Source organism: Procambarus clarkii, unplaced genomic scaffold (assembly GCF_040958095.1).
Source record: "Procambarus clarkii isolate CNS0578487 unplaced genomic scaffold, FALCON_Pclarkii_2.0 HiC_scaffold_98, whole genome shotgun sequence".
Taxonomy (NCBI): domain Eukaryota; kingdom Metazoa; phylum Arthropoda; class Malacostraca; order Decapoda; family Cambaridae; genus Procambarus; species Procambarus clarkii.
Genome location: NW_027189131.1, coordinates 28,206 through 172,384, shown reverse-complemented (window position 1 = coordinate 172,384; position 144,179 = coordinate 28,206). Strand labels below are relative to the sequence as shown.

The following is a 144,179-nucleotide window of genomic DNA, read 5'->3' as shown; positions in this document are numbered from 1 at the left end:
TTACTACTGCGCCTTTTAACCCCTCTCTCTCTGGGGGTTCTCACCGCCGTTCTCGTCACGGCCGCCCTCGCTCGATTCCTTCCAGTTCTGCTACCTATCAAGCCTTGTTTGGTCCCGCTTCGTGGGCCAAATATTTTGATCTCCTCCCTCTTGATTCTGCGCCTCCTGACGATTTCTCCCTTCATCGACATCTCATTGATTCCGTGGATGCCTCCATTACTTTTAACCCCACTCGTCTCGGTACGCGTGTCGTTGCTGCTCCTTCTCAGGATGCTGCTTCCCGCTTGGCTGCCTTATCCTGCCTTGGCGAGACCCCCGTTCGGGTCTCGAAGAACGTCCAGTTGAATGCCAGTGTTGGCACTATTTTGCTCCCGCCCCATGTTGCGACCGGTGTTCGGGACCTACGCGACTGCCACGACGATATTCGACATATCCTCGCTGCCCAGGGCCATTCTATTCTCCAGGTGGACACGTTTACTCGTCCCCCTCGTGGTAGTCGCCGTCAACCCCTCCGGGTTGTGAAGATTACCTTTGATGGTAGGACCCTTCCACCCTCTGTCATTCTTGCTGGTGCCAGGTGCTCTGTCCAGGAGTACATTCCTTCTCCTCGGCTCTGCAACAAGTGCTGGAGGTTTGGGCATGGTGCCCTCCGCTGCTCCGGGACTGTCTCTCTCTGTCCTTTGTGTGGTGGCGAAGGTCACTCTAAGTCGGAGTGCGCTTCTCCCCAGGCTCGTTGCCTCAACTGCGGTGAGGCCCATCCTACCTTCTCCCGTGCGTGTGTCCATTACAAGCTTGAGGCAGCCGTCCTCAACTTGAAGCACCGGGAGCGTTTATCTTTTCCTGAGGCGAGGCGCCAGGTTCGCCGGCTCCCGCCTTATGCTAATATCTCTTATGCTCGCGTGTTGCGCTCTTCCTCTCCTCGTCCTTCCCGCCTTCCTCAGACTCACAACCGTTTCCAGGCCTTGGACCCTGATGCGCCCACTGCCCCCTCCTCTGTCCCTTTGGGTTCTCTCCCGAAGGATCCTCCTCCTGGTCCTCTGTCTGGGGTTCCCCTTCCTTCTACCCGGTCTGTCGTGTCTTCTGTGTCTCCTTCCTCGTCCCCCTCCGATCCTCCTTCCCATCCTCTTCCTCCATCTATCGGCTCTCCCCGCCGCCTGTCGGTGCGGGCAGATGTCCATCGCTCTCCTAACGGCCGTCGTGTGTGCTCTCGTTCGGCTTCTCCTGTTGAGACACTGGAATCCGTTGCCCGGTACGTAGTTGCTGGGACACCGGTCTCTTTAAGTCAGAAGCGTAAGCCTGGCTCCTCTCCTTCCTCTTCCCCGGCGGGTAAGAAGGCTTCGCTTTCTTCCTCAGCTCCTCCTTCTGGCTCTGTTGCTCCTTCCACTCCCGTTTCAGTGCTTGCGCCCCCTGTTCCTGCTATGGAGGTTTCTTTGGCCCCTGCTTCCCTTTCGGTTGCTGCTCTTGCTGGGGTGCTCTCCTCTCTTTCTACTCCCCCTCTTCCTGCTGCTGTCCTTGACTGCTCCTCTCCGTTGTCTCCTCCTCCTCCTCCTCCTCCTCCGGACCCTGCCCGCCCACCTCTGATCTGTTCTCCCGTTTCCTTCCCTCCGTCTTTGCTCAGTTTACCCATGCCCCCTAACCCTGACTTTGCTGACCCTGATCCCGACCCTGATATTCTTTAACGTGCTCTGTTGGTCTTTCGCCTTTGTTTCTTCCTTGTTCTCTGTTTTTGTCCTTTCTCTTCTCGTCGTTGTCCATTCTTCAATGGAACGTTCGAGGTTATTACGCCAATTTCCTCGAACTCCAACTTCTGGTTTCGCGGTTTTCGCCCCTTTGTGTCTGTCTCCAGGAGCCGATGCTTGGTGCTCGTCCTGGTCGTTTTCGTGGCTATTCCTTTCTCTCCCCCCCCCAGCCATTGCTGGGGCTTCTAATTCTTCTGCTCTCTTGATTCGGGCTGATGTTCCCTTTGTTCCTTTACTTTTTCCTTCGCCTCTCCATTGTTCTGCTGCTCGTATCTTTGTGGGGAAATGGTACACAGTTTGTTCCATTTATCTCCCCCCGAGTGTCCCGCTCTCTCTTCCTGATTTGAAACACCTCCTAGACTCCTTGCCGGAGCCTGTGCTCCTGCTGGGTGACTTCAATTGTCGTCATTCTCTTTGGGGTGACGTTCTGACGAATACCCGGGGTCGCCTCCTTGAGCCGTTTCTCCTCTCTCTCTTCCCTGTCTCTTCTGAATTCTGGTGAGCCCACTCATTTGGACTCTCGAACTCGCACCCTTTCTTGTCTTGATCTTTCTCTCTGCTCTTCTTCTCTTTACTTAGATTTCACATGGCAGGTTCTTGATGACCTCCATGGAAGTGATCATTTCCCCATCCTTGTTTCCTTTTTCTCTTTTCGCCCTTCCCTCTCTTTCCCTAGATGGCAGTTTGCTAAGGCGGACTGGACCCTGTTTTCCCTCAGTGCTACTCTCTCTGACCTCTCCCTTCTGCCCCTCTCTCGCGCTCTCCTCCTTTTTCATGACACTGTCTTCGACGCTGCCCTCCGCTCTATTCCTCGCTCTTCCTCTCGGGGTCCACGGAAGTGCGTTCCCTGGTGGAATGCGGACTGTGCTCGGGCTGTCCGCTGTAAGCGTGCAGCCTGGAAGAAGCACCGCCGTAGGCAGACGACCGATTCTTTTCTTTTCTTTCGGAAAGCGAGTGCGGTGGCCCGTAGGGCCATCCGTACGGCTAAACGTGAATGTTGGGCTTCTTATGTCTCGACAATTACGTCCGAAACCCCTCTGGCCCAGATCTGGAAGCGTATCCGCAAGATAGCGGGTAAGTTCGTTCCCGATGTTTCACCGGTCCTTCACCTCCATGATACTCTTGTGGCGGACCCGTTGCAGGTCGCTTCCGAACTGGGTTCCCACTTTTCTTCTGTTAGCTCTGGTCTTCATCTTCCCCAATCTTTCCTTCTTCGTAAACCTGTCCTTGAGTCTCGTCCTTTAGATTTCTGCACTCATCTTCAGCTTCCCTATAATGATCCCTTCTCTCTCTCTGAACTTCGTTCTGCCCTGGCCCTCTGCGGTTCTACGGCGGCGGGCTCCGATGGTATTCATTATGAGATGCTTCGCCATCTCCCTCCGAGCACGTCTCAGTATTTACTGAGTCTGTATAATCGGATCTGGGAGTCGTCGTCAGTCCCTGAGGACTGGCTCGATGCCGTTGTCCTCCCTGTTCGCAAACCAGGGTCTCTGGGTACTTCCCCTAAGGACTTTCGCCCTATTGCTCTCACAAGTTGTGTCTGCAAACTCTTTGAACGTATGGTTAACGTTCGTCTGATGTGGTTCCTGGAACACCATCACCTCCTCTCCCCTTCTCAATTTGGTTTCCGCAAGTGCCGCAGCACGACAGATGTCCTGGTGAACTTGGAGGTCTATATACGTACTGCTTTTGCTGCGAAGACCTCCGTTGTTGCCGTCCTTTTTGACCTAGAAAAGGCTTACGACACCACTTGGCGTTATCATATCCTATCTCAACTTCATTCTTTTGGCCTTCGTGGTCATCTCCCTCTCTTTCTCCGCAGCTTCCTCTCTCGTCGTTCCTTTCGGGTGCGCCTTGGTACCGCTCTCTCTCCCCCTTTTCAGCAATACGAAGGTGTGCCCCAGGGTAGTGTTCTGAGCACTACTCTTTTTCTGGTTGCCCTCAATGGTCTTCTTTCCTCTCTTCCTTCTGGTGTCTTCTCCGCTCTCTATGTCGATGATCTTACCCTTTGTTGTCAGGGTGATGATTCGCCTCTCCTTCAACGCCGGCTTCAACTTGCGATTGATGCCGTGTCGTCTTGGGCCACAGGTCATGGCTTCAAGTTCTCTACTTCTAAGACTTGTGCCATGACTTTTACGCGGAAACGGGTTGTTCTTCGTCCCTCTTTGTCACTTTATGGTCATCCCCTTGAATACAAAGATTCCGCGAAGCTTTTGGGGTTATTCCTTGACACTCGTTTGTCTTGGTCTCCCCATATCTCTTACCTCCGTGTTGAGTGCTCTAAGTCCCTTACCCTCCTTCGGGTCTTGTCCCATACTTCTTGGGGGGCAGATAGGCGCACTCTCCTTGCTTTACATTCCTCTCTCGTCCTGTCTAAGCTCGATTATGGTTGCCCTGCTTACTCGTCTGCTTCTCCTTCTACTCTTCGCCGTCTTGATGCTTTGCACCATACTGGGTTGCGCCTCAGTTCTGGTGCCTTTCGTTCGACTCCCGTCCTTAGCTTGTATGTTGACACTGGCTTCCTGTCTCTCCAGGACCGCCGTGATCGCTACTGTCTTCGGTATCTTGCGCGGTCCTTGCAACATCCTTCCTCTCGTCTCTGTCGTGCTTTAACTTTTACCCCTCCTGCGGTTCCTGTTCCTCTTCACCACCTCCCTCTTTCTGTCCGGTTATCTCGCCTGCAGGATTCTCTTTCCGTTCGTATTTCTGATGTTTCTCCTCGTGTTGTTCCTTCTTTGCCCCCGTGGAGGGTCCCTCTTCCGCGGTTTTGTACATCCTTGACTCGCATCACTAAAGCTTTTACCCCTCCTACAGTTCTCAAACGCCTTTTCCTCGAGCACTTTTCTTCTCACTCCCGCTCCGTTTCTGTCTTCACCGATGGGTCTAAGTCAGCGGACGGTGTTGGCTACTCTGTTGTTTTTCCTGATCGCACTTATATGTGTCGCTTGCCTCCGGAGACTAGCATCTTTACAGCGGAACTTTATGCTATTCTCTATGCTCTTCGTCTCCTGCTTTCTCGTTGTCAGTCTTCCTTTGTGGTTGTTGTTGACTCTCGTAGTGCCCTCATGGCTCTCGGGTGCTTTAATCCAGTTCATCCGGTAGTTGTCGAGATCCAGCATTGGCTGTTTCTCGTTCACAGTAAATTTAAGTCGGTTGAGTTTTGTTGGGTTCCCAGCCATATTGGCGTGTCTTTAAATGAGCGTGCGGATGCTGCCGCTAAGGAAGCTGTCCGCTCTTGTCCCATCTCTCGTAAAGGCATTCCGTATTCCGACTTTTACCCGGTTATCCATTCCTCAGTCCTTACCCGTTGGCAGGCTTCTTGGTTGTCTGTTACTGGTAACAAGCTACGTACTCTTAAATGTTGTGTTTCCTCGTGGCCATCCTCCTTCCACCGTAACCGGCGGTGGGAAACAGCTCTAGCGAGGTTGCGTATTGGCCATACTCGCTTAACCCATGGTCACTTGATGGAGCGCCGCCCTGCTCCTTATTGTCCTAGTTGCATTGTCCCTCTTACGGTCGTGCATGTCCTTCTTGAATGTCCTGACTTCCAGGACGAGCGTGTGTCTTGCTTTCCGACCGCCCCTCGCGGTCACCTGTCCCTCGATAGAATTCTTGGTGACTCGGATACTTTTGATATCGTTCGCCTTATGCGTTTTTGTTCTCGTATTGGCATCCTTGGTGATATTTAGCGCCCTCTGATTATTTTGCGTATTTGATGGTGCTACATAGCCTTCCCGGTTTGGTGCCTTCTTTTGATAATTACTTACTTACCTAACAGGAAGGAGCCAAAGAGTTACGGTAAGGGGCGAGAAGTCGGACTGGCGAACAGTAACAGTGGAGTACCACAAGGATCGGTGCTGGACCAATTCTATTTCTTGTATATGTTAACGACATGTTTAAAGGCGTAGAGTCCTACATGTCGATGTTTGCGGATGACGCAAAGTTGATGAGAAGGAGTTCTGACAGATGAGGATTGCAGGATCCTCCAAGAGGACCTGAAAAGGTTGCAGAGATGGTCAGAGAAATGGCTACTGGAATTCAACACGAGCAAATGTAAAGCTATGGAAATGGGACTAGGAGATAGGAGACCAAAGGGACAGTACACAATGAAGGGGAACAGCCTACCTGTGACGACGTGCGAAAGGGACCTGGGCATGGACGTAACACCTAACCTATCTCCTGAGGCACATATAAATAGGATAACGACAGCAGCATACTCTACACTGGCAAAAGTTAGAACATCATTCAGAACCTAAGTAAGGAGGCATTCGGGCGCTTTACACTGCCTACGTGAGGCCAGTCTTAGAGTATGCCGCCTCATCATGGAGTCCCCATCTGAAGAAGTATATAATGAAACTGGAGAAGGTTCAGAGATTTGCAACGAGACTCGTCCCAGAGCTACGAGGGATGGGGTATGAGGAGCGCCTGAGGGAACTGTGCCTTACGACCACTAGAAAGAAGGGAGAGGGGGACATGATAGGAACGTATAAGATACTCAGAGGGATTGACAGAGTGGACGTAGACGAAATGTGCACACAGAATAATAACAGAACGAGGGGACATGGATGGAAGCTTGAAACTCAGAGGAGTCAAAGAGATGTTAGGAAGTTTTCTTTTAGCGTGAGAGTAGTGGGAAAATGGAATGCACTTCAGGAACAGGTTGTGGAAGCAAATACTATTCATAATTTTAAAACCAGGTATGATAGGGAAATGGGACAGGAGTCATTGCTGTAAACAACCGATGCTCGAAAAGCGGGATCCAAGAGTCAATGCTCAATCCTGCAGACACAACTAGGTGAGTACACACACACACACACACACACACACACACACACACACACACACACACACACACACACACACACACACACACACACACACGCCCTTCCATCCTCTCTCCCTCACCCCGTCTCTCCCTCACACGCTCTCTTCCTCTCCATCTCTCTCCCTCTCTCTCTCCCTCCCTCCTCTCTCTCCATCTCCCCCCCTCCCCCTCTACTTTCTTCTCACTTCAGTGGAAGGGTTGGATCACCCCCACCCACCCATTTATCTCTTTCTCTCCCTTTATCTCTCCCTTGATCTCTCCCTTTATCTCTCTCTCTCTCTCTCTCTTTCTCTCTCTCCCTCCCTCTCTCCCTCTCTCCCTCCCCCTTTCCCGCTCTGCCCTCCTGACAAATCCTATCACAGCACAACTATAGGAACAGGGGCAAGCATGACAGCCAGGGGAACAGGGAAAAGTCAAGGAGACGAAATGAAGGAAATGTTCGCCCAGTTTCTGGAGAACATCAAGAGTGAGATGCAAGAAATGAAGAACGAAATAAGCAACCTGAAGAGAGCTGACAGCAGCAAAGGAGGAGATTAGAGCCCTCAATGAGAATGGTATCGAGGCTGAGACTCGGAAAATCATCCAGGGAGAAGGTGGTAATAGTTTTTCAGGATGAGAATGCTACAATAAAAGCAACATTTGCAGAAATGCTAAAAAAAATAACTCTGAAGTAATGACTGCAGTGATGGAAGTGGCCATTGTGGTGTTTGTGTGTTACTGAGGAAGTCTTGGTTGTAGGGTTGATACAAAGCCAACGCTTGGTTACTGACTTTAATACTTATAAACAATTACACGACTAGTAGCTTCCAAGCTGGTAGCGTCCTGTACACTCTATTCTTTACCTTCCTCTCCCTCTCTCTGGCATCTCAGCTGCCGCACATAGAAAACGGATGGTACCATTTTCTGTGAACATGACATCCCTCCTTTTCTTTAAAAAGAATGAATACAGGATGTCTACCATGCTTGTAGCACAAAGCAAAATTATTGACACAAAGTAAGTTATTAATATATCAAGAGATATTGCATACATTTAACATTAATTAAGCACACAAAAAATTTAAACAACTTAATCTTTACCACAAAGGTTTTCAATGTTAAAAATACATATGAAATGTTAAACAAACATGAAAGAAACTGTAATACAAAGTTACAAAATATTGAATGAGAGATCTACATTATTCAAACAATATTAAATTTAGTTTAGCATAACATGTAAATACTTTGCATTACATAGGAACACAATTAATCATCAAATCATATAGGGCGTTTAACATGATGTTGAGGACGAGAGTCCCCAAATACAATAATATCCCTTGATGAATTGTTTATTGAGTTATAACTCATTTTTTCTTTTTCTTTTGCACGACTTTGCACTTCATCATTTTCTGCACTAGTCAGAATCACTTTGAAATAGGCCATATTACGTGTTATACTATGATCTCTATTACTCGCTGTTACCATAGTTCCTTTTACACTAATCACTTTATATGGTTTTGTATCATACGGCATATATAGCTTTCCTTTTTTCTTTTTAACGAGAACAGTATCTCCAACCTTTATGAATTGTTCCTTTGCACGTTGATCATGAGCAATTTTCATTTTGCCCTTGGCTAGTGCATCCTTCTCAGCGAGACGTTTATCTGTTATCACGGCTGGCATGACAGGTAGTGCGATTCTCATAGGGCGTCCAAATAAAAGTTCGTCAGGCGACTTGCCCAAAGTTCCATGTGGTGTTGCACGGTAGTTCCTGAGAAAAGCATACATAGCTTGTTTCCAGGATCGTCCTTCGGCATGAGCACAGCATACCGCTTTCATGAGAGGTTGCATGAATCTCTCGACTTCTCCATTTGCTTGAGGATGTAGTAGCATCACACGGCGGTGTTCGAATCCAATATGCTCAGCAAAGTTGACAAAGTCTTGTCCATTGAATGGCGGTCCATTGTCCGTCTTGACAACTTCAGGAATGCCAAAATTTGTAAAGATCTTGTCGAGTTTCGTGATGACAGCCTTTGCAGATGTGGAAGTGATGATTTCTACTTCTGGATAACGTGAGTGATCATCAATGACTACCATCAAGTACTCTCCAGTTGGTAGTGGTCCACAGAAGTCCATCGATACTTCTGTCCATGGTGCAGCAGGTAGTGGTGAAGGTTGTAGAGGTGTTGGTCTTGAAGTATCCACTGCAGCTTGGCAAGGGACACAGGCATCATGCATGTCCTTTGCTTGACGATCAATGCCAGGAAACCACACCTTTTTTCGTAGCAGCTGTTTGGTCCTAACAAGACCTTGGTGTCCTTGATGTGCAAGCTTCAGAGCACGTTGCTGGAGAACAGCTGGAATGGCGATACGAGTACCTCGCAGCATGGTGTCGCGTTGTTGCGTAACACTTAATTCTGTCTGAATGCGTTCAAATGCTTTGAATGCATCTTGGTCAACTCCTGAGGGTGGGATGCGTGGAAACTTTTTCTTAGTCAATGCATCCACTGTTGCTTGCAGAGTTGGGTCCTCTAGGGTTGCAGTACGGATTTCATCAAGAGTGAGAGCTTTAGGGACTGCATCACAGGTTACAGAGTGTATATATTCCTCGGCAACTAGCTGATGCTTGGTGATGGTGAAACTGTTGGCAGGATGTCGACTGATGTAATCAGCGGGATTGCCTGCACCCGGCTTGTACTTCACTGTAAAGTTGTATGGTTGCAGACGAAGAGCCCATCTCTCAATGCGAGCTGGTGGTTTGGACTTTGGATTATTGAAGATTGTTATGGCTCTCTCGGGTCGCAACCGGGTTCTTTCTCTGATGTTGTTAGAGGTAGGGTATCCGGCCCCAAGCTAGTAGTGGCTTTCAAGGGATGTGATCCGTAACGCAAGTAAAATAAAAGGGGAAGGGAGACAAAGGCAAAAACTTAATAATATAATTATTACCGTCACCATAAATAATATAAAGATTATCACAAGGGGGAGGAATAAACACTATAATATACAACGTAGTATTCCTCTGAAGACTCTGGACGTTCACGGTGCTCAACGATGCTAAGCTCTTGGTCCTCTTGTGGCCTCACGACGAATCCTTCAATTCTCTTGAGTCTACCCTGGCCACAGGCCAGCCAAATCACAGTTCCACTGGGGGCACCGTCGTGGAGGCCATCAACCACAAGTCCAGCCGGTAGCTGGCAGGTTCCAATCAGCAGCGCTGGTTAGGCCACTCCACGACCGATACTAGGGTAGCAAGCCCTAGTCAGGAGCCTCGTGTGATCCCACAGACCACTCTCCTCGCCACAACACCCCAGTGGTTAAGCGTCTCCACCAGTCAGTCCCGGGTACTACAATCCCTCAGCTGCCACGTCACGGACAGGCTAACACCACAGTGTTCATCCGGGGGGTGACTCACAGCTGCTGCAGCAAATACTTGGAGACAAGACGGCTGCCTTAAGTAGACTGATCCAACTTCCATTACAGCAGTCCCAGGTCGACTCTGTAATCAGACACGTCATCAGTACTAGTTCCACTCTGGGGCACCTCACTTACCGGCTTAGACCCAAATGCCCACCTATCCACTCCATACATGGCGCTGCTGTCTAAGCGTCACCTCACCAGAGGTCAGCAGCGGCAGTGTTATGAGCTGATCAGGACGAGAAACTAGCCCTTGTGGCCAGTATACCTCGTCCTCACCAGGTGGCGTCGTCCATTTGGAGGGGGCTTCGGGAGCTGACCCACAGATGGTGCGGTCGTCACTGCTCCGTGCTCGGACGCTGGGCTCGGGTCCGTAACAAAGATGGTCTCCTACGGTTTGTGGTCAGCGACTATCGTGGTGAAGGGTGCACCAAGCAGATACACATTGAAGTGTTCACAGCCCCATACAAGAGCAAGAGCTTCCTTCTCTGTCTGACTGTATCGTTGCTCAACATCTGTGAGAGAACGGCTGGCGTAGGCAATTACTACTCTGGAATCTGGTTGACCAGGTTTGTATTGGGCTAAAACAGCACCTAAACCAACAGGACTAGCATCCAACGTTAACTCAGTGTCCATTGATGGATCAAAATACGCAGCAGTCGCATTCTCTACTAGTGCATCTTTCACAGCATCAAATGCATTTTGCTCGATATCGCTCCAGTACCATGATGCATTTTTCTTCAGGAGCTCATGTAGAGGCTTCGTAATGGTAGCAAAATCTGGAATGAAGCGAGAACAGTAGTTTGCCATTCCCAGAAAACTATGTACTTCAGTGGACGTTGAAGGAGGTGCAGCATTCTTGATATCTGCAACTTTCTTAGGATCTGGAGACAGACCTTTGTCACTGTCGGAAAATCCGACACCATTTAATATAACATACAGACAGATAATAATTGCTGTATTGTATAAACAAGTTAACCCATAGAAAACGTAACTTGTAGTGGAATTACCGTCTATAGAAAACGGGATATCACCACATACTATTATATTCACCACCTATTATGGTGGGAATTATTCTTAAATACATTAGTCTTTGGACTTTACCATCATAAAACATCTCATATAAATTAACTTAATTATCAATATTAAAGTAGAGTAAATGTGACCCTTCTATCACTTACTGTCATCTGGACAATGTAAGCCAGGCGTCAGTGAGGAAGGAGGGGCAGCCATTGTTTATACTGAGACCACAGAGGCTCACGGGAGCAAATTCGGCTCCTGTTAATTTTACTTGGACGTAGTGTTATGGAAACCAAAAGTGTACCATTATCAACACGCTGTCAACAAATCAAGTTAAGTGTTCTTCCAAAACCCATTTATCTCTCATTTGTGGCCATTAATGTCAGTGTATATAGGGTGATCCGGTTAGAGCACGATATAGCCTCATACTAAAGGTAATTAAGCCAGGTCTTCATTGTTCCATGTACAGTGTTTCTCTGATATACCTGTCATATATAGGATTCTGGCTTTACAGCTAGCGCCCTTTTGACAGGTCAAGACGAGGATGCATGCTTTGTGCATCAGTTACCAGGGTGATGGAAGCTACCTCAAAGAGGGAAAATGTGGTGTCTACATTCTGGTTATACCTGGTGGACTAAGGCTTGCTGTACAAATAAGATAAGGAACCTCTTCAATGTTTAACAATGTATGTAGTCTAATACTGTAGTTTGATTGGCTGCATATATATAAATTAAATTAATATAAACCCCCCCTAATGTGTAGAGGATCGATTTGTGAGATTAAGAGATTATTGCAGAAATACAGTCCACTTATCATTATACAAATTGCTATCGACGTATATAAATTAACGTAAGTATAAATTCATATAAATTAAATACATATAAATCTCACAGGTCGGTTCCCACAGTCACTAAGTACATGTCCAAAGAATTCAATTTTATGTTGATTGAACTCACACTTTGCTCGGCTTAACGTCAGATTCTTTTCTCGTAAGCGTTGCAATGTTGCACGAAGAGCTTTGTCGTGTTCAGCTTGGGTACAGCCATAAACAATGATGTCATCAGACATGTTGTCTGCATTAGGTATATCTTGCAATACCTGGCTGATGATGTGCTGGAATACCTCGGCAGCACTGTTGATACCAAAACTCAGGCGCTTGTACCTATACAGACCTCGATGTGTTGTAAACGTTGTGATGAATCGACTCTCATCATCAAGTTCAAGCTAATGATAGCCCTTGTTTAAATCTAACTTGCTAAATACAAATGCACCATTCAAGCGGTAAATCATATCATCTACAGTGGGTGTAGGATGGCGTTCACGCTTTATTGCCTTGTTGGGAACACGCATGGCCACACAAATACGTATCTCATCTGGATTCTTCGGCTTTGGTGGAGTGACAATTGGGCTTACCCATGGTGTTGGGCCTGTTACTGGTTCAATGATATCTAGTTCGATCAGCCTATCCAGTTCGGCATCGACTTTCTTGCGAGTATGGAATGGTTGTCGGCGATGTGGTTGGGCAACTGGAATTACATCTGGGTTGATATGCAGATGTACTTTGCTATCAATATAACAACCTATGGATTTAAATCAATCAGAAAATTCAGCAACAATACCATCAACATTGTTTGCAGATTCCACTGCTACAGCATTAGAAAGCTGAAGTAGTCCCAATTTGGTTGAAGTCTTGTAACTGAGTAGAGACTCCTTTGCATTCCTAACAACATGGAATGTAGTAATGAGCAATGCACTCTTATACTTGATCTCTTCAGTGAAAGTTCCAATCACTGGCAAGGCTACCTTTGAAGCATAGGCAGTGGTTTTGCCATTATAGTTTTCAAGCTTTGGGAACTGTTTTTTAAATTTCTCATAGTGGCACTCAGCATTGGTGTCAATGTTTGACCCAGTGTCAATGAGAACTTTGAGACAAATACCAGCAATGCATACACATGTCTCTGGGTTGTTTGGAAGATCATTCCATTCTGTGATTGCTTGTACTCCATAAGTATAATTACATTCACTGTCATCTGAGACTGCTTGTAATGAAATGTTGTCTTGTACGGTATTAACATTCTGGATATGAGGCGCAATATTGTGTTTACCACCTCGACCCCTATGACCTGATCCTCGTACAGTGCTTTTATTCATTGTTTGTGGTTTCTTTAGTGCGGAACGACACATGGCACCAAAATGACCTAGTTTTCCACACTCATAGCACTTCTTACCTTGAGCAGGACAAACATTACCTTGGTGTGGGTAGTCTCCTCCACAATTGTAACATTTATTGTTGACACCCTCTGATGTGAATCGTTGTGACTGCTTGAGTCTTGTTCCATAACTCCAGTTGTGATGTGGCTTTCGGCTCAATTTACTGTTAGGTTTGCCATGATATCTTCTTTGATCATGGTGTCCTCCCTGAACCTTGCGTACCTCATCACTGTTAGTAACAGTGGCAGAACCGTTATTGGCACTGCACTCCATGACACGAGCATCACGTGCAGCATCTTCTATTCGACGAGCCATATCCAGTATCTTGGTAAGAGAACTTTCATCATCAACAAGTTCTAGAGCTCTTCGACGGAGACGTGTAGATGTGCATGTTTCAATTATTTGCTGTTTGATTTCTTTGTCAACATCAGCAAACTCACAATGGGCTGCTAAACCCTGCAGACGTGTATGGTATTGATCTACGGTTTCATTAGAGAGTCGTTTTGCTCTCCTGAAATGCATAATTTCCATTGCTGTATTTTGTCTTGGTTTGAAATGTTCAGTTAATTTGGCTTTGGCAGTATCATAATCTTTGGCACCACCAGTGTCTTTCAGTGTGTCAAAGATGTCACAAACTCTATCACCTACATAATGAAGTAGAAAGGCACGCGTTCTTTCAGCACTTTTGATGTCTGAAACTATCAACAAATTTTCAAACCTTTTAAGCCATTTGATCCACCTTTGTGACAGGTTTGTCTGGTCACAGTCAGGATCAAACGCAGGAAACTGAGGTATATTTGCCATTTTTTACTGAATATAAGTACACTTATCACTTAAAATGTTTCTCAGAATACTAAACACTTACTGCACAGTATATGTTAGTTAAGAATTCACTGTAGTTACTTTAATTTTGCAAAGCACAAAAACATTCTAATGCAAAAGTTCACAGCAGAGCACAATACAGCAGCAACTAACTTCTTACCTAGCCCTTGTGTACATGTGTTGTTCCTACTCACAACAGCACAGCACTTGTCAGCAGTTGGCACAGCAGTAGTTAGCAGTTGGTACAGCAGTTGGCAGCAGTTGGTGCAGTAGTTGGTACAGCAGTCAGTTCACAGCGTGAAGAATTGTAACACAGAGCGCATTTCATATACAAAACATTGGGTTTTGTAAACAGCATCAAAGCGTCGTTTCGTACACCGCGTCGGCAGATTCCTCAGTACACAGCTTCCTCAGTCAGCACAGCTTAGGTAGCACACAGCATTGGTTAGCACACACCATTGGTTAGCACACAGTATCATTTAGCACACAGCATTGGTTAGCACACAGCATCGGTTAGCATACAGCATCGGGTATGGTGCTCACAGCTTCTCTTCCTCCTCCCAGGCAGCATGCTTCTCCCTTGTGTTTTAAACTGAACAAATACCTGCGTTCACATTTCATCCTTGTCGCCATTGTGGTGTTTGTGTGTTACTGAGGAAGTCTTGGTTGTAAGGTTGATATAAAGCCATCGCTTGGTTACTGACTTTAATACTTATAAACAATTACATGACTAGTAGCTTCCAAGCTGGTAGTGTAGCGAGTAGATTATCCCAATAATATACTCGCTCCAAATATAGTGTTAATATTCCTGTCAACCTTTGGAGATGAATGAGGTGAGGCGTTGCCCGGGCAACACGGTGAGGTGTTGCCCGAGCAATATAAGCAGCAAGAATAGCAAACATTAACTAGTCTACTTTCAAGTGTGGTCTAGAGCAGACACTTGCGAGATACTGTACCAACGCTCAGTGCGCTCAACTCACACCAACGTATCACCTGTGTACTTCTGTATATTCGACCAAATATATATATAGTATCTTAGTGTCTGTGTTTATTTGTCACCATACTTTACGTAACAATAGAACTGTTACATTGGTGACCCAGTGAGTGAAAATGAACACCTAGTCACAAACTAGATCTTCGTCATGGATTTATCTACCAGGTTTCCAGCATACAACGCAGATGAGCCATAATTTTGGTTCATGCAGATGGAGGCTATTTTCGACCTTCACGAAATTTCGACTGAGAAAGCCCGATATGCCTGTACCCTGTCAACACTTACCTCGGAGGCTATGCACACTGCCTCCGCTGTCATCACCGCACCATCACCGGACACCAGGACGTACACTGCATTGAAGGCCGCTCTTCTACAGGCAGCAATGAAACGCCGCATTCAACAAAGGGACCAACTCCTCACTGACAAAAGATTAGTAGACAAAACACCAGCCCAGCTTCTGCGGCATATTCAGTATGTGATGCATACTGCAACTGGTCCAGCCCCCAGCGAGATTGTGAGATCACTGTGGATACAACTCTGTCCAAAACACATTCAACCGGCCCTATTCAGTATGGCTGACGACACCCCATTAGCCCAGCTGGCTACACTGGCAGACCGGCTTCATACGACGTCTGATAACGCTACGCTGTCCCACCTCAGTTATACACAGCAGACTACAGACACCCAACAACTCGACGTCCTCCAGAACCGGCGTTTTTTCCACCCAGGGAAGACGTACCATGCGAATCCAGTATCAGTCTCTAGGCGACAGCGAGAACGTCGTGGAGAGCTTTGTTCTTACCACCAGAAGTTCGGACACCAAACCCGCAACTGTAGGGCTCCTTGTTCCTGGTCGGGAAACTACTTCGGCGGGGACTGTTAACGGCCAGTGACCCCGCCATTTCAAACACTACACTGCTCTACATATCTGACGTCATAATCAAACGCCGTTTCCTCGTTGACACAGGTGCAGCAGCTAGTGTGTTGCCTCCCCTACTGGTCAAACCAACCCGTACTCCTGGTTTGGACTTACGAGCCACCAATGGTACGTCCGTCCGTACATATGGGACCCGCGCCCTGGTTCTCGAGTTCGCCTCTCTGGGTCGCTTTACGTGGACTTTCCTCATAGCGGATGTGGAACAACCCATTCTTGGATGGGATTTCCTGCAACACCATCGACTTATGGTGGATCCCGCAGGTGCAGTACTTCGAGCCTCTCCTAGTACCTCACCACAAGTTAACATGGTCACCCCAGTCGCATCTACGGAACTTCAAGCACTCTTGGATGAATTCAAAGATGTGACCCAAACCGCCAGCCCTCGACCAGAGGTGCAACATACGATTACGCATCACATTACTACAACGGGAGCACTTACCTTCGCCAGACCACGCCGCCTGGCACCGGAACGACTGGCGGTAGCACGTGCTGAATTCAATAAGCTACAGGAGGCGGGAATAATCCGCCCTTCGAACAGTCCATGGGCTTCACCTTTCCATATGGTCCCGAAAACAGCCCCAGGGGAATGGTGCCCTTGCGGAGACTACAGGGCTCTCAACGTTCATACTCTGCCGGATCGCTACCCAATACCACACATCCAGGATTTCTCACAGGGATTGAGCAACGCAACCGTTTTTTCGAGAATTGACCTTGTGCGGGCATTTCACCAGATCCCTGTGGAACCGGCAGACATTCCGAAAACAGCGATCACAACACCTTTTGGACTGTTTGAATTCGTCCGGATGCCTTTTGGTCTACGGAATGCAGCCCAGACATTCCAACGCTTCATCGACCAAGTAGTTAAGGACCTTCCTTTTTGCTACGCCTACATTGACGATCTGCTGGTGGCCAGTACATCACCAACAGAACATCTGCTACACCTCCGACTCCTTCTCACCCGTCTGCGCAACTTCGGCTTGCAGCTCAACTCCGAGAAGTGTATTTTCCATGTTCCAGATCTGGATTTCTTGGGACACCGTGTGTCAGCAGCAGGGGTCCAACCACTAGAGAAGAAAATCGAGGCAATCAAGGAATTCCCGCGCCCATCTACTCCAAAGAAGTTGCAAGAATTTCTTGGTGTAGTGAATTTTTATCATCGATTCATCTCACATTGTTCGGACATCTTGCGACACTTATACGACCTCTTACATGGTCGGAAACTCACGTCCCGTCTTCCGTTGGAGTGGACTCCCCAGGCAGAGACAGCATTCACCGACATAAAAAACAAGCTGGCGGAATTCACCTTACTCGCACACCCAGTGTCTGACGCTCCCACCAATCTCTCTACCGACGCTTCAAACACAGCAATTGGTGCTGTACTACAACAGCTCATTGAAGGAGAATGGCGCCCAATTGCATTCTTTTCAGCGCGCCTGTCACCCACTGAAGAGAAGTACAGCACTTTTGATAGGGAACTGCTCGCCATCTACTCAGCCATACAACATTTCCGGCACTTTCTCGAGGGGCGGAACTTCCACATCCTCACAGATCACAAACCTCTCACTTATTCACTGGCGGCCAAGGGTGATGCTCACTCTCCTCGAGTAGCCAACCACCTGGGATTTATTTCCCAATTTACCTCGGATATCCGTCATGTCAAAGGAACTAATAATGTCATAGCCGATGCACTGTCTCGACCCACCATAAACCACGTCGTGACAAACCCAGCTCAGGTGGACTATTGTGTAATCAGTAAGGCCCAACGGGAAGACCCTGATCTGCAGCGATTACGAACATCTGACACAGCTCTCCGGTTCATCGAGATTCCCATGGAAGGTGGCGGAAGTATAATCTGTGACACCTCACGGACGGGAGCACTTAGGCCCTACATTCCTGCCCAGTTTCGCTGGAAAACGTTCTCAGTATTTCACTCCCTAGCACACCCAGGAGTACGCGCTTCCCAGAAACTACTAACGGAGCGTGTTGTATGGCCAGGAATCAATGCCGATGTTCGACGATGGACTAGCTCATGTCTCCAGTGCCAGCGAGCGAAAACACATCGTCACACAAAGAGCCCTCTTCAACAGTTTCCGTTACCTTCTGACCGTTTCGAGGTGGTGCATGTAGACATCGTTGGACCATTACCGTCGGCAAGAGGATATTCTTATCTACTCGCCTGCATCGATCGATTCTCCAGATGGCCGGAAGCAATCCCATTAATCAACATCTCAGCTGAGTCAGTGGTCCAGGCTTTCCTCTCTGGATGGGTCGCCCGTTTTGGCAGCCCCTCTGTCATCATCACCGACCAAGGACGACAGTTCGAATCATATCTATGGAAGGAACTTACGGAATTCCTCGGCACCACACATAACCGAACCACAGCATACCACCCTGAGTCGAACGGAATGGTAGAACGCTTTCATAGACAACTAAAAGCTGCCCTAAGAGCTCAAGCACGCCCTGATGATTGGATCGACAACCTTCCATTAGTCTTGCTTGGCATCCGTTTGGCCACGAAGGAGGGCAGTGGATTCTCGGCAGCAGGCTTAGTATACGGATCTAGCCTGCGGCTTCCGGGCGAATTCTTAACCCCAACGCCACTTATCACACCCCCAGACCCCACTTTTGTCCAGAAATTACAAGCGGCCATGACAAACATTCGGCCTACACCACCACGCCAACCGACAACTCGTTCTACATATGTGCCTCATGAGCTCCACACAACTGAACACGTGTTTGTAAGAGTCGACGCTGTTCGACGCCCTCTACAGTCACCTTACGAAGGACCATTTAAAGTGGTTTCTCGAACACCGAAGTTCTTCACCATTGAACGCCGAGGACAGCGGGTAAACATCTCCATCGATCGCCTTAAACCAGCACACTGTGACGCTGCCCCAGACATCCCTCCAGAGACACATCCGCCGACTACGCAGTTCACTTTTCGACCACAGTTACCAGCAGCACCGCCACCTACGACAACGGACGATCCTGTACGACCTCCCATGTTACAACCCCAGTTACCAGCTGCACCACAACCTGATCCTACGACGACGGACGATCCTGTGCGACCTCCCACCCTACGACCCCAGTTAGATGACATCAGCGAAGAGGAGGAAGTTAACTTTGATGGTTATGTAACGCGAGCAGGGCGTACAATTCACCGACCAGCTAAGTTCCTTGATCAAGTATTTTTCCTTTCATCCCCTGGGAGGGGGAGTTCTGTAGCGAGTAGATTATCCCAATAATATACTCGCTCCAAATATAGTGTTAATATTCCTGTCAACCTTTGGAGATGAATGAGGTGAGGCGTTGCCCGGACAACACGGTGAGGTGTTGCCCGAGCAATATAAGCAGCAAGAATAGCAAACATTAACTAGTCTACTTTCAAGTGTGGTCTAGAGCAGACACTTGCGAGATACTGTACCAACGCTCAGTGCGCTCAACTCACACCAACGTATCACCTGTGTACTTCTGTATATTCGACCAAATATATATATAGTATCATAGTGTCTGTGTTTATTTGTCACCATACTTTATGTAACAATAGAACCGTAACAGTAGCATCCTGTACGCTCTATTGTTTACCTTCCTCTCCTTCTCTCTGGCGTCTCAGCCGCCGCACATAGAAAACGGATGGTACCATTTTCTGTGAACATGACAGCCATGAAAGCAGCCACCTCACAGGAGGCAGCACGCTCCACTAGCCAACTGCTGGAAAGGAACAGATCAGTGGTTGCTGTGGGTATTAACGAGTAGGAAGGCTCTAATAGGACAGAGTGGAATGACAAGGACAAAGCAGCAGTGAATGAAGTACTGAAAGCAGTAGACATGGAAGAGGCTGAGCATAGCATTGAGAAGGTTTTCAGGCTAGGTTGGTACAACAAAGATCGAGACAGAGTGATAAAAATAGTGTTTGCAAACAAGAGCACAAAGGAGAAGATTCTATTAAGGAAGAGCTCCCTGAAAAACATGAGAAAATTAAAAAATGTATTCCTCTAGAGAGACATGATGAGGGAGGAGAGAGCCGTGGCGGCAGAAGCAAGGAAGAGGCACAGGGCGAGGGGGAAAACCAAGAAGTCACATCTCCCAACACAACACCCCCAGAGGCGAGGGGAGAACCCACAACCAGCTACCCAGTAACACCAGAAGAGAGGACAACCCCGGCACCCTCCTCTGCATAGAAAACCCCCCTACTCCAAACCCTCCCAGCCCCAACTCAAATGTTCAGCCAAATCTCCCCCCCCCCCCCTCCCACACTCAATCCCCACCCTTCTAGCCTTCCCCTCCTCCCTGCCGAGTCCTCTCTCCCCTCCTTTCCTTCCTGTTCTCCCTCCCCTTTCACCCCATACCCTCCCTGTCCCTCCCCCTTCACTGGATCCCCTGCCCCTCATCCCAGTATCCTCTGAGACCCTGTTATCCACCTCACAGGTCCTCACACCCATGGAACAGCTTCCCCCACCAGCAGAACACTCACCAAGGAGGCGATTTGAGAAGGGACAGAAGTGGGCCTCAAAGCAATGTACACTAACACAGATCGAATTACAAATAAAGCAAATGAGCTTGGAGAACGGGTACTAGAGGAAAACCCAGACATAATAGCCCTCACAGAAACAAAGCTCACAAAAACGATAACAAACGCAGTGTTCCCACAGGACTATTATGTTATGAGGGAAGGAAGAGGTGGTGGTGGTGTAGCTCTGCTGGTAAGAAAAGGCTGGGATTTAGAGGAGATGGTTATTCAGGTCTGTGAAGGTTTCAGTGACTCCATAGCAGGTACCATAACTAATGGAGGGAAAAAAAATTATAGTCGTAGTCATATATAATCCACCACCAAATGAAAAAAGACCCAGACAGGAATATGATAAAAACATGGCCACCATTAACATAATAGAAAGAGCAGCTTCTGTTGCTAGCAGGAATAAATCTGGACTACTATTTATGGGAGACTTAACCATGATAAGATAGATTGGGAGAACAGAGACCCACATGGAGGACCAGAAACATGGAGAGCTAAGCTGCTGGACGTAGCAACAAGAAACTTTCTAAGCCAGCACATCAAGGCACCAACAAGAATGAGAGAAGATGAACCAGCAATGCTTGATTTGATATTTACCCTAAATGAGTGGGATATAAGGGGAAGTTAAGATGGAAGCGCCCTTGGGAATGAGTGACCACAGTGTATTGAACTTTGAGTACCTGGTAGAGCTAGGAATTCTCTCCCCAAAACAAGAACTAGGAATCAAAAGGCTGGCATACCGAAAGGGGATTTATGAACAGATGATAAGTTTCCTAAGGGAAATACCTTAGGACACAGACCTCAGAGATAAGTCTGTACAGGGTATGATGGACTATGTTACCCAAAAGTGTCAGGAGGCAGTAAACAGGTTCATCCCGGCCCAAAGGGAAAAATCAGAGAAGCAACACAAGAATACATGGTATAATAGGGCATGTATGGAAGCGAAGAAACTGAACAAAAGGGCATGGAGGAACTTCCGGAATAACAGAACACCAGAAAGCAGAAAGAGATACCAGAGAACCAGTAATGAGTATGTCAGGGTAAGAAGAGAAGCAGAGAAAAGTTTTGAAAATGATATAGCAAACAAAGCCAAGACCGAACCAAAGCTACTCCACAGTCACATCAGAAGGAAAACAACAGTGAAAGTACAGGTATTGAAACTTAGAACAGGCGAGGACAGGTATACAGAGAATGACAAAGATTTGTGTGAAGAACTCTACAAGAGGTTCCAGGAGGTCTTCACAATAGAACAAGGTGAGGTCACTGTGCTAGGAGAAAGGGAGGTAAACCAGGCGGCCTTGGAAGAGTTCGAAATTATGAGAGAGGAGGTCAATAGACACCTGCTGGATCTGGATGATAGAAAGGCTGGTGGTCCAGACGGGATCTCACCATGGGTACTGAAAGAGTGTGCAGAGGCACTTTGCTTGCCACTCTCCATAGTGTAAAGTAAGTCACTGGAGACGGGAGACCTACCAGAAATATGGAAGAGGGGCGAATGTGGTCCCAATATACAAAAAGGGCGACAGGCAAGAGGCACTGAACTACAGGCCAGTGTCCTTGACTTGCATACCATGCAAGGTGATGGAGAAGATCGTGAGAAAAAACCTGGTAACACATCTGGAGAGAAGGGACTTCGTGACAAATCGGCAACATGGGTTCAGAGAGGGTAAATCTTGCCTGACTGGCTTAATACCAGAGGGCCAGTATTAATGGCCCTCTCGCTTAATACCAATTTCCTGAGCCTACTGGGCTCTATCATATCTACATTTGAAACTGTGTATGGAGTCAGCCTCCACCACATCACTTCCTAGTGCATTCCATTTATTAACTACTCTGACACTGAAAAAATTCTTTCTAGCGTCTCTGTGGCTCATCTGGGTACCAAGTTTCCACCTGTGTCCCCTTGTCCGTGTCCCACCCGTGCTGAAGAGTGTCTTTGTCCACCCTGTCAATTCCCCTGAGAATTTTGTAGGTGGTTATCATGTTTCCCCTTACTCTTCTGTTTTCCAGGGATGTGAGGTTCAGCTCCTTTAGCCTTTCCTCGTAGCTCAATCCTCTCAGTTCCAGGACGAGCCTGGTGGCATACCGCTGAATCTTCTCTAACTTTGTCTTGTGCTTAACTAGGTATGGACTCCAGGCTGGAGCTGCATACTCCAGGATTGGTCTTACATAAGTGGTATACAGGGTTCTGAAAGATTCCTTATACAAGTTTCTAAAGGCAGTTCTTATGTTGGCCAGTCTAGCATATGCCGCTGATGATATTCTTTTGATGTGGGCCTCTGGGGACAGGTTCGGTGTGATATCAACCCCCAGGTCTTTCTCTTTATTTGACTCTTGCAGGATTTCACCTCCCAGATGATACCTTGTGTTCAGCCTCCTGCTTCCTTCGCCTAATTTCATCACCTTACACTTTAACGAGTTGAACTTTAGCAGCCATTTTCTAGACCATTCCTCCAGTTTATCCAGGTCATCCTGTAGTCTGTCTATCTTCATCCGTCTTGATTCTTCTCATAATTTTTGCATCATCAGCAAACATTGAGAACACCACACAACACCACCACAAACATTGTGGTGGTGGTGGTGGGTGTTGTGTGGTGGTGGGTGTTGTGGTGGTGGTGGGTGTTGTGGTGGTGGAGGGTGTTGTGTGGTGGAGGGTGTTGTGTGGTGGTGGGTGTTGTGTGGTGGTGGGTGTTGTGTGGTGGTGGGTGTTGTGTGGTGGTGGGTGTTGTGTGGTGGTGGGTGTTGTGTGGTGGTGGTGGTGGTGGGTGTTGTGTGGTGGTGGTGGTGGGTGTTGTGTGGTGGTGGTGGTGGTGGGTGTTGTGTGGTGGTGGTGGTGGGTGTTGTGTGGTGGTGGTGGTGGGTGTTGTGTGGCGGTGGGTGTTGTGTGGTAGTAGGTGTTGTGTGGTGGTAGGTGTTGTGTGGTGGTAGGTGTTGTGTGGTGGTGGTGGTGGGTGTTGTGTGGAGGTGGGTGCTGTGCGGTGGTGTTGTGTGGTGGTGGGTGTTGTGTGGTAGTGGGTGTTGTGTGGTGGTGGTGTTGTGTGGAGGTGGGTGCTGTGCGGTGGTGGTGAAGGGTGTTGTGTGGTGGTGGGTGTTGTGTGGTGGTGGGTATTGTGTGGTTGTGGTGGTGGGTGTTGTGTGGAGGTGGGTGTTGTGTGGTGGTGGTGGGTGTTGTGTGATGGTGGTGGTGGGTGTTGTGTGGTGGTAGTGGTAAGTGTTGTGTGGTGGTGGTGGGTGTTGTGTGGTGGTGGGTGTTGTGTGGTGGTGGGTGTTGTGTGGTGGTGGTGGTGGTTGGTGTTGTGGTGGTGGTGGTGGTGGGTGTTGTGTGGTGGTGGTGGTGGGTGTTGTGTGGTGGAGGTGGTGGTGGGTGTTGTGTGGTGGTGGGTGTTGTGTGGTGGTGGGTGTTGTGTGGTGGTGGTGGTGGGTGTTGTGTGGTGGTGGTGGTGGGTGTTGTGTGGTGGTGGTGGTGGGTGTTGTGTGTTGTGTGGAGGTGGGTGTTGTGTGATGGTGGTGGTGGGTGTTGTGTGGTGGTGGTGGTGGGTGTTGTGTGGTGGTAGTGGTAAGTGTTGTGTGGTGGTGGTGGGTGTTGTGTGGTGGTGGGTGTTGTGTGGTGGTGGTGGTGGGTATTGTGTGGTGGTAGTGGTAAGTGTTGTGTGGTGGTGGTGGGTGTTGTGTGGTGGTGGTGGTGGGTGTTGTGTGGTGGTGGTGGGTGTTGTGTGGTGGTGGGTGTTGTGTGGTGGTGGTGGTGGGTGTTGTGTGGTGGTGGGTGTTGTGTGGTGGTGGGTGTTGTGTGGTGGTGGTGGTGGGTGTTGTGTGGTGGTGGTGGTGGTGGGTGTTGTGTGGTGGTGGTGGTGGTGGGTGTTGTGTGGTGGTGGTGGTGGTGGGTGTTGTGTGGTGGTGGTGGGTGTTGTGTGGTGGTGGTGGTGGTGGATGTTGTGTGGTAATGGGTGTTGTGTGTTGGTGGGTGTTGTGTGGTGGTGGGTGTTGTGTGGTGGTGGGTGTTGTGTGGTGGTGGGTGTTGTGTGGAGGTGGTGGTGGTGGGTGTTGTGTGGAGGTGGTGGGTGTTGTGTGGTGGTTGTGGTGGTGGGTGTTGTGTGGTGGTGGGTGTTGTGTGGTGGTGGTGGTGGGTGTTGTGTGGTGGTGGTGGTGGTGGGTGTTGTGTGGTGGTAGTGGTAAGTGTTGTGTGGTGGGTGTTGTGTGGTGGGTGTTGTGTGGTGGTGGGTGTTGTGTGGTGGTGGGTGTAGTGTGGTGGTGGGTGTTGTGTGGTGGTGGTGGGTGTTGTGTGGTGGTGGGTGTTGTGTGGTGGTGGGTGTTGTGTGGTGGTGGGTGTTGTGTGGTGGTGGTGGTGGGTGTTGTGTGGTGGTGGTGGTGGGTGTTGTGTGGTGGTGGTGGTGGTGGGTGTTGTGTGGTGGTGGGTGTTGTGTGGTGGTGGTGGTGGGTGTTGTGTGGTGGTGGTGGGTGTTGTGTGGTGGTGGTGGTGGGTGTTGTGTGGATAGTACATATCCTATAAATAACGATGGCTTTCCCATAGGAGGTGAGGGGCGAAGAATAACTCTAGAGTAGGTAGACACTCTTATTGATTTTTGGGCTGACGAATTGACAGGGAAAATATCCCAGTACCTTGAAGAGAGGGAGGGGTCCAATGTCTTGGTTGAGCGGCTCACTGGGTTTTACATTAACTGTGGTCAGATTGAACACCCGATAAGATTAGGCTCGCATGTAGACTATCCTGAAGGCTTGCGCGGAAAGCAGTTGGTTTTCAATCCAGAGGGAGAGGCTGATATTTGCCTTATGCAGTGTGTTGCAGCTTATAAATGTTTAGCTAAGGGGATGCATCTAGATAATATTCGTAAACGGTGTGGAGAAGCGAGATGGTGTCTCAGACACATTAATTGGCCAGCAGATGTCAATTCTGCAGTAACATTCGAGGATATTCACAAGGTAGAGAAAATGAATAAAGTCAGTATATTCATCTATTCACTAGAACGAGATGAAAATGCTAGACGACGACGACACTACATTACACTAGCTAGGAAGGGAAGAGGGGGATATACAGATGTCATACCATTGCTGATGTTGGAAGCTCAACACTTAGTATTAATTAAGGATTTTAACCAATATGTACGTAATATGCGCAGCAATCCAGATCGCATCCCAAGTCATCAGAGCTTTTGTCATTGTTGTATGATATCACTCCCAGCAGATCGCATGCAGAGTCATGAAAGTACATGCAAAGTACGTCAGACTCTCAAATTCTACCCACCAGAGAGGAAGATTACTTTCTGTAACTATGGACGGGGATATGGTCCTAGTCACACGTGCTTTTATGACTTTGAGTGCATGTTAGACCGCTCGAACCCTAAGGGAATGATAGAATCACGTCACAACGCATTGGCGTAAGCGTACATTATCATTGACAGACAGATGAATATTGTTGAGAAAGCTACTTATTTGGGTAAAGATGCGGTCAATCACTTTGTAACCACGCTAGAAGTATCATGGGCTAGAATCAAGAAGGGGTTAGTATCCATGAACTTCACATGTCCCAGCAACAACAGGCAATATTTGAGACAAAAACAGCCTGTGAACTCTGTGATGTACCTTTTAACGGAGAAGATGTAATCAAAGTCCGTCATCACGACCACACAGTAAGATTCCACAATTATCAAGCAGCTTACTGTGATAGATGTAATTTGCAGTGTTTAAATTCATATAAGTTCCTATACACTTTTTCCCACATCGCTTCCTATGATTTAGGAGTAATCCTAAACGAGATGAGAGATAGACCAGGAAGTAAAAGATATATTAGCTAAGGATGGATTTAAATTTATGAAAGTTGATGTGAACAACTTAAGATTTTTGGATAGCTTAGCCCTTCTCAACGGCTCACTAGGAAGAATAGCCAAGGATCATATTGATAGTGGGAAACCTACCACATTCACTTTGGCTATGTTAAAAGGGGTAAATAAAGCAGCCATCCCAAAACTGCTCAAGGGTAAACAATCATTCTGCTATGATTATTTATCCTCTATGTCTGTGTTAGATGAACCACACCTTCCTTCTCGCGATAAATTTTACAATGCACTAAAAGACGAAGAGTTGTCAGAAAAAGATTATAAACAAGCCATAGAAATTTTTGATTTGGCTAAATGTCGCAACATAGGGAAGTATCTGCTCCTTTACCTCAAAGTGGACACAGGATTGCTAGCTGATGTGTTCACAGTCTGGCGAGATACCATGCTTGCTCTCTACAAATTAGACATTTCCCACTACATTTCTGTACCCTCATTTGCTTGGGATGCATTCTTGCTTAAATCGAAAGTTCAACTTGATGATGTGTCAGACCCATTGTTATATGATTTACTTCGTCGGAATCTCCGAGGTGGGTTCACCAGTGTGACGAGACAGTACACGAATGTGGAGAACCAGCATACAGGCTTAGATCTAGGGGAAGATAGTAGCTATATCATTTACTTAGATTTTAATAGTCTTTACAGGGCGTGTATGACGGAACTGCTCCCTCGTGGCGGGATTCGGAAACTGACACAAAATGAGTGACGTGCTGCTAGAGCAAGGCTTGGAGAATATCCCATGTGATGGGTCCAAGGGATATTGGGTGTTGTGTGATACACTGCAGGTCCGACCGGAGGTAGCTAGGTATACAGATGAACTACCCCTTGTTCTTTCACATACTTGCATTACTGAGGAACACATTTCACCCTACAGTAAGAATATTCTTACAGAAGAAAGTCGCGGTCTGCCTAAAAACAACACTAAATTAATTGCTTCTCACCTTCCTCAGAAAGACTACCTCGTTAGTCTGGACTTGTTACAGTTACTCATGCGCATTGGATTAGAAGTAGCTAAAGTTCATGACATCTACGAATTCGAGCAGGAGAGCTACCTTAAAGACTTCATTGAAACCAACGTTCGTGAACGTGCCAGTACCAAATGCGCGATAAAAAAAAAAGGTTTTCAAACTCGTATCAAACTCTATATATGGAAAGAGTCTCACAGATGTATCTAAATATGGGAACAAACACTATTTGGTCATAGATCCCCCCTCCCCGCTCAGCTCGTTGTCGCCGTGTGGGGGCTTAGTGGGCGGCTGCCGGAGTGTGATACTCCTTGGGACAGTCCTCTGTCCTTTTCTAGCCTTGTGCTCCTGCTGCCGTCCTCTCCAATTCTGCTAGGCATCTTTTCCTTTTCCTTCTGTTTCGTTTTTCTCCCCCCTCTTCTCCTATCTGCTTGCCGTTTCCTGCCGACCTTTTGCTCGTTCTGGTTCTTCCCTTGGACTTCTTCTATTTTGACGCCTGGGTGCTTGAGGAGGCATACTCATGCACCCGTAGAACTGCAGTACCCGACGTCGAGAGCGAGGGGAACCTTTTATTGTCAATCCCCACTTCGTCACTGAACCCGATCTCGACGGACTGTCGGTTTCTTAAGGTGGCGTTTGTGGGGCGTATACTCGCGACGCTCCCCTAGGAGGCCCCGACAAGATCGGCGATAGCTTCTTGTTGGGTGTCCTGCCTCTAATTGTGGCTCCATGGTGGGTGTGGGGGCACATTCGTGAGTGAATTCTTTTTTTCGTCAAGATGATTACCCCTGCTTCGGCTTCTTCTGGTTTACCTTCTCAGGCTCGTGGGGTGGGCGACCAAGCCCCCGAGTCGGTCCGTATTGGAAGACCGGGCTCTGTAGCCTCCGCTGCATTGGGCCCCGACCTTGCTCCTCCTTTGGCCTCTCTGACTCCTTCCTCTGGCTCCCCTCCCTCCTCTGTGGTTGGGTCGAGCCCCAAGCCCCCAGTGGTGACTACCTCGTCCCCTGGCGCGGCTACTTCTCTAGTTGTAACTACTGCGCCTTTTAACCCCTCTCTCTCTGGGGGTTCTCACCGCCGTCCTCGTCACGGCCGCCCTCGCTCGATTCGTTCCAGTTCTGCTACCTATCAAGCCTTGTTTGGTCCCGCTTCGTGGGCCAAATATTTTGATCTCCTCCCTCTTGATTCTGCGCCTCCTGACGATTTCTCCCTCCATCGACATCTCATTGATTCCGTGGATGCCTCCATTACTTTCAACCCCACTCGTCTCGGTACACATGTCGTTGCTGCTCCTTCTCAGGATGCTGCTTCCCGCTTGGCTGCCTTATCCTGCCTTGGCGAGACCCCCGTTCGGGTCTCGAAGAACGTTCAGTTGAATGCCAGTGTTGGCACTATTTTGCTCCCGCCCCATGTTGCGACCGGTGTTCGGGACCTGCGCGACTGCCACGACGATATTCGACATATCCTCGCTGCCCAGGGCCATTCTATTCTCCAGGTGGACACGTTTACTCGTCCCCCTCGTGATAGTCGCCGTCAACCCCTCCGGGTTGTGAAGATTACCTTTGATGGTAGGACCCTTGCACCCTCTGTCATTCTTGCTGGTGCCAGGTGCTCTGTCCAGGAGTACATTCCTTCTCCTCGGCTCTGCAACAAGTGCTGGAGGTTTGGGCATGGTGCCCTCCGCTGCTCCGGGACTGTCTCTCTCTGTCCTTTGTGTGGTGGCGAAGGTCACTCTAAGTCGGAGTGCGCTTCTCCCCAGGCTCGTTGCCTCAATCTGCGGTGAGGCCCATCCTACCTTCTCCCGTGCGTGTGTCCATTACAAGCTTGAGGCAGCCGTCCTCAACTTGAAGCACCGGGAGCGTTTATCTTTTCCTGAGGCGAGGCGCCAGGTTCGCCGGCTCCCGCCTTATGCTAATATCTCTTATGCTCGCGTGTTGCGCTCTTCCTCTCCTCGTCCTTCCCGCCTTCCTCAGACTCACAACCGTTTCCGGGCCTTGGACCCTGATGCGCCCACTGCCCCCTCCTCTGTCCCTTTGGGTTCTCTCCCGAAGGATCCTCCTCCTGGTCCTCTGTCTGGGGTTCCCCTTCCTTCTACCCGGTCTGTCGTGTCTTCTGTGTCTTCTTCCTCGTCCCCCTCCGATCCTCCTTCCCATCCTCTTCCTCCATCTATCGGCTCTCCCCACCGCCTGTCGGTGCGGGCGGATGTCCATCGCTCTCCTAACGGCCGTCGTGTGTGCTCTCGTTCGGCTTCTCCTGTTGAGACACTGGAATCCGTTTCCCGGTACGTAGTTGCTGGGACACTGGTCTCTTTAAGTCAGAAGCGTAAGCCTGGCTCCTCTCCTTCCTCTTCCGCGGCGGGTAAGAAGGCTTCGCTTTCTTCCTCAGCTCCTCCTTCTGGCTCTGTTGCTCCTTCCCCTCCCGTTTCAGTGCTTGCGCCCCCTGTTCCTGCTATGGAGGTTTCTTTGGCCCCTACTTCCCTTTCGGTTGCTGCTCTTGCTGGGGTGCGCTCCTCTCTTTCTACTCCCCCTCTTCCTGCTGCTGTCCTTGACTGCTCCTCTCCGTTGTCTCCTCCTCCTCCGGACCCTGCCCGCCCACCTCTGATCTGTTCTCCCGTTTCCTTCCCTCCGTCTTTGCTCAGTTTACCCATGCCCCCTAACCCTGACTTTGCTGACCCTGATCCCGACCCTGATATTCTTTCACGTGCTCTGTTGGTCTTTCGCCTTTGTTTCTTCCTTGTTCTCTGTTTTTGTCCTTTCTCTTCTCGTCGTTGTCCATTCTTCAATGGAACGTTCGAGGTTATTACGCCAATTTCCTCGAACTCCAACTTCTGGTTTCGCGGTTTTCGCCCCTTTGTGTCTGTCTCCAGGAGCCAATGCTTGGTGCTCGTCCTGGTCGTTTTCGTGGCTATTCCTTTCTCTCCCCCCCTCCCCCAGCCATTGCTGGGGCTTCTAATTCTTCTGCTCTCTTGATTCGGGCTGATGTTCCCTTTGTTCCTTTACTTTTTCCTTCGCCTCTCCATTGTTCTGCTGCTCGTATCTTTGTGGGGAAATGGTACACAGTTTGTTCCATTTATCTCCCCCCGAGTGTCCCACTCTCTCTTCCTGATTTGAAACACCTCCTAGACTCCTTGCCGAAGCCTGTGCTCCTGCTGTGTGACTTCAATTGTCGTCATTCTCTTTGGGGTGACGTTCTGACGAATACCCGGGGTCGCCTCCTTGAGCCGTTTCTCCTCTCTTCTTCCCTGTCTCTTCTGAATTCTGGTGAGCCCACTCATTTGGACTCTCGAACTCGCACCCTTTCTTGTCTTGATCTTTCTCTCTGCTCTTCTTCTCTTTACTTAGATTTCACGTGGCAGGTTCTTGATGACCTCCATGGAAGTGATCATTTCCCCATCCTTGTTTCCTTTTTCTCTTTTCGCCCTTCCCTCTCTTTCCCTAGGTGGCAGTTTGCTAAGGCGGACTGGACCCTATTTTCCCTCAGTGCTACTCTCTCTGACCTCTCCCTTCTGCCCCTCTCTCGCGCTCTCCTCCTTTTTCATGACACTGTCTTCGACGCTGCCCTCCGCTCTATTCCTCGCTCTTCCTCTCGGGGTCCACGGAAGTGCGTTCCCTGGTGGAATGCGGACTGTGCTCGGGCTGTCCGCTGTAAGCGTGCAGCCTGGAAGAAGCACCGCCGTAGGCAGACGACCGATTCTTTTCTTTTCTTTCGGAAAGCGAGTGCGGTGGCCCGTAGGGCCATCCGTACGGCTAAACGTGAATGTTGGGCATCTTATGTCTCAACAATTACGTCCGAAACCCCTCTGGCCCGGATCTGGAAGCGTATCCGCAAGATAGCGGGTAAGTTCGTTCCCGATGTTTCACCGGTCCTTCACCTCCATGATACTCTTGTGGCGGACCCGTTGCAGGTCGCTTCCGAACTGGGTTCCCACTTTTCTTCTGTTAGCTCTGGTCTTCATCTTCCCCAATCTTTCCTTCTTCGTAAACCTGTCCTTGAGTCTCGTCCTTTAGATTTCTGCACTCATCTTCAGCTTCCCTATAATGATCCCTTCTCTCTCTCTGAACTTCGGTCTGCTCTGGCCCTCTGCGGTTCTACGGCGGCGGGCTCCGATGGTATTCATTATGAGATGCTTCGCCATCTCCCTCCGAGCACGTCTCAGTATTTACTGAGTCTGTATAATCGGATCTGGGAGTCGTCGTCAGTCCCTGAGGACTGGCTCGATGCCGTTGTCCTCCCTGTTCGCAAACCGGGGTCTCTGGGTACTTCCCCTAAGGACTTTCGCCCTATTGCTCTCACAAGTTGTGTCTGCAAACTCTTTGAACGTATGGTTAACGTTCGTCTGATGTGGTTCCTGGAACACCATCACCTCCTCTCCCCTTCTCAATTTGGTTTCCGCAAGTGCCGCAGCACGACAGATGTCCTGGTGAACTTGGAGGTCTATATTCGTACTGCTTTTGCTGCGAAGACCTCCGTTGTTGCCGTCCTTTTTGACCTAGAAAAGGCTTACGACACCACTTGGCGTTATCATATCCTATCTCAACTTCATTCTTTTGGCCTTCGTGGTCATCTCCCTCTCTTTCTCCGCAGCTTCCTCTCTCGTCGTTCCTTTCGGGTGCGCCTTGGTACCGCTCTCTCTCCCTCTTTTCAGCAATACGAAGGTGTGCCCCAGGGTAGTGTTCTGAGCACTACTCTTTTTCTGGTTGCCCTCAATGGTCTTCTTTCCTCTCTTCCTTCTGGTGTCTTCTCCGCTCTCTATGTCGATGATCTTACCCTTTGTTGTCAGGGTGATGATTCGCCTCTCCTTCAACGCCGGCTTCAACTTGCAATTGATGCCGTGTCCTCTTGGGCCACAGGTCATGGCTTCAAGTTCTCTACTTCTAAGACTTGTGCCATGACTTTTACGCGGAAACGGGTTGTTCTTCGTCCCCTCTTTGTCACTTTATGGTCATCCCCTTGAATACAAAGATTCCGCGAAGCTTTTGGGGTTATTCCTTGACACTCGTTTGTCTTGGTCTCCCCATATCTCTTACCTCCGTGTTGAGTGCTCTAAGGCCCTTACCCTCCTTCGGGTCTTGTCCCATACTTCTTGGGGGGCAGATAGGCGCACTCTCCTTGCTTTACATTCCTCTCTCGTCCTGTCTAAGCTCGATTATGGTTGCCCTGCTTACTCGTCTGCTTCTCCTTCTACTCTTCGCCGTCTTGATGCTTTGCACCATACTGGGTTGCGCCTCAGTTCTGGTGCCTTTCGTTCAACTCCCATCCTTAGCTTGTATGTTGACACTGGCTTCCTGTCTCTCCAGGACCGCCGTGATCGCTACTGTATTCGCTATCTTGCGCGGTCCTTGCAACATCCTTCCTCTCGCCTCTGTCGTGCTTTAACTTTTACCCCTCCTGCGGTTCCTGTTCCTCTTCACCACCTCCCTCTTTCTGTCCGGTTATCTCGCCTACAGGATTCTCTTTCCGTTCGTATTTCTGATGTTTCTCCTCGTGTTGTTCCTTCTTTGCCCCCGTGGAGGGTCCCTCTTCCGCGGTTTTGTACATCCTTGACTCGTATCACTAAAGCTTTTACCCCTCCTACGGTTCTAAAACGCCTTTTCCTCGAGCACTTTTCTTCTCACTCCCGCTCCGTTTCTGTCTTCACCGATGGGTCTAAGTCAGCGGACGGTGTTGGCTACTCTGTTGTTTTTCCTGATCGCACTTATATGTGTCGCTTGCCTCCGGAGACTAGCATCTTTACAGCGGAACTTTATGCTATTATCTATGCTCTTCGTCTCCTGCTTTCTCGTTGTCAGTCTTCCTTTGTGGTTGTTGTTGACTCTCGTAGTGCCCTCATGGCTCTCGGGTCCTTTAATCCGGTTCATCCAGTATTTGTCGAGATCCAGCATTGGCCGTTTCTCATTCACAGTAAATTTAAGTCGGTTGAGTTTTGTTGGGTTCCCAGCCATATTGGTGTGTCTTTAAATGAGCGTGCGGATGCTGCTGCCAAGGAAGCTGTCCGCTCTTGTCCCATCTCTCGCAAAGGCATTCCGTATTCCGACTTTTACCCGGTTATCCATTCCTCAGTCCTTACCCGTTGGCAGGCTTCTTGGTTGTCTGTTACTGGTAACAAGCTACATACTCTTAAATGTTGTGTTTCCTCGTGGCCGTCCTCCTTCCACCGTAACCGGCGGTGGGAAACAGCTCTGGCAAGGTTGCGTATTGGCCATACTCGCTTAACCCATGGTCACTTGATGGAGCGCCGCCCTGCTCCTTATTGTCCTAGTTGCATTGTCCCTCTTACGGTCGTGCATGTCCTTCTTGAATGTCCTGACTTCCAGGACGAGCTTGTGTCTTGCTTTCCGACCGCCCCTCGCGGTCACCTGTCCCTCGATAGGATTCTTGGTGACTCGGATACTTTTGATATCGTTCGCCTTATGCGTTTTTGTTCTCGTATTGGCATCCTTGGTGATATTTAGCGCCCTCTGATTATTTTGCGTATTTGATGGTGCTACATAGCCTTCCCGGTTTGGTGCCTTCTTTTGATAATTACTTACTTACTTTGTCACAGATCGTAGACATTTCCTGAAACATGCTCGAAACCCGTTCTTCAAGCGAAGTCTTTTGTTAAGTAAGGATCGTGTGATATGTACTATCAAGCAGAAGTCTCTCCTCGTCAACACTCCTACGTATCTGGGTTATCATATACTTCAAATTGCTAAGAGGTGTCTCTATGAGTTCTGGTATGATGTTGTCAAACCTGCATATGGGGATAAAGCGAGTCTGTTATATACAGACACAGACTCTTTCATCATTAAACTTGACTGTCAGGATGTGTTTGAAGAGTTGAATAAGTCTCCTCTCTTCGACTGTATGGATTTTAGTAATTTTAATGACACACATCCATCCTACTCTAAAGCGCGAGAAAGTGAACTAGGATTGCTCAAGTCTGAAATAGGCTCTAAGATTATTAACCAGTTAACTGCTCTCAGACCTAAAACATATTCGTTCACCACACATGATGGAGAGCACACTTGTAAGTGTAAGGGCGTACCATACCACCTACAAGAGAAACTCTCACATTTCGTTTCAGCACACTCTTGAAACAAACACTTCAATCAGGTTTGTGTCGAGATCTATACGCAACGTGCAAGGAAAGATTTGTACATGTCGCAGTACCTGCAGAGATTTGTCAGCATTTGACGATAATCGCTACATTTTAAGCCCCACACAGTCCCTAGCGTATGGTCATCCTGATATTCCCAATAACAATGATGATGAGATGGATGTAGAAGTGGGAGAGGAGGAGATGGAAGAAGTGTTTATGGAAGAAGTAGAGCAAGCACAGAGACTACCCAATATTCCGTCCCTGGAGCAAACGCGATGTTACAACTCAGAAACTATTCAACCCTCGCTAGATTTTATGTTGTACAATTGTTAGTTAGTATTAAGATGGATGCCCCATATGACTAGAGCTATTTATACTAAATGAATAGGATGTTTAAAAATATTGTTTGTGAACTGTAAGAACTATGATTAGTTTTAAAATAGGATGTTTAATATTACCGTTTGTGAACTGTAAGAACTATGATTAGTTTTAAAATAGGATGTTTAATATTATTGTTTGTGAACTGTAAGAACTATGATTAGTTTTAAAAATGTTGTTGCTGTACATAAAATATGTGAATAAACACCTGTAAATGACTGTTTGTATAAATATCATCACATTTCCTTAGTTTTAGCAGTCTTAACGAAGCATTAATCATGGACAGTTCCTATGATATAATCCATGCGGAACATCTAGATATTTTCAGAGAACCATCTCGTGTTATTATTGCTGGTTATTCAAACAGCGGAAAATCCTACTTGTGCAGTAAACTTGTAAGGAAGTATCAGCACAAGTTCTCCTCAATAATTATATGCGGAGGAGGTTACTCTGAATTACGATAAGATCCACAAATTAAAGGGAAGCTGATCGAGCATTCAACCATTATTGATCCTGTGGAAGAGCGAGTAGATAATGACTCGCATATCTTAGTAATCTATGATGACCTTTTTACAGAGTCTGCGAATTCAAAAATCGTATCAGACATGTTTACTAGGGGCCGACATTTCATGGTTTCCGTCATATTGATTACTCAAAATATATTTTTTCCTGGTAAATATTCGAGGAATATTAGTTTAAATGCTTCTCATTTCATATTGGTTAAATCACAAGACCTGTCACAAATTGAAACACTCGGACGACAAATATTTGGGAAAGTGGATTCAAAGAAATTTGTAGAGTTATATAAGCAAGTTATTAGCCAACCCTACGGCTATTTGCTAGTAGATCTGGGCTCGAACACTCCATCTACGATAACATTACGCGGTAATATTGTTCACGAACCGCCCTATGAGATAGTTTACCAATGGTGAGCAAGAAAGATGTACTGGAACGCGTATATAACGACCCCTCATCTAGCGGGGGGGCTTGGAGGGGTACAGAGGTTGTATAAGGCCGGCAAATTAATTAACTCTAGTATAACTCTAGCCGATGTAAAGGACTATCTGAAAAGCTCTGACTCCTATACGTTGCATTATTTACAACCACATAAATTCCCTCGGCGTCGGGTGTTAAGCCCTAAACCACGACTATTTCAAGCTATAGACTTGGCCGAGATGAGTTTATTGGACAAACATAATGACGGAGTGAAATATTTACTCGTATGTGTAGATATTTTCTCCAGGTACGCCCAAGTAGTACCCTTACGCGCCAAGGATGGGAAAAGTACCAGTAAAGCTCTGGCTTTAATTCTAGATTCACCTCATTCGCAGGGAGTGCGCAAAATTAATTCTGATCGAGGTGGAGAATTTTGTAACGCCACTCTGAAAAAAATGCTGGCAGCAAGGAAAGTACAGTTATATAGTATATTTTCTCACCAGACAAGCTTCAATCGCTGAGCGGTTCATACGTACTTTAAAAGGTAAACTTTACAAGTTTATGACGGCGCACAACACTTTAAAATACATGCAAGCTCTACCAGATATTGTGAAAACATATAATTTAACACCACACAGAGGATTGAAGGGGAAGACACCCACGGAGGTGCACGCTCTATCCTCGCCAAGCGAACACGCCAAACAATTTGATTTAATGTATTAAAGCCCGAGCAAATCAAAGAGAACTGTCATTCCTCGATTGAGTGTTGGTGATACAGTACGCATCACTCTATCTGATTGCATTTCCAAGTTTATGAAAGGGTTTAAGCAGCAGAACACCCGAGAGATCTTTACAGTTACACGTATTGATCGGAGACAACACATCCCTTTATACTTTCTAAAACATCTGAATGGGGAAGAAATTGATGGTGGCTTCTATAAACAAGAATTAGCACCAACACATTTGCCTCAAACCTTTAATATTGAAAAGGTAGTGGGGCAACGTAGAGTCTCTGGCAAGGTTCAGTATAAAGTTAGGTACGCAGGTTATGATCGATCATTCGATCAATGGATTGATGCTGCTGAGATATTACATTTATAATGAAGCCCTTAGTTTATAAATACAAGGAATTGATCCAACCATTATCAAAACTTCAGTATTCCTCAAGAAAACACTTGATTGAAAAATTGAAGAAACCACATATAAATTGTTTATCAGAAATTTTTAATAACTTTTTATTAAAAAAATTGCCCGTGCCTGACAAGGTCGTTAAAAAGTTGAAAAAATATAAATTGCTTATTCGGTCACAAGCCTGTAAGAAACCTTCTGTGTCAACTAAGAAACGGATATTAACCAGCAAACGAGGAGGCAGTATTTTATCCATTATTTTGCCAATTGCAGCTAGTTTAATTACACGGTTGTTCAGTAAGTAAAGTAAAATGAAAGCCTTTTATCTCGTACCGCGTAAAATAGTGGACAACCGGAAAGCTGCACACAGCCCTGCTTACCCCACTGTGAAAGCGGTTGCTCGTCATCTTACTGTCAAACCACCACCACCTCCTCAGCTGCATACCAACCCTTCCATAAAACATTTAATAGATTTGAAGTTGAAAGTGAGAGATCACGAATATGCGAGATCCTTGCTAAACCATTATGATGCAACTGGAATCGTTCGTTGGGATCTGAATGGAAATGTATTGGCTCCAGTATCTGGCATACATATAATTAACGACATTATACATAAAATGACTGTGCTTAAATCTGTTTTTTTACCGGATAAACTCCCCATTGCTCAACTGTTTTTCACACTAACATCTACATCACGAGATTTATTCCGTAATACTACGGCAAGCAGTCAAGTGTATGAGGCTCCATCTGTTAAGAGAAAGGCAACTGCAAAGATTGATCCTCACAGTAAAAGGAATGCTTCCTGGATCGTATATTAACAGGTGAGTGTATATAAATGTGTGTGTAATGTGTAACTAGTTTTACTAGGCAAAAAGCAGTCTAAGGAGACAGAGCGATGGACACTCACGTGATATACGCCACCAGTGTATCAGATACGCATTTATTCCCCAATAACATCCCCGCATCTTTCCAAAATAGATTGTTTAACCAGCTAGAATTAGATCCCAGGAGGAGTTATGAAATGTGTCTACAAAAATTACTCCTCCCCACTTCCCATTACGTTATTTAGCGTGATAATCCTGAGGCATATATACGTGTAGGCGTTACATATGAGAAAGTGGGTGAGGGGAAATACATGCATTCAAAGCATTTATTATCATCTGATGTTTTAGCTGGAACTATAAAAGAAATTAATACCACGATTAATACAGAAATAGAGGCTATATTTTCAAGTAATGCTAAACTGAGTTTTTTAGGAAAGTCATTAAAACAATTTTCAGCTAAATATGGAACGCATTTTATTAAATATGATTCTTCCTCCAATCGAAACAAGTTCATTACTGTGATTAGTGAGGAGAATATTAGCTCTGCAACGGGGCATAAAAACATCAGTAGAGTTACATTATCATTTGGAACCGCTTTTGGGTAAGTGTTGGGCGTAGTTCCAGAAATAGAATATGACTTATTCGCAAAACGTCAGTATGCCTTGAGTGTAGTTAACACATGTCTATTCCCGCCAATGCCTAGAGGAGGAGTTGATATTCTGTGTGTTTATTGAGATAAAATCTCTTCTACTAGATATGGAAACCAGTCTGTAAATATTTTGGATGTAATCTCCCTAAATGGAAGTGATAACAGCAACAATAAAAAACTATATGTGCGTCTTAACACCAACATGATAGACAGCGTCAGCATCACTATTAGGGATCAAGATGGTAACCCAATACATTTTGATGAACGTGGATGTACCATAGCAGTCTTTCATGTACGTCCCGTTGCAGGAGGTATATAACACCAACGCTTTCCCGCCACTCCTCATTCGTCTGAAACAAGCGAAGAAATGCGTGTTCACTTTATTCCTCCCTCTGTTGAGGAATTATACATTCTGTTAACCCCTTCTAGAGGTGAGGGGACTGATGATATACGGATTTTCAACAGCAGTAGACATTATACGCGTGGAGGAGGAATATTTTCCTTTTTAAGCGGGATAGCGCGTCGAGCAGCGCCCTTTATCATGAGGACTCTGGCTCCGGCTGCGCTTAGCTTGGGGCAGAACGTACTAGACGACATTAATAATGACAAACAAACTTTCAAACAATCTCTTAAGAAACGAGGAATTGAAACATTGAAAGGAGTGGGGAAGCAAATGATAGGCGGAAGAGTGCAGAAAAAGAATAAACAACCAAAAAAATTAGTAAACATCAAACGTTTTACTAAAGCGAAATATAATGATGTGTTGTCATAACTTCTTCTCACTCGGCTGGTGTTGTCTAAAGCGCGAACATGGCCGGATATAACGGTCTTGGCCTCCAGGTGCAATTAGAACACTATACCGCTGCTGTTAGTGAAGCCTTTCCTAAAGTATTTTCCCCTCGATTGGTAGAATCAACAATTGCAAGCAGACAAACGGTGGATGTATTACCTGTGAATTCTGGGGTCAATAATAAGTTTACAGACACCTATCTGGAATTCATCATCAAGGGGGTGAATGGTCAACTGGTGGATTTATCATCTATAGCTTTGGAGTTGTCTATTGATCTAACCGAAGAAGATGGAACAACGCCTTTAGGGGATGCTAAAAACGTTTCGTTAGTGAATGGATTATCGCAAACTCTATTCAAATCCGCTATTGTGTATTTAAACGAAACAGTAGTTGAAACCAGCTCATTATTCTCATTCTGGTCATACGTAAAGTTATTATCTACGATTTCTGGGTGTAAGGCTAACCGCTATGATAAACTGTCACAGTTTTTTAACCGCGTCGATCCTGGTAAAATTGAAGCTGGTTATTTCTTTAATGCCTCGGCTGGTGAGAAGCAACGGATGACTGATATGAAAACGAGTGGCGTGAATACTTGTTTTAAACTAATGCTGGATGTCACATCAGTTAGTGAATACGTTTTGGATAATGTGGACATCAGGGTGCGGCTCGAACTTCAACCTGATAAGTGGCTTATACTCAGCGATAATGAACACGCTAATTTTAAATACAATATCAAGTCTACACGTCTACGGGTGGAGCGGGTATTGCCATACCCTGAAGGATTAGTAGCCGTTAATAAAGCCATGGTGCAGAACAGCTCTCCTATTACGTATACTTTTAATGAAACTTTAGCTTAGTAAAGTATTAATATCGCAGAATAGCACCAATATTGTCAATATTGGGTGTGACTTCCCTCACAACTGCTCCAAGTTGTATTACACTGCATTACAAGCCTTAGGCTTCGATAAGGACAATATATTGTCTTATGACACTTATGTGAATGGTGGAACCATACTGGCCTTTAATTTACAACCTGAGGATATAGATGACATCATCCAGATTGAAAAAAGTGGTAATCTGCAGATCGCTTGGGAATTTAAACGCGGTGTGGCTAGAAATAGTCATTCTAGTTTACGGGTCTACAACAGGTGTGATCAGCATTAACGCAGATCGTCGCGTTATTTGCGATACGCGAGGATAAAATACTAATATGAATTGTTTGGAAATAAATGAGGCTATTAGAAGTAATTTAGGTGATAAGGTAAACTATCTAGGATGTTTCCTAGCTGATGACATAAGGAAAATACTGACAAAAATACATAAAAAAAAACCTGTGGTGTTCATAATCAACACTCTGGAGTCTGGTTCTCGTAATAAAATGGGGCATTGGATAACATTCTATGTAAATAAGGATGAAGGTAGAAGCGAGATAGTTATACTAGACAGCTACGCCAATCCTGCAATAGGATCTTATTCAAGATATTTCGAAGAGTTAATGTCCTACTTCCAAGACTATACCCTATATATTATGAAGAAAAGGATTCAATCCTTGGATAGTTACTTCTGTGGGAATTACGCCGTTTATTTTGCATATCATTTTTCCAGACTAGGCTTAGAGGCGGCCCTGCTTCACTTTGATGAAGCATTTAAATATGGTCAATTTCGCAAGAATGATGAAAAAGTGTTGAAATTCAGTTATGCTCAGATGAAAATGCCTGTGTGTAAACAAACATTCTGCTTAAACGGTACTGATGCTGAGTGTGAAACGTTGTGTGACGAAGTTGGCTAGGATGATCGTGATTGATGGTTGACAGCCTGCTGGCGGAAGAACGTCGCCCCTCCTTAATGATTCCGCAGTGATGGGAGAGGCCTGTTGGGGTGAACATCTCCAAGACTACTCTGAAGACATCGAAAAACCATTAAAGCAAATGGACCACATCCGCAAGAGGCTGCTCTCTCATACCCCCCTCAACACTTACGGCTTCCTGTAGGGGAAGCTAATGGACGTCAATGTTATCCTCTCAGGTATGGGGGCTCTCCTCTCCCTACACAACATAACCTACATACTCCTCCTCTTCCTCCCTACATGACTGCATACCAACCACTTAGCTTCCAGCCCCTACCCAACATGACACTTTCTCAAGTGACGCCTGGCCGGATGCCACGCGTCATAACATCCGGGGAAACCTTTGAGATGATGTACACATGCCCACATACTTATCTTCCCCTCTTACCTACATGACCCACAACATTCCTTACATTTTACCCCTGTGACCCAAAACGTCCCCCTGGACGCAACCCGTCCCATTCTACGGACTCCCACACCAATTTTGACTATGACCGAGTTCGATCCCTGAGGTTCTCCTCAGGTTTGGGACGGTCGTAGTCCTCAACTTCACTACTGTCGCCAATGTAGAGAGAGGCTCTGTGCTCTCAAGGATGTGGCAGGCTACCATCCAAGGTATGGCACAATTGTGAGAATTGGCAAAATGATGTATCTCTCATATGTTAGATCTCCAATCGATTATGCTGCACCTATGCTTGCACTAGTGTCTGAGAAAATGCTTGAAGGGTTGGAAAAGATGCAAAACGAAGCCATGAGGATTATCCGCGGATGCCCCCATACAACTATATCACTAAACACAAGGAAGGAACTGGATATTTCATATGTAAGTGATCGTATCACTGAAAGTAATGCTTAATTGGTATCAAGAGGCTTAGGCTAACCCCCCCTCCCCGCTCAGCTCGTTGTCGCCGTGTGGGGGCTTCGTGGGCGGCTGCTGGAGTGTGATGCTCCTTAGGACAGTCCTCTGTCCTTTTCTAGCCTTGTGCTCCTGCTGCCGTCCTCTCCAATTCTGCTGGGCACCTTTTCCTTTTCCTTCTGTTTCGTTTTTCTCCCCCCTCTTCTCCTATCTGCTTGCCGTTTCCTGCCGACCTTTTGCTCGTTCTGGTTCTTCCATGGACTTCTTCTATTTTGACGCCCGGGTGCTTGAGGAGGCATACTCATGCACCCGTAGAACTGCAGTACCCGACGTCGAGAGCGAGGGGAACCTTTTATTGTCAATCCCCACTTCGTCACTGAACCCGATCTCGACGGACTGTCGGTTTCTTAAGGTGGCGTTTGTGGGGCGTATACTCACGACGCACCCCTAGGAGGCCCCGACAAGATCGGCGATAGCTTCTTGTTGGGTGTCCTGCCTCTAATTGTGGCTCCATGGTGGGTGTGGGGGCACATTCATGAGTGAATTCTTCTTTTCGTCAAGATGATAACCCCTGTTTCGGCTGCTTCTGGCTTACCTTCTCAGGCTCGTGGGGTGGGCGACCAAGCCCCCGAGTCGGTCCGTATTGGAAGACCGGGCTCTGTAGCCTCCGCTGCATTGGGCCCCGACCTTGCTCCTCCTTTGGCCTCTCTGACTCCTTCCCCTGGCTCCCCTCCCTCCTCTGTGGTTGGGTCGAGCCCCAAGCCCCCAGTGGTGACTACCTCGTCCCCTGGCGCGGCTCCTTCTCTAGTTGTAACTACTGCGCCTTTTAACCCCTCTCTCTCTGGGGGTTCTCACCGCCGTCCTCGTCACGGCCGCCCTCGCTCGATTCCTTCCAGTTCTGCTACTTATCAAGCCTTGTTTGGTCCCGCTTCGTGGGCCAAATATTTTGATCTCCTCCCTCTTGATTCTGCGCCTCCTGACGATTTCTCCCTTCATCGACATCTCATTGATTCCGTGGATGCCTCCATTACTTTCAACCCCACTCGTCTCGGTACACGTGTCGTTGCTGCTCCTTCTCAGGATGCTGCTTCCCGCTTGGCTGCCTTATCCTGCCTTGGCGAGACCCTCGTTCGGGTCTCGAAGAACGCTCAGTTGAATGCCAGTGTTGGCACTATTATGCTCCCGCCCCATGTTGCAACCGGTGTTCGGGACCTGCGCGACTGCCACGACGATATTCGACATATCCTCGCTGCCCAGGGCCATTCTATTCTCCAGGTGGACACGTTTACTCGTCCCTCTCGTGGTAGTCGCCGTCAACCCCTCCGGGTTGTGAAGATTACCTTTGATGGTAGGACCCTTCCACCCTCTGTCATTCTTGCTGGTGCCAGGTGCTCTGTCCAGGAGTACATTCCTTCTCCTCGGCTCTGCAACAAGTGCTGGAGGTTTGGCCATGGTGCCCTCCGCTGCTCCGGGACTGTCTCTCTCTGTCCTTTGTGTGGTGGCGAAGGTCACTCTAAGTCGGAGTGCACTTCTCCCCAGGCTCGTTGCCTCAACTGCGGTGAGGCCCATCCTACCTTCTCCCGTGCGTGTGTCCATTACAAGCTTGAGGCAGCCATCCTCAACCTGAAGCACCGGGAGCGTTTATCTTTTCCTGAGGCGAGGCGCCAGGTTCGCCGGCTCCCGCCTTATGCTAATATCTCTTATGCTCGCGTGTTGCGCTCTTCCTCTCCTCGCCCTTCCCGCCTTCCTCAGACTCACAACCGTTTCCGGGCCTTGGACCCTGATGCGCCCACTGCCCCCTCCTCTGTTCCTTTGGGTTCTCTCCCGAAGGATCCTCCTCCTGGTCCTCTGTCTGGGGTTCCCCTTCCTTCTACCCGGTCTGTCGTGTCTTCTGTGTCTTCTTCCTCGTCCCCCTCCGATCCTCCTTCCCATCCTCTTCCTCCATCTATCGGCTCTCCCCACCGCCTGTCGGTGCGGGCGGATGTCCATCGCTCTCCTAACGGCCGTCGTGTGTGCTCTCGTTCGGCTTCTCCTGTTGAGACACTGGAATCCGTTGCCCGGTACGTAGTTGCTGGGACACCGGTCTCTTTAAGTCAGAAGCGTAAGCCTGGCTCCTCTCCTTCCTCTTCCCCGGCGGGTAAGAAGGCTTCGCTTTCTTCCTTAGCTCCTCCTTCTGGCTCTGTTGCTCCTTCCCCTCCCGTTTCAGTGCTTGCGCCCCCTGTTCCTGCTATGGAGGTTTCTTTGGCCCCTGCTTCCCTTTCGGTTGCTGCTCTTGCTGGGGTGAGCTTCCCTCTTTCTACTCTCCCTCCTCCTGCTGCTGTCCTTGACGGCTCCTCTCCGTTGTCTCCTCCTCTTCCTCCTCCTCCTCCTCCTCCTCCTCCTCCTCCGGACCCTGCCCGCCCACCTCTGATCTGTTCTCCCGTTTCCTTCCCTCCGTCTTTGCTCAGTTTACCCATGCCCCCTAACCCTGACTTTGCTGACCCTGATCCCGACCCTGATATTCTTTAACGTGCTCTGTTGCTCTTTCGCCTTTGTTTCTTCCTTGTTCTCTGTTTTTGTCCTTTCTCTTCTCGTCGTTGTCCATTCTTCAATGGAACGTTCGAGGTTATTACGCCAATTTCCTCGAACTCCAACTTCTGGTTTCGCGGTTTTCGCCCCTTTGTGTCTGTCTCCAGGAGCCAATGCTTGGTGCTCGTTCTGGTCGTTTTCGTGGCTATTCCTTTCTCTCCCCCCCCCCAGCCATTGCTGGGGCTTCTAATTCTTCTGCTCTCTTGATTCGGGCTGATGTTCCCTTTGTTCCTTTACTTTTTCCTTCGCCTCTCCATTGTTCTGCTGCTCGTATCTTTGTGGGGAAATGGTACACAGTTTGTTCCATTTATCTCCCCCCGAGTGTCCCGCTCTCTCTTCCTGATTTGAAACCCCTCCTGGCCTCCTTGCCGGAGCCTGTGCTCCTGCTGGGTGACTTCAATTGTCGTCATTCTCTTTGGGGTGACGTTCTGACGAATATCCGGGGTCGCCTCCTTGAGCCGTTTCTCCTCTCTTCTTCCCTGTCTCTTCTGAATTCTGGTGAGCCCACTCATTTGGACTCTCGGACTCGCACCCTTTCTTGTCTTGATCTTTCTCTCTGCTCTTCTTCTCTTTACTTAGATTTCACGTGGCAGGTTCTTGATGACCTCCATGGAAGTGATCATTTCCCCATCCTTGTTTCCTTTTTCTCTTTTCGCCCTTCCCTCTCTTTCCCTAGGTGGCAGTTTGCTAAGGCAGACTGGACCCTATTTACCCTCAGTGCTGCTCTCTCTGGCCTCTCCCTTCTGCCTCTCTCTCGCGCTCTCCTCCTTTTTCATGACACTGTCTTCAACGCTGCCCTCCGCTCTGTTCCTCGCTCTTCCTCTCGGGGTCCACGGAAGTGCGTTCCGTGGTGGAATGCGGACTGTGCTCGGGCTGTCCGCTGTAAGCGTGCAGCCTGGAAGAGGCACCGCCGTAGGCAGACGACCGATTCTTTTCTTTTCTTTCGGAAAGCGAGTGCGGTGGCCCGTAGGGCCATCCGTACGGCTAAACGTGAATGTTGGGCATCTTATGTCTCAACAATTACGTCCGAGACCCCTCTGGCCCAGATCTGGAAGCGTATCCGCAAGATAGCGGGTAAGTTCGTTCCCGATGTTTCACCGGTCCTTCACCTCCATGATACTCTTGTGGCGGACCCGTTGCAGGTCGCTTCTGAACTGGGTTCCCACTTTTCTTCTGTTAGCTCTGGTCTTCATCTTCCCCAATCTTTCCTTCTTCGTAAACCTGTCCTTGAGTCTCGTCCTTTAGATTTCTGCACTCATCTTCAGCTTCCCTATAATGATCCCTTCTCTCTCTCTGAACTTCGTTCTGCCCTGGCCCTCTGCGGTTCTACGGCGGCGGGCTCCGATGGTATTCATTATGAGATGCTTCGCCATCTCCCTCCGAGCACGTCTCAGTATTTACTGAGTCTGTATAATCGGATCTGGGAGTCGTCGTCAGTCCCTGAGGACTGGCTCGATGCCGTTGTCCTCCCTGTTCGCAAACCGGGGTCTCTGGGTACTTCCCTTAAGGACTTTCGCCCTATTGCTCTCACAAGTTGTGTCTGCAAACTCTTTGAACGTATGGTTAACGTTCGTCTGATGTGGTTCCTGGAACACCATCACCTCCTCTCCCCTTCTCAATTTGGTTTCCGCAAGTGCCGCAGCACGACAGATGTCCTGGTGAACTTGGAGGTCTATATTCGTACTGCTTTTGCTGCGAAGACCTCCGTTGTTGCCGTCCTTTTTGACCTAGAAAAGGCTTACGACACCACTTGGCGTTATCATATCCTATCTCAACTTCATTCTTTTGGCCTTCGTGGTCATCTCCCTCTCTTTCTCCGCAGCTTCCTCTCTCGTCGTTCCTTTCGGGTGCGCCTTGGTACCGCTCTCTCTCCCTCTTTTCAGCAATACGAAGGTGTGCCCCAGGGTAGTGTTCTGAGCACTACTCTTTCTTGTTGCCCTCAATGGTCTTCTTTCCTCTCTTCCTCCTGGTGTCTTCTCCGCTCTCTATGTCGATGATCTTACCCTTTGTTGTCAGGGTGATGATTCGCCTCTCCTTCAACGCCGGCTTCAACTTGCAATTGATGCCGTGTCGTCTTGGGCCACAGGTCATGGCTTCAAGTTCTCTACTTCTAAGACTTGTGCCATGACTTTTATGCGGAAACGGGTTGTTCTTCGTCCCTCTTTGTCACTTTATGGTCATCCCCTTGAATACAAAGATTCCGCGAAGCTTTTGGGGTTATTCCTTGACACTCGTTTGTCTTGGTCTCCCCATATCTCTTACCTCCGTGTTGAGTGCTCTAAGGCCCTTACCCTCCTTCGGGTCTTGTCCCATACTTCTTGGGGGGCAGATAGGCGCACTCTCCTTGCTTTACATTCCTCTCTCGTCCTGTCTAAGCTCGATTATGGTTGCCCTGCTTACTCGTCTGCTTCTTCTTCTACTCTTCGCCGTCTTCATGCTTTGCACCACACTGGGTTGCGCCTCAGTTCTGGTGCCTTTCGTTCGACTCCCATCCTTAGCTTATATGTTGACACTGGCTTCCTGTCTCTCCAGGACCGCCGTGATCGCTACTGTCTTCGCTATCTTGCGCGGTCCTTGCAACATCCTTCCTCTCGCCTCTGTCGTGCTTTAACTTTTACCCCTCCTGCGGTTCCTCTTCACCACCTCCCTCTTTCTGTCCGGTTATCTCGCCTACAGGATTCTCTCTCCGTTCGTATTTCTGGTGTTTCTCCTCGTGTTGTTCCTTCTTTGCCCCCGTGGAGGGTCCCTCTTCCGCGGTTTTGTACTTCCTTGACCCGTATCACTAAAGCTTTTACCCCTCCTACGGTTCTAAAACGCCTTTTCCTCGAGCACTTTTCTTCTCTCTCCCGCTCCGTTTCTGTCTTCACAGATGGGTCTAAGTCAGCGGACGGTGTTGGCTACTCTGTTGTTTTTCCTGATCGCACTTATATGTGTCGCTTGCCTCCGGAGACTAGCATCCTTACAGCGAAACTTTATGCTATTCTCTATGCTCTTCGTCTCCTGCTTTCTCGTTGTCAGTCTTCCTTTGTGGTTGTTGTTGACTCTCGTAGTGCCCTCATGGCTCTCGGGTGCTTTAATCCGGTTCATCCAGTAGTTGTTGAGATCCAGCATTGGCTGTTTCTCGTTCACAGTAAATTTAAGTCGGTTGAGTTTTGTTGGGTTCCCAGCCATATTGGTGTGTCTTTAAATGAGCGTGCGGATGCTGCCGCTAAGGAAGCTGTCCGCTCTTGTCCCATCTCTCGTAAAGGCATTCCGTATTCCGACTTTTACCCGGTTATCCATTCCTCAGTCCTTACCTGTTGGCAGGCTACTTGGTTGTCTGTTACTGGTAACAAGCTACGTACTCTTAAATGTTGTGTTTCCTCGTGGCCGTCCTCCTTCCACCGTAACCGGCGGTGGGAAACAGCTCTGGCGAGGTTGCGTATTGGCCATACTCGCTTAACCCATGGTCACTTGATGGAGCGCCGCCCTGCTCCTTATTGTCCTAGTTGCATTGTCCCTCTTACGGTCGTGCATGTCCTTCTTGAATGTCCTGACTTCCAGGTCGAGCGTGTGTCTTGCTTTCCGACCGCCCCTTGCGGTCACCTGTCCCTCGATAGAATTCTTGGTGACTCGGATACTTTTGATATCGTTCGCCTTATGCGTTTTTGTTCTCGTATTGGCATCCTTGGTGATATTTAGCGCCCTCTGATTATTTTGCGTATTTGATGGTGCTACATAGCCTTCCCGGTTTGGTGCCTTCTTTTGATAATTACTTACTTACTTTCACTCATAACAAGGAATTGATTACAATCTTGGACTGCCTTTGAGCAGACTGAGGGCAGTAATATTCCGGGAACATCAACAAGATCTCGTAGACTTGATGTAAAAATAAAATTCCCACCAGTTACTCCATCTGTCATCATTCAATTATGCAGGAAGTACCGTACATCCATGGATCATCCAATAAGGTTAGCAGACCTCTAGATGTTACCACTGCTAGGCTTAGGCTCGGCTATAAGTACCACTGGGAGTTTGTAACATCTGCAGATGTAGATTTGACTGAATGTAAACTCTGTCATCAGAAATACTCGCATACATTGCGTCATTATATATTGGAATGAAAAAAATGCGAAATTCAGAGATAACACCATCAATGGAGTCCAAGAAATATGTAAGTACTTCATTCATAATGATGTACTGCCGGGAATCTAAGGGAAGTATCCAAAATTTGCTTACTATAGATGATGCATGCACATGACTGTAAAGCTGCCGCCCAGTTGAGTGGGAGTGGAGCAAGACGAGTAACTGTGTGACTCACCATAGATGTAAAGTGCCTTGTATAGTGATTGTTGTGAGCCTCTTGTTCAATCACTTGTGATATTAATAGCTTATTGATGTGTATATGTATTTGTGTAAATGATATATATATATTGTGACGGTAACGCGTTGGTGTTCGGCTGTTTAAGGCTAGGGGTATGGCCTCGTCACATAGTTATAAAAAAAAAATAGAAAACTGGAACTTCGTCTGTGGTAAGGTAAGGAGAAGACACACAAAACACAAGTAAAACTTTAACAATGAAATTTTAATTACGTTAAATAAATCAAAACATGAAAATATGGACAAACAAATATGTATAATAAAATCAATGAATCAAAATAATAAGAATACTTAAATGACAAAATGAAAGTTACGTTAAGGCAAAATAATAAGAAGTGCAAAACAAAAGTTAAGTGGGAGGTGCTGGAATATTGGCTTAAAGCCACCACCTCTCTCAGTACACGCTAACGTCTAGCTGGGAGGAGTGCTGGCTACGAAAGCACGGAACATTCTGAGGACTGATGTTGGGGTGGCCCCAGACATCAGGTAGTATTGGGGGCGAGTGCAGGTGCAGCCAGACCGGCGACCAATCAGCGGAGTCGTAGCGATCAACGGGTAGTTTGGTGGTTGGAGTTCGAACAGGTGGCTGGTTGCATACGTTTCTGCTCACCCTGGCAAGCCTTGCTGGTGCTGGTGTTGTTGTCGTTGTTGGACATTTCTTCCATAGTCTTTTTATATAATTGTGAAGACGTAATTTTGGAGGGAAGAGCAGGCTCAATCTCTTGAAGGAGATTATCGTCACAACTCTCCCCCGAAGCCTGCGGTTCTGGAAGAAGTACGTCGTTATGTGGTGGAGTATTAGATGGAGTTGCTTCTACTTCATAAACTCTGGAGAGATCATGGGCTAAGATGTTGTCAGACTCTTGGTATAGCGTGTCTCCAGGTTGAATTTCTGCAGTTAGCAAGCCCATAGTAGAAGACGTTGAGATGAGAAGTGGGCGTGCTGCAGGAGGTGTAGGGTGGTGTGGTCCGTGTTGATGGTGGACCGAGCACTTTTCAGGTGTGGAGTGAAGTGCTGAAGCTTCAGGATGAGGAAGAGTAGCTCCTTGCCAATTGTTCCGTCGTTCCTTGTAGCAGTAGTCGCTGACAGGTGAATTCTTCTCGCCTCGTTGCTGCATCACGACACCACCATCGTCGGTACCATTGGCGTCGACATGGAGGATGTAGGGCTTATCTGACGAGGTGAGAGTGGAATTAGAAGAGGGCATAGGAGCACGAGTATTATCCTGAAAGCATTTGGGAAGATCATTAAGGATTTTGGAATTAGAAAGCGCTGACTCCTTGTCAGTGCTTTCGGGAGGAGAAGCTGGGAAGGTCTCACTGTGGATGTAGGGTTCTGTGAATGTGGAATAATTAGTCAAGACAGTGGGAGGAGTACCATTATATTGCTTCAGGAGGTTGACGTGGCACAGCTGGGTCTTCCGCCGCCTATCTGGAGTCTCTATCACATAATTATTATTATTCCTGCACTCTTTGACGCAGTAGGGTCCTGAAAATCTGTTTTGTAAAGGTGAACCTGGGATAGGGAAATAAGCAAGGACGAAGTCTCCCGGCTTGAATTTTCTTACTTTGCTGGTCTGGTCGTAATGAGTCTTCATTCTCACCTGGGCTTTCAATAGATTATCATGGGCAAAGCGGTGGACTCTCTCTAGAATGTGCTGAAGGTTTTGAAGAAACTGGGGCACATTCTGATGCTCACTGAAGGTGGCATCTCTGAGAGAGTCTTTGAAAGCCTTAAGGGGAGTACGGCACTTACGGCCGTAGAGCATCTCATAAGGAGATACTCCTAGGGACTCATTGGGGAGACTTCTGAAAATACACATTATTAGGTCAATCTGCTTATCCCAATCCTTTGAGGTTTCACTACAAAACTTTTTCAAGAGTGCTTTGATGGTCTGATGACTACGTTCAAGAGAACCCTGTGAAGCAGGATGATAGGGGCTGGACAATACCTGTTTGATGTTGAACTCCTCCAGTGTTCTTTTGAAGAGATCACTGGTGAAGTTGGTGCCACAGTCACTTTGAATCTCCCTGGGAAATCCGTATTGAGTGAAGATCTTCAGTAGATGTTTGATAACCGTAGCAGCCGTGATGTTCTTCACTGGAACTGCTATGGGAAATCTGGTGGTAGGACACAGGATGGTTAGGATGTAGGCGTTACCTGAACTGGTCCGAGGTAAAGGACCAACACAGTCTATTATGAGTCTGTGGAAAGGTTCCGCAGGCACCTGTATGGGAATCAGTGGTGCTCTGGGAATGGAGACGTTCGGTTTGCCTGCCATCTGACATGTATGACACTGTTTTACGTACTGTTTGACGTTATTTACCATACCTGGCCAGTAGTAGTCTTGACGAATCCCATGGTAAGTCTTGTTGAAGCCGTAGTGGGAGAATGATCCGTGGGCCAGGTGTAGAATAGTGGGCCGCAGGCTGGTGGGAATCACAAGTTGTTCGGTGTTGGCCCAATCGTCCTCCTCCTTCAGTTTACTGGGTCTATATCTGCGGTAGAGCAAGTCGTTCTCTAGGAAGAACCCAGGAATACTGTCGGGTTGAGTCTCAGCCTGGAAAAACAATGGTGTTAAAGTAAGATCTTCCCTCTGCAACTTACGGAACTCCAACTTGGTCAGATGCGGGGGTAGTTTCTGAGGGTCTTGAGGGACAGCGGTGGCAGTAGAGTCAGCTGGCTGTGGACGTGCGGCTTGTGCACGGGTGGTCACGAGAACCGGAGGAGAAACTTCATCACTCTCTTGAACCTCTGCTGGAACATACTCGAGAATAGGATTACTTGGCACAGAGTTACACACCTGGGGTTTGTCCATGACGATCAGGTTGGTCGGTTGCAGGTCTTCTGCCAAGTCGTTGCCTAGGAGAAGTTGCACTCCAGGCATGGGAAAAGGCTTTTCCCTGACGGCGACTTGGACTTCCCCGTTCACGTAGGGACAATCCAGGTGGACTCTGGCGAGAGGGTATGGAGTGGTAGCAGTGAGGTCAGTGATGAAGACTGTTTCCCCGGTGTAGACTATGTTGGGCACAGCCGACTTCAAGATGATCGATTGTAGAGCCGCTGTGTCCCTCAAGATCTTCAATTTGAAACGTCCCTCCGGATTTGAACCGTTGGCAGAGACAGTTCCAGTATACAGGTGGTTACTGAAAAGAGAAAGATCATTAACATCAACACCAACATTCATCACAGGCTTACCGGACTTAGGAGGAGTTGGTTTGGGTCTTTGTTGGTCAGTGGTTCCCTTGTATTGAGACTTTCCACACTTGTCTATGGTATGTCCATAGAGTCTACAATACTTGCAGTACAGTTGTGAACCAGCTTGATCGGGGCTCACCTTCTCGTAACTGTACCACGACTTCTTACTGGAGGATGGTTCAGGTGTCAGCCGGTGGATGAGGCTGTAAGTGTCAGCCGACTTAGCACACTTCAGGTAGTCGGTTTCTTCTTTATCTGCTAAGTAGAGGCGGACAGGAGGCGGCACACGTCTCAAGAATTCTTCAACGAGCATCAGGTTGACGAGTTCTGCAAAAGTAGAGACATGTGCTGCTTCCAGCCATTTCATGAAATACCTCCGTTTCGTGTTAGCAAACTCGAGGAAGGTAGTGGTACTTGCCTTCAGGTGGTCACGGAATTTCCTTCTATAACTTTCAGTAGAGAGGAGGTAGGCGTCCAACACTGCTTGTTTCAGAGTGTAGTAGTCATTCTCAGACGCCAAAGTACTGAGTGTGACTGCAGCTCTACCTGTAAGATGGACTCTGAGAAGTGTGGCCCATTGGTCGACAGGCCAACTGAGTTGATTAGCAAGGGTTTCAAAGGTGGTAAAGAACACATCAACTTCTGCTTCTACAAAGGATGGCATTAACTTACTTGCATGTGATATATTAAAACTGACGGGAAGATTGGCAGTAGCTTGCTGGCGTTGAGTGAAGTGTGAAGTTTCCAAGGCGATTTCGCGTTGACAACACTCTAGAGCCAGAGTCGCTTGTTGTTTGTCATGTTCGCGTTGCATCTCCAACTCTCGTCGTTTGGTTTCAAGCTGTACTCGTTCCCGCTCCTGGAGTGTTTCAAGCTGTACTCGTTCCCGCTCCTGGAGTAGTGCAACCTCACGTTCCTGGAGGGCGAGTCCGCGTTCTTGTTCTTCTCTTCGTATGGCAGCTGCTCGTTCTTGTTGTTCGAGGGCTTCCCTTTGCTGCTCACGTTCAATCTTGGCCAGCTCTAGTTTGAGTTTCAGCGTTGCCAAATCAGTTTTATCTGCAATATAGTAAGTTTCATGAGTTTCAGAGTCTATCTTACCTTGCTCTAAATAGTAATCCAGCAACAGGTTGTGTAGGTCATTTTTGTTGGCTTGGTAGGGAACTTCTAGTTGATACTCATGTGCAAGAGTTTGTAGTTCAGTCCTCTTGGCACGACTCAAAGTCCCTATTTCACCTGCTGGATTTGCACGGAAAGTTTGGAGACGAAACATGGTGAAATTAGCAAATAAAGGTACACGAATGTTCAATAATGAAATGTCAGAAACAGGACAACGTGGCAACTGGCACCTATCCTGTGTGATCTTTAACAATTAACGTTAAGTGAAAGATATTAAATGATTAAATTAAATCAAGGGCGCAGGAAATCTTGTACCCGGTACTCATGTAAGAGAATAAGGGCAAGAAAATCCTACTAACAAATGAAACAAAGTTTCGAAAACAAATGAAACAGTTAAATGCTTCAAAAGTAAAATTGGTAGTCCAAGGATGTAGGCATACCTTGCCAAGTCTCTATAGGACATAAAGCAAGTTTTTCCTACTGAATTTAATATGATACTTACAGAATTAGCGAACTTTTGTGCTCTGAAAAAATAAGCTAATTCCCTACCGTTGTATGTATCATCATCTCTGACTGACGTGTAGGGGTGCGAGGTGTCAACTTGTGACGAGAACTGCTGCTGAGGTCCCAACTCAGCAACTAAAGTTCGAGCTAGAGGAACTATGGCCCTCTTTGTCCTCCTACAGTCAGATTGCAGAAGATTGGGTACTCTTGACCCGGGGCAGACCACAGTACCAGGGTACCAATATGATGATCTGTCAGAATGAGAAATATTCAAGGGACATAGATGGTAAATACGAGTAATAACAAGGAGGGAGAGATGACCAATTAAGAGTATGACTGCGGCCTACAGTCACCACGTAATCCAAAGTTGTCTCACCTTCACTATATGTTACTCTCGTAATGCACAATACACCGCACCTTATAAAAATGAAATTGAATGAAAAATAGTAAAGCTACGTTAACAAAGTTAAATACGTTTACCATCAATTACCACTTGGCACTAGTACCTGAGTGAAGCTCCTAGGACAGGCCCCCATATAACTTGTGACGGTAACGCGTTGGTGTTCGGCTGTTTAAGGCTAGGGGTATGGCCTCGTCACATAGTTATAAAAAAAAAATAGAAAACTGGAACTTCGTCTGTGGTAAGGTAAGGAGAAGACACACAAAACACAAGTAAAACTTTAACAATGAAATTTTAATTACGTTAAATAAATCAAAACATGAAAATATGGACAAACAAATATGTATAATAAAATCAATGAATCAAAATAATAAGAATACTTAAATGACAAAATGAAAGTTACGTTAAGGCAAAATAATAAGAAGTGCAAAACAAAAGTTAAGTGGGAGGTGCTGGAATATTGGCTTAAAGCCACCACCTCTCTCAGTACACGCTAACGTCTAGCTGGGAGGAGTGCTGGCTACGAAAGCACGGAACATTCTGAGGACTGATGTTGGGGTGGCCCCAGACATCAGGTAGTATTGGGGGCGAGTGCAGGTGCAGCCAGACCGGCGACCAATCAGCGGAGTCGTAGCGATCAACGGGTAGTTTGGTGGTTGGAGTTCGAACAGGTGGCTGGTTGCATACGTTTCTGCTCACCCTGGCAAGCCTTGCTGGTGCTGGTGTTGTTGTCGTTGTTGGACATTTCTTCCATAGTCTTTTTATATAATTGTGAAGACGTAATTTTGGAGGGAAGAGCAGGCTCAATCTCTTGAAGGAGATTATCGTCACAATATATATATATATATATATATATATATATATATATATATATATATATATATATATATATATATATATATATATTTAGGGGTACCACCACTGGTTTAATTAAAGGGACCCACATCCTCGAAGAAGAAAATAAATAGTGTTCAGAGAAGATCTTGTGGATTCTCACTGAATACTTTAATCTTTTCCTCTCCTACCACCCCTATTATTTTTACATATAAAAATAATATATATATATATATATATATATATATATATATATATATATATATATATATATATATATATATATATATATATGTCGTACCTAGTAGCCAGAACGCACTTTTCAGCCTACTATGCAAGGCCCGATTTGCCTAATAAGCCAAGTTTTCATGAATTGTTTTTCGACTACCTAACCTACCTAACCTAAATTTTTCTGCTACCTAACCTAACCTATAAAGATAGGTTAGGTAGGGTTGGTTAGGTTCGGTCATATATGTACGTTAATTTGAACTCCAATAAAAAAAAATTGACCTCAAATATAATGAAATGGGTAGCTTTATCATTTCATAAGAAAAAAATTAGAGAAAATATATTAATTCAGGAAAACTTGGCTTATTAGGCAAATCGGGCCTTGCATAGTAGGCTGAGAAGTGCGTTCTGGCTACTAGGTACAACATATATATAATATATATACATACATACATACATACTTGGGAGATGAAATAATTCAAGAGTCAGAGAGAGAGAAAGACCTGGGGGTTGATATCACGCCAGACCTGTCCCCTGATGCTCATATCAAGAGGATAACAGCAGCAGCATATGCCAGGTTGGCTAACATAAGAACGGCCTATAGAAACTTGTGTAAGGAATCTTTCAGAACATTATATACCACATATGTCAGACCAATCCTGGAGTATGCGGCACCAGCATGGAGTCCATATCTAGTCAAGCATAAGACTAAAATGGAAAAGGTTCAAAGGTTTGCCACCAGACTAGTACCCGAGCTGAGAGGTATGAGCTACGAGGAGAGACTACGGGAATTAAACCTCACTTCGTTGGAAGACAGAAGAGTTAGGGGGGACATGATCACCACATTCAAGATCCTCAAGGTAATTGACAGGGTTGATAAAGACAGGCTGTTTAACACAAGGGGCATACGCACTAGGGGACACAGGTGGAAACTGAGTGCCCAAATGAGCCACAGAGATATTAGAAAGAACTTTTTTAGTATCAGAGTGGTTGACAAATGGAATGCATTAGGAAGTGATGTGGTGGAGGCTTACTCCATACACAGTTTCAAGTGTAGATATGATAGAGCCCAATAGGCTCAGGAACCTGTACACCTGTTGATTGAAAGTTGAGAGGCGGGACCAAAGAGCCAGAGCTCAACCCCCGCAAGCACAACTAGGTGAGTACAACTAGGTGAGTACATACATACAATATATATATATATATATATATATATATATATATATATATATATATATATATATATATATATATATATATATAATATTAATAATATATGCTCTATATAGTCACTCTGAAGAAAGTGGCTCTATTGAGCAAAATAAAAACGAAGGGGGGTGAACGAAACACCATTTACTTCACCAATGTATTATATTATCATCGTTAAAAGTATATATGTAGCAAAATAAATAGACTTACTACACGAATATTTACAATAGTGTCGCTTTCGCACAGGACACTCAAAACACATGCAATGCAGTGTTCGTTAAGCCCAGTGTTTCCCCCCACACTCGGTACCTTTTTCTAATTGTACTGAGAAGCACTGGCGAGGTTTCACCTTGTACGTGGGTCGATCCACAGACAGTGTCATGAGGTGCCTCTACCCCACTATAGCCCTCCAACTGCACGCTGGCAGAGGACTTCAACCACACGCTGCACAGGGTCACGCCACTTTGTACAGGGGTAGTTATCCCCTGGCAGGAGTCCCTAGCGGCAGGCTTGCAGCACTTCACGATAGGCACCTCCTTGTCGTCAGGTACTCTCCCAAGACAATTCTCGGGTACGCCGGTCTCTATCCACACTGCGAAATCCAACAGCCAACACACTGCTAAGATCAGCGGCGGTCTTCTTCTAAGACCAAGCGGAGAGTACTATAATCACCCAAGGTAAATTGCCATCCTCAGTACCACTGCTGCCCCACGTCACTTCTATGGACACAGACACATCATCAGTTAAATGGAAGGTACTGGTGAAACCAGGAAGTAATACTTACTGGGGATATTGTCATTGTGCTCCGTAGCACAACAGATGGCGCTGGTCTGGAGCCGCCACCTCCCCAGAGGTTATCCACAGCGACCTCTGTCTGACCAAGGAAGGGAATCTTGAGGCACTTGTTACGATCACTCCACCACCAAAAGATGGCGTTGCCTACATTGCGTCCAATATCAGGGAAGTTCGGGTGCGGACTCGTAGATGGCGCTGGAACTGCTACTCTACCCCCTGACAAGGGCGACGAGTCCGTAACAATATATATATTGTTACAGATGCATGTGTACTCACCTATTTGTGCGTGCGGGAGTTGAACTCTGGCTCTTTGGTCCCGCTTCCCAACTGTCAATCAACTGGTGTACAGGTTCCTGAGCCTACTGGGCTCTATCATATCTTCACTTGAAACTGTGTATGGAGTATGCTTCCATCATTTCACTTCCTAATGCATTTCATTTGTCAACCACTCTGACATTAAAAATGTTCTTTCTAACGTCTCAATGGCTCATTTGGGCACTCAGTTTCCACCTGTGTCCCCTAGTGCATGTGCCCCTTGTATTAAATAGTCATTCTTTATCTACCCTTTTAATTCCTCTGAGAATCTTGTATGTGGTGATTATGTCCCCTCTAACTTGTCCTGTCTCCCAGTGACGTGAGGTTTAATTCCCATAGTCTCTCCTCGTAGCTCATACCCCTCAGTTCGGGTACTAGTCTGGTGGCAAACCTTTGAACCTTTTCCAGTTTAGTCATATGCTTGACTAGATTTGGACGCCGTGCTGGAGCTGCATACTCCAGGATTGGTCTGACATGCGGTTTACAAAGTTCTGAACGATTCCTTACACACGTTTCAAAAGGCCGTTATTATGCTAGCCAACTTGGCATATGCCGCTGTGTATGTACTCACCTATTTGTGCTTGCGGGTGTTGAGCTTTCACAAATAGGTGAATACTCACACAGCAGCATATGCTAGGTTGGCTAACATAAGAACGGTGTGTGTGTGTGTGTGTGTGCACTCACCTATTTGTACTCACCTATTTGTGCTTGTGGGGGTTGAGCTTTGGCTCTTTGGTCCCGCCTCTCAACTGTCAATCAACTGGTGTACAGATTCCTGAGCCTACTGGGCTCTATCATATCTACATTTAAAACTGTGTATGGAGTCAGCCTCCACCACATCACTGCCTAATGCATTCCATCCGTTAACTACTCTGACACTGAAAAAGTTCCTTCTAACGTCTCTGTGGCTCATGTGGGTACTCAGTTTCCACCTGTGTCCCCTTGTTTGCGTCCTACCAGTGTTGAATAGTTTATCCTTGTCTACCCGGTCGATTCCTCTGAGGATTTTGTAGGTTGTGATCATGTCTCCCCTTACTCTTCTGTCTTCCAGTGTCGTAAGGTGCATTTCCCGCAGCCTTTCCTCGTAACTCATTCCTCTTAGTTCTGGGACTAGTCTAGTGGCATACCTTTGGACTTTTTCCAGCTTCGTCTTGTGCTTGACAAGGTACGGGCTCCATGCTGGGGCCGCATACTCCAGGATTGGTCTTACATATGTGGTGTACAAGATTCTGAATGATTCCTTACACAGGTTCCTGAACGCTGTTCTGATGTTAGCCAGCCTCGCATATGCCGCAGACGTTATTCTTTTTATGTGCGCTTCAGGAGACATGTTTGGTGTGATGTCAACTCCTAGATCTTTCTCTCTGTTCGTTTCATTAAGTACTTCATCTCCTATTCTGTATCCTGTGTTTGGCCTCCTATTTCCACCACCTAGTTTCATTACTTTGCATTTACTCGGGTTGAACTTCAACAGCCATTTGTTGGACCATTCACTCAGTCTGTCTAGGTCATCTTGTAGCCTCCTACTATCGTCCTCAGTTTCAATCCTCCTCATAATTTTTGCATCATCGGCAAACATTGAGAGAAACGATTCTATAGAGAACGATCTTCTCTGGAAGATCATTTACATATATCAGAGACAATATAGGTCCAAGGACTGACCCCTGCGGTACTCCACTCGTAACGTCTCGCCAATCTGAGACCTCACCCCTCACACTGACTCGTTGTCTCCTGTTACTTAGGTACTCCTGTATCCAACGGAGTACCTTCCCTTTCACTCCAGCCTGCATCTCCAGTTTTTTCACTAGCCTCTTGTGTGGCACTGTGTCAAAGGCTTTCTGACAATCCAAAAATATGCAGTCTGCCCACCCTTCTCTTTCTTGCCTTATTTTTGTTGCCTGGTCGTAGAATTCAAGTAACCCTGTGAGACAGGACCTGCCATCCCTGAATCCATGTTGATGCTGTGTTACAAAGTTCTTTCGCCCGCCCTGTGTGTGTGTGTGTGTGTGTGTGTGTGTGTGTGTGTGTGTGTGTGTGTGTGTGTGTGTGTGTGTGTGTGTGTGTGTGTGTGTTTGTGTGTGTATGGGATACCCTTGGTAAGTGAGAGTGGCAGATAACCATAGACGTTGTGTGGTCAACGTGTGTGTGTGTGGGTGTGGGGGGGGGGGGGGGAGGTCAAACCCACCCTCCAACATGTGGGCTGAACATCACCTCAATCATCAACTCTCCCCCAGCCTCCAGCTGGTGCTTGTAGGTGCCTCATCTAACACATATCTCGCATAAGCCTACAGTTCCTGAGATATTTAAACCCCTCATGACATTGGCGTCGCACCAATATAAACTGCATTGGATTTTATCCCAAAATAACAATTTACTGACTAGATGTGTATGTATGTATATATGCATGAATGTATTCATTATCACGCCAAAGACTGCCTCTCTATCATCTAGTTTAAGATAAAAACAACAAAGTACTACATAATCAACTCCATGTAACCTACCTTACCTACTAAGTGTCAACCTATATAATTTAAATTCATGCTGTTGATCTCAGTCTTGTCTTAGTTTTTAAGTATTTCCTGAACCTGTCCTCTTACAAATTATGTTTGAATTTGACCGTTTGCCCGTATGGCCGAATATGGACGTAATTTGAAAATGAAAAATAATTGAAAATAAATTTTGAAGTTTTTTCTTCCAAAACAGTAAGTTAAGGGTCCTCTGGAAGGTTAATAGGGCAGGAAATTCCCCTAAGGTTTCAAAACGTCATGAAAACCGTTAATTGAAAGTTTCCTCTTCTAACCTTACCGAGTAAGCCGGAGGACTTACAACAGAAAACGTGATAGTACTTCACTTTCGTGAGCCAATTTAATGTCAAATTACGTTCATTTTGGCCATAGTGCGCATACGGGTGTAGAGCAAGGTAATTTTGAGGACGGGTTGGCCCCAAATGGTGTGGTATTAGTGGCTTTAACGATAGTGTATATTAGCTCTATCTAGAAATTAAGCATGCTAATTGTAACTCAGTATGTTTGTATGTACTTTTACCTACATAAACTATTTATTTATTCATATTATTGTATGCATGTACCTGACATGGGTGATGGAGCCATCACCCATGACCTAAATGGATGTCATGGTGATGGAAACCATTTAGGACCCCAACCCGTGACCTGTAGCTGACCCTATATACCCCAACCCGTGAGCTGTAGTTGACCCCATACCCCAACCCATGAGCTGTAGTTGACCCCATACCCCAACCCGTGAGCTGTAGTTGACCCTATATACCCCAACCCGTGAGCTGTAGTTGACCCCATACCCCAACCCGTGAGCTGTAGTTGACCCCATACCCCAACCCGTGAGCTGTAGTTGACCCCATACCCCAACCCATGAGCTGTAGTTGACCCCATACTCCAACCCATGATCTGTAGTGGGACCAATACCCATCCTGTGGGTTGTAGTGGACGCCATACCCATCCTGTACTCACCTAATTGTGCTTGCAGGAGTTGAGCTTGGGCTCTTTGGTCCCGCCTAGAGTACCGGACACCATAGGCAGTACCGGATGGCTATGGGGGAGTACCGCACCCCTTAGCCATCCTCCGGGCAGAACTTGTGGGAAAATCCTAGCAGACATTTATTTATTTTTATTATATTTTTTGTTAACTTCAGTATTGAATTATGATTTTAAACTGACTGTATATTTTGATTCAGCCTGCCAGAATTTATCTGCACATAGTTTGAAGGGATATTTACAACTTATACCACAATGTGTGGATATATATTAAGTTGTAAATATTTACCTCTAACTTTATATAAATTATAGCACCTATGGTGGTAATTAAACTACATTGGTTAGTATTACTGTTATCTTATAATTATATTAGTATACAATTTATAATGTCTCAGCTGTGTGGTTGATATAGCCTGGTAGGCAGTGTTATAGTTGTTGCCTCCAACGTCTGTTAGGGTGTGGCACATGTGCTTCAGAGTGCCATGTAATGGCGGCCTAGCACTGTGGTGTCTGTGGACCAACAGGGGCAGCAAGACACTTCACAGTTTATGTGGGCCAGCTCACCTTCTAATTATTCCAGATCACGAATGACCTGCCGAAGGAATGGCTCCATCAACATATAAAGTACAGGTGTGACATGAAATATTTGTGAGTTGCTGAGGAACACTATTCACTGTGTTTGGGTTTTCGTATGCTAATAACCGGCAACCTATCCAATATTTAACAGTGATCACTACCAATAAAAGAATATAAGGCAGTCAGGAACGTAGTTGCTGTAGGGGGTTACAATGGCAGTTTCTTGGTTGTTGACTCATATTTTGGGAGTCTTTGATGAGTTGTGAATGTCGTGAGAAGCCCTCTCTCTGTTGTGTTGATTTAGGGGCGACGACGATCGTGGGAAGCCCTCTCTCTTTCTCTCTCTCTGAGACAATAACTTACCTCCCCTCCCTTGACGTGGTGTTCCAACAATGTTTTGTTCCAATACTCTGCTGGTTCCTACTCTGTCATAAGGACTAGGGAGACAAGCTATATTTTCTGATGTATGGTATAATTATTCAGTCCTAGTGAATACTATTTTATTAAGTTTAAACACTAGACTCTGTTTAAAGGAATAATTAGAGTTTAATATATACATGTTGTGAATATAAGTCTTGTTGTTATGACGTCACGGAATCTTTCATTTTCCAAAAATTCTTAATGGGTAGCTATAGTATGTTAACATATGTATCAGATTTCTGACATAATGTCTAGGGGGCGAAATACGGGTCGAAGTCTCAGTAAGGACTGCAATCACTTTATTCCTCTCTCTCAGAATTATAGAGTTGCATTAATTTAAGCTTGCACTGTCGTGCAGCAGTACTTTCTAGACATATGTCTCGTACTGGCGCTGTGGGTGAGGGAAGTCGTTGAGCGTCTATTTTCCTGCCAGTTCTAAAGGAACTAATTTCTCTAATGTTTTGACAGTAGTGTTGCCTTGGCCTTTTACTTTCACTATTCTCAAGATGTCCTTAGGGTCTGGATGAACAGAGACTATTTGGCCTATTGGCCACTCTGAGGGTGGCCCATCGCTGTCCACCAAAACTATGTCACCAGGGTTCAAGTTAATTCTGTTGTAGGGGTTGTTTGCCCTGTAGTGATACTCCCTCAGAGCAGTAAGGTATTCTCGAGTCAATACTTCATTCCACCGACTTATCACTCGTGAGAGATGTTTAAAACGTTGAACCAAGTCACTCTCTCGGATATATGAAGGATCTTCTGGTTCCTCATTCATAAGGGACACAAAGGGTCTTAGAGGTCTCCCCCCTACATCAAATGAGCTGGACTTAACGGTTCACGTTGTGAAACATCATCAGAGAGGTAGGTAGTGGTCAGTTGTTAACTCAAGCTTCTATTTCTGTGACAACGGTTTGGAACTCCTTCATGTCAACCTTTTGGCTGTGTATGGTTTTTCGAAAAGAACTTTTCACTGTACCAACCATGCATTCATAGAAACCTCCGTGCCATGGTGCTCTTGGAGGTATGAATTTCCAGTGGCACTGCCGTTGATTTAGGGCCGTGTGTACCATTGGGTGGTTCCAGATTTCCCTCAGACATGCTTCTCCTGCCACTAAGTTGGACCCATTTTCTGAGAACATTAACTTAGGACAGGATCTACGTGAAGCAAACCTGCGGAAAGCCTGCAAGAATGCCTTGGCACTCATATCGGGAGTCACTTCTAGATATACTCCCCTTGCTGTGGCACAGGTGAATAGGCAGATATATGCCTTCCCTAGGATTTTGTCCTTGGTGTCTCTCAGTGTTAGTGCTCCTGTGAAATCTACTCCAGTGGTCTCAAAAGGAAGAATATGTACAACTCGTTCCTTTGGAAGTGAAGAAGGTCTCAGATATGGACACTGGCATCATACGTCCGGCATATTACACAGGATTTATTATTGATTTTACAGTCAGCCAACATTTGGGTAGCCAGTACTGTTGTCTGAAGTCTGTGAGACTATCTAATACCCCACCATGCAGAGTATCGTGTTTGTGTATATGTAACACAATTAGTTTGCTTATTATGTAGAGACAAGGAAGCAATATTAGATTTTTTGCTTCCAGATCTATATCCATATGTTGCAAGCGTCCTCCCCACTTTATTAGGTTATAATTGTTTGTGTCTATCCAGAGACCCAGCTCATTCTCAAGTTTCTTAGAGACGTTGTCAAATTCCATTCCGAATGTATCTGTTTAAGCTCTTTTAACCCAGTACCTTAAGGTACTTGGGAATTGATGTATGATTTCTATTTTCTTAAGAAAATCAAACACCACTTGGGTGACCCCTATTAGTTTATTCAGTTCAGAGTACCGATTAGGACGAATTACCAAAGTCTGAGGTGGTTCTGAATTCTCAGTGGGAACAGTGACATTGGTCCAAAGGACTTGTGGCTTTTGTTCAAGCCACTGGTCGCTGATTAGCCACTGAATTCCATTGAACCACATCTCTGCTTTGGTTAATTACCGTAAAATCAGGCCTCGAGAGAGATAGTCAGCAGGATTCTTCTTGGTGCATACATATCTCAGTTTGTACCCTGCCGACAACTCTCGTATTTCCTTAACGCGGTTAATCAAGTAAGGGTTTTTACTGTTATTGTTTCTCACCCACTGTAGCACTGCCTCATTATCTGACCATAACAGTGTTTCTTCAAAGTGGATGTTGCTTAAGGCCTTGATCAGATAATGAGCCAATCTTACTCCTAGCAGTAGGGCTGTTAACTCCAGTTGAGGCAATGGTCATTTCTTTAACAGTGCCATTCTGGCCTTTGATGTGAGCAAATTGGCTTGCCCATTTGATACCAGGTAAGATACTGTGACATAGACCTTTCCCGAGGCATCGCAAAACACATGTAGCTTAATTGTTTTTTAATTTGATAGTCCCAATGGGTCGAAGGGTTTGCTGACTTGGGATGGTAGTTTTCTTATTGTTTCATTGGTGGTATCTGGTTCCACTGATTTGATTTTTAACTGATCTGCAGTTGAATCCCATTCAATGCCTAGTGCCTTTGTCTTCTGGGGTACCTTATTGTCTGGAAATTCTGTTTCGATCAATTGATTTAATTTGGTATTGTTGGAGACCCACGACTGGAGATGAATATTTGCTTACAATAATTCTTGATTGGTCTCGTGTTATATGCTCAGCAGTTTACTTTCACCGCTAGCTGTTCTTTGGAAATTTTCCACATACAAGTTGTTGCTAATTTCAGTTTTATGTGGGCTATTAGAATTCTTCAAGTGTGTATCTAAGGTAGCTTGAAGCAGAAACAATGAAGAAGTAGCACCAAACAAAACTGGCGCAAGCCTGTTGGTGATTAATTCACTGTTTGGATCGTTAGGATCCTTGATCCATAGGAACTTGGCGTAGTTACGGTCTTCTTCTTGGAGACCTATCCTAAGGAATGCCTTATTGATGTCGGCCGTGTATGCATATGTCCTGATACGGAACTTTAACAGCACGTCGTATAGCCTTTTTCTCAGGTTAGGGTCAGTTTGAAGGCAGTCATTCAATGAAACACTATTTTGCTTAGTCTTGGCACTGCAGTTAAATACTATCCTTATTGTGGTAGTAGCAGAATTTTTCAGTACTGGGTGGTGCAGCAGGTTCTGTCCATCCTTAGGATCATCATTTGTTACAACCTCGATAAATTTGTTATCGAGTTGTTGTTGGATTATATCATGGTACAATTTCAAGATCTCAGTTCTATGTGATGCGCTCACATAGACATCATTTCAAGATATCTATGTGAGCGCATCACCTGGGCCCTTATGTTTTTTTTTAAGGTCAAATCACCTGCGATCTTAAACAACTTCCGTACTCTGTTTCAGAGAAAGTTGATAAACTAATTGATTGTAGTTTGACTTCTGGTTGTGACTGGTTATGGGAAGCTGTGGTTGTAATGTTTGTTCTTGCCTTGTAATGAGTTATTACATTGACAATGTGTTATAACTTGATTTGAATGGTATCTTCATAACCTGCCTGATCTTGTATGATAGCCTCTAGTGTTGCATCAATTATTGTAGTGTCAGTAAGAATAGCCACATATTTTTCTATTTGGCTTCTTACTTGGTCAATTTTTTTTCTTGGCAACCATATGATTGCCCTCCAGTTCAACATGATTAGCTGGAGTTTGTTTACACAGAGCCTCGAATTTGTTGATCTGTCTCGTTCAATGGCCTATAATAGCTGATATTATAGTTAAAGAGTGTAGGAAATCCGACACACTTTAACGTAAGTTACCCTTTAAGAATTTAAAGAATGGGTGATTTGGGGAGTCGAGGTCGAGGGAGGGGGAAGACGTACCGTGCGCGCTCCGTTAAAATCGTGTCATTAACCGGGATTTTTAGGACTACTGCCGTGGATTACTGATTACAGACATAACAAAGTGCATAGTGACCCGTTGGAAAATTGAAAATAGTCATTAACAATAGAACTTTGTGCTAAATAGAGAATAAACGGGAGACACGTGTGAGCCAGTGAACGAGGCTTTGTGTACATGCGTGTATTAGGAAAAAAATAGTGAACGGTGATTCGTGGAACAGTGAAGTGGAACGGGTATCACAACAACATATAAGTTGGAAGTGAAGGAAAATCGTGCATAGAATATTATAAATATAGAATACTTGAAATATAGAATAGTGGCAAGAGGCGGCATCAGTGGTTATAAATCGGGTAACTGGAAACTGGTGACATCAACCTGGGACAACAAGAGGTCACCTGTATTCACCGGGGACCAGCTTCGCTACCCTACGCTAAGTACCTGCCATAAAGTCTGAACAAAATAACATACATAATATTACTAATATGCGGTATATATATAATAGCATAAATATTAAACATATAAATATATATACATATAATTTTATAAAGAGTTGAAAGGACTGACATCAACAAGTGATCCATACAGTGACTCTCAAATACAACACAATACACCAGACAATGGAGAGGTGTGGCGAGTGTTCGGGAGTACTGGGAAGACGTAATGCAGGCGTAACGTGCTGCATCTGTAACATAAGATTCCACCTGGGCTGTACAGAATTAGCTCCAGGATGCATAAAAAGGCAAGGAATTTACTGGGTTTGCAAAGATGACAGATTAATGTTAGAAAACATAACTAAACTGATGAAAAACATTCCCGAGTCACAGAGATTATCATTCACAGACAAGTTACCAGTGATATATGCGGACTGGGAAAAGTCAACATTGGATAACGACCAAAACTCAGGAACAGATAGTTTAGAGAACCGCAGCAGTAGTGTGGAGGAGGAGACTATTGTGGTACAAAATAACAGCAATATTACAGAGCCAGATAATATAAACAATGAGAGCAACAGTGAGAGAATGCATAGATGAAGGAATTGGGACGAAAAACGGAGATGGCTCCAATAAAGAGGTAGACAAGACAGTCACAGATATAAATACCTTGAAAAACGTAAAACCGGAACACATTTGCAAATTCTACGCTAAAGGAATACGCAAATATGGAAAATTAGGAGCGAAATGCCATTTTCTGCATCCTCGAAAATGCAGGAACATGTTGGCGAGGGGTACATGCCGTTTTGGAACAGGGTGTAGATACTTCCACCCTAAATTATGTCAATTTTCAATTAGGGACAAAAAATGCTACAATCTTCAGTGTCCGGAATTCCATGTGAGAGGTACAGAGCGTTATAGACGGGAAGATCAATATGACACTACTGGAAATTTTTTAGAGGAAGGCAGAAACAGAGTAGTAAATATAAGAGAGAGGAACAGTCAGATGGAACCACTACAGGATTACAGAGGGGAACGGAGATACCCACAAGACTGGAATTCAAATTACCAACAAGCACACAGGTACTACACCAGACAACACCCGTCCTACTACCAAAACTGGACGAATCACTTCCAAAACGACACACCCTGGACGCAAACACAGTGGCCTCCTTATCAGAGCCTCAGATATTAACACCAAGTAAGGCTTCCAGCACTTCCACTAACACGATAACATCATTTATATTTGCCAACATCCAGGGTATAAAAACACGCAAAACCAACAAAGTTCAATTTATAGATGGTCTCCTTCATGAGGCAAATGCAGTGTTTGCAGCCCTAACAGAAACCCACACAAAGGACTACCATGATGGTGAAATATGGATCTCAGAGTACAATCTTTTCAGATGTGATAGGAAACACTGGCTTGAAATATAGCAGATGTGATAGAAAACACCGGCTTGGGTGGGGTCAGCCTCTACATCAAAGACACTCATCTGTACTGAGCTGCTAAACACCTCAAATGATACGGTGGAAGTGCTGATAATCAAATTAGAGATTCTAAATGTAGTTATTGTCCTTGTATATAAGTCACCGGAGGCAAACCCTCAGCAGTTTAAAGACCAACTAATGAAAATAGAACACTGCTTGGAAAACCTCACAAATCCAGCTCCCAACATCATCCTGCTTGGGGACTTCAACCTACGGCACCTGAAATGGAAGCACCTGGCTAATACAGTAATATCAGAAAGAATACCAGGAAGTAGCCTAAATGAACAGGCACATGCAAATGACCTGCTACGGATGTGCGACAGGTTTGCCTTAAACCAGCAAATAGTAGAACCAACTAGGAAGGAGAACACGCTGGACCTCATTTTCACTAATAATGATGAATTGATCAGGAACATAATGATTACAAATACCTGTTACTCAGATCACAACTTAATTGAAGTTATGACAACCATGGGGAGTAGACCTTCAAAACCAGTCCAGATTCCCGGTGGAGGAGATTTCAGCAAATTCAACTTCAATAATAAACAGATAAACTGGGAGCGAATAAACCAGGACTTCACAGAAATAAACTGGGAAGAACAGCTAGGAAATGCAAACCTGAACCAGTGCCTGGAAAAAATAAGCTCAGTAGCACTAGAAATATGTTCAAACCGCATACCTCTAAGAAAAAAGAGGAAGAGATGGAGATTAGAACGGGATCGTCGTTCCCTATATAGGCGAAGAAAACGAATCGCGGAACAACTTGAGAGTCGCACCCTATCTCAAGAACGGCGAAGAAGGTTAGGTAGAGAAATAGAAACAATTGAACGGAAGCTACAAGAATCATACAGAACCCAGGAGAGGCAAAGAGAGCAAAAGGCCATCAGTGAAATAGAAAGAAATCCGAAATATTTTTTCTCCTATGCAAAATCAAGATAAAAAACCACATCTAGTATCGGGCCCCTACGAAAGGGAGATGGAACTTTCACCGATGACAACAAAGAAATGAGCGAGCTACTGAGGACGCAGTACGACTCTGTTTTCAGCGAGCCATTAAACACACTAAAGATTGATAACCCAAATGAATTTTTCATGGATACGATACCAACATCAAATCATATATCAGACGTCACCCTATCCCCACTGGATTTTGAAGAAGCCATAAACAGTATGCCTATGCACTCTGCACCAGGCCCGGATTCTTGAAACTCTATATTCATAAAGAACTGTAAAAAACCACTATCGCAGGCCCTCCACATTCTGTGGAGACAAAGCCTAGATACTGGCGTTATTCCTGATATACTAAAAACAGCAGAGACAGCACCACTTCATAAAGGAGGAAATAAGGCAGAGGCAAAAAATTACAGACCGATAGCGCTAACATCGCACATCATAAAAAATTTTGAGAGAGTGCTAAGAAGTAAAATCACAAAATACATGGAATCACAGCAACTCCATAACCCCGGACAACATGGTTTCAGAACAGGGCGCTCTTGCCTGTCGCAGTTGCTGGACCACAATGATATGGCATTAGATGCTATGGAAGACAAACATAACGCGGATGTAATTTACACAGATTTCGCAAAAGCTTTTGATAAATGTGACCATGGTGTTATTGCACATAAAATGCGTTCAAAAGGAATTACCGGAAAAATAGGCAGATGGATCTACAATTTCCTGACCAACAGAACCCAATGTGTAATAGTCAACAAAATAAAATCCAGCCCATCAACCGTGAAGAGCTCAGTCCCCCAGGGTACTGTGCTTGCTCCAGTACTTTTTCTCATCCTCATTTCGGACATAGACAAGAACACAACCTATAGCACTGTATCATCCTTTGCAGATGACACTAGGATCTTCATGAGAGTAGGCAACATAGAGGACACGGCGAACCTCCAGTCAGATGTAGATCAGGTCTTTCTATGGGCTACAGAAAATAATATGGTGTTTAACGAAGATAAGTTCCAGCTCATGCGCTATGGAAAAAATGAAAATATAAAAACGGAAACCACGTACAAAACTCAGGCAAATCATAACATAGAACGAAAAGGCAATGTAAAGGATCTGGGTGTACTCATGTCGGAAGACCTTACCTTTAAAGAACACAATAAAGTAGCCGTCACAACTGCAAGAAAAATGACAGGTTGATAACAAGAACTTTTCACACTAGAGATGCTATACCGATGATGACACTTTTCAAAACGCTTGTGCTCTCTAGAGCGGAGTACTGCTGCACAATGACAGCACCTTTCAAAGCTGGAGAAATTACTGACCTGGAGAGCGTGCAGAGATCCTTTACTGCTAGAATCCACTCAGTAAAACATCCAAACTATTGGGACCGACTAAAGAGCCTAAAACTGTACTCCCTTGAGCGCAGGCGGGAGAGGTACATAATAAATTACACGTGGAAAATATTAGAGGGGCTGGTCCCAAACCTGCACTCAGAAATAACATCACATGAGACCAGAAGACATGGCAAGATGTGCAGAATACCCCCGTTGAAAAACAGAGGTGCAACTGGTACTCTGAGAGAGAACTCTATCAACATCAGAGGTCCGAGACTGTTCAACACGCTTCCACTACACATAAGGGGCATAACTGGCCGACCCCTCACAGTGTTCAAGAGAGAACTGGATAAGCACCTCCAAAGGATACCTGATCAACCAGGCTGTGACTCGTACGTCAGGCTGCGAGCAGCCGCGTCCAACAGCCTGGTTGATCAGTCCGGTAACCAGGAGGCCTGGTCGACGACCGGGCCGCGGGGACGCCAAGCCCCGGAAGCACCTCAAGGTATTTCAAGACGTTATCACACAAAACGTATATATTAAATCTCATTTCTTTTAAAACTTCAGTCTGGTGTTTATACTTAATAAAATATTATTCACTAGGACTGAATATAATTAAATACACCAGAATATAGCTTCACTCCCTATTCCTTAAGACATAAATAGAACCAGCAAACATTACTGGACGCCAGACGACAGCTGAGCACTAGTCACGTACACACAGAACTTGTAAACAGACCTCACAAAACAGTGAGGGCTCCATTAGCAAGCACAACTCGTCATAGACTCCCAAGTTATGTGTCAACCAACCGAGTAACTGCTTTGTGACCCTTACAGCAAAGAGAAGAGCTAAGTATCCGACTTCCTAATATCTTTTATTATTAGTGATCACTATAAATATAGGATAGGGGGCTGGTTATTAGCAGACAAAAAACACAACACAGTATTTATTCAACTACACACACACTAAATATTTCATGTCACACCTGTAATTTATATGTTAATGAGCAGTTCTTACAGCCTTAACTTTTTACAGGCAATAAGTGATTTGGAGTAACTGAAAATGCTGAGCTGGCCCCACAAACAGTGAAGTTTATTGCTACCTTGGCTGTACAGTGGTGCCACTGATCTAGTCACCATTATGTGGCACTGAGGCACATGTACCACACCCTTAAGCTGATGGAGGAAACATAGCCAGCCTAATTAGGCCATGTCAACCACTCAGCTAAGGCTTTACATTTTATTAATACAGTAGATAATTGTAGTAATATTAAAATTAGTAGAGTAGACCACAATATGTGGTATAATTTTCATTTAGCAAAAGGTAAACAATTTGTAGTTTGTCCTGTATCTACTCATAGTGATATAAGCTACAATTATCCCTCCAACTATGTGCAGATAAGATTCTGGCAGGCTGAATCAGAATATACAGTCCTCTTAGCACCATAATAATATAACAAAACTCAAGTTTCAAAATTCAAGTAACAAAAAATAGAATAAAAAACAAATATTTGCCTGCTAGGATTTTCCCACAGCAAGGGTTGTTTTCACCTTTCCTGCAGTAGACATGATGGCTGTTTGCTAGCCTTGCTGCAGTGGTACTAGAGCCAAGCCTTAATGGGTTTGGATTTGCTTGTAGGGTTTGAACCAGAGCTGCCTAACATTTAATTAATACGCATTATATTTATATATATAATCATACATACTATGATTTGAGTGGTAACCTTGTGTCTATGCTGGTTTCACTTCACGTTAGCTCCTCAATATCACTCTTAGTTGGTACAGAAACTCACATTAACACTCAAAAGTGAAATGATTATAGTTAAATATACATATGGTTAGAGTAATATTATATGTACAACACTACTTGTGTTGTCATAAGAAACTGCACAATAAAATATACTTGCTAGGCTGTACTATAGGTTCAACTCTAGACACGAGTAAAATCCTTCCCTTACACCAGGTAGCACAATTAATTTAGACTAGGTTGCTGTACAACTCCAGTCTATTATTATTCTACCATTGTATAAGAGTTGGCTGTAAATAATGGTAATATGTGCAGTAAATGGAATAGTGCAATATTAATATAATGTTTATATGTAATCACTTAATTATATATATTTTATGGGTTAAATTAGCCTCTTATCAACCTCTTGTAATGAAATAGCACAAATATTCTTAGGTTCCGTTCTTGGCACAATATTAGTGCCTACTGTAAGTTCAGTCCAATGTTAGTTTTGGTTCAGTTAATTAGGCTAGAAAATTGTATAGCAGTGTATTCCTGCTATAATTTATATATGTGTGTATATTTCACTAATTAGTTTATGTTCATCCCAGATTTGATGAACCACTGGTTTATCTGGTTCATTGAGGACCAAACTTATGTGGGAAAATCTTAGCAGGCATTTTTTTATTTTTATTATATATTTTGTTAACTTCAATATTGAATTATGATTTTAAACGGACTGTATATTTTGATTCAGCCTGCCAGAATTTATCTGCACATAGTTTGAAGGTATATTTACAACTTATACCAAAAAGGGTGTATGTATACCCAAAAAGGGTAAAAAGGGTGTAACAGTAATAGTAACCAATGTAGTCTAATTACCACCTTATGGGATATAATTTATATAAAGTTAGAGGTAAATATTTACAACTTAATATATATATATATATATATATATATATATATATATATATATATATATATATATATATATATATATATATATATATATATATATATATATGCGGAAAATCCACAGAGAAATATGAAATGAGGTGAACGTTTCGGCTTTGTTAAAGCCTTTGTCAACACCAGACTGACTAAGGAGAAGATTGATTGATTGATGAAGATTAAGCCACCCAAAATGTGGCACGGGCATGAATAGCCCGTAAGTGGTGGCCCTTTTGAGTACCAGTATCAAGAGCTGATACTGGAGATCTGTGGAGGTGGGAATGCACCCTGCATGACGGGAGATGTCTCCTTTGTGAATGTGTTAAGATGAAGATGAAGCCAACCAAAAGGTGGCACGGGCATGAATAGCCCGTAAGTGGTGGCCCTTTTGAGCCATTACCAGTATCAAGAGCTGATACTGGAGATCTGTGGAGGTGCGAATGCACCCTGCGTGACGGGAGATGTCTCCCCAAGGAGAAGAAAGAAGGGGGAGGATATATAGGCCGACACCTGACCAACCCATCCCTAGGGTTGGTCAGGTGTAATTAACCAAAAACAGGTATAGCTTAGCTTAGAGCTAAGCTATAGCTAAGCTAAAGCCAAGCTATACCTGTTTTTGGTTAATTACACCTGACCAACCCTAGGGATGGGTTGGTCAGGTGTCGGCCTATATATCCTCGCCCTTCTTTCTTCTCCTTAGTCAGTCTGGTGTTGACAAAGGCTTTAACAAAGCCGAAACGTTCACCTCATTTCATATTTCTCTGTGGATTTTCCGCATAAAATGATCAGTGTTTTGTGATCGTCAATTAAATATATATATATATATATATATATATATATATATATATATATATATATATATATATATATATATTAGTATATTTTGGTAGCAGTCTTTCCTGTAGACATATATTATTAAATATGACCGAAAAAGTAAGATTAATAATTCTAACACGAATTTTCTCAATCTTTCGTACATTACGCTTCACTGTTGGAGGTAAATAAAAAATCAATTCTCCAAAATTCATTTTTATTTCTAGTCTGACGCGACACGGGCGCGTTTCGTAAAACTTATTACATTTTCAAAGACTTTAGTTCACAAATACACAACTGATTAGAACTTACGTATCTCCGATTTTATATCTACATTTGAGTGAGGTGGGAGGGGTGATGTGGCATTAACACAAGACAGAACAAGAGGGGATATTAATAGGGTATTAAAAGTATCAACACAAGACAGAACACAAACAATGGGTATTGAATAGAAGTGTTTGTAGAAAGCCTATTGGTCCATATTTCTTGATGCTTCTATATTGGAGCGGAGTCTTGAGGTGGGTAGAATATAGTTGTGCAATAATTGGCTGTTGATTGCTGGTGTTGACTTCTTGATGTGTAGTGCCTCGCAAACGTCAAGCCGCCTGCTATCGCTGTATCTATCGATGATTTCTGTGTTTACTAGGATTTCTCTGGCGATGGTTTGGTTGTGGGAAGAGATTATATGTTCCTTAATGGAGCCCTGTTGCTTATGCTGTTGCTTATTTTCTGGCATGTCAAGACATGCCAGAAAATATTCTGAGGAAACTACTCCAAGCTTGTACTAAAGAGGCACCCTTCTTGAGCCCGGATGGGCACATGTATAAGCAAGTAGATGGGGTCGCCATGGGTTCTCCCCTAGGTGTCCTGTTTGCAAACTTCTACATGGGTACCATCGAGCAAAAAGTCTTAGTCGACATGAACTTGAAACCGGCCATATACTGCAGGTATGTTGACGACATTTTTACACAGGTACCTGATGTCAGACATCTGCAGGAGCTGAAGGAGGCATTTGAGCAGAGTTCCGTGCTGCGTTTCACTTACGAGATGGAAAAGGATGGGAAGCTGCCCTTTCTAGATGTAACAGTCATGGAAAAGGGCGGAGGTTTCCACACTGCAGTCTACACTAAGGAAACAAACATAGGAATGTGCCTAAATGCCAACAGCGACTGCCCTGACAGGTACAAGAGGAGTGTTGTTAACGCATATGTCGACCGTGCTCTCAGCCACAGCTCAGAATGGAAGCAAGTCGACGAAGAACTCTGTAGGGTAAGGCAGGTCCTAGTCAATAACGGCTTCTCCAATGGTTTCATCGAAGACATCATAAGAAGGAAAGTGAAAAGCCATGCAACCTCTGAAGAGACAACTAACACAACACCTATACCCCCTATTAGACTATTTTACAGGAACTTCTTTTCCACAGCTCATAAAACGGAGGAAAGGGTCCTGAAAGATATTGTTAATAGAAACGTTATCCCTACAGACAAAAATCAGAGGATACAACTGACGATTTACTATAAAACCAGAAAAACGGCCAGCCTACTCATGAGAAACTTTCCAGACACAAAACAGAACACTTTTAAAAGAGACTAACGTCGTCTATGCCTTCAAATGCCCACTTGGGGACTGTAAGCTCCAAAAAACCCAGTATATAGGCAAGACAACAACATCTCTTTCTAGGCGTTTAACGATGCATAAGCAACAGGGCTCCATTAAGGAACATATAATCTCTTCCCACAACCAAACCATCGCCAGAGAAATCCTAGTAAACAACACAGAAATCATCGATAGATACAGCGATAGCAGGCGGCTTGACGTTTGCGAGGCACTACACATCAAGAAGTCAACACCAGCAATCAACAGCCAATTATTGCACAACTATATTCTACCCACCTCAAGACTCCGCTCCAATATAGAAGCATCAAGAAATATGGACCAATAGGCTTTCTACAAACACTTCTATTCAATACCCATTGTTTGTGTTCTGTCTTGTGTTGATACTTTTAATACCCTATTAATATCCCCTCTTGTTCTGTCTTGTGTTAATGCCACATCACCCCTCCCACCTCACTCAAATGTAGATATAAAATCGGAGATACGTAAGTTCTAATCAGTTGTGTATTTGTGAACTAAAGTCTTTGAAAATGTAATAAGTTTTACGAAACGCGCCCGTGTCGCGTCAGACTAGAAATAAAAATGAATTTTGTAGAATTGATTTTTGATTTACCTCCAACAGTGAAGCGTAATGTACGAAAGATTGAGAAAATTCGTGTTAGAATTATTAATCTTACTTTTTCGGTCATATTTAATAATATATATATATATATATATATATATATATATATATATATATATATATATATATATATATATATTATATATATATATATATATATATATATATATATATATATATATATATATATATATATATATATAAAGTTGTAAATATTTACCTCTAACTTTATATAAATTATATCCCATAAGGTGGTAATTAAACTACATTGATTAGTATTACTGTTATCTTATAAATATATTAGTATACAATTTATAATGTCTCAGCTGTGTGGTTGATATAGCCTGGTAGGCAGTGTTATAGTTGTTGCCTCCAACGTCTGTTTGGGTGTGGCACATGTGCTTCAGAGTGCCATGTAATGGCGGCCTAGCACTGTGGCGTCTGTGGACCAACAGGGGCAGCAAGACACTTCACACTTTATATGGGCCAGCTCACCTATTCCTATATTCACCTATATGGGCTCAGCTCAGATCACGAATTATCTGGCGAAGGAATGGTATTAATAATGGCTCCATCAACATATAAAGTACAGGTGAGACATGAAATATTTGTGTGTTGCTGAGGAACACTATTCACTATGTTTGGGTGTTCGTATGCTAATATCTGGCTTCCTATCCAATATGTAATAGTGATCACTACCAATAAAAGAATATAAGACAGTCGGGAACTTAATTGCTTTAGGGGCTACAGTGGCAGTTTCTTGGTTGGTTGACTTATATTTTGGGAGCCTTTGATTAGTTGTGCATGTCGTGAGGAGCCCTCTCTGTTTCTCTCTCTCTCTGAGACAATGGCTTGCCTGCCTCCTCCCTTGAGGTGGTGTTCCAACAATGTTTTGTTCCAATACTCTGCTGGTTCCTTCTGTCTTAAGGACTAGGGAGGGAAAGCTATATTTTCTGGTGTATGGTATAATTATTCAGTCCTAGTGAATACTATTTTATTAAGTTTAAACACTAGACTCTGTTTAAAGGAATAATTAGAGTTTAATATATACATGTTGTGAATATACGTCATTTGATGACGTCACGGAATCTTCCCTTATCTATAAAATCTTAATAAGTAACTATAATATGTTAACATTTGTGTCATATTTCCGACAGTACTTGACTGGGCAGTACTTGTTCCTGTAAGCAGTAGTTGACCCCCATAACCATCTACAGGTGGTAGTGGACACCTTGGGTCCCATTCCATTGACGGTACCAGAACCATACCAATCCTGTAGGCTGTAGTGGACCATACATCCGTTTTCTGGATGGTAGTCGACCCTATACCCATCCTGTTGGGAGCAGTGGACCCCATACCTATCCTGTGGGCAGAAGTGGACCATACACCCATTTTCTGGGCAGCAGTGACCTCATACCCATCCTGTGGGTGTAGTGGACCCCATACCCATCCTATACGTGGTTGTGGACCCCTTACTCATCCTGTGGATGGTAATGGACCCCATACCTATCCAGTGGGTGATAGTGGACCCCATACTGATCCTTTGGGTGGCAGTAGACCCCATACACAACCTACAGGCGGTAGTGGACCCTATATTTATCCTGTGGCCGGTACTGGGCCACATACCCATCCTGTGGGTGGTAGTGGCCCCCATGCTCATCATGTGGATGATAGCGGACTCCATACTCATTCTGAAGGAGGAAGCGAACCCAAGCACTCATCCTCTGAGCGGTAGTGGACTCCATACCCATCCTTTGGGGGCAGTGAACCTCATACCCATCCTGTGGATGGAAGTGGACCCCGTACTCGTCCTGTGAAATGAAGTGGACCCCATAGCCTTCCTGTTGGCGGTAGTGGACCTCATGCCTATGTCGTGGGCAGTAATGCACCCCATACCAATCGTGGGGCGGTAATGTACCCCATACCTATCCCATTGCTGGTAGTGGACCCATACCCAACCTACAGGTGGTAGTGGAACCCATACTTATCCTTTTAGGTGGTAATGGACTCCATAAACATCGTGTGATATGTTAATTGTGGACCCCTAGATCTTTCTGGTTTTCAGTAGTGTACCCTCATAGACATTTCAACTTAACATCGTTTTCTGATGACGTTCCTACAATTCACTCTCTCTAGATTTTCAAAGCACATACTATTATATATAAAAATTATTTCTGAGAACCCCACAATTACATGTAATAATTTATAGTGCTTATTATAATTTACTTCAATTGGATGTAGTGTATCCATGATACTTGAATAACATGGAAAATAGTACGTAAATTTCACATAAGAAATTTCACTGTAAAATACAATTATCATTTAAAATAGGAGCAAACGGACCCTTATGCTCTCTACAGTGATGTGACGGGTACTATGAGACAGACTATGGTTCGTGAGGAAGGGTTGGTGCCTGGTGATAGGGCACCATCTACCACAGATAAACTATGAACATTAGTAGCTTAAGAACTATGAGCCTTTGGCCACAATGATACTATGTTATAGCGAGAGCGGGTTGCACTAACATAGCGGGAGCACAGAGTGCACACAGCTGGCCCAGTAGTGTGTGATAGATATCTCCACAGCTGGCCCAGTAGTGTGTGATAGATATCTCCACACCTGGCCCAGTAGTGTGTGATAGATATCTCCACAGCTGGCCCAGTGGTGTGTGATAGATATCACCAGTAACATAGAGGGAGCACAGAGTACACACAGCTGGCCCAGTAGTGTGTGATAGATATCACCAGTAACATAGAGGGAGCACAGAGTGCACACAGCTGGCCCAGTAGTGTGTGATAGATATCACCAGTAACATAGAAGGAGCACAGAGTACACACAACTGGCCCAGTAGTGTGTGATAGATATCTCCACAGCTGGCCCTGTAGTGTGTGATAGATATCTCCACACCTGGCCCAGTAGTGTGTGATGGATATCTCCAAAGCTGGCCCAGTAGTGTGTGATAGATATCTCCACAGCTGGCCCTGTAGTGTGTGATAGATATCTCCAAAGCTGGCCCAGTAGTGTGTGATAGATATCTCCACAGCTGGCCCAGTAGTGTGATAGATATCACCACAGCTGGCCCAGTAGTGTGTGATAGATATCTCCACAGCTGGCCCATTGGTGTGTGATAGATATCACCAATAACATAGAGGGAGCACAGAGTACACACAGCTGGCCCAGTAGTGTGTGATAGATATCACCAGTAACATAGAGGGAGCACAGAGTGCACACAGCTGGCCCAGTAGTGTGTGATAGATATCACCACAGCTGGCCCAGTAGTGTGTGATAGATATCTCCACAGCTGGCCCATTGGTGTGTGATAGATATCACCAATAACATAGAGGGAGCACAGAGTACACACAGCTGGCCCAGTAGTGTGTGATAGATATCACCAGTAACATAGAGGGAGCACAGAGTACACACAGCTGGCCCAGTTGTGTGTGATAGATATCACCAGTAACATAGAGGGAGCACAGAGTACACACAGCTGGCCCAGTTGTGTGTGATAGATATCACCAGTAACATAGAGGGAGCACAGAGTACACACAGCTGGCCCAGTTGTGTGTGATAAATATCACCAGTAACATAGCAGAGAGCACAGACCACACAGCTGTGCTATTAGTGTGGAAGATAATCTAGAAAGGAAAGTCACATTTATGTCACTGGTATCGCTTTTTGTCGCTCAACGTTCCGTCCGCCTCGATATGGATACTGCGTAGCGGTGACATGTTTGCCCTTATTTGGTGTCACCGTTGACGCCAGTGTAGTTGTGAGTAGTGTACTGTTAACAGTTCTCAGTGTGTAGTGAAGTGTCTTGCTTTGGGTTTTACCAGCATTCATTGATGTTATCTGTTGCAAACACTGTACCTGGTGTCCAGAAGGTACTGACCATAGTGTGACCACAAGGCCTTGTCCTGAGTGTGACAGTTGGTTACATTGAGAGTGTGGCCTGGTGTGCTGTGATAAGTAATTAGAGACAAACTATCTTTAGCAACTCTCCTGCCTACAGCTTTTGGTAAACCTGTGAGCCATAAGGTTTTGGTAAAACAAGCAGCAAATAGCTCTTGGTTTAACAGCCAGTTTAGCGCTAGTGGTACATCAAACATCATTCGGTTATTGTCGCCTAACAAAAGGTCTGTGATAATCTTATTTGTTGTTATTTCTTACACAAATTATTATAAAAGTTCAAAATAAGATTAAAAGGTTTTCAGGTGAAAGTAAATATTCAATATATGACCATTCTGCTTAGAATTTTCATGTGCCAGTCCATAGGTAATGTCTTTAACGTCAGCCAAAGGGGACAAAGGTGTTCCTACACTCATTTGTAGACGTCGGCCACAGATATATAGTCTCCTCCACAATAGTGTCCAGGGTTTTTCATATATTACAGACTACTGCTGTTCTTTGTAAGTGATGTTGAACTTCCGACATTTCACACAATTATTAACCACATGTCTAACCCTACTTTAGCGTTGTAACAACTACAACCACCACACCAGTGTAAACTACCACAAAGATCAACACTCCAGCAACCAGGACCACAAGGTTCACCACACACAACCATACACGACCACAAGGTTCACCACACCACCATACATGACCACAAGGTTCACCACACCAGCATACATGACCACAAGGTTCACCACACCAGCATACATGACCACAAGGTTCACCACACCAGCATACATGACCACAAGGTTCACCACACCACCATACACGACCACAAGGTTCACCACACCAGCATACATGACCACAAGGTTCACCACGCCACCATACATGACCACAAGGTTCACCACACCACCATACATGACCACAAGGTTCACCACACCACCATACATGACCACAAGGTTCACCACACCAGCATACATGACCACAAGGTTCACCACACCAGCATACATGACCACAAGGTTCACCACACCAGCATACATGACCACAAGGTTCACACCAGCATACATGACCACAAGGTTCACCACACCACCATACATGACTACAAGGTTCACCACACCACCATACATGACCACAAGGTTCACCACACCAGCATACATGACCACAAGGTTCACCACACCAGCATACATGACCACAAGGTTCACCACACCAGCATACATGACCACAAGGTTCACCACACCAGCATACATGACCACAAGGTTCACCACACCACCATACATGACCACAAGGTTCACCACACCAGCATACATGACCACAAGGTTCACCACACCACCATACATGACCACAAGGTTCACCACACCAGCATACATGACCACAAGGTTCACCACACCTGCATACATGACCACAAGTTTCACCACACCAGCATACATGACCACAAGGTTCACCACACCAGCATACATGACCACAAGGTTCACCACACCACCATACATGACCACAAGGTTCACCACACCACCATACATGACCACAAGGTTCACCACACCAGCATACATGACCACAAGGTTCACCACACCTGCATACATGACCACAAGTTTCACCACACCAGCATACATGACCACAAGGTTCACCACACCAGCATACATGACCACAAGGTTCACCACACCAGCATACATGACCACAATGTTCACCACACCACCATACATGACCACAAGGTTCACCACACCAGCATACATGACCACAAGGTTCACCACACCTGCATACATGACCACAAGTTTCACCACACCAGCATACATGACCACAAGGTTCACCACACCAGCATACATGACCACAAGGTTCACCACACCACCATACATGACCACAAGGTTCACCACACCAGCATACATGACCCCAAGGTTCACCACACCATCATACATGACCACAAGTTTCACCACGCCACTATACAACCCGCTCTCGCACAAGACAGGACATATATGACTTATTGCTAATAGTTAATATTTTCCTTATGAATTAGTACATATGTGGTATATTCCCAGTTATATTTTTTCAAGGCCCAAACTCTTCCTCACGTACCAATTTACGTCTCATAGTACCCGTCCATCGCCGTAGACAGCAGAATTAGTCGTGATTGGTTCAATTATAATGAAAATTGTAGTTTTCAGGTCCCTCATGGGTTGTGAAATTGACCTACTATTGTCCATGCTCTTATAATATTATGGATCAGCTACATCCTATTGAAGGCTCGTAGTTTTGTTATGAGAAATATTAGTTGTTCTTAGTAAATTATAATAAGCACTATAATTTATTACATAAAATAAGTGCTTCAACAATCATTATTATTTACACTAGTTTGTGCTTTAAAAATCTTTAAAGAAAGTATTGTAGAATCGTGAACAGAAAACGATGTTACGTTGGAATGTTTATGGGGTAAACTACTGCAAACAGGATGGTATTGTGTCTACTACCTACTGTAGGATGGGTATAGGGTCCCCTACGACCTGTTAGGTGGGTAAAGGGCCCATACCACTTGTAGGATAGGTCTGGGCCCATGAACTGCCCATAGGATGGGTATGGGACCACTATGGGCAACAGCTATGAAAGCAGCTACCTCACAGGAAGCTGCAAAATGCACTGAGAAAATGCTGGAAAGGAAACGAACAATTATAGTTGTAGGAGTATAGGAACCAGAGGGATCCAATCGGGAGGAGTGGAGGAGGAGGGACCGAGCAACCATGACAGATCTTGGAGGGACTGGATATGGAGGAGGCAAATAGCAACACAGAGAATGTTTTCAGGCTGGGCATCTAAAAGAAGGAAAGGAAACGATTGATAAAGGTAGCGCTTATGAACGAGGCAACAAAGGAGAAAATCCTATCCAGGAAGAGCAGACTTGTGAGGTTAGGGTAATACGAGGACGTCTTTCTGCAAAGGGACATGACAAGGGTGGAGAGAAGGAAGGCTGCAGAAGCAAGGAGGAGACGCAGAGAAAGGAGTGGGGATATGGGAGCCACAGGTCTCAGCTCAGTGTCTCGAGGAACCTCAGAGGGGAGTGGGAATCCCCCCACCAGTAGGCCAGTACCCACAGGGAGAATTGTAACAGAAGCCTCCCACCAACCAACCCCTCAACCATCTCACACCAATTACTTGCACCTCCCCAGACAGTAAAGTCCCCCTTCAGATCATGCCCATATGTTCCCTGACCCCAGATCCCCCCATGCCCTTTTTCATCCCCAACCCCTACCCCAGACCCTCACTGTTCCTGCACCCCATGCCCTTGCCTGTTTCTCCAGCCTGTGCCCTTCCCATTAACCCCACCCCAACCTCTCCTCCCTACCCCACCCCCATCCCTCATGGCCCCCCCCTCCCCAGGCACCCCTCCCCTCCCCAACCCCTGACCACCCTGTTAACTCACCCCAGTCTACCCTGCACACTCCAACCCATGACCTTCCACCACACCACCACATGCCCCTCCAGCTCCCCCATCCCTTGCCCCAACTAACCCCGCAACCCCGGATCCCCTCAGCCGCATCACGTCAGACCCCCTAGCCCCCCCCTGTTCCAGATCCTCCCAGCCCCCCTCACACCCCAGACCCCCCAGGCTCTCCTTCCTAGGTTCACCCATTCCAGGCATCCCTTACCCCCCAACTCCAGTGGAATCAACAGAAACTGAGAATGGACAGAAGAGTCAGGTTATGTACTCGAAAATGGATGGGATTAAAAACAAGGCAAGAAGTAAACCAAGATGTAATTGGACTTACAGAAACAAAACTCTCAGGAATCATAACGAATGCGGTGTTTCCCCCAGGATTACACTGTAATAAGGAAAGAGAGGGAAGGAAGGGGAGAAGGCAGAGTGGCTCTACTGATGACAAAGGAATGGAGTTTCGAGGAGATAGTTATTCCGGGCTGCGAAGTGTTCTGAGATTTCATAACAGGCACCATGACGATGGTAGGACCAAGAGTAGTAGTAGCAGTGATATATAACCCACCACAAAATGAAAGAAGACCCAGGCAAGAGTATGACAGAAACAACATGGCAGTTAACATTATTATTGGGAGAGCAGCCGCTGCTGCCTGTAGAAATCGATCCCATCTGCTCATCATGGGGGACTTTAATCAAGGAAGGATAGACTGGGAAAACAGAGAACCACGTGGAGGTGAGGAAACATGGGGAGCGAAACTGCTAGAGGTGACGACTAGAAACTTTTTAAGTCAGCATGTCAAGGGTCCCACGAGAATGAGAGGCAATGATGAACCAGCAAGACTAGACCTAGTATTCACTCTGAACGATTCAAGCATAAGGGAAATCGGTCTGGAAGCCACCATGGGTATGAGTGATCACAGTGTACTGTTGTTTGAATATTTGGTCAAAGAAGGGTTAATGTACTCAAGGAAGGGACCAGAAAACAAGAGGCCGGCATTCCGGAAGAGAAACTATGAGATGAGAAAATTCCTAACTGAAATAGCTTGGGAAACAGAGCTCAGAGGAAAAACGGTTCAAGACATGATAGACTACATTACACAGAAGTGTAAGGCGGCAGCAGACAAGTTCGTCCCAGTCCAAAAGGAAAAAAGTGAAATAGAGATGAAAAGCCCATGGTTTAATCAGAGTTGCAAGCTAGCAAAGCAGTTAAGTAAAAGGACGTGAAGAAACTATAAAAACAACAGAACACTAGAGAGCAGAGAAAGATACCAGAGCGCCAGCAATGAATACGTCAGGGTGAGAAGAGAGGTAGAGAGGCAATATGAAAATGACACAGCGAGCAAGGCAAAGACTCAACCCAAACTACTGCATAGCCACATCAGGAGGAAAACAACAGTGAAGGAACAGGTGATGAAACTGAGGATATGGGCAGAAAGATTCACTAAAAAGGACAAGGAAGTGTGCGAGGAACTCAATAAGAAATTCCAAGAAGTCTTCACCTCAGAGCAAGGAGAAGTCCCCGAGATAAGGGAAGGAACATCAACCCAGACACCACTAGAGGAGTTTGTGACTACCAGTGGGGAGGTGAGGAAGCATCTGCTAGATTTGGATGTGACAAAGGCTATAGGCCGGGATGACCTAGACAAACTGAAGGAATGGTCCGACAAAGGGCTACTAAAGTTCAACCCAAGTAAATGTAAGGTAATGAAACTAGGAGGAGGAACTAGGAGGCCAGTCACTGGATACCGAATGGGAGATGAAGTCCTTCACGAAAAGGACAGAGAGAAAGATCTAGGAGTTGATATCACGCCAAACCTGTCTCCCGAAGTCCACATCAAAAGAATAACATCAGCGGCCTATGCGAGGCTGGCTAGCATCAGAACTGCTTTCAGAAACCTGTGTAAGGAATCCTTCAGAACCTTGTATACCACATATGTAAGGCCAATCCTGGAGTATGCAGCCCCAGCATGGAACCCGTATCTAGTCAAGCACAAGACGAAGCTGGAAAAAGTTCAGAGCTATGCCACTAGACAAGTCCTAGAACTAAGAGGCATGAGTAATGAGGACAGACTACGTGACCTGCATCTCACGTCCCTGGAAAACAGAAGAGCTAGTGGAGACATGATCACCACATACAAAATTCTCAGGGGAATTGACAGGGGTGGATAAGGATGGATTATTTAACACGGGTGGCACACGCACATGGGGACACAGGTGGAAGCTGAGTACCCAAATCAGCCGCAGAGACATTAGAAAAAACTTTTACAGTGTCAGAGTAGATAGTAAATGGAATGCACTAGGAAGTGATGTGGTGGAGGCTGACTCCATACACAGTTTCAAATATAGATATGATAGTAGGCTCAGGAATCTGTACATCAGTTGATTGACGGTTAAGAGGCGGGACCAAAGATCCAGAGCCCAATCCCCGCAAGCACAATTAGGTGAGTACTATCATCTACAGGATGGATGGGTATGGGGGACCACTACTGCCTACTGGATGGGTACATGGTCCTCTATCACCTACAGGATGAGCATGGCGTCCACTACCGCCTGCAGGATGGTTATGGGGTCCACTACTGCCCATAGGATGGGTTTGACGACCTCTATCATCTACAGGATGAGCATGGGGTCCACTACTGCCCACAGGATGAGTATGACGTCCACTACCACATGCAGGATGGGTATGGGATCCACTACTGCCCACTGGAAGGGTATATGTTCCACTTCCGCTCAAAGGATGTGTGTTTGGCGTCCACTATACCGCCCACAGGATGGGTATGGGGTCCACAATCATCCGCAGGATGAAAATTGTCTATTACCGCCCACAGGATGGGTATGGCCTCCATTGTCGCCCACAGCATGAGAATAGGGTACAGTACCGTCCAAAGAATGGGTATATGCTTAATTACCGCCGACAGGATGAGTATTTATTTATTTATTTATTTATTTATTTATTTATTTACAATAAGGTACATTGGGGTTTGTGAGGATACATAGCTTGGTATTCACAATCTTGTAAAGCCACTAGTACGCGCAGCGTTTCGGGCAGGTCCTTAATCTAACAGATAATTTCAAGTAGGTAAATTCAAGCAGAATTAATAAAATGATAACAGATACATTGCAAGAAAAAAAAATGAGATAGAGGAGATTAGTAGGTATACTAAGTAATATACTAGTAGTAATATATTAATACTATACTAGTAGCACATTGGTAGCTCTGATTGATTTCATTGATAGCTTGATTGGTAGTTTAGACAAGATTAATAAGCACCATACACCATAGTATCGCGTCTACTACCGCCCACAGGATAGGTAAGGGGTTAACTACCACCCATAGGTCCCGTATGGGGTCCACTAACACCCTCAGGGTGGGTATTAGGTTCATTACCACCCACAACTTGCTTATGGGGTCAAGTACCGCCCACAGGATAGGCATGGGTCAACTGCCGCCAGCAGGATGGGTATGGGGTCAACTACCACCCACATGATGGGTTTGGGGACCACTATCATCCACGGGATGGGTATGGGGGTCCACTACCGCCCACTGGGTGGGTAATGGGGTCATGTCCATCCACAGGATAGGTATATGCGCCACTACCGCCCACAAAATAAGTATGGGTCCACTACCGCCAATAGGATGGGTGTGAGGTCCACTACCGCCCACATGATGGGTATTGGGTCGACAACCACTCACAGGATGGGTATGGGTGGGGCCACTACCACCCACATGATAGGTATGGGGTCACTACCGCCCAAAGGATGGGCATGGGGTCCACTACCGCCCACAGGATTAGTATGGGATACACTACCGCCCACAGGATAGTCATGGAGGTCCACTACTGCCTACAGGATATCTATGGGGTCACTATACCACCCACATGATGGGTTTGGGGTCCACTTCCACCCTCAGGATGCGAATGGGGTTCAGGACCGACCACAGGATGGGTATGGGGGCCACGTCTATCCAAAGGATGGGTATGGGGTCCACTACCGCCCACATGATGGGTATAAGGTCGACAACCACTCACAGGATGGGTATGAGGGGACCGCTACCACCCACAGGATGGATATGAGGTCACTACCACCCACAGGATGAGCATGGGGTCCACTACTGCCCACAGAATTGGTATGGGGTGCACTACTGCCCACAGGATGGGTATGGGGTCCACTACTGCCTACAGGATGACTATGGGGTCACTACCACCCACAGGATGGGTATGGGGTCCACTACTGCCTACAGGATGGCTATAGGGTCACTACCACCCACAGGATGGGTATGGGGTCCACTACCTTCCACAGGATGGGTATGGGGTCAATTATTGCCCAAAGGATGGGTATGGGGTCCACTGCCACCAACAGGATGAGTATATTGGGTACTCTACCACCCACAAGATGGGTATGGGGTCCTCTACGACCCACAGGATAGGTATGGGGTCCACTACCACCCAAAGGACGTGTGTGGGGTCCGGGGTCCACAACAACCCACAGGATGGGAGTGGGGTCAACTACCACTCACAGGATGGGAATGGGGTCCACTACCCCCCACAAGATGGGTATGGGGTCCACTACCACCTACAAGATGGGTATGGAGTTCACTACCACCCGCAGGATGGGTATGGGGTCTACTACCACCCACAATATGGGTATGGGGTCCACTTCCCCATACAAGATGGGTATGGGGTCCACTTCCCCATACAAGATGGGTATGGGGTCCACTTCCCCATACAAGATGGGTATGGGGTCCACTTCCCCATACAAGATGGGTATGGGGTCCACTTCCCCATACAAGATGGGTATGGGGTCCACTTCCCCATACAAGATGGGTATGGGGTCCACTTCCCCATACAAGATGGGTATGGGGTCCACTTCCCCATACAAGATGGGTATGGGGTCCACTTCCCCATACAAGATGGGTATGGGGTCCACTTCCCCATACAAGATGGGTATGGGGTCCACTACCACCCGCAGGATGGGAATGGGGTCCACTACCAACAACAAAATGGGTATGGGGTCCACTATCACCCGCAGGATGATAGTGGACCAATCAAGTGATCAAGTGTCATCAGTCTGCCTTTGTGTATTAACGTAATTGATTGCTTGATTTCCGTCTTGAGAAGCGAGCCTTAACGTAATTACTTGAGTGTTGCACGGAAGGCGGGTCTCAGTGACAGGTCTGCCTGTTTTATTTGTGTTGTTATTATTGTTTGCCGCAGTCGTGACGAACTGCCACTTGCGTCTGGAGTGGTCGCCCACTGTGTTAAGTGTAGTTAATATTGGCACCGCGAGCGGTCTGTACCGGAAGTGCGTTTCTTCAGGTTTGCCTAGATTTGACAGCGACACGACGGGCTTTAACGCAATGTTAAACTATTCTTGTCTTGTATCACTAGTATTGAGTTTTATTATTAAATTGTTATTGTTGAAACTACAAGTGCCTTTATGTTCACACCTTCTAAGACCCTTGTACGAATTATTGACTCTGCCCTTACGCTTGAAAGTGATCAAAGATGTTGCTCTGGATACTTTGGACTCGAATCACTTTCATAGCCCACACACATCAATAAATGATTAGTGTGAGACACCTATGAGCTACTCTGACAACTACCTTCAGTAGTTACGGAAGCTCCATGACTCAATGGTAAGGATTGCCAAGGTTTTGGGCTCCGGCAGCGGCTCTATGCCTCCCTATGCAGTCTTACAATAATATGCAGTCATTACAGCATATATTTGTTGCTAGTGCCGTCCTTTCTGACTGAGGTCACTTGTACATCTGGCGCTAGTGTCATCACAATCTCCAGTAGTAAATTTATCCATTCACTACATCTGACGTTAGTCTCATCACTATCGCCAGTTAATAACATCAATATTATATTCCACGGGGAATAATCTCAGACATGCTTATAAAAGCTAGTAAAGGTGTAGACAACCAACTGGCCAATACACAAATGAGAGATCTCTTTAATATTATTGACCCTGAAAAATTGTCACTACTAAGCAATAGTCTGCAACTTGTGAGCCTTGTAAATACTTCTCTTCGTCAATTTCATGAACAATATTACTCACGACAGAATCACAAAAATTTCTCACGTGGAATGTGAGAAGCGTGCGCAGGCGGCTGTTTGATCTAATGATGTACACTGGTGCCAACAACACTGATGTACTGTGCCTGCAGGAACTATACACTGCAAGTACAAAAAACAGAACACCACCCAAATTCTCAGATTATGTAGTATTCTCACATGTTGGTTCACATGATGTCTGTATCTTCACGTATGTTAAAAGTAATCTAGAAGGTAAACCTGTTAAAAACCACAGAAGTGACAATTCATATTATCAGCAGTTTCAGACTGTTACAGCAACCAGCTTTATTAACTTAGTTAATGTATATGTAAGGTGCGATCAAATGGTCGAAGCTTGTCTTCCAAAAATCACCAGCAGCCCTCAAACCATTGAGATAGATGATTTTAATGCCAGACATCAGGTAACCTTAAGGTAACCTGACACACTAGCTCGGATGACACCAAAACAAATAGAAATGGTTAGGCTTTTTGTTAAATATCTTTGAGACAATAACATGTCAGTATTCAACTTTAACTCATCTAACGTCACACACACCAGAGGTTGTAGACTTGATTATGTCACTGGTCACGGTCTCATCGATAATGCTGTCAATGGATCAATTGTTCACGAATTACTTAGTGATCATATTGCCATCCCTAGTTCATACACCATAAATAATGTCAAACCCCAAATTTTTAAGAGAAATAATCAATATCCCTGAAAGTTTACACATGCACTTCAAATACTGCATTTCTGAATGGTATAACTCCTATTGTTTTACTACCGTCATTGCTGGGCCTGGTTACTGAAGTGAGGACCTATGAGGACCTAGTCACTGAAGTGAGGACCTATGTGGACCTGGTCACTGAAGAGAGGACCTATGAGGACCTGGTCACTGAAGTTACCGATTTTTATGACAATATTGTAAAATCCACAAGACCCAAAACAGCGAGGAAGGGAGTGAGGTGGTTCACTGACTCACGCATTAAGCCCCTGCATGACAGAGTTCTCACTTAAGCTGAACAGTATAAAACACATAAAAAGCTGACACCCTCAACACATTTCTTAATGCCAGCCAAGGGTCTAGAGAGCTAAAGGAACAGGTGTATAACCAACACTGTGGACAGTTTTTGCAAGGCAACATCCTCATCCCAAATGTGGATTAAAATTAATTAAAAGGATTTCTCATCATAGAAGTCGTCAACTTGATCACCATTCACCTGTAGACTATGCCGACATGCTGCTATAACAATATGCAAGCACTGCCAGTATAAGCAGTCTGCTTCAAGATGTACAACACCGTCTGGCTAGTACCAAAATAAATCGTAACTTCAATATTGAAATATTGAAGTGAAATATGGCCAGATGATAACTATGATATAACCACCGCTGAAATAAAAAATGCACTCAAGAAAAGTAAGGCTACCTCCTTACTAAAAGTAAGGTGTGATCCTGTGGTTCCGGGTTCGATCCCGGGCGCCGGCGAGAAACAATGGGCAGAGTTTCTTTCATCTGTTGTCCCTGTTACCTAGCAGTAAAGAGGTACCTGGGAGTTAGTCAGCTGTCACGGGCTGCTTCCTGTGGGTGGAGGCCTGATCAAGGACCGGGCCGTGGGGACACTAAAGCCCCGAAATCATCTCAAGATAACCTCAAGATATACCTCTCCTGGAGAGGATGGCATAACATACAATACCATGAGAATACTTGCTGAGTTGCCAAACAGCCCTTTGCTAGAATTGTTTAATCAAAGTCTAAGGCAGGGTGTCTTACCTGACCGCGGGACACAGGGACTCATAATACCCATACCCAAGCGCCTAATTCACAAAAATTCAGACCCATCTCTCTGACATCGTGCAAGTGTAAAGTTCTTGAGAAGATTATACTCGACAGACTAATGTTTCGAATTAGGCCCCACCTTGCTCCTAGCGTGAATGATTTCTTTCTTGGAAGAAGCACACAAACTTGCTTTGCTGAATATTTTATTACAGAGGGGCCATGCTCTCAGGCCTCATTTATTGACCTCCAAACTGCTTTTGATACAGCAAACAGAAATAATATTAAAATAATCCAATCCAATAATACAGGAGAAGATGACCATGGGGCGAGCCTTGAAATGGGGACAGCTGAAGAGAAGTCGGTGATAGGAAAAGCTGAAGTTGAAGAGAAAGTGTCATGGCTTGACCCAGCTGCGTGTTTTTGGTCGATGCTGAAAACAACCCAACATCTGACTAGGCTGGGAGACGGGTCAGAAAGGCGGCAGCAGCGGTGCTTCTTCATTCAGGTAGAGATGGTCTGTCTTCAGGAGGTGTCTTCTTTCTTCGTTTGGAGATAAGGGAAGACTGCTGATATGGCTCAGGACTGCTGATATTACCTGAGTAATAGAACCGCCTCAGTCCTTCCCAAGGGGGTCAAAAGTAAACATTGTGCACTCTTTGAGTTGGGTACTCCCCAGGGTGAAGTGCTTAGCCCAACACTGTTCTGATACATAAATTAACAATTGATATTCCCACACTACCTGACGAAGCCATCATCTGTTATGCTGATGACATATTCATTGTTGCAAATACTCAAACTAGACTGCAAGTTCTACTTGATTCACTTGCTGTGAAAAGCATTATATGTGATCTTGTTATCTATATAACTAAATCCAGAGCTCTCCATCCCCATGAGAAAATTCGTGTCCCTCTAACTTTCAAGGTCAACAACCAGAATATTGAAACGCGTTGGCAGCACAAATACCTTGGAGTTGGTATTAACAGTGACATTGTAAACGATCTACATCGTAGGTTAAAATAAAGACTTAAGCCACTGAAAACACTTACTGGTAAGAATATTTGTATCAATAATAAATATGCTAGATTATTCTACATGGTATTTGTTAGATCTCTAGTTGATTATCATGCCTTGCACCTAATTAACTTCCCCGCCTCCGTGTTGGACAAACTTGAAGTAGTACAGAATGAAGTCATGAGGATAATTCTTGATGCCCCAAGATGCACAAGAATCATCAACATGAGGAAAGAATTGAAGCTTCCAACCATACTAGAGAGTATCATGCAAGTCAACACTACCTTTTACCCTAAAGTCACGAGAGACCCTACATCTGCATTGCTCAGAGACAAACTATTCAGTGCTGTAAACACCCTATTGTCTGGTGCCAACATACAAATTCACTCCTTTTATGACAAATGGCCGAGTAAAATTGCCTATAATCTCATCAAACTCAACATTCCGTTTAAGTGCAATCTACCTGTCTCTGATATTCCTCTTTATCTGTACCCCACCATTCAAATATCATACACACCCGTCACCAAGAAAGGTAATGAGAATCTTGCTCTTCTTAAAACAATTGCCTCCTCCATAGAACATTTAAGATCTCACGAGTACTGTGTCTATACCGACGGCACAGTCCAATCTTCTACTGGACTGACTGCAGTAGCATATAGGTTCTATAGAAACGATATTTGCACACAGACTATCGGTGTCAGGCTTAAACAACTGGCTGACCCCCACACAAACAAAACTAGCGGCACTACAACTAGCTACCAGAACATTAAGAAACATAGGAGCAATAATATTTTATGATTCAAAGTCTGCTTTTCAAGCAATCGAAAACTTCTGGAAGATCGACAGCAACAATCTCATACTAGCAATTATAAATGACCTAATTGCTGCACAGAGTAAAGGGTTTCGAATCTCATTTGTATGGATACCATCACACATTAATATAATCCATCATAATGAGACAGATATTGCAGCCAAATTAGCGTGTAACAAAGATAAAGTTGAATTAGACCTAGGTATCCCCCATCTCTGCTGTCAAACTATTGTTCCAGACACTCAGGTCTGATAGGAAAAAAATTACTGACTCCCAACGACCTGAAAGCCCTAATATAAAAATGTATGATTTGTTCAGATCTGAAACCTATATTTATGGGCAGCACAAACGTCCACCAGACTGTGTGACACAGTGGTTACCAGGATCAGGTTGAGTTACCGTTATCTGTGGCAGGTGGCTGCAGCTGACGGATCTCCCAATCCTCAGCACTCCAGGTGCAATCTCTGGAATGCCCAGTTATCAGACTCATTGGTATGAGGTACCTGGAACTTTGCAATTTTTAATCACTCTCGAGTTCTTGAGGATATCCTCATATTGCACTCAAAATTTGCCAGTGCAGGCTACTGAACATATGGCCCTGTATGACTAACCTTCCTGTGAGATGGAGACTTTCAGTATCACTGCTACCTTATTCACTCTTGTGTTCATGATGATATCCTCATAATGCACCAAGAGTTTGCCAGTGCAGATTACTTATCACATGCCTTTGTATGACAAACCATCCTGTGTGATGGGAATTTTTAGCATCACGTAACATCTTTTTAACACCCCTATACTTCCGTTTATATTGTCTAGGGTAGCTGCACAAATGCAAATGTACCAAAATGTGTTAATACAAAAACTATTAGGGGTCGCATTCGACTAGCCTTCCAATAAAAAATAAAAAAAATATATCTATTAATATAATAAATATGCCTCTTAAAAGAAAATATTATACCAAATTTCGTAATTGAGTAAGACTTAAAATACGATTATTCTTTTTATAGGAAAAACTTTACAATCAAGTTAGTTCCCTGTTCCGCGATGGTAACAACCGAACATGTGGAACATAAAAGGAATATATAAAGCTGGTACACCTTTATAATTACCTATCCTTCACCACAGCCAGGTTAAAGTCTGACCGAGAATTATAACTTTAATCGAGCATTACACATCCCCCCCAGGGCGGCCAAAAGAAAAAATAACTTGACGGCAAAACGTAGAATAAAGTCCAGCTCGAATATAATTGCTACAAAATAAAAAATATGACTGGAAGGGCTATAACTACCAGTATCCAATGGCTATCATACTAAAATGAATGTGATTCACTATTAATAGAGGCCCTAACTCAATTTGGCACTTACCTTCATGTAGTATAGCACTAAGGCTTGGTGCATTAGCTTCGAGAATATGTAAGACTAAGCTCGTGGTTCTGGTTTCCAGTCACCAGCTTAAGATATATTATCTGGCATAACCAAAGGCGAGTTCGGGTGATTTTATTGTGATGGTGTAAACATGCTAGAAGAAGAATCTTCTTCCCAGGAGAATCTCAGGTGTTGAAAAGAACACCACCACATCAGAACTGCCGCTGATTTGTAATATAGATCACCAGTAAACAAAGATAGAGGCCGTGCTGTCAGAGCAGCTTCAATTAGCAGTTTGAATAGTTTACTGGTTGAACGAAATAGTAAGGCCAAGTATAATGATCATCTCACTTAATTTCTAACTTTATAGAAAAATTTAAATATGTCTAACCCATAACTTTTTATGGAGGCGATATGTACAGATTTTCTAATCAGAAACTTATTACCTCACATTTGCCACATATTAAAAAAAAATTAAGTTAGCATAAAATTCAATCGAGATTTACCAATCCTTCCTCAATACAGAGAAGATTTATTCAAACTAAGTGCTAGGCAAGAAAATCTGCTTGAGGATAATGATTTTGTGTAGGCACCGTGTACTAGACCCTTGGTTAGGTAAGATAAACTCATGATTTATGCTGCACAGAGCACACTGAACTGAGGTTAGCAAGTCATAAATATCCAGTAATAATTTTTTTCCCATATGACGCAAAACGGCATGGGAGTTCGGCAAGGAATTTTCACAAAGTGATGCATTACGATCTGTCACCCAGATTGACATACAAATAAGAAATGTGGTAGCGTAACCCTACCGGCCAATGCTTACATGGACTTACCAGTCCACGTAAGGGCACCTAATGTGCTAATGGGTACCACATTAGATACCCAAAGGAGATCACATAAACTGCCATGTAAGGCTACCAGCTTTAAAGCCATACACTGAAGAACAAACTATCGAAACCCGTCCTTTACTGCATACTATCTGAAGGAACTCCAGAGTCTGCTTTATAATAGCCATAATTGTAAATAATATATCAAACATACCTGAGTGGGAAAATACACCTCCCTCCCCTAGGGGCCCAACAATATTATGGGATATAAAGGAAAATAATTGTTTCCATAATTACTAAAGAGTTTTATTTATTGGTCTTAAAGTTGCTTTACAAAATCACTATTACAATTGAGGTGTTATTTAAAAGACTTGGTATTAACTTTGACTAATGCTCCCACAAAATCTGGGATATAGGCACATAAGTTACATTAATTTGTAATATAAATTGCCATTCACACTGTGGATGTCCAGGTGAATGGAATGGATTACTTTGTAATCTTTCCACAACTATATATACCCAATTCATATATTCTAACATCACTTCACATACGTGAATAAGGTTCTTGATAGTTAGTAATGTGATACAGCAACTTCAATAACAGGTAATAATATGACAGGTGCATAAGAATGAACCTCAATTCAAGTTAACACTATCTCTAGAATGGATGGAACAGTCAACAATTATTGCCAGCTGCCACGGGGCCATGTAAAAAAAAAAAAGTGCATCCTACACCTAACTATCACATAAAAGAGCACTACAGATATGTTAAACAACGTCACCGCACCTAGCTGCCAACGACAGCGGGGAGATCCCGTGGAGGGTGACCATACAGAGATCCCTCTCTGCTACACGCCAGCCACCACAGTCAATGAACGCTGTCCACGCTTTCTCTCAATTACCAGTGTTCTAAAAATACTTTTTTTTAACCTTTTCCTCTGATTGCATATTTTGTCACATTGAGTTTTTTTACATTTACCACAGATTATAGAAAATGCTTTCCAGTCATATTAAATACTTCGGACTATTTAGGTGCCTTCTTAGATTTTTATTTATATCTCTATAGAGGGGAACGTTCTCACACTGTGACTCTGCACTGTGAGAGTGCAGAACTAGCCACTGTACTGAAGGGAATTTTGAATGTTCCACTCTCGAGACACAGAGTTATATTGATCACTATATTCTCCTGACACAAATTCCATATGCATTACGAAACAGGCTTCTTCCTTACAATGGTCATGTGGTAGCGAAGCACTCGTCACGAAGGTATGGATGATAGTGCGGCAGTGTGGCACAAACCAGCCCCAGTTTGTACCAGGTCATGGTACAAATTAGGAACCCGCCAGCAAGGTACGGATGGTCATGGCACTAGTAGGGTACTCCCCAAGAAGGTATGGATGGTCATTGTACAAGGCGGAACTGGCCAGGCAGGTTTGGATGGTCATTGTACAAGGCGGAACTGGCCAGGCAGGTTTGGATGGTCATTGTACAAGGCGGAACTGGCCAGGCAGGTTTGGATGGTCATTGTACAAGGCGGAACTGGCCAGGCAGGTTTGGATGGTCATTGTACAAGGCGGAACTGGCCAGGCAGGTTTGGATGGTCATTGTACAAGGCGGAACTGGCCAGGCAGGTTTCGATGGTCATTGTACAAGGAGTAACTCACCAGCAATATATGGGTGCTCGTGGTGAAAGGAGGAAGTTGTGGGGCCAACTAAACCACTTTACTAACTATTTATGCTCAGACTTTCAATATTTCACAATATAGTAATATAGCATATAGTCCGATAAAAGAAGCTAAAAAACAAACTAAAATATACCTGGGCCTAGTATAGCACACATATGTACAGTATTAGGCCTCAGATATCGTGTATGGGGCCTAGGAATGTTAGGTCTGGTTACTTTAGTTAGACATAAATAGAAAATCTTTTCAGGTTTGTCCAAATTCAGTACTACCGATTTCTACTTTCTATTTGCGGTATATCGGTATATGTACTGTGGTCCTCATCGTTACTATAAGTACTACCACCACAACAGGATGGGCTGAATATCTAATGTTAACATTATATCATCAACAATGATGTATATATAAGCACCAATATCATTATTACCTGCACCAGCCTCATGCACAAAGGCCTCCAAAGTGGCAAGGGATCACAGGGGTTAACTAAACGCCACTAGGTATAAATATTCTGCATTTGAACTATATACACAATATATATCACAAGTTGATACACCAACCCACAAACCCAGATCTACACCAGCCACCACTGGTCATAGCCTAAATCCTAATTACCCTATCTCTAAATATCCACTCTCCGGAGACCACCCCAACCCTCTCTCAAATTACCAGCCAAATATCAGACACTTACACTCACAACCAACCAATCACAGAGTTCACCACGGGACATCGGCTGGCTGCTCGATGAGTGTGAGTCGCGACCACCTGGACATGTTGAACCAATACGCAGCTAACCCGGCTGAGTCCATACCAGGACCACACCACCAGCATCACGGTCCTCACCATACCAGGACCACACCACCAGCATCACGGTCCTCACCATACCAGGTCTACACCACCAGCATCATGGTCCTCAATACCAGGTCCACACTACCAGCATCACGGTCCTCACCATACCAGGTCCACACCACCAGCATCACGGTCCTCACCATACCAGGTCCACACCACCAGCATCATGGTCCTCACCATACCAGGTCCCCACCAGCATCACGGTCCTCACCATACCGGGTCCACACCACCACCAGCATTATGGTCCTCACCATACCATGTCCACATCACTAGCATCATGGTCCTCACCATACCAGGTCTACACCACCAGCATCATGGTCCTCACCATACCAGGTCCACACCACCACCAGCATCATGGTCCTCACCGTACCAGGTACACACCACCACCAGCATCATGGTCCTCACCGTACCAGGTCCACACCACCACCAGCATCATGGTCCTCACCATACCAGGTCTACACCACCAGCATCACGGTCCTCACCATACCAGGTCTACACCACCAGCATCATGGTCCTCACCATACCAGGTCTACACCACCAGCATCATGGTCCTCACCATACCAGGTCCACACCACCACCAGCATCATGGTCCTCACCGTACCAGGTCCACACCACCACCAGCATCATGGTCCTCACCATACCAGGTCTACACCACCAGCATCACGGTCCTCACCATACCAGGTCTACACCACCAGCATCATGGTCCTCACCATACCAGGTCTACACCACCAGCATCATGGTCCTCACCGTACCAGGTACACACCACCACCAGCATTATGGTCCTCACCATACCAGGTCCACACCACCACCAGCATCATGGTCCTCACCATACCAGGTCCACACCACCACCAGCATCACGGTCCTCACCATACCAGGTACACACCACCACCAGCATTATGGTCCTCACCATACCAGGTCCACACCACCACCAGCATCACGGTCCTCACCATACCAGGTACACACCATCACCAGCATTATGGTCCTCACCATACCATGTCCACACCACTAGCATCATGGTCCTCACCATAGCAGGTCCACACCACCAGCATCATGGTCCTCACCATACCAGGTCCGCACCACTAGCATCATGGTCCTCACCATACCAGGTCCACACCACCAGCATCACGGTCCTCACCATACCCGGTCCACACCACCAGCATCAAGGTCCTCACCATACCAGGTCCAGACCACCACCAGCATCACGGTCCTCACCATACCAGGTCCACACCACCACCAGCATCATGGTCCTCACCATACCAGGTCCACACCACCAGCATCACGGTCCTCACCATACCAGGTCCACACCACCAGCATCATGGTCCTCACCATACCAGGTCCACACCACTAGCATCATGGTCCTCACCGTACCAGGTCCACACCACTAGCATCATGGTCCTCACCATACCAGGTCCACATCACCAGCATCAAAGTCCTCACCATACATGGTCCTCACCATACCAGGTCCAGACCACCACCAGCATCATGGTCCTCACCATACCAGGTCTACACCACCAGCATCATGGTCCTCACCATACCAGGTCCACACCACCAGCATCATGGTCCTCACCATACCAGGTACACACCACCACCAGCATCATGGTCCTCACCATACCAGGTACACACCACCACCAGCATCATGGTCCTCACCATACCAGGTACACACCACCACCAGCATCACGGTCCTCAACATACCAGGTCCACACCACCACCAGCATCACGGTCCTCACCATACCAGGTCCACACCATCAGCATCATTGTCCTCACCATACCAGATCCACACCACCACCAGCATCACAGTCCTCACCATTCCAGGTCCACACCACCACCAGCATCACGGTCCTCACCATACCAGGTCTACACCACCAGCATCATGGTCCTCACCATACCAAGTCTACACCACCACCAGCATCATGGTCCTCACCATACCAGGTCCACACCACCAGCATCATGGTCCTCACCATACCAGGTCTACACCACCAGCATCATGGTCCTCACCATAGCAAGTCTACACCACCAGCATCATGGTCCTCACCATACCAGGTCCACACCACCACCAGCATCAAGGTCCTCACCATACCAGGTCCACACCACCACCAGCATCAAGGTCCTCACCATACCAGGTCCACACCACCACCAGCATCACGGTCCTCACCATACCAGGTCCACACCACCTCCCAGCATCATGGTCCTCACCATACCAGGTCCACACCACCAGCATCATGGTCCTCACCATACCAGGTCCACACTACCAGCATCATGGTCCTCACCATACCAGGTCCACACCACCACCAGCATCATGGTCCTCACCATACCAGGTCCACACCACCAGCATCATGGTCCTCACCATACCAGGTCTAAACCACCTGCATCATGGTCCTCACCATACCAGGTCCACACCACCACCAGCATCATGGTCCTCACCATACCAGGTCCACACTACCAGCATCATGGTCCTCACCATACCAGGTCCACACCACCACCAGCATCATGGTCCTCACCATACCAGGTCCACACCACCAGCATCATGGTCCTCACCATACCAGGTCTAAACCACCTGCATCATGGTCCTCACCATACCAGGTCCACACCACCAGCATCATGGTCCTCACCATACCAGGTCCACACCACCAGCATCATGGTCCTCACCATACCAGGTCCACACCACCAGCATCATGGTCCTCACCATACCAGGTCCACACCACCACCAGCATCATGGTCCTCACCATACCAGGTCCACACCACCAGCATCATGGTCCTCACCATACCAGGTCTAAACCACCTGCATCATGGTCCTCACCATACCAGGTCCACACCACCAGCAACAAAGTCATCACCATAACAGGTCCACACCACCAGCATCACGGTCCTCACCATACCAGGTCCACACCACCAGCAACAAGGTCCTCACCATAACAGGTTCACACGCAACAAACACGAAACGTTTCTGCAACCTCCACTAATGTTACCGAAGGGGTGTAGGAAAGAAACGTTTCAAGTATGGGTCAACAGTCGTATGAGCAACCTTTATTCCAAGATTGTCAAAAGTATTTCTTTATGAAATTTGGCAAGTGCTTTCTTTTCTAACATTAGTTTCTCCTTTATATGTTACAAAAATCATTTTTTCATGTTTAAACGTCAAATTCAAGTACATTATAAATATAAATATTGAATGTTGTTTCATAGCTGTAGGAAACAATCTTAACATATTTAGTTACTCGAAGATATATTAGATTATTATTTGCAGGCGATGAGTCACAATGACGTGGCTAAAGTATGTTGACCAGACCACACATTAGAAGGTGAAGGGACGACGACGTCACAATCGACTTGAGAATGGTCCAGGATGGACCGAAACGTCGTCGTCCATTCACCTTCTAGTGTGTGGTCTTGTCAACATACATTATTTTTTCTTTTGATGTAGATTATATTGGCTTATATATCACGATTTGTTCCCTTTATATATTAAAACTTTTTTCAAATTCATTTATTAATTTATATCTCATTTTGCAACATACGTTAAAATTAATTATAAATGTTGTGTCTGAGTTGAATAAAAGGTGTACAAAATATTTACTTTGGTGTACAAAACATTTATAAAAAAAATAATAACACTATTTGCTAATTTATATATTTAATTTAATCTATAAATAAAAATGTAAATGTTCGTTTGTTTAAAATCGCTAATTTCCGAAAGTTCTTCACCGATTGATTTGAAATTTTCACACAATGTTCCATTCGCATCAGTGCGGGTTTTTATATACATATTATGTTGATGTCACGTATGTGACAGAAAAAACATGCCTTTTTTGAAAAACTATATTTTTCATGTGAGAGAAATCTTTGAAACCTCTTTACCGATTGCTTTGAAATTTTGACACTACGCTACATTTAAATAGGTCATGTTTTTATATAACTATTTACATGCCTCACCTGTAACGGAAAAAAACGTTTTTTTTTTTATAACAGCACCATCTGTTGGACGTAAGAGCAACACACACTGTTATCTCCCAAAGTTCTTCACTGATTGCTTTGAAATTCTGACACAACGTTCCATTCGAATTTGTGCGTGTTTTTATATGCCTACTATATAGATGCCACACCTGTGACAAGTAAAAACATAATTTAAAGAAAAAACAGCGCCATCTTGTTGAACGTAAGATCAACACACACACGCTATGTTAAATATGTTATGATTTCCTCTTCAATGTTTCCAATTGCATTAATACATTGAATTTTCAAAGATTTCGATTTATTTTAATTTTGAGTGAATTATTTTGTGTGACATTGTGTTGGATTTGAGCTGTATTGTTTACCACATCGTTCATTTCATAAGTATAAGTATAGATGCCACACTTGTAAAAGGTAAAAACATTATTCTTTTTTTAGGAACAGCGCCATCTGTTGCACGTAAGAGCCATACACACTATAATAAATATGTTATGATTCCATTTCAATCTTTCAGATTGCATTGACAAATTAAATTCTCAGATATTTCGATTTATTTTCATTTTGATTGAATTATTTTGTGATATTGCGTTGGAATTTAGCTCTATTGTTTACCATACCGTTCATTTCGAGAGTATAAGTATAGATGTCACACACCTGTGACAGTAAAAACATGCATTTTTGAAAAACAGTGCCATCTTTTGCACATAAGAACAACTCACACTATACTATATATGTTATGATTCCATTTCATTGTTTCCAATTTCATTGATAAATTTAATTTTCATAGATTTCAAATTATTTTCATTTTGATTTAATTATTTTGTGACACTGCATTGGAATTGAGCTTTGTTGTTTACCATACCATTCATTTCGTGAGAATAGTATATTTTTTTATTTCTCCATTGTTTTTTATTTCATTTTTACATTGTTTTTCTTATATTTCCTCGATAGGAACATCAGATCATTTGATGTTCCCAATTTTCTGATGGGAACATGAGATCATTTGGGAATGCATCGGACGAGGGAGTGGAGAATGGTGGGGAGGACGAGGGGAAGGGGGAGGGGGAATGGTTGGGAGGACTGGGAGACAAGGAAGAGGTTGCTGTGGCTCAGCAACGTACATGCATTGCTGAGCCACAGCAATGCATGGCCGGGTACAGCTAGTCTATATAAATAAAAATGGAAATGTTCGTTTGTTCAAAATCGCTAATCTCCGAAAGTTCTTAACCGATTGCTTTGAAATTTTCACACAACGTTCCATATGCATCCAGCCAGGTTTTTATATACATAATATATAGATGTCACGTCTGTAACGGTAACAAAAAACATGCTTTTTCTGAAAAAAACTGTGTTTTTTCATGTCTTTTTCATGTGAGAGAAATCTTCAAAACCTCTTTACCGATTGCTTTGAAATTTTGACAACGTTGCATTCGAATAGGCGCGGCTCTTTCCATATCTACTATATACATGCCTCACCTGTGTCAGGAAAAAACGTGTTTTTTTTTTTAAACAGCCCCATCTGATGGGCGTAAGGGCTACACACGCTGTTATCTCCGAAAGTTCTTCACTAATTGCTTTGACATTTTGACACAACGTTGCATTTGAATAGGCGCGTCTTTTTATATACCTACTATATAAATGCTACCCCTGTGACAGGTAAAAACATTCGTTTTTTTAAATTGTGCCATCTGTTGAATATAATAGCAACATGCACGTTATACCAAATATGTCACGAATTCCATTTCAATGTTTCAGATTGCATTGTTAATTATATTTCCATAGATTTCGATATATATTTTTTTTAGTGAATTATTTTGTGTGACATTGTGTTGGAATTGAGCTGTGTTGTTTACCATACCGTTCATTTTGTAGGTATAAGTTTAGATGCTATACCTGTGACAGGTAAAATTATGTTTTTTCTTGAAAAACCACGCCAACTGTTGCATAAAAGAGTAATACACATGCTATACTAGCTATGTTACAATTCCGTTTCAATGTTTGTGTTTGTGCATAATCGCTAATCTCCGAAAGTTCTTCACCGAGTGCTTAGAAATTTTCACACAACGTTCCATTCGCATCCGGCCAGATTTTTATATACATACTATATAGATGTTACATCTGTGACGGTAAAAAAAACATGCTTTTTCTGAAAAACTGTGTTTTTCATGTGAGAGAAATCTTCGAAACCTCTTTACCGATAGCTTTGACATTTATGACACGGTTGCTCCTGAGCTACCGTGCAGTGAGGACGTGTCGCCCGCTCACTCCGGTAGTTTGAGTCGGTTCTCACTACGTGAAGAGAGCCATGGGGAAGGCTCAGCGCAAGAGGGAATGGAAGCAGCTTTCGGACGAGGAGGGACGGTGGACCAATGTGCAGCAGGCACCAAAGAAAACTGCTATCGAGGCTTTACCACTTGCTTCTACCAGCAAGTCAGCGGACGTGATGGACCTAGAGAGGACAGCGTCAGTCACACACCAGCCAGTGTCAGTCAATGCTTCTCTGTCCACGACACAGCCACATGACAGCAGTATGTGTCAGGAGAGGACACCACCAGTTTCACACCAGCCAGTGTCAGCCGATGTTCCTCTCTCCACAGCCCAGCCGCAGGACAGCAGTTTGAGACAGGGGAGGACACCACCAGTCTCACACCAGACATCGCCGGCCTCTGCACATCTTCCAAAATTCAAGATCATGCAGACAGACCACTTTCCTACAGCATATGGAGTAGTAACGGCGATGGAAAAAGAACAACCGGAGCTCAAACTTTCCATTACAGTCAACCTGAAGGGAGAAATAATACTGACACCTCAAGACCAACAGACTGCACATTACTTAGAGAAGGTAAGAGTCCTGCAGGGGACACCTGTATGCTTGGTAAGGCTGGACCCTTCAGAAAGACGCACACGAGTCGTGCTTTTGGGATATCCAATCGACTTTTCCCTGGATCCAGTACTCGAACACAAGCAAATCCTGAATGCGGAACGTTGCCGCACAAAAGTAGACAAGGCAGCGACGCGTCAGGTTCTGGTGACCGTCATGGAACATGTGCCAGAAACATTCGGTCTTGGAAATTGGGGAACATACCGACAGAGGCCATACGTCCCGGAACCCCTACGCTGCTTCAGGTGTCAGAAATACGGCCACCATCAATCACGCTGCACAGGACAGGAGAGATGCGGAGTGTGCAGCCTGAGACATCCAACCAAAGACTGTATTGCCAAGCACAAGGCAAACCAGACCACTACAGCCAAATGTCCAAATTGTGGAGGCAAACATCATGCCTGGAGCACAACCTGCTCTGCACGGAAACAAAAAGTGCAGACAGCTCAGGCCAGGATCAACACACTGACCAGCTGCAAGTACATCCAACTGCAAGTACATCCACCATCACCAACGTCTGGGACACTCGTGCACAGCCACAACAGCCACCCACTCTGACAGAGCAAAATTTCCCGAATCTGTTTATTCCGAATCAGACATTACACGAAAGTGTTGCAGAAGTACAGGAAATGCGAAAGAGCAGAAAACACTTACTTTCGGAATCTACTCACCAGCTATACAGTTTTACCGAGATCCAGCTGAAAACCATCGTGAAGATCATGGCAGAGACCATTATCAATTGCCTACAGATGACGCAGAACGCCTCACAACAACAGACTCAAGACATCACTTGTGTGATAATGGACAAGATCGTGCAGCAGACCACAGTTACACGAGAAATAGACAGTCTCCGACAGGATGTAGCACGAGAGGACAAACGCCGCAACTTGGACATACTGACTACCGACAACAGTCGGATAGTCAAGACTCCGGAACATCAACATTCACAAACGCAACTGCAAGAAGCAGTGACCACCCACGACCAACAGCATCTTCCAACACAGGAGACAGACAACAACAGCCAATGCAGTCTGATATGCAGCAACGCCAACAAAGACGTATTGAACAGCAGAGATGCACAGGTTCCGCCAACACAAGAAACGGCCACGAGCAATCAATGCAGTCCGACTTGCAGCAATACCAACAACAAAGTAATGGACCACAGTTCTGCACAGATTCCAACAATGCCGGGGTTGACCACGGACAATCAATGCAGTCCGACCTGCAGCACTTCCAACATAGCGATGGACCACAGTTATGCACAGATTCCAACAACGTCGGGGATGACCACGAACTATCAATGCAGTCCGATTTGCAGCGATACGACTTGCGAGGCGGAGAATATAGAGGTCGATTCCGAGGAGGAGTTCTAGTAGAACGAGCAACACCAACCGAACCCGTCGTCTGGCCATTACGAATTCTGCAGTGGAACATACAAGGTCTTGGAAATAAAAAACACACACTTCAGGAGGCTGCAATCAGCACGAAAGCAGATATAATCGTTTTGGAAGAAACTCTTTTCCCAGCCACGAAATCCTTCAGATTAGCTGGATATCAGCACTATGTTCTACCGTATGAGCAGGGGAGACTAAGAGGATTAATGACCCTAGTCAGAAACACCATACCCAGCAAGAAAATAGACTCAGTTTCATGTGGGGATGGAGTAGAGGTATTAGCAGTTACAGTGAATATGGCTAATATTGAGCTCCTCATATACAACGTCTACAAGCCCCCTAGACGTAAACTAGAAGCAGAGGCAGTGCTTGCCTTGGCCACGCAGGAAAATTTAATTATTGCTGGAGATTTTAATGCTTATCATCCAGAGTTAGGTGCAACTGGGCCAGCCAATGCAGATGGGCGCCATTTAGCTGCAGCTCTGCGAGAAGTACCTGAAATTACACTTCTCAACACTGGGGAACCTACTCACATTCTAGGAGGTTCCCTTGATCTTACATTCATCTACACAGCACTCCAGCAACAGGCGAAGTGGGAAGTAGACCCGGTGATCACCAGTGACCACTTTGCTACTGTCACGACACTAAACCTGGCACGACCTCCTACACCTCCTGCGCAGCCTCGGTGGAATTTAGGAAAGACCAATTGGAATGTATACCAGGAAGAAATTGAAAAATGGTATGCAACGTACACGCCACCTGAGGATTTGAACATACACGAGACCAATCTGCAGGAAGCCGTTGCAGCTGCTGCGAACAAAGCTATTCCAATCATTATCACAGGTAACACAAAACGAAAGAACTATTGGTTCTATAGTAATGAAGTTAAAGAACAGAACCACAGAGTCAACATCTTCAGAAAACATCTAAAGAGAAACCCCACGCCAGAAGGAAGAACTCTGCTACGAGCGGTGATATCTGAAGCAAGGCGAGTTTCTAGAGAAGTAAAGGAGGCACGATGGTTTGAGTGGTGTCAAACTCTAAATGAACATAGTAGTCTTGGCAAGATATGGGGTCAGATTAAAACTATATCAGGTCGACCAGCCCGGCCACAGGCATGTATTCAACCATTGCTGGAGGCTGAGAGACTTGCTCTCCAATTTGCAGAAAGAACAGCTTCATATCAGCTTCCTGCAATGGTCCGAAGGCAGCAAGAACACTTAAAACAAGAGAGGATGACAGTCATTCATGAGAGCATAGCTATAAATGACGAATGTGACTGTCCCTTCACCGAACAGGAACTAATCAGAGCCAAAATAGGTGGTAAGGACACTGCACCAGGTGCTGATAACATTACATACTCAATGATCGCACATGCAGGTCCTGCTGGAGACCAAGGGATATTGGACGTCATCAATGCGTCTTGGCAGCAAGGCAAACTACCGCCCTCTTGGAAGAAAGCAGACATCATACCGATTCCTAAGCCGAATGAACCTGGCAATTACAGACCCATTTCATTAACATCATGCGTTAGTAAAACTGCAGAACGGATGGTCTTAAATAGGCTACTGTGGAAGACTGGAGACCTTCATAAACACATATTTGGCTTCACTAGAGGAGTAGGTACTGCAAACTGCATAGCAACATTACTAGGAACAGTTTACTCGGGTCCAGCTATAGTGGTCTTCCTTGATCTAGAAAAAGCGTTTGAGCTTGCAAGCCCGCCAGCAATACTACACACCTTAGTTAAAAAAGGTGTGAAGGGGAAAATGCTAGCATGGATTCAAGATTACCTAAGTCACAGGTATGCCAGAGTAAAGTTGCAAGGACAAGTGTCGGACTACCACTTGCACGAGAATGGGACTCCACAAGGAGGCGTCCTCTGTCCTAGTCTTTTTAACATCCTTATGGAAAACCTTGTTACCATGTCCTTTACAGAAGGGGGTTACATTGCTAAGCTATGCTGATGATCTAGCATTAGTCATTACGGGTCCTTCACTTCTAAATAAAGCTCAAGGTGCTTTAGATAAAGTGACATCTGAATGCAGTGTTTAAGGGCTAAAAATATCTGCACAGAAGTCTAAGGCGATGAGACTAGGTGGCAACGCTCCAGACAGGCACCTACGCATTCAGGACATTAACCTTCAGTGGGTTACACAATATCGATATCTCGGAGTGTGGATTGATTTTAAAATGACATTCCATAAGCAAATTCAATATCTAAAGGAGAAAGCAAAGTCACGAATAAATATAATGAGAGCAATCACAGGGCCCCGTCTAGGAGCGGGACACAGAGTGTTGAGAATGTTTTACATACACGCCGTTCGTTCCCTGGTTGATTATGCAGCGCCTGCCTTACTCACTCTTTCTCCTGGTCAGTGGGCAAACGTTGAGGTTCTTCAAAATGATGCATTGCGAGTCATAACAGGTGCTCCCAGATGGACTAAAATACTGAACCTAAGACTAGAAACAAAGCTAACGTCGATTGAAATAAGGGTAAAGGGGATTGCTGCGTGCATGCTGACCAAGATATTGACTAGACCTAGAATCAGTTCACTTAAAGATATAATCACTGGAGCACTAACTCTGGACAGAAGAGCCTCCAATGGCAACAGGTGGACCCATTGTGCGATAAACGCCATCGATACATTCGATATGGCAAACAGTCACCGAGAGGGGTGTCGACGACATACATGCAGACATTGTTATACAAGCCCCTTGGGAATCTCTGCCAGCAGACTTTAAGATTTTGGCTCTTGAAGGAAAGAAGAACCAGACACATCCTCATCTGCTACGTAACATTGCACAGATGCATATAGAAGCAAACATGGCATCCGACAGCTTCACTTACTTCACGGATGGATCAGTAGACCAACAGGGACAAGAAACCGGGGCTGCAGTTAAAGCAGGAAACTCTGTATATAGTTGGAGGCTCTCAAATGGGTGTTCGACTTTACAAACTGAGATGCTAGCCATTCAAAAGGCTTTGGAACATGCTTTTGCTGAACACAGACAACATGTTATCATCCATACAGATTCGAGAACCGCCATTGAAACCTTGCAACAAGAACACATGTGATAACATCCATCTGATCACAAATGTCTTATCATTCATGCACACACTCAACCGACAAGGCCGACGGGTACTTATCAACTGGGTGCCAAGTCATGTGGGACTATTAGGTAATGACATTGCAGACGAAGCTGCAAAACTTGCTACTAAGAGGAGAAATGTAGACATTTACATACCACAGAGTCTATCCCAGTTGAAGAAAGTAATTCGAAACAGAGCAATGCGAAAGATGTACAGTGACCACAACACAGCGGTTGCAACATCAGGATCTGCGGGTTGGTACAAGAATTCAACCAACTACGAACCACTTAGTTTGATGAAAGGGGGCAGTAGAACAACAGAAGTGCACTTACATCGCATCAGGCTTGGATACCCATGTGAATGGGAAATAGGCTTACAGGTTCCGGAAGATGAGAGGAAATGTCAACACTGTGGAGAAATGCCCGACAGACTACTGGAACATTATCTAACACAGTGCACAGTTACAAACCCGTTAAGATTTCAACTTCGATTCAACAGAGCAGAGAACGTTGTTAAACACATGGCAAAATCTTACTGCAGCGACCATACGAGTCATACATACTCATCCTCCGCCCAAGTAAAACAGAAACAAGCAACACTTAGTGGGCCTGCCAGAGGCTTAGGGCCCGCGCAGGAATATCCCTGCAAAAAAGAAAAAACAAAAAAAAAATTATGACACAACTTTGCATTCGAATTGGCGAGTTTTTTTATATACCTACTATATACATGCCTTATCTGCGACAGGAAAAAAACATGCTGTTTTTTAAAAACAGGGCCATCTGTTGGATGTAAGAGCAACACATGCTGTAATCTCCGAAAGTTCCTCACCGATTGCTTTGAAATTTTGACACAACGTTGCATTCAAATAGGCGCATCATTTTATATACCTACTGTATAGATATCACCCTTGTGACAGGTAAAAACATGTTTTTTTGACAAACAGCGCCATCTGTTGCACATAATAGCAACATGCACACTATACTAAATATGTCACAAATTCCATTTCAGTGTTTCCGATTGCATTGATAAATTTTATTTTCATAGATTTCGATTTATTTAATTTTTTATTGAATTATTTTATGTGACATTGTGTTGGAATTGAGCTGTGTTGCTTACCATATCGTTAATTTCGTAAGTATAAGTATAGACGCCACACCTGTGACAGGCAAAACTATACCTGGTTGATACCTGGTTGATGGGGTTCTGGGAGTTCTTCTACTCCCCAAGCCCGGCCCGAGGCCAGGCTCGACTTGTGAGAGTTTGGTCCACCAGGCTGTTGCTTGGAGCGGCCCGCAGGCCCACATACCCACCACAGCCCGGCTGGTCCGGCACTCCTTGGAGGAATAAATCTAGTTTCCTCTTGAAAATGTCCACGGTTGTTCCGGCAATATTTCTTGTGCTTGCTGGGAGGACGTTGAACAACCGCGGACCTCTGATGTTTATACAGTGTTCTCTGATTGTGCCTATGGCACCTCTGCTCTTCATTGGTTCTATTCTACATTTTCTTCCATGTCGTTCACTCCAGTACGTTGTTATTTTACTGTGTAGATTTGGTACTTGGCCCTCCAGTATCTTCCAGGTGTATATTATTTGATATCTCTCTCGTCTTCTTTCTAGTGAGTACATTTGGAGGGCTTTGAGACGATCTATGCTTTTCTTGAAAAACAACGCCATCTGTTGCATGTAAGAGCAACAAACATGCTATACTAAATGTTACAATTCCATTTCAATGTTTCTGATTGCATAGATAAATTGAATTTTCATATATTTTGATTTATTTTCATTTTGATTTAATTATTTTGTGTGAATTGCGTTGGAATTAAGTGTGTTGTTTACCATATCGTTCATTTCGTGAGTAAAGTTTATTTTTTTCTTTTTCATATTTTCATTTTATTTTTAATTGTTTTTATTATATTTCAGTGATGGGAACATCACATCACTTGATGTTCCCAATTTTCTGATGTTAACATTAGACCATTTGGGAAGGCATCGGAAAAGGGAGTGGGAAATAGCGAGGATGACGAGGAGCCGGAAGTGAGAGATAGTGGTGAGGACGAGGGAAGAAGAGAGGGGGTAATGGTGTGGAAGGATGGGGGACAGGGGAGTTTGGGATGGTGGGGATGAGGGGTTGGGTTAATGGAGAATGGTGGAGAGGACAAAGGGACAGGGGAGTGGGGAATGGTGGGAAGGAAGAGGTGATGGTGGAGTGGGGAATGGTCGGGAGGACGAGGGGACAGTGGAGTTGGGAATGGTTTGAAGGCCGAGGAGACGGGTGGGGGGAGGGAATGGTGGGGAGGACTGGGGGACAGGGAAGGTTGCTGTGGCACAGCAACGCACATGCGTTGCTGAACCCCAGCAACGCGTGGCTGGGTACTGCTAATAATAATATATAAGCACCAATTGGTGAGTACAACTACATGATTGCAACAAGGGGAGTACAAGTAGGTCGAGGTCGAGGGAAGGGGGTAGACGTACCGTGCGCGCTCCGTTAAAATCGTGACATTAACAGGGATTCGTAGGACTACTGCCGTGGATTACTGATTACAGACATAACTCTTAAAGACGAAGGTAACAGGAATTGAATGTTATATCTGTAAGACTAGATTCCATTCAGCTTGTACAGGAGTAACACTACGGCACTGAGAGCTGGCCACTTGCTCTGGGTGTGTAAAAATGACCTGCCAGCTTGGAATATCCTAAAAAACCTTCTAGATAACATGACGCATGATCGGAAAACATCATTCATTGGAAGCCTACCAGCCATCCAGAAGGAGTGGGAAAGGAACAACAATTCTAATATACAAGGGGCGGAGGCTATAGTCAAGGATGAAACTGAGGCTGAAACTCAGGAAGTTGTAAACTCTGACTCAGTAGGCCAGGATGTAGATGACAGTAAACTAGAAAGTGTACCAGACAGCACTGACAGCTCGATAGGTACAGACACCACGACGGTTCTCGATAGAGCAATTCAGAACAGAAGGACAGACTTGTGCAAATTTTATGCAAAGGGCATATGCAGACATAGATATGCTGGTAATAAGAAAGGATTAGAATGCAGTTACCAACAAGTAGGGAAGATGAGGACTAGAGCGACACGCGCCATCTGCCCAGGTGTCACTCACGAGTGGCACCTGGACAGATGGCGTGCGTGTGTCTAGTCCTCAAGGGTATGGGGGGATTTTCCCGGAAGTTTGGCGCGTGTCGGAGGTAAGTGGTGAGCAGGTGGAGCGCGTCGCTCTAGTCCTCAGGGGTTTGGGGTGCTTTTTCCGTGTGTTTGGGTATGTGGTCAGGAAAGAGGGGAGGTCATGTTGTTGTGGATGTAGGAGAGTAAGAAATACAAGGATAAGAGTGGAATATGAGGAAAGAGTAGTTAGATATGTATGTGTGTTTGGCATAGACTTAATCCTGTGTGAAGATAATAGTTGTTGATGATAGTAAGCTATGTAGAGGATGAGTGAGAGGGGAGCCAACATAGATATGTTGCTTTGGGTGAGGGGAGGGGTGAGGGAGGGAGGGAGGGATGGATGGAAGGGTGAGGGGAGCTTCCCCTCGTCGTGAGACTGCTTGGGGTCATTTGCGGTTTTGACAAACCATTAGCTCCCCCTACAGGAAGCCGTAAGTGGGAGAGGCTGAGAGAGTAGAGTCCAGCAGGAGGGATGTGAACCATTACCCTTAAGCTTTTTTCATTGTCCGCGGAGGGGTGTGCGTACTGGCCACTGGTTAGAGGGTATCTGAAGAGTCTTTTCCAAGTAGTTTTGGTTATATCTTCCCCTCCCGGAGGGTAGGCAATGACTGCCATTACTTCCTCAGACACGACGGAAGTGTTTGGGTATCTATTACCCATTGCGTTTTCGTTAAGGAAGGGGAGATGGGCGCAACATACAAATTCCAAAATGCAGACCTGAGAGCTTGACACACATTGATTAACAAGCCATCTGATTATTTATACATCTCTCTCTCTACATTATATGCGGGGTTACATAGTGTGTCAAGAACTACCTACGTGATGCTAAACAGTCCAATCTCACACAAGGCAGTCATATGGGCAGTAAAGGCTTGCAGAGACGCATAAAGGAGTCCAGGACTGAACCCCAACAATTCATTTTTAGCTAAGCAAGTTACAATCATGACGAGCTAGTTACAAATTTCAATATAAGTCAACACATCGTCACGGAGACGCGATCTCTACCTACAATCGTTCTTCTTAACTGTGATCATTGAAATGTATGCATGTTTACTCAATCTCCATCACCTCTTCTTCCTACAGCCATTACTGTTGTGCAGAGCTTGTATCACACAACGGCGTTATCATAGCAAGTCAATGTCATAGAATGTTCAAGACTCCTGAATGAAAGAACCGGCATGCAATCTCGGTAAGGTCTAACCTTCGCGGTGGTTTGAGACATTGTGAGATGGATGGACTAGGTAGTGGGATGGCCTTACCCTCTCCCCATCCACCCCCACCAAACCCCTACCCCTACCACCCCCCTCCATGCCCAAACCATCAAGTATCACTGCACCCTTCCCAGACCAGATGTTCTGTGCAAAGCCTTAGTATCATCATTCTTTGCTCAAATAGCATTTTTTAAGAATATCCAGTCATAAGCTGGTCTTCAATCTTATTATTATAACAAATCATAATTTGTTGTAAACACAACTGCGTGGGATAGGTAGCAGTCAGTGGTTTCTCTCTCTCTCTCTCTCTCTCTCTCTCTCCAGATCATTTAATTAATAGTTGGGGAAAGTATCATCATTTCCTTTCTCCTGCTGCCGCTGTTCACATGCAGGCGATGAGTCACAATAACGTGGCTGAAGTATGTCGACCAGACCACACACTAAAAGTTGAAGGGACGACGACGTTTCGGTCCGTCCTGGACCATTCTCAAGTCGATTGTGTGACACAATCGACTTGAGAATGGTCCAGGACGGACCGAAACGTCGTCGTCCCTTCAACTTTTAGTGTGTGGTCTGGTCTACGCTGTTCACATATCTTTCTCCATTTCACTCAGACTGACAGCGCACCAGAGGATGGAGGACTAATGTCAATTTTCGAGCCCCCCCATCACTCTCACCCTTATAACCTTGTAAGGTAGCAAGACCAATATGCTAACTTCATTCTTTGCCCAAATAACATTTTAAGAGTAACGAGCAACTTTCTGACCGATGTCTGAATAATGAAATGTAAACCATGTTTAACCATTACATCCAAACACAATAAAATATTACCACAACTTTGTTTAGTTCTTGTATCACATAACGTAACGCAGCGTTTATTCAACAAATGATAGACATAGCATAATATAGCTTCATATTCACTGTGGTAAAACAAACATACACATCACGGTCAGTCCTCGCAAGCTCAAACGCCTCCTTCATTCTCACTCCATTAGGTGATCAATGTTCCACACATACAAATTCCAAGCAAAGTAACATATATACGACAATGTGGAAAAACACAGTCTTGATACTATTATTAAATTGAGTTGTTCATTATCCCCGAGTTCAAGGCTGTCTCTCTTAAGACCTGCATTATCCAATGTAAACAGACCGGATGAGACGATAGTGAAATAGCTCTGGGCTATGTCTATTTTCAGTTCTTGTATCACACTCAATGTAGCGTAACGGGGAAACAGTCTTTCTACTGCCTACATAATTAGCATTTGAAAATGTAAGCAAGTCTAGACAATCTCCTATAGCCCTTACATTCTAAACACAAATAAAATATTAGCACACGCTTGCATCGCATTATATCATCATTAAGTAACGTGGAGATCAACTTTCTGGCTGTTGTCCGAATATCATTATTGAAATGTGAACCTCATTTAGCCAAACACAATATCTCCATTACATCTCATAGCATATGAATATTACGGTATACCAGTTTAGCCTCTGTAACACAATGTAACGCAACGTAACGTAACGCAAATCAACTTTTTGCAGTCCAAAACGTCATTTTTAAATGAAAGTATGACTTAATCCATCTTCATTACATCTCTTACCATATAAATATTAGCGTCTATCAGTTTTAGCCCTATGTAACACAATGTAACGTAACGTAACGTAAGGCAAATCAACTTTTTGCAGTTCAAAATGTCATTTTTAAATGAAAGTATGACTTAGCCCATCTCCATTACATCTCTTACCATATAAATATTGGCGTCTATCAGTTTTAGCCCTCTGTAACACAATGTAACGTAACGTAACGTAAGGCAAATCAACTTTTTGCAGTTCAAAATGTCATTTTTAAATGAAAGTATGACTTAGCCCATCTCATTTACATCTCTTACCATATAAATATTGGCGTCTATCAGTTTTAGCCCTCTGTAACACAATGTAACGTAACGTAATGGAAATCAACTTTTTTTTGCAGTCCGAAATGTCATTTTTAAATGAAAGTACGACTTGGCCCATCTTCATTACATCTCTTACCATATAAATATTGGCCTCTACCCGTTTTAGCCCTCTGTAACACAATGTAACGTAACGTAACGTAAGGCAAATCAACTTTTGCAGTCCAAAATGACATTTTTTAAATGAAAGTACGACTTAGCTCATCTCCATTACATCTCTTACCATATAAATATTGGCCTCTACCCGTTTTAGCCCTCTGTAACACAATGTAACGTAACGTAACGTAAGGCAAATCAACTTTTGCAGTCCAAAATGACATTTTTTTAAATGAAAGTACGACTTAGCTCATCTCCATTACATCTCTTACCATATAAATATTGGCCTCTACCCGTTTTAGCCCTCTATAACAAAATGTAACGTAACGTAACGTAACGCAAATCAACTTTGCAGTCCAAAACGACATTTTTAAATGAAAGTTTGACTTAGCCCATCTCCATTACATCTCTTACCATATAAATATTGACCTCTACCCGTTTTAGCCCTCTGTAACACAATGTAACGTAACGTAACGTAACACAAATCAATTTTTGCAGTCCAAAATGACATTTTTAAATAAAAAGTATGTATTTGTCCATCTCCATTACATCTCCTACCATATGAATATTACGGTCAACCAGTTTTAGCCCTCTGTAACACAATGTAACGTAACGTGGAAAATCAACTTTGTCGGATGACCAAATAGCATTATTGAAAATGACATCAATGTTTAGCCATTACATCCAAACACAAAGAAAGATATTACCGCTTTTCTTGAGAAACTTATATGTGGAGATCATATCTCCAGAGTCCACACAATAAGCCACACATCACACATCTTCTGTTTTCAAATCACAGCTCGCATCTAACTTAATGTTATTTTTTTTTTTTGCAGAAACTATGTTTTGAGAATATGCTCAATGTCAGCAATTACTATTCGCATCATCATACTCCTTTCAGTCATCAAAAACAAGCAGAGGTATCGCATAAACCACTAAAGATTCGATGAATGCAAGGTATATCATTTTTGACAATTCTGTCGCCGACACACTTTAGCGAGATGACTGCGCGCAACAGTACCCTACCACTCTTAATAATTTTATTCAAGCACCGTTAACATAGCATAATGTAAGATTTTTTTTCACATTTCATATCGCGCGTGTAGATTAGAGAGAGAAGGCAAACATAGCTTGCAGCTAGTCAAAACTTATCATAACAGATATGATTTCACAGAGTTTTTAACCTTTGCCAGTTTTTCAATGTTTTCTCTTCACTTGTTCTAAGTGAGTCAGACAAAAATGTGACATTTCATTTCATTATTACCCAGGCAATATGCTATTAGCTAGATAGTCAAAACATATAACAAGCATTATTTTACAGGAATTTTTTTCTAGCAAATATGATTCCTTTAAGCAGTTCAACACATCAAACACCAGCAGTCCGCAAATTCCCTTTAGTCAATAAACATCTTTTACAGTATTTCTTGACTAAAATAGCACTCCAAAACATAAGTGGTCATTTTTTTATTCTCACTGTCGCACTATAGTCGATAATTTGTTTCGCAGAGTGACAAGTTATGCCTAGTGACGAGATTTCACGGTGAGCATAGTTTAAGAGAGTTCACACTGTATTAATTACGGTCATGGATATCTTATGTTTATGAAGATCATTACTTCTTATTTTTAACATTTTTTCTTGCCACACAGCTTTTCCGTCTTCTCTTATTCTTTTTCAAATAAAGTTCGCATACTGTTTTCCAGTAGATTGGCTTCACATTACATATATTAATCAATTTTCAAATTCAGTTCAGTTTCTTTTCAATATCACAGCTTTGTTGTCCCCCTGCCAGTATCTAGTTCAAGACCTCTTATTATCATTGTCATTAATACTGCTATCATCAACCATGTATTGGATGTCTCAGACATTCAGTTAACAACAACTTAGTACGTGTTTAATGAACGCGAGAATCACATGAAATGTCACATTTTTGTCTGACTCACTTAGCACAAGTGAAGAGAAAACATTGAAAAACTGGCAAAGGTTAAAAACTCTGTGAAATCATATCTGTTATGATAAGTTTTGACTAGCTGCAAGCTATGTTTGCCTTCTCTCTCTAATCTACACGCGCGATATGAAATGTGAAAAAAATCTTACATTATGCTATGTTAACAGTGCTTGAATAAAATTATTAAGAGTGGTAGGGTACTGTTGCGCGCAGTCATCTCGCTAAAGTGTGTCGGCGACAGTATTGTCAAAAATTATATACCTTGCATACATCGAATCTTTAGTGGTTTATGCGATACCTCTGCTTGTTTTTGATGACTGAAAGGAGTTTGATGATGCGAATAGTAATCGCTGACATTGAGCATATTCTCAAAACATTGTTTCTGCAAAAAAAAAAAATAACATTAAATTAGATGCGAGCTGTGATTTGAAAACAGAAGATGTGTGATGTGTGGCTTATTGTGTGGACTCTGGAGATATGATCTCCACATATAAGTTTCTCAAGAAAAGCGGTAATATTTTTCTTTGTGTTTGGATGTAATGGCTAAACATTGATGTCATTTTCAATAATGCTATTTGGTCATCCGACAAAGTTGATTTTCCACGTTACGTTACATTGTGTTACTGAGGGCTAAAACTGGTAGACCGTAATATTCATATGGTAGGAGATGTAATGGAGATGGACTAAGACATACTTTTTATTTAAAAATGTCATTTTGGACTGCAAAAGTTGATTTGCGTTACGTTACGTTACATTGTGTTACAGTGGGCTAAAACGGGTAGAGGTCAATATTTATATGGTAAGAGATGTAATGGAGATGGGCCTAAGTCAAACTTTCATTTAAAAAATGTCATTTTGGACTGCAAAATTGATTTGTGTTACGTTATGTTACGTTACATTGTGTTATAGAGGGCTAAAACGGGTAGACGCCAATATTTATATGGTAAAAGATGTAATGGAGATGAGCTAAGTCGTACTTTCATTTAAAAAAATGTCATTTTGGACTGCAAAAGTTGATTTGCCTTACGTTACGTTATGTTACATTGTGTTACAGAGGGCTAAAACGGGTAGAGGCCAATATTTATATGGTAAGAAATGTAATGAAGATGGACTAAGTCATACTTTCATTTAAAAATGACATTTTGGACTGCAAAAAGTTGATTTGCGTTACATTACGTTATGTTACATTGTGTTACAGAGGGCTAAACTGATAGACGCCAATATTTATATGGTAAGAGATGTAATGGAGATGGACTAAGTCATACTTTCATTAAAAAAATGACATTTCGGACTGCAAAAAAAAGTTGATTTGCATTACTTTACGTTACGTTACATTGTGTTACAGAGGGCTAAAACTGATAGACGCCAATATTTATGTGGTAAGAGATGTAATGAAGATGGGCTAAGTCATACTTTCAATTAAAAATGACATTTTGAACTGCAAAAAGTTGATTTGCCTTACTTACGTTACGTTACATTGTGTTACAGAGGCTAAACTGGTATACCGTAATATTCATATGCTATGAGATGTAATGGAGATATTGTGTTTGGCTAAATGAGGTTCACATTTCAATAATGATATTCGGACAACAGCCAGAAAGTTGATCTCCACGTTACTTAATGATGATATAATGCGATGCAAGCGTGTGCTAATATTTTATTGTGTTTAGAATGTAAGGGCTATAGGAGATTGTCTAGACTTGCTTACATTTTCAAATGCTAATTATGTAGGCAGTAGAAAGACTGTTTCCCCATTACGCTACATTAAGTGTGATACAAGAACTGAAAATAGACATAGCTCAGAGCTATTTCACTATCGTCTCATCCGGTCTGTTTACATTGGATAATGCAGGTCTTAAGAGAGACAGCCTTGAACTCGGGGATAATGAACAACTCAATTTAATAATAGTATCAAGACTGTGTTTTTCCACATTGTCGTATATATGTTACTTTGCTTGGAATTTGTATGTGTGGAACATTGATCACCTAATGGAGTGAGAATGAAGGAGGCGTTTGAGCTATAGCGAGGACTGACCGTGATGTGTATGTTTGTTTTACCACAGTGAATATGAAGCTATATTATGCTATGTCTATCATTTGTTGAATAAACGCTGCGTTACGTTATGTGATACAAGAACTAAACAAAGTTGTGGTAATATTTTATTGAGTTTGGATGTAATGGTTAAACATGGTTTACATTTCATTATTCAGACATCGGACAGAAAGTTGCTCGTTACTCTTAAAATGTTATTTGGGCAAAGAATGAAGTTAGCATATTGGTCGTGCTACCTTACAAGGTTATAAGGGTGAGAGTGATGGGGGGGCTCGAAAATTGACATTAGTCCTCCATCCTCTGGTGCGCTGTCAGTCTGAGTGAAATGGAGAAAGATATGTGAACAGCGGCAGCAGGAGAAAGGAAATGATGATACTTTCCCCAACTATTAAATGATCTGGAGAGAGAGAGAGAGAGAGAGAGAGAGAGAGAGAGAGAGAGAGAGAGAGAGAGAGAGAGAGAGAGTGAGCGAAACCACTGACTGCTATGTATATCCCACGCAGTTGTGTTTACAACAAATTATGATTTGTTATAATAATAAGATTGAAGACCAGCTTATGACTGGATATTCTTAAAAAATGCTATTTGAGCAAAGAATGATGATACTAAGGCTTTGCACAGAACATCTGGTCTGGGAAGGGTGCAGTGATACTTGATGGTTTGGGCATGGAGGGGGGTGGTAGGGGTAGGGGTTTGGTGGGGGTGGATGGGGAGAGGGTAAGGCCATCCCACTACCTAGTCCATCCATCTCACAACGTCTCAAACCGCCGTGAAGGTTAGACCTTACTGAGATTGCATGCCGGTTCTTTCATTCAGGAGTCTTGAACATTCTATGACATTGACTTGCTATGATAACGCCGTTGTGTGATACAAGCTCTGCACAACAGTAATGGCTGTAGGAAGAAGAGGTGATGGAGATTGAGTAAACATGCATACATTTCAATGATCACAGTTAAGAAGAACGATTGTAGGTAGAGATCGCGTCTCCGTGACGATGTGTTGACTTATATTGAAATTTGTAACTAGCTCGTCATGATTGTAACTTGCTTAGCTAAAAATGAATTGTTGGGGTTCAGTCCTGGACTCCTTTATGCATCTCTGCAAGCCTTTACTGCCCATATGACTGCCTTGTGTGAGATTGGACTGTTTAGCATCACGTAGGTAGTTCTTGACACACTATGTAACCCCGCATATAATGTAGAGAGAGAGATGTATAAATAATTAGATGGCTTGTTAATCAATGTGTGTCAAACTCTCAGGTCTGCATTTTGGAATTTGTATGTTGCGCCCATCTCCCCTTCCTTAACGAAAACGCAATGGGTAATGGATACCCAACCACTTCCGTCGTGTCTGAGGAAGTAATGGCAGTCATTGCCTACCCTCTGGGAGGGGAAGATATAACCAAAACTACTTGGAAAAGACTCTTCAGATGCCCTCTAACCAGTGGCCAGTACGCACACCCCTCCGCGGACAATGAAAAACGCTTAAGGGTAATGGTTCACATCCCTCCTGCTGGACTCTACTCTCTCAGCCTCTCCCACTTACGGCTTCCTGTAGGGGGAGCTAATGGTTTGTCAAAACCGCAAATGACCCCAAGCAGTCTCACGACGAGGGGAAGCTCCCCTCACCCTTCCATCCATCCCTCCCTCCCTCCCTCACCCCTCCCCTCACCCAAAACAACATACCTATGTTGGCTCCCCTCTCACTCATCCTCTACATAGCTTACTATCATCAGCAACTATTATCTTCACACAGGATTAAGTCTATGCCAAACACACATACATATCTAACTACTCTTTCCTCATATTCCACTCTTATCCTTGTATTTCTTACTCTCCTACATCCACAACAACATGACCTCCCCTCTTTCCTGACCACATACCCAAACACACGGAAAAAGCACCCCAAACCCCTGAGGACTAGAGCGACGCGCTCCACCTGCTCACCACTTACCTCCGACACGCGCCAAACTTCCGGGAAAATCCCCCCATACCCTTGAGGACTAGACACACGCACGCCATCTGTCCAGGTGCCACTCGTGAGTGACACCTGGGCAGATGGCGTGCGTCGCTTTAGTCCTCATCTTCCCTACTCCAACATCCCAAAAAATGTTTAAATATGCTTAGGAAAGGTGAGTGTCGATTTGGATCAATATGTAGGTTTTTCCATCCTGACATGTGCCAAACCTCACTGGAGGACAGAAAATGCTATGACCTTAGCTGCCCACACTTTCACGTGAAAGGCATGGAACGCTACATAAAGAGTGGCAAGCAGGATAATGAATTTGGAGGAAACTCTATAAATTTTTTATACCAGACCGACAGAGAATTCAAAAGGAGCAGCATGGAGAGTGTATGGAACTGGATGCCAGATCCACTTGCATTCCAGAATTACAGATATAATTACCCACCGAAAGGGAACTACAACTACGACAGAAAACTCCCCTACAACAATCAGTACTGGTCAGAACAAACTCATTATGTCCACGAATAATGGACTTGCCGAAAAAGTCTCCCATTCAAACTATCACTAATAGAGTAACCTCATTCATCTTTGCCAACATACAAGGACTGAAAACAAGAACAAACAACAAAGTACAGTTCATAAATGGCCTCCTCACGGAGTCAAATGCAGTATTTGGAGCTTTCACAGAAACCCATGCAGGGGAATTGTTGGACAGTGAGATCTGGATTCCAGGATATAACCTATACAGGTGTGATAGGAAAATTAGGTCACATGGAGGAGTGGGTCTGTATATTAGGGAAGACCTTGTATGCTCGGAGCTCCTAAACGTTACAAATGAGGTGGTAGAGGTACTGGGATTAAAAATAGAGAAAATAAATTTAGTGATTATACTAATATACAAACCGCCAGATGCAACGGCTGAGGAATTCACAGAACAGATAAGCAAAATTGAGAATAGCCTTGATAATTTGGAGAACCCGATACCTGATATTATCTTCCTAGGTGACTTCAACTTGCCTAGTCTCAGGTGGAAAATAGCAAACAATAATATTATACCAGGAAATCTATCAGGACCTAACCAACCACAGATTAGAGAACTACTTAGATTCTGTGACAAATTTTCACTCAATCAGCAGATATCGGAGCCAACGAGAAATGAAAATATTCTAGATCTGGTCTTTACGAACAATGAAGACATTATCAGAGACATTACGATATCAGATACCACATACTCAGATCACAAACTCATTGAAGTGCAAACGACCATCAATACTCAGAATAGACCTAAAACGTTGATAGAGCGAGAGGGGCTATTCAGTAAATTCAATTTTAATAATAAAAGAATAGACTGGGAGATAATAAACAGGGAACTTACAAACATTCCATGGGGAACTGTTCTAAATAATACAAGTCCTACAGAAGGAATAGAAAAACTGACTTCAGAAGCGTATCAAGTCTGTCTGAAACATGTTCCTTTGAGGAAAGCCAGAAAGAGATCTAACGTAGAAAGAGAACGCAGACGACACTATAAACGCAGGAAAAAAATAACGGAACTGCTTATGCAGACACGAATTTCCCGTCAAAGAAGGAATAATTTAAATAGCGAGATTGAAGAAATCGAGCGGAAATTGAAACACTCATATGAAACTGAAGAAAGGCAGTTAGAACAGAAAGCAATTCAGGAAATAAAGAAAAATCCAAAATATTTCTTCTCATGCGAAATCAAAAGCAAAATCCACTGCCAGTATTGGACCTATTTGTACAAGTGAAGGTTCATACATGGAGGATGACAAAGAAATTAGTGAAATCCTAAGAAAACAGTATGAGGACATGTTTAGCACTCCAATAAACAACATGAAGGTGGAAGATCCAGACAATTTCTTTGTGGGATATTCAAACCCCTGTAAATATAACTGATATAAACACGAGCGCACTAAATTTTGAAAAAGAAATTGAAAACATGCCCATGCACTCGGCCCCAGGTCCAGACTCATGGAATTCAATATTTATAAAGAAATGCAAAGTGCCGGTAGCACAGGCACTCAGTATAGTGTGGAGGAAGAGCTTGGACACAGGGGAGATACCAGATGCACTTAAAGTAGCAGACATAGCCCCTCTACACAAGGGAGGGAGCAAAGCATTGGCAAAAAATTATAGACCAGTTGCACTAACATCGCACATCATAAAAGTATTTGAGAGAGTGATTAGGAGTCAGGTCACCAATTTCATGGAGACCAATGACCTTCACAACCCAGGCCAACATGGATTTCGAGCGGGAAGATCGTGCCTCTCACAGCTACTTGAGCACTACGACAAAGTCACTGAGGCATTAGAAGAGAAACGGAATGCTGATGTGATATACACGGACTTCGCAAAGGCTTTCGATAAATGTGACCATGGCGTGATAGCACACAAAATGAAGTCAATGGGAATAACCGGTAAAGTAGGACGCTGGATACTCAGTTTTCTGTCAAACAGGACTCAGCGAGTAACTGTCAACCATATAAAATCTAGTCCAAGTGCAGTGAAAAGCTCTGTACCTCAGGGTACAGTCCTTGCACCGCTGCTTTTCCTTATTCTCATATCAGATATAGACAAAAATACAAGTCACAGCTTCGTATCATCCTTTTCAGATGACACAAAAATCAGTATGAAAATTACTTCGGCTGAGGACATTGAAAACCTTCAAGCTGATATTAATAAAGTTTTCGACTGGGCATCAGAAAATAACATGATGTTTAACAGTGATAAATTCCAGGTACTCAGGTACGGTAAAAATGAGGACCTTAAACATAATACAGAGTACAAAACACAATCAAATGTACCCATAGTAGGAAAACAGCATGTAAAGGATTTGGGAATAATAATGTCTGACGTCCTAACGTTTAAGGAGCATAACCAAGCAAATATTGCGACAGCCAGAAAAATGATAGGATGGATTACGAGAACTTTCAAATCCAGGGATCCCATCACAATGGTTGTACTCTTCAAGTCACTTGTGTTGTCCCGTCTTGAGTACTGCTCAGTACTCACTTTCCCCTTCAGAGCAGGAGAGATTGCTGAAATTGAGGGAATACAGTGAACATATACGGCACGCATAGACGCAATAAAGCACCTAAATTATTGGGATCGTCTCAAAGCCCTCCAAATGTACTCACTAGAAAGAAGACGAGAGAGATATCAAATAATATACACCTGGAAGATACTGAAGGGCCAAGTACCAAATCTACACAGTAAAATAACAACGTACTGGAGTGAACGACATGGAAGAAAATGTACAATAGAACCAGTGAAGAGCAGAGGTGCCATAGGCACAATCAGAGAACACTGTATAAACATCAGTGGTCCGCGGTTGTTCAACGTCCTCCCAGCAAGCATAAGAAATATTGCCGGAACAACCGTGGACATTTTCAAGAGGAAACTAGATTTATTCCTCCAAGGAGTGCCTGACCAACCGGGCTGTGGTGGGTATGTGGGCCTGCGGGCCGCTCCAAGCAACAGCCTGGTGGACCAAACTCTCACAAGTCGAGCCTGGCCTCGGGCCGGGCTTGGGGAGTAGAAGAACTCCCAGTACCCCATCAACCAGGTATCAACCAGGTGAGTAGAACTAGGTTAATAAAACTATATGGTGTAACTAAGGGAGTACAGCTAGGTGAATACAACTACATGATTACATCTAGTCGGAGTACATGTATGTTAGTACAACTTGAGCACTACTAGGTGAATACATGTGGGTGAGTATAATTACACAAGCTATGGAGGAGTAATTGCAGGTAGGTGAGAACCACTAGAGAAGCAAAAGTAGGCGAACACAACTAGAGAAATAAACGTAGGTGAAAACAACTAGCTTAGTTCAACTAGGTGAGTACTTCAAGTGAAGTAGAGTAGTATTGGTAGGTGAGTACATTTAGGTGAGTATACAGTTAGGTGATTACAGTTAAATGAGTATACAGTTAGGTGAGTAGAGCTAGGTGAGTAGAGCTAGGTGAATACAGCTAATTAAGTTGGTACAATTTGGTGAGTACAATTAGATGAGTATATCTAGGTGAATACAACCAGGTGAGCATATCTGAGTACAGCTAGGTGTGTATGTGTACTCACCTATTTGTACTCACCTATTTGTGCTTGTGGGAGTTGAGTTCTGGCTCTTTGGTCCCGCCTCTCAACTGTCAATCAACTGGAGTACAGGTTCCTGAGCCTATTGGACTCTATCATATCTACACTTGAAACTGTGTATGGAGACAGCCTCCACTGTCATCACTGCCTAATGCATTCCATTTGTCAACCACTCTGACACGAAAAAAATTCTTTCTAACGTCTCTATGGCTCATTTGGGCACACAGTTTCCACCTGTGTCCCCTAGTGCGTGTGCCCCCTTGTGTTAAATAAACTGTCTTTATCTACCCTGTCAATTCCTCTGGGAATCTTGTATGTGGTGATCATATCCCCCCTAACTCTTCTGTCTTCTAGCGACGTGAGGTTTAATTCCCGTAATCTCTCCTTGTAGCTCATACCTCTCAGTCGGGGTACTAGTCTGGTGGCAAACCTTTGAACCTTTTCCAGTTTAGTCTTTTGCTTGACTAAATATGGACTCCATGCTGGGGCTGCTTCCTCCAGGATTGGTCTGACATAGGTGGTATACAAAGTTCTGAATGATTCCTTGCACAAGTGTCTGAATGCCGTTCTTATGTTAGCCAACCTGACATATGCTGCTGATGTTATCCTCTTGATATGGGCTTCAGGGGACAGGTCTGGCGTGATATGAACCCCCAGGTCTTTCTCTCTCTCTGACTCTTCAAGAATTTCATTTCACAAATGATACCTTGTAACTGGCTTCCAGCTCCCTACAACTATCTCCATTACATTTCATTTGCTTGGGTTAACCTCTAACAACCATTTGTTCGACCATTCCTTTAGTTTGTCTAGGTCTTCTTGAAGCCTCAAGCAGTCCTCTGTCTTAATCCTTCTCATAATTTTGGCATCGTCAGCAGACATTGAGAGGAATGAGTCTCTACCCTCTGGGAGATCATTTACGTATATCAGAAACAGGATAGGACCGAGTACAGAGCCCTATGGGACTACACTGGTGGCTTCACGCCAATCTGAGGTCTCACCCCTAACTGTAACTCTTTGCTTCCTATTGCTTAGGTATTCCCTTATCCACTGGAGCACTTTACCAGTTACTCCTGCCTGTCTCTCCAGCTTATGTACCAGCCTCATATGGGGGACTGTGTCAAAGGCTTTCCGACAGTCAAAAAAATGTAGTCCGCCCAGCCTTCTCTTTCTTGCTTAATCTTTGTCACCTGATCGTAAAATTCTATTAAGCCCGAGAGGCAAGATTTACCCTCCCTGAACCCATGTTGGCAATTTGTCACAAAGTCCCTTCTCTCCAGATGTGTTACTAGATTTTTTTCCCACGATCTTCTCCATCACTTTGCACGGTATCCAAGTTCAGTACACTGGCCTGTAGTTCAGTGCCTCTTGTCTGTCACCCTTTTTGTATATTGGGACCACATTAGCCGCCTTCCATATTTCTGGTAGGTCTCCCGTCTACAGTGGCCTACTATTCGCTATGGAGAGTGGCAAGTAGAGTGCCTCTGCACACTCTTTCAATACCCATGGTGAGATCCCATCTGAATCAACTGCTTTTCTCACATCCAGATCCAACAGGTGTCTCTTGACCTCATCTCTTGTAATTTCGAACCCTTCATAGGCCGCCTGGTTTACTGCCCCCTCTTCTAGCACAGTGACCTCACCAATTTCTATTGTGAATACCTCCTGGTACCTCTTGTTGAGTTCTTCACACACCTTTTTGTCATTCTCTGCATACCTGCCAAATCCTGTTTGTGATACACGTGTGTGTGTGTGTGTGTGGGCTGTTTGAGAAGAGGTGGTGACTCAATGTCTTGAGGTGACGAGTTGGTAGTAGCCTGTGTGTATATGTTTTGGAGGGGTTATGGTGAGGGAGAGAGGGGTGTACTCACCTAATGGTGCTTGGGCACTCAGTTTCCACATGTGTCCCCTAGTGGGTGTGCCCCTTGTGTTAAATAGCCTGTCTTTATCAACCCTGTCGATTCCCTTGAGAATCTTGAATGTGGTGATCATGTCCCCTCTAACTATTCTGTCTTCCAATGAAGTGAGGTTTAATTTCCGGAGTCTCTCCTCGTAGCTCATACCTCTCAGCTCGGGTACTACTCTGGTGGCAAACCTTTGAACCTTTTCCAGTTTAGTCTTATGCTTGACTAGATATGAACTCCATGCTGGAGCCGCATACTCCAGGATTGGTCTGACATATGTGGTATATAATGTTCTGAAAGATTCCTTACACAAGTTTCTAAAGGCCGTTCTTATGTTAGCCAATCTGGCATATGCTGCTGCTGTTATCCTCTTGATATGAGCTTCAGGGGACAGGTCTGGCGTGATATCAACCCCCAGGTCTCTCTCTCTCTCTGACTCTTGAAGTATTTCATCTCCCAAATGATACCTTGTATCTGGTCTCCTGCTTCCTACCCCTATCTTCATTACATTACATTTTCTTGGGTTAAACTCTAACAGCCATTTGTTCGACCATTCCTGCAGCTTGTCCAGGTCTTCTTGAAGCCTCAAGCTGTCCTCCTCTGTCTTAATCCTTCTCATAATTTTGGCGTCATCAGCAAACATTGAGAGGAATGAGTCTATACCCTCTGGGAGATCATTTACGTATATCAGAAACAGGATAGGTCCAAGTATAGAGCCCTGTGGGACTCCACTGCTGACTTCACGCCATTCTGAGGTCTCACCCCTCACTGTAACTCTCTGCTTAACCCTTATCCATTGCAGCGCCCTACCAGTTACTCCTGCCTGTTTCTCCAGCTTATGCATTAATCTTTTATGGGGTACTGTGTCAAAGGCTTTCCGACAGTCCAGAAAAATGCAGTCCACCCATCCTTCTCTTTCATGCTTAATCATTGTCACCTGATCGTAGAATTCTATCAAGCCTGTAAGGCAAGATTTACCCTCCCTGAACCCATGTTGATGGGTTGTCAGGAAGTCTCTTCTCTCCAGATGTGTTACTAGGTTTTTTTTCACAATCTTCTCCATCACCTTGCATGGTATACAAGTTAAGGACACTGGCCTGTAGTTCAGTGCCTCTTGTCTGTCACCCTTTTTGTATATTGGTACTACATTAGCAGTCTTCCATATTTCTGGTAGGTCTCCCGTTTCCAGTGACCTACTATACACTATGGAGAGTGGCAAGCAAAGTGCTCCTGCACACTCTTTCAATATCCATGGTGAGATTCTGTCCGGCCCAACAGCTTTTCTCACATCGAGCTCCAATAAGTGCTTCTTGACCTCATCTCTTGTAATTTCGAACCTATCCAAGGTCACCTGGTTTGCTGCCACCTCTCCTAGCGCCGTGACATCTCCCTGTTCTATTGTAAAGACCTCCTGGAACCTCTTGTTGAGTTCTTCACACACCTCTTTGTCATTCTTTGTGTACCTGTCCTCGCCCACCCAAAGTTTCATCACCTGTTCCTTCACTGTTGTCTTCCTCCTGATGTGACTGTGTAGTAGCTTTGGTTCGGTCTTGGCTTTATTAGCTATATCATTTTCATACCTTTTCTCAGCTGCTCTTCTCACACTAACATACTCGTTCCTTGTTCTCTGGTATCTTTCTCTACTTTCTGGTGTTCTGTTATTACGGAAGTTCCTCCATGCCCTTTTGTTCAGCTCCTTTGCTTTCATACATTCCCTATTAAACCACGGATTCTTCCTTTGCTTCTCTGTTTTTTCCTGTCAGGCTGGGACAAACCTGCTTACAGCCTCCTGACATTTTTGGGTGACATAGTCCATCATGTCTTGTACGGACTTGGTTCCGAGTTCTGTGTCCCAATGTATATCCCATAGGAATTTATTCATCTCCTCATAGTTTCCCTTTCGGTACGCCAGCCCTTTGGTTCCCAATTCTTTTTTGGGGGTGATAATTCCCAGCTCAACCAGGCACTCGAAATTCAATACACAATGATCACTCATTCCCAATGGGGCTTCCAACTTAACTTCCCTTATATCCGACTCATTTAGGGTAAATATCAGATCAAGCAAGGCTGGTTCATCCCCTCCTCTCATTCTTGTCGGTCCCTTGACGTGTTGACTTAGAAAGTTTCTTGTTGCCACATCCAGCAGCTTAGCTCCCCATGTGTCTGTCCTCCATGTGGGTTTCTGTTCCCCCAATCTATCTTCCCATGGTTGAAGTCTCCCATGATTAGTAGTCTGGATCCGTTTCTGCTAGCCACAGAAGCTGCTCTCTCTATTATATTGATGGTGGCCAAGTTGTTTCTATCATATTCCTGTCTGGGTCTTCTGTAATTCGGTGGGGGGTTATATATGACTGCTACTGTAATTTTCTGTCCTCCAGTTGCTATGGTGCCTGATATGTAGTCACTGAAACCTTCACCGTTCTGAATTACCATCTCTTCGAAACTCCAACCTTCTCTTAGTAGCAAAGCTACACCACCTCCTCCTCTCCCTTCTCTCTCTCTTTCCTCACTACATAGTAGCCCTGTGTGTGTGGCTGTGTGTGTTTGTAGGTAGTGATCATGTCTCCCCTTACTATTCTGTCTTCCAGGATCGTAAGGTGCATTCCCCGCAGACTTTCCTCGTAACTCATGCCTCCTAGTTCTGGGACTAGTCTAGTGGCATACCTCTGAACTTTTTCCAGCTTCATCTTGTGCTTGACAAGCTATGTGCTCCATGCTGGGGCCACATACTCCAGGATTGGTCTTACATATGTGGTGTACAAGATTCTGAATGATTCCTTACACAGGTTCCTGAATGCTGTTCTGATGTTAGCCAGCCTCGCATATGCCACTGACGTATTTCTTTTTATGTGGGCTTCAGGAGACAGGTTTGGTGTGATATCAACCCCTAGATCTTTCTCTGTCCGTTTCTTGAAGTACTTCATCTTCTATTCTGTATCCTGTGTCTTGCCTCCTGTTTCCACAGCCTAGTTTCATTACTTTGCATTTACTTGGGTTAAACTTTAGCAGCCATTTGTTGGACCATTTACTCAGTCTGTCTAAGTCATTGAGAGAGGCAGGCACAGTGCTTCTGCTCCTTCCTTTAGTATCCAAGGGGAGATTCCATCTGAGCCTATTGCCTTTGTCACATCCAACTCTAGTAAAAACTTTCTTACTTCCCCGCTGATAATCTCAAACTCTTCTAGTGGTTCTTGGTTAACTATTCTCTCTCTTATCTCTGGAATTTCTCCTTGCTCTAAGGTAAGGATCTCCTGGAATTTCTTATTCAGTTCCTCACACACTTCCTTGTCGTTTGTTCGACAATTCAGGCTTGGATACCCATGTGCATGGGAAAAAGGCTTACAGGTTCCGGAAGATGAGAGGAAATGTCAACACTGTCGAGAAATGCCCGATAGACCATTGGAACATTATCTAACACAGTGCACAGTTACAAACCCATTAAGATTTCAACTTAGAAACTGCAAGACTGCAACTGCAAGAAAAATGACAGGTTGGATAACAAGAACTTTTCACACTAGAGATGCTATACCGATGATGATACTTTTCAAAACGCTTGTGCTCTCTAGAGTAGAGTACTGCTGCACAATGACAGCACCTTTCAAAGCTGGAGAAATTGCTGACCTGGAGAGCGTGCAGAGATCCTTTACTGCTAGAATCCACTCAGTAAAACATCTAAACTATTGGGACCGACTAAAGAGCCAAAAACTGTATTCCCTTGAGCGCAGACGGGAGAGGTACATAATAAATTACACGTGGAAAATATTAGAGGGGCTGGTCCCAAACCTGCACACAGAAATAACATCACATGAGACCAGAAGACATGGCAGGATGTGCAGAATACCCCCGTTGAAGAGCAGAGGTGCAACAGGTACTCTGAGAGAGAACTCTATCAACATCAGAGGCCCGAGACTGTTCAACACGCTTCCACTACACATAAGGGGCATAACTGGCCGACCCCTCACAGTGTTCAAGAGAGAACTGGATAAGCACCTCCAAAGGATACCTGATCAACCAGGCTGTGACTCATACGTCAGGCTGCGAGCAGCCGCGTCCAACAGCCTGGTTGATCAGTCCGGCAACCAGGAGGCCTGGTCGACGACCGGGCCGCGGGGACGCTAAGCCCCGGAAGCACCTCAAGGTAAGGTAGATTCAACAGAGCAGAAGAAGTTGTTGAACTCACATGGCAAAATCTTATTGAAGCGACCATAGGAGTAATAAATACTTATACTCTGGCCAAGTAAAACAGAAACAAGCAACACTTAGTGGGCCAGCCAGAGGCTCAGGGCCCGCGCAGGAATATCCCTGCAAAAAATAAAAATAAAAAAACTGCCTAATGCATTCCATCTGTTAATTACTCTGACACTGAAAAAGTTCTTTCTAATGTCCCAGTGGCTCATGTGGATACCCAGTTTCCACCTGTGCCCCCTTGTTCACGTACCACCCGTGTTGAATAGTTTATCCTTGTCTACCCGGTCGATTCCCCTGAGGATTTTATAGGTAGTGATCAAGTCTCCCCCTTACTCTTCTGTCTTCCAGTGTCGTGAGGTGCCTTTCCTGCAGCCCTTCCTCGTAACTCATGACTCTTAATTCTGGGACTAGTCTAGTGGCATACCTTTGAACCTTTTCCAGCTTCGTCTTGTGCTTGACAAGGTACGGGCTCCATACTGGGGCCGCATACTCCAGGATTGGTCTTACATATGTGGTATACAAGATTCAGAATGATTCCTTACACAGGTTCCAGAAGGCTGTTCTGATGTTAGCCAGCCTCGCATATGCCACAGACGTTATTCTTTTTATGTGGGCTTCAGGAGACAGGTTTGGTGTGATATCAACTCCTAGATCTTTCTCTCTGTCCGTTTCATTAACTACTTCATCTCGTATTCTGTATCCTGTGTCTGGCCTCCTGTTTCCACCGCCTAGTTTCATTACTTTGCATTTACTCGGGTTGAACTTTAACAGCCATTTGTTGGACCATTCGTTCAGTCTGTCTAGGTCATCTTGGAGAAGTACTCGTCAGTGCTTACTAGTATAATAAAAAGAGCAAAGCGTTCCTCTTATGAGAATAGATTCAAAGAAGCAAAAGGCAACATGAAACGCACATGGAGAGCCATCTCTAGCATTCCAGGAGCTAAACAACATTCACATAACAAGATAAAAATCTCCAAGGATGGTTATACATCCTGAAACAGACCTTGAAATAACAAAATAATTTTATAGCTTCTTTTCATCGATTGGTGCTAACCTTGCCCGAAAAATCCCACAGACCCAGACACATGTTACCACATATCTTTCAGGCAGCTATCTAAACTCTCCTCTCCTCTCACCTATCAGTCCTACAGCTGTTGTGTCCATCATTCACTCAATAAAAACAAAGTTGGGAACATTAGTGAAATACCAACGATGGTATACAAGAGTGCCTCCCATGCCTTTGCACCACCCATAACTTAGCTGTTCAATAAATCTCTAGAGTGTCATACCTTCCCTGACATCCTTAAAAAAGCAAGAGTAACGCCAGTTCATAAAGGAGGTAACACGGTAGACATAAATAATTACAGACCCATATAAAATCTTCCTTTATTATCCAAAATATTTGAAAAAAGTATTTACAAACAGCTCTACTCCTATCTCGTAAAATTCAATACACTAAGTCCCTGGCAGTTTGGCTTCCGCTTCCAATAGAGTACCAATGATGCAATTGTTAGTCTGCTTGACTTATTCTACTCAGCCCTTGACAAAAGTGAGTTTCCAATTGGACTCTTCATTGACCTGAGAAAGGCTTTTGATACTGTTAACCATAACTACCTCTTACTTAAACTCCACCATTATGGTATCCTTGGCCTTGCCCTGAACTATATCCGATCCTATCTTATTGACAAACACCAATATGTAGCCGTCAATGATATAACCACTCTTACTCTACCACTAACCGTATGGGTGCCACAATGCAGCATCCAAGGACCCCTCCTGTTTCTTATATACATCAATGATCAGCCTAATGTCTCTAGCATGCTAAAACCTATTTTGTTTGCTGATGATACTACTCTCATCTACTCTGACCCCAACCAACTCATATTAAATAATGTTGTAAACAATGAATTAAAAAAAGTACACTTATGGATGTTAACCAACAAACTCACACTAAACATAGAAAAGACCTACTACATCTTATTTGGAAGTAAATCAACAAATGCAATTCAGCTTCAGATAGATAATGTAAACATTAGCAATAAAAATGATGGAAAGTTCCCTGACCTATACCTAGACAAGAGACTCATCTTCAGCACCCACATACAACACATAACTAAAAAGGTTTCTAAAACAGTTGGTATACTCTCTAAGATCATATTGGTCACGGCATAAAGATTTACTCGCCAGGCAGGTTTGGATGGTCACGACACAAGGTTGTACTCGCCAGGCAGGTTTGGATGGTCACGGCACAAAGATGTACTCATGTACTCGCCAGTCAGGTTTGGATGGTCACGGCACAAGGTTGTACTCGCCAGGCAGATTTGGATGGTCACGGCACAAAGATGTACTCGCCAGTCAGGTTTGGATGGTCACGACACAAGGTTGTACTCGCCAGGCAGGTTTGGATGGTCACGGCACAAAGATGTACTCATGTACTCGCCAGTCAGGTTTGGATGGTCACGGCACAAAGATGTACTCGCCAGTCAGGTTTGGATGGTCACGGCACAAGGTTGTACTCGCCAGGCAGGTTTGGATGGTCACGGCACAAGGTTGTACTCGCCAGGCAGGTTTAGATGGTCACGGCACAAGGTTGTACTCTCCAGGCAGGTTTGGATGGTCACAGCACAAGGATGTACTCGCCAGGCAGGTTTGGATGGTCACGACACAAGGTTGTACGCGCCAGGCAGGTTTGGATGGTCACGGCACAAAGATGTACTCATGTACTCGCCAGTCAGGTTTGGATGGTCACGGCACAAGGTTGTACTCGCCAGGCAGATTTGGATGGTCACGGCACAAAGATGTACTCGCCAGTCAGGTTTGGATGGTCACGACACAAGGTTGTACTCGCCAGGCAGGTTTGGATGGTCACGGCACAAAGATGTACTCATGTACTCGCCAGTCAGGTTTGGATGGTCACGGCACAAAGATGTACTCGCCAGTCAGGTTTGGATGGTCACGGCACAAGGTTGTACTCGCCAGGCAGGTTTGGATGGTCACGGCACAAGGTTGTACTCGCCAGGCAGGTTTAGATGGTCACGGCACAAGGTTGTACTCTCCAGGCAGGTTTGGATGGTCACAGCACAAGGATGTACTCGCCAGGCAGGTTTGGATGGTCACGGCACAAGGTTGTACTCGCCAGGCAGGTTTGGATGGTCACAGCACAAAGATGTACTCGCCAGGCAGGTTTGGATGGCCATGATCCAAAGATGTACTCGCCAGGCAGGTTTGGATGGCCATGATCCAAGGATGTACTCGCCAGGCAGGTTTGGATGGTCACAGCACAAAGATGTACTCGCCAGATAGGCTGGGATGATCATGAGGCAAAACTACTATTTATGGATGGTCATGGTACAAAGAGGAACTTGATTCAAAGAAAGGTTCAAATTATCCCAGAAATAAAGACTTTAATAAAATGCATAACTTTTTGCATTGTAATACGTTATGCATTTTGAATTGATATACAAATTGGATTTTAATTGTAAAATTTTATCTCTTTTTCTTTTACAGTGAAAACATTGTTAAGAGCAACATCAGTGTCTGATGAGTACAGCAGCTGTAGCAAGACCAGGCGACAGAGCAGTGCCTGATAACAGCAGCAGCAACACAGGAAGAAGCTGCACATCCATAAGTACTCTACAGCAGCAGCAGTTGTGGCCAGAGCCAAAGATGAGTCAACACCACCACAATGGCCACAGGAAACAACACAACAAGAAAGTCAGGATTAACAGGGCGAGGAAGAGGCAGAGTTTGGTGACGACTTCTGCTGTGTTGCGGCTGTTTATTGTGATGGCTGCTACGGTGTCTCTTGTCCAAACCCTGCCTCTCCCGGCCCCTGCTGACACCCTGCCTTTTCCGGCCCCTGCTGACACCCTGCCTCTCCCGACCCCTGCTGACACCCTGCCTCTCCCGGCACCTGCTGATACCCTGGCTCTCCCGACCCCTGCTGATACTCTGCCTCTCCAGGCTCCTGCTGATACCCTGCCTCTCCAGGCTCCTGCTGACACCGTGCTTGTTAATATGGTGCCTGATGGCACAGTACCTGCTGACATGGTGACTGTTGACATGGAGTTAGTTGACATGATTCCTACTAACACTCTGCCTGTTGGCACGGTGCTTGCTGATATCCTGCCGGTTGAAACGTTATCTGCTGGCACTCTGCCTGCTGACATGGTACCTGCTGATCCATCATCTGGTGACTCATCGCCTGCTGATCCATCATCTGCTGACTCATCGCCTGCTGACCCATCATCTACTGATCCATCACCTGCTGACCGGACAACTGCCTACCTGTTTCCATCTACTCTGTCCTCAACTTATCCAACTCGTCAAGGTATGTGTTATCATGTTATGAACAAGGCTGTTCTTCATAATTTAAAATAACAAAGGTTCATTAACGTAGGTGAAATTGCACACCAGATGAGAACAGATTACTTACAGAAGCACATGTGGCATGTTAAATATGCAAATGAAAGTTTATGATTAAGTAAACAGTCAGCATATGCAAATTGACCAGAAGGCATGTAATGTGTTAAGTTTACATGGGAAATTGAATGTTTTAGTTAATTCTTATTTGTGATGGCAGCATTTTGAAATGTTAGTACCTAATTTGGAATAACATACAAATCCTGTTATATGTCTATGTAATAACGTGTCAAGAAACTAGACTAATGTCTTGATATGTTTCATGCATTAGGTTGTAGTTTTTCTTGTGATTCACAGAGATTAATGTAATAGATCATAAGCAGTTTGTAAGCATAGTTACCATACCTTAAGAGTTATAAAGTAATTAAACAGAGGTGCCCTATGTCCATATAGCTTTAATTTAATGGTCGACAGAGAGTTGTCATGAAATTTCATACACCAGCTGAAGGTGCAATTCTGCTACATTTTCAGCTGTGGTTTAAAGGGACGGATGTATACCACTGATTTCAGAAATATTATACTTTGTAACGTGGTTTTTCGTGGGTGGCAATATACTACATACCTGGAGATGTTTCATTGTTATTAGGTATATATAATACATGCTATGTTACCTGTTATTTTATCTACACGTGTCTGTTAAAGTATACTTGGCTACACGGAGTGAGAAAGCTAGCAACTTTACTGCCTCCCAGAGTTAAGTCAGTTTGTCTATAGAAGTAGTAAATATAGAACATGTACTACTGGCAACTACTCCAACAATTAATTACCCTTTTTACCTTTAAGTTAAATAATTGTTTTAGGGTCAAATATTCAATAAGTGGGTTACAATTTAAGATAAAAATATTTCCACTGTTTTATATAAAGTAATAAAAATTTTATTGTCAATAAAAATTTGAGAAACTGCATAAGTGACAAAAATCTTGTAAACTCTTTCTATAAGTTTCTAATGAGGGAAAGATTTTTCCACATGGTAGGGAGAAATAACAGGTAGAGTAAGCTTTACCATTAAATAATATCAACACAATACAATATCTTGAATTTGGAAATTTTAACACCAGAACGATAGCCTAGTTAATAAAATAGTCAACAATTGAATCGCGACAAACACGATTTGTATTATTTGAAATTTAAAACAGTCTGATCTTTCCACATTTGACACAATTCAATGCTGCACAATAATCACAATTATGAGCACATTAAATTTATCATCAAACTATAAAGAATTGTTATCAAGATAATTATTAATAAGTTATTAATAGTAATATTATTAATATTTATTTACCATTTACCACTGATAAATGTGTAAATATAGAAAATGTTAAGGAATGGGAGCTTGCTGCTCCAAAATTATATCGGATTTTGACATAGAGTTACTTAGGCCAAAAACTGAAGCACTATAAATCGTAGCAGCTCGCAAAATGTTCGTACTCTGTTTTCTGTTAGTGGGTCCTCGTGTAGGGTAATTTCAGGTAATTTAGTACATCAGTTTAGAACGTTAGAAACGTATGGGAGAATGGGCTGGAGCAGCGAGCAGCCCTTCGTCTGCATCATATGGATACTTAAATCCCTGTTATTGGGTTGGTATAAGAGGGATTGACTGAACACTTTACCTCTCTCTAATATTAACTTGACATACTTATGCAACTATAATGCTCTTCACCTGACAATTTATAATCATTACTGACTATGTCTTGAAGTTTGAGTTAACGAGGCAGAAAGGGACCTCAGGAATCCTCAAGTTGTGCCTTCGGCCTGTAATCTGACGTTATAGTGATTGTCAGGTGAGTATAACACTCTATCTCCATGCACATATTATCTGGATCCATTTATTCATGTATAATTATATATTCAGATGATGAGTCATAATAACGTGGCTGAAAAATGTTGATCAAACAACTCACTAGAAATTTAAGAGACGACGACGTTTCGGTCCGTCCTGGACCATTATCAAGTCGATTGTGATGAGACGCGGGAGGCAAGGGCATTATGTAGGCAAGAGAGAGAAATGAGGAGATGGAAATTTTAGAGGAAGATAAGAGCAAGGCAAAAGGTACGGAAGGTAAAGTGTAATAAAGGGTGTAATAATAGGAATAATAAAGGGATCGTAAGAGAAAGAAAACAAAGATAAAAGGAAGGGTAGGATTATGTTAGGTCACGTTTGTTAGAAAGTGTAAGCCATTTGAGTACACACTGAAAGGGAAGAGTCAACAGCAACAAAGCCAGGACTAGGTTGTGTATCAGAGCCGATTCGACAAGACGGCGTCTGTGTAGAGGTAGGAAAGATTATTTTAGAGGAAGACCAATGAATAGGATGATTAGGATCTCTAACATGACAGAAGAGAGCTGTCGGAAAATCCGACACCACATAATATATCATACAGACAGATAATAGCTGTGTTGTACAAACAAGTTACCCATAGAAAACGTAACTTGTAGTGGAATTACCGTCTATAGAAAACGGGATATCATCACCACATACTATTATAATTCACCAGCTATTCTGCTGGGAATTGTTCTTAAATACATTAGTCTTTGGACTTTACCATCATAAAAACATCTTATATAAATTAACTTAATTATCAATATTAAAGTAGAGTAAATGTGACCCTTCTATCACTTTCTGACATGTGGACAATGTAAGCCAGGCGTCAGTGAGGAAGGAGGGTAGCCATTGTTGTGTCACCTCCGAGACGTGTGGAGCAAATTCGGCTCCTATCATATCTGGACAATGTCGGCCAGTAACGTCAATAGTATGGAGTGTTAAACAGCCATTGTTTATATTGAGACCAGAGGCTCACACGGGAGCAAATACGGCTCCTGTTAATTTTACTTGGACGTAGTGTTATGGAAACCAAAGGTACCATCTCCAACACGATGTCTACAATTCAAGTTAAGTGTTCTTTCCGAAACCCATGTATCTTTCATTTATGGCCATTAATGTCATTATATAGGGTGACCCGGTTAGAGCACGTGGAAGCCTCAAACTAAAGGTAATTAAGCCAGGTCTTCAATGTTCCATGTACAGTTTTCTCTGATATAGCTTGTCATATATAGAATCTGGCTTTACAGCTAGCGCCCTTTTGACAGGTCAAGACGAGGAAGCAAGGACTTTGTGCACCAGTTACTGGGGGATGGAAGCTACCTCAAAGAGGATAATTTGTTGTCTACACCCTAGTTATACCTGGTGGACTAACCTGCTGTACTATAAGATAAGGAACCTCTTCAATGTATGTAGTTAATACTGTAGTTTGATTGGCTGCATATATATAAACTAATAACCCCCCCTAATGTGTAGAGGATCGATTTGTGAGATTAAGAGATTATTTCAGAAATACAGTCCACTTATCATTATACAAATTGCTATCGAAGTATATAAATTAACGTAAAGATAAATTCATATAAATTAAATAAATATAAATCTCACAGGTCGGTTCCCACAAGAGCATTGTTTGTTTCTGCGGACTTAACTCTTCTTTTGTGTTCGTTTTGTCGGTCATTAAGTGTTCGGCCAGTTTCACCAAAGTATTGGAGAGGACAAGACGAACAGAGGATAGAGTAGACACCAGCAGCATTAGAAGCAGAAGGAGCAGTGTGAACTAGATTACTATGAAGTGTGTTTGTTTGTCGAAAGGCGAGCTTAATGTCAAGAGGACGAAAGGTATTAGTAGGAGTTTTAAGTTCAGAAATGAAGGGAAGACAGAGCAGTGCTAATTGTATTGGAAGTAGGTTTTAGGATGAAAGAAATTTGGTTTAGCTTGAGAATAGACACAGTTGATAAAATATAACGGGTAACCAACGCGAGAGAATGATTTGTAGATAAAGGAAATTTCAGAATCAAGAACCTGAGGGTCGCTGATGCGTAGAGCGCGGAGGAAGAGAAACAAGAATATTTTTCTGAAGAGGATGATGGTAGGAAAGGAAGTGAATGTACTTGAAAATGGTCCAGGCCGGACCGAAACGTCGTCGTCCCTTCAATTTCTAGTGTGTGGTTTGGTTAACAAAATTATATATTCTTACTCAAATGCTGGCTACATAGTATAACATCAACCAAACACTGGTAGTGATCTGTTCACACTTGTATGTCTACATAACTTTATTGTGCAATTAGGGCAGACCTTAATAATTTAAAATTCAAATCCCAGTGTGCTGATGGAAATTTCCTATTGAAATGATTATTAACGTTAAGCAATAAACTCACTTGTAGGTCTCCGATTCTCGTACATTATATATGAGAATGTATAGTCTTCAACACAATAATGCCTGTTGCCTCTTCACTTTCAAACTATGTTCTATAGTATTGGATTAACCACCCTGAAAAAACTCAATAACTTTGACATTTGGGATTACGGAGCATTTTGGTTTCAAATTTCCATTTACATGATACACATGAGCAAAGTAAAATTTTTCCATTTGTCCCAATTTACATTCCATGCGGTTGTGATCCATGAGTCTTTCAATTTTTACCGAGTCCTCAGTACTCCAGTTCACACATGATCTTCGTATCGACTGTGCATTCCCTCTCCTCGACGTATACGTCAAGACCATAGACGCCACCTTCACTACTGACGTCTACACGACACCAACAATCATGGGTGTGTGTGTGTGTGGATGGCCTCAGTGAGTGACGCTACTGATACAAGGCAAGTGTGATGAACTCATACACACTTAGACCTCTCACCCACTGCACAAACTGAACCAGCGCACAAAGAATTGGAGAATATGGTGCAACCCCAAGTAAACTATGGATAAACTAAGAAGTGAACACCTGTATTACGAAGTATCTAAATAAATTGTACAACTCCACCCGCACCAGCAGACGCCCTCACACAAGTTAGTCAGTAAACTAGCCCGACATTCAAGAAAATAGGCAAGCAGGCAGTCAGGCTGACATGAAGGCAAGATGGTAGGCAGGGAGACAGAAAGGCAGACATAGAGGCAAGCGATCTGGAAGGCTGGCCATCAGGAAGGAAGACAGGCTTGCAGAATGGCCAGAAAGCAGGAGGTGAAGCAGAATGACAATCAGGCTGATAGGTTTGCAAAATGGCAGGCAGTTGACAGGATGGCATGGAGTCTGGGAGGCAGGATTGCAGGCAGGCTGGGAGGCATGATTCAGGCAGGAAGGATGAGAGGCAGGTTGACAGGACAGCAGATTAACTGGCAGGCAAGATGGCAGGCGGGACGTCCTGCAGACTTGCAGAAAGGCTGGCAGATTGGCAGACAGGCTGTGAGGCACACTGATATCATGGCAAGCAGTCTGTCATGACGGCAGGCAGGCTAGCAGTACGGCAGGTAAGCTGGCAGGAGAGAAGTAAGAACAGCAACAGGCTGGCAGGTCGGTTGACAGGATGGTTGAAAGGACGGCAGTAAGGTTGACAAGATGGCAGGAAAGTTGACAGGATTGCAGGTAAGATAGCAGGTAGGCTGACAGGAAGGCATACAGGCTGTTAGGACGTCAGGCAGGAAGCTGAAAGATTGGCGATCAGTCTGTGAGACACGTTGGTATAATGACAGGCAGGCTAGCTGGATGGTAGGCAGGACTGCAGGCACACTTGCAGGAGGGTAAACAGGCTTTGATGGTCAACAGAACGGCAGGCAGTGTTGGAAATTTCCAACAGTTATTCTCATCCCTAATACAATAGGATGTATTTCCTGTATACACACACTTCACACTCATTTAATACTCATTTACTAATCCTTAGTACAATGGGATGTATTTCCTGTACTAAACGTAGTAATTAACTAACACTACTAATCCGTAGTTTAATATCACAGAATTCACTGCATTAGGATGTGAAACATCATGTAATTTCTCCTAGAATTGTGGCAGTGTTGCGTCAGCCACCCACGGAGAATAAATTTCCACATATCTATAAATGTAATAGAAGTCCAACCATTTACTTTCCGTTATCAAGGATAATTATTTAGTAATAGGTTTACTTTATTTAGTATACAACAGTTTACTGGATTCCCTTTACCAAGCTTGATAGCTGTGCCAGTAAATAATATTATAATCTAAAAGGATTTTCACCTCCAAAGGATTGTCGTTTTATTTGTGCAGTCTGCATTAACAGAGTAGCACTACGAGAAAATATATTACTACATGATGCATTTATATATGACGTAAATATTCGTCATAAACACTTCCTTCCCTTTTAAACTTCAAATAATTAAATATAATTTATGGTCGGGGCCCCCACTGTGAGCTATCGTGCATGCGCGTCCCGAGAGGGAAGGGGACTCTCGCCATTTTTGATCAACTGGCAGTATGGTGTTCCGAAGCGGTCCTTACAAATCCCACAGTCTAGCAAGCATCCATACATCATCGGGCTTCAGATTGAGGACGCAGCTTACCAGAATCACGGACACCAGTTCGGCAGACATTTTTACCTTTTGTATTATTATTTTAAGCTCTAATAATAATTAATATAGGTGCCATATCGTGACGCTTCAGGCGATAAAATAAACCCCATGTAAGTGTTGTTTCCACCCCTCCAAATGTTTAGATATTGCATTTATGTGTGTGAATACTAATTTGGAGTGGAAATTATGGAATTTAATTATTGCGGCCTGGGGCAACACCACTGAGGAAGCCTGTGACTCATATACTCACGTGTTCCAAGGATCACTATCTCAAGCTGTTTCCAGACTGTTGTAGAGATTGGACTCCACCTTCGTCCCTCTGTCACAGCTGAAATTTAATCAGTTTTCATTGTAGATAGTACCTTTTAATTATTGAGAGTCATTACATGCTATATTGCATTGATTACTTAATAATCTTTATCATGCAGTAGCATTTTTGCTTTACAAGTTTTTATCATTATCTATGTGTGTACATATTATCATTATTATTATTACATAATATATGTTGCACGTAGATTAATCTCATAGAATACCCCCCAAGATGTGTCATGGAAAGCTGTCTCTAGATTGTATAGAATTTAGTCACCGCAGAATAGAATATTAGAATTTATTACATATAATCATAGAGATCAATAAGTCACTGGTTCTCTCATTTAACAACGCATTCTGGTCCTTCGAGCTATATTAGAATTATTATTATTTGCATTTATAGAATTATACATTTTACCAGTATTAAACTAGAGCCCGATTCCCCCTCAGGCAGGCTGACATGAGGTCAGGGAAGCTGGCAGAATGGTAAGATGGCAGGCAGGACGGCAGACAAGTTAGCAGGCTGGCAGGTTGAATGGCAGCCTAGATAGCAGGACGGAAATTAGGCTAACCTGCTTAATGTCTGTCCTAATATCAGGCTATTTAGCAGGATAGCAGGCAGGCTGGCAGGACGACAGGCAGGTTGGGAGAACGGCAAACAGGTTCGCAGGCAGATCGGTAGGTAGGCTGGCAGAACGGCAAACAGGCTGGTAGGCAGAACAGTAGGTAAGCTGGCAGACAGGCTGGTAGGTAGGCCGACAGGCTGGCAGGCATGCTGGTAGGCAGAACAGTAGGTAAGCTGACAGACAGGCTGGTAGGTAGGCCGACAGGATGGCAGGCAGGCTAGCTAGAACGCACTCGGGCAGGCTAGCTGACAGGCAGGTTGGGAAAGGTGGGAGGTGGGCAGATGGGAGTCAGCCTTGAGTTAAGATGGTCAGTAACCACAAGTGGTTAATCTGGTTGTGTCTGAGCCTCAAATATATGATGAAGGAATTGTTAAACAGAGCAGTATGCATGGAGTAGTTTGGGACCCTAAAGACATGCTGCATTTTTATCAGATTAATAATGGCAACTAACACTGGCAAACTAGAGTATCAGAACCTTTAGTCAGACCCATCTCTTCCCATGGGCACCTTTAGTCAGACCCACCTCTTCCCATGGACACCTTTAGTCAGACCCACCTCTTCCCGTGGGCACCTTTGGTCAGACCCACCTCTTCCGATGGACACCTTCAGACAGACCCACCTCTTCCCATGGGCACCTTTAGTCAGACCCACCTCTTCCCATGGACACCTTTAGTCAGACCCACCTCTTCCCATAGACACCTTTAGTCAGACCCACCTCTTCCCATGGACACCTTTAGTCAGACGCACCTCTTCCCTTGGACACCTTTAGTCAGACCCACCTCTTCCCATGGGCACCTTTAGTCAGCCCCACCTCTTCTTATGGACCTTTAATCAGACCCACCTCTTCCTATGGGCACCTTTAGTCAGACCCACCTCTTCCCATGGACACTTTAGTCAAACCCACCTCTTCCTATGGACCTATAGTTAGACCCACCTCTTCCCATGGACACTTTAGTCAGACCCACCTCTTCCCATGGACACTTTAGTCAGACCCACCTCTTCCTATGGACCTATAGTCAGACCCACCTCTTCCCATGGACACTTTAGTCAGACCCACATCTTCCCATGGACACCTTTAGTCAGACCCACCTCTTCCCATGGACACTTTAGTCAGACCCACCTCTTCCCATGGACACCTTTAGACAGACCCACCTCTTCCCATGGACACCTTTAGACAGACCCACCTCTTCCCATGGGCACCTTTAGTCAGACCCACCTCTTCCCATGGTCACCTTTAGTCAGACCCACCTCTTCCCATGGACACCTTTAGACAG

General features: G+C 44.4%; 3 protein-coding genes across 3 annotated transcripts; 1 reads left to right on the top strand and 2 right to left on the bottom strand.

Moving 5' to 3' along the window:
• Positions 1-62,670: 62,670 nt before the first annotated feature.
• LOC138360156 (uncharacterized) lies at positions 62,671-62,991 on the bottom strand. Its single transcript, XM_069320099.1, has one exon. It carries the CDS (start codon positions 62,989-62,991, stop codon positions 62,671-62,673), a length of 321 nt encoding a protein of 106 aa, XP_069176200.1.
• Positions 62,992-64,453: 1,462 nt separating this feature from the next.
• On the bottom strand, positions 64,454-79,682 carry LOC138360155 (uncharacterized). Its single transcript, XM_069320098.1, has 2 exons — positions 79,444-79,682; positions 64,454-65,024 (listed from the first exon to the last, which is right to left on the bottom strand). The coding sequence occupies exons 1-2, from the start codon at positions 79,680-79,682 to the stop codon at positions 64,454-64,456; spliced, it is 810 nt and encodes a 269-aa protein (XP_069176199.1).
• On the top strand, positions 79,337-139,631 carry LOC123752440 (uncharacterized). The gene is made up of 3 exons (XM_069320119.1): positions 79,337-79,709; positions 134,696-135,518; positions 138,698-139,631. Exons 2-3 carry the CDS (start codon positions 134,729-134,731, stop codon positions 138,847-138,849), a joined length of 942 nt encoding a protein of 313 aa, XP_069176220.1. The 5' UTR covers positions 79,337-79,709; positions 134,696-134,728; the 3' UTR covers positions 138,850-139,631.
• The last annotated feature ends 4,548 nt before the right edge of the window (positions 139,632-144,179 follow it).

What these genes read in the sequence shown, in the direction of transcription:
- LOC138360156 (XM_069320099.1), bottom strand. Translation starts at nt 62,991, where the DNA reads ATGAGTGCCAAGGCATTCTTGCAGGCTTTCCGCAGGTTTGCTTCACGT.
- LOC123752440 (XM_069320119.1), top strand. Translation starts at nt 134,729, where the DNA reads ATGAGTACAGCAGCTGTAGCAAGACCAGGCGACAGAGCAGTGCCTGAT. An exon ending in AACTTATCCAACTCGTCAAG is followed by an intron (nt 135,519 to 138,697) that starts GTATGTGTTATC and finishes CCCTTTTGACAG; the next exon opens with GTCAAGACGAGGAAGCAAGG.
- LOC138360155 (XM_069320098.1), bottom strand. Translation starts at nt 79,682, where the DNA reads ATGTTTGATGTACCACTAGCGCTAAACTGGCTGTTAAACCAAGAGCTA. An exon ending in CAGTACCTTCTGGACACCAG is followed by an intron (nt 65,025 to 79,443) that starts GTACAGTGTTTG and finishes CGCATCACATAG; the next exon opens with AACTGAGATCTTGAAATTGT.